The 140,000-nt window shown below is 46.5% G+C and overlaps 2 protein-coding genes across 3 annotated transcripts in view; one reads left to right on the top strand and one right to left on the bottom strand.

Annotated features, from left to right (window-relative positions):
• The window catches only part of IFT56 (intraflagellar transport 56), a gene marked incomplete at both ends in the record, with an annotated part of 41,995 nt that extends 20,359 nt beyond the window's left edge, over positions 1 to 21,636 (bottom strand). The window contains 8 exons of one of the 2 annotated variants that reach the window (XM_080700838.1): positions 2,262 to 2,364; positions 6,120 to 6,194; positions 9,246 to 9,417; positions 11,027 to 11,172; positions 13,906 to 13,955; positions 16,697 to 16,811; positions 19,627 to 19,719; positions 21,499 to 21,636. In XM_080700838.1, the coding sequence (XP_080556964.1) occupies positions 2,262 to 2,364; positions 6,120 to 6,194; positions 9,246 to 9,417; positions 11,027 to 11,172; positions 13,906 to 13,955; positions 16,697 to 16,811; positions 19,627 to 19,719; positions 21,499 to 21,636 (892 nt within the window). The remainder of the gene's footprint in view (positions 1 to 2,261; positions 2,365 to 6,119; positions 6,195 to 9,245; positions 9,418 to 11,026; positions 11,173 to 13,905; positions 13,956 to 16,696; positions 16,812 to 19,626; positions 19,720 to 21,498) is intronic. The other variant, XM_080700839.1, reaches the window with a different exon arrangement.
• A 37,340-nt stretch (positions 21,637 to 58,976) lies between these two features.
• Positions 58,977 to 132,662, top strand: ZC3HAV1 (zinc finger CCCH-type containing, antiviral 1; the record flags this gene model as incomplete). Its single annotated transcript, XM_080701242.1, has 13 exons — positions 58,977 to 59,284; positions 89,274 to 89,409; positions 93,495 to 93,747; positions 94,816 to 95,358; positions 96,734 to 96,835; positions 100,274 to 100,397; positions 103,430 to 103,604; positions 114,351 to 114,471; positions 118,724 to 118,823; positions 125,279 to 125,288; positions 126,089 to 126,219; positions 127,752 to 127,882; positions 132,400 to 132,662. The coding sequence occupies 13 exons, from the start codon at positions 58,977 to 58,979 to the stop codon at positions 132,660 to 132,662; spliced, it is 2,397 nt and encodes a 798-aa protein (XP_080557368.1).
• Between the last annotated feature and the right edge of the window lie 7,338 nt (positions 132,663 to 140,000).

Raw genomic sequence — 140,000 nt, 5'->3', positions numbered from 1 at the left:
ATACATGCTATCTGGTCAGTTGCTACTATGCACCTAAAGGCCTACCCTGTTAGCCTCAGGTCTTGGCAGAGCGCCACTGCCGACGCAGTGGCTACTACCTGCCGGGGTCCATCCCCAGCAGGAGTCGGGGTTTGTGTGGTTGGTGAGAGATAAGTCGCGGTCGCGAGAGAACACGCTGACACACGAGATCCGATGCAAACTTCTCTCACTTTATCCAGGACTTGCTACAGTTTTTATGCTTCCTTTCTTGGCAGGGTATCACAATCATGCAAGCAGAGAACTTCAAGGACAGAAAAAGTCTTTAACAACCTTCAGGGCAGGGCGCCAGACATTTAATCAATCACAGAAAGTACGTTTTGCCTCATATCATCAGGTCAGCTTGAACTTAGTCTTATATGTTGGTCCAGACATTGTCCTTGGGGAAAAAAGGTCCTTTTAGGAAGGTCTGTTTTAGTTATGATGCTTATACATAAAATTCCAATTACACATTTTAATCCAAATAATTTCAAAATAATTCTTTTGAAGGAGAAAAGGCTAGTCATTCTCACGGGAGCGCAAGCCTTTGCGAGTCCCCTGGCCAAGCCTTTGCTCGAGGCTTGCACGACATGCTGTAGCAATTGCCCTTTTCTGGTAACTGTTAGAAAAACTGCTCTAGAGCTGGGTGTGGTGGCGCATGCTTGTCATCGCAGCATCCTGGAGCCTGAGGAGCACAGTTCGTGGACAGCATCTCGTGCAGGCCTTGAGCAAAAGCTCGGCCAGGGGACCCGCAAAGGCTGGAGTCCCCCGCAAGAAAAACTAGCCCTTCCCCCTTCAAATGAATTATTTTAAAATTATTTGAATTAATATGTGTAATTGGAATTTTATGTATAAGCATTATAACTAAAATAGATGGGCGGTGACATGTGCGAGACTGAGTCAGCAAAGATCATTTTTCTCCCAAGGATAAAGTTTGGGCCAAAGATAAAGTTCAAGCTGACCTTAGTTTGGGCCAACATATAAGATTAAGTTCGAGCTGACCTTGTGACATGAGGCAAAGCATACGTTCTATGATTTATTAAATGTCTGGCGCCCTGTCCTGAAGTCTGTTAAAGACTTTTTCTGTCCTTGAAGTTTTCTGCTTGCATGACTGTGTTTTAGTCTATCCTGCCAAGAAAGAAAGTATAAAGATTGTAACAGATCCTGAATAAAGTGGGAGGAGCTTGCATCTGGTCTCCTGTGTCAGTCTCCTCTCACTCTCGACCACCTCAACTCTTCTCTCACCAACACATGACCCCTGATTCCTGCTAGGGCTGGACCGCAGCACTTAGTGAGGCCCTCTGCGACTTATGAGACCCTGTTTCAAAATAAAGACTAAAAAATAGGACAGGGGGTGTAGCTCAGAGGTAGAGTGCCCCTGTGTTCAATCCACACCCAGTACCACACACACACACACACACACGCACGCACACACACAGAGCACAACAAATGAGTGCTGATGATTACCGTGTTCTGTCCCACAAATTTGTTGCAAATACATTTTTGGAAGGATTATGGATTTAAAATGGTAAGCAAGTAGTTCAATCAGAGATTATATATTCTAAAATATCTTGTTATAATTAATTTTTTTGCGGTACTGGAGGTGAAACCCAGGGGCTTTTCTTTTCTTTTTTTTTTTTTTTGGTGGTACTGGGGTTCCTGGAAGCCCTTCTACCTCCGGGCTACACTCCCAGACCTATTTTTACATTTTTATTTGGAAACAGGGTCTCCTAAGCCAGCGCGCACGGCTGGCTTCGAACCTGCGCGATCCTCCTGTCTCTGCCTCCCAAGCGCGGGGATTACAAGCGTGCGCCACCACGCCCGGCATCCCAGGGCCTTTTCTACCTCCGGGCTATATTCCCAGACCTCTTTTTTTTTTAATATTTTATTTGGAAACAGGGTCTCACTAAATTGCTGAGAGCCTCACTAAGTAGCTGAGGTTGGCTTTGAACCTGTGCCAATCCTCCTGTCTCAGTCTCCAAAGCACTGGGATTACAAGCGTGCGCCACCACGCCCGGCATCCCAGGGCCTTTTCTACCTCCGGGCTATATTCCCAGACCTCTTTTTTTTAATATTTTATTTGGAAACAGGGTCTCACTAAATTGCTGAGAGCCTCACTAAGTAGCTGAGGTTGGCTTTGAACCTGTGCCAATCCTCCTGTCTCAGTCTCCAAAGCACTGGGATTACAAGCGTGCGCCACCATGCCTGGCTTCTTATTATAATTAAGAAAAAACAATTTTTCTTACCTTGGCGAAGGTAATATATCACTAGGTTTAACCTCGCTTCAGGAATGACATCAACCAGGGGAGGTAAAACTTGCAGTGCCCCCTCACCTCCTCTGAAAACCACCTAGAGAAAGAGAAACTGTTACCAGTGACCATCAGTATGTATGTATGTATGTATGTATGTATGTATGTATGTATGTATTAGTGGAAATGTTTAAGGAGCTGCCACATGTGACTGGGTTCATGATATCCAACTGAAATTGTTCTAGGGATCAGTTAACATGGTGAGAGCTTTTACTTTGGGTTGAACTTCTTTGTGCCTGAGCAATCCCTGTGCCTCTTACCCTGTCTTCTTTTTCCTCCCCTCTGCTTTGATCTTTCTTAATTGTGCTTTGTATTTAAGTAGTTAATTTTTCGCCCTACTGAAATCCTGACCCACCATCACTCTCTAGACCCATCCTCTTCCTCACTTTTCACTTCATCTTGTTACATACATCTTCATTCATGTGTTTATGTTATAGCCACCAAAATATAACTTCCACGTGACAAGGAATTTTACATTTATTGTGTATTCCCAGGTCATAGAATTATGTCAAATATAGTTATCACTCAGCTATTTTTTTAAAAAATGAATATATTTTGATGTTCTATACACATGATCTTGACCTCGTTGGAAAAAACCATTTTCTTAATTATAATAAATAAAAGAAACAAAATAATGACATAACCCTTTTGTACACATTTCCTTTTCTCTTCATAAGAATTGGAGGAAAAAAGCCAGGTGTGGTGCTAAACGCTTGTTATCCTAGTCCTTGGGAGGCTGAGACAGGAGGATCACGGGTTCATGACCAGCCTCAGCTACTTACTTAGTGACATCTCTGCAACTTAGTGAGATCCTATTTAAAAATAAAGAATAAAAAAAAGGACTGAGTGCATAGTTCAGAGGTAGAGTTCCACAAAAAAAAAAAAAAAACAAAGAATTTCAGGAAAAATATATGCATAAATTTGCTTTGGTCTTGATTCTAAGTGTGTGTGTGTGTGTGTGTGTGTGTGTGTGTGTGCGCGCGCATGCGCGCGCGTGCTGGGGATTGACGCCTCATGCATGCTGGGCAAGTGCTCTATCACTAAGCTACACATCCCATCCTGGAAAAACTCTTAAAATACTCAATAATTAATGCAACTTTTTAATATACAGGCACTCTCTACCAAAAACTCCATGATGATTTGACTCCCAGCACTGTAAAAAAAAAATTATGATAGGATTTACATAACCTTTTTGAGTTTATTTCCTTATTTCTCAATGGCATGAGTAATATATATCTTTCAGGGTTATTATGAGAATTAAATCAGTTAAAGTGGGCTATGTGTGCCACATATTCGGTAATATTTTCTTTAGTTAATTTGGTAAATATTCACTAGCACCTACTACATACCGGTTACTATAGCTAACACTAATATCTATACAAATATCCCAAAATCTGGAATCTGAAACACTCTAGTCCCAAGAATTTTCCATAAAGGATGGTTAATCTATATTTCCTAGATACTATGCAAAGCACCTTACACACGTCTTGATTTAATGTTTATTAAAACAGTAGGGGCTGTAACTTTCCTTATTCTTCACACGAGAACACTGACTCAGCAGTGTGAAGTGATTTACCTGGAGGTGCAAAGCCAGTACATGGCATGGTTTGATTTTGACTTTGATTCTCAGTAAAATTCTGCTGGGCGTGGTGGCGCACACTTAAAATCTCAGTACTTGGGTGGCTGAGACAGTAGGATCAGGGGTTTGTGGCCGGCCTCAGCTACTTAGTGAGGCCCTCTGCAACTTAGTGAGACCTTGCTTCAAAATAAAAAATAAAAAATAGGGCTGGGGGTATAGCTCTAAGATAGAATGCCCCTGGGTTCCATCCCCAGTACCGAAAAGAAATTGATATTCTTAACTATCATTTATATTGCCTCAAATTTTTCAGGCTTCTAAAAATTATAAAAGTAATATATGTTCACTAGAGGAAAACTTAAATATAGAATTTCAAGAGAAAAATGGAAAATTTTACATTCTCACATCTTTCTCTCATCTTACTCTCCAAGGATAATCTCTAGTTATATGTTCCTTCCACCTGCACACACATGTAAAACATACAGTGTTTCTTTACCTTGAGCTGTATGTATGGCCATCTACAAAGCTTTGAAGGGAAATATTGTTAGCTGGGTCACAACTCAACCATTAAATAAGAATCCTTGGAAGGCTGGGTGTGACTGTGTGCACTTATAGTCCCAGCTACTGAGGAGGCTGAGGCAGGAGGATGTTTGAGCCCATAAGTTCAAGGCCAACCTGGCCAACATAGAGAGACCATTCCCCCACTCTCAATATATAATTTATATAAGAACCCCCGGGATAGATCATTAGGGGTAATGATAGATCATCACTAGCTTCAAAAGCCTTCTGGGTATAAATAAAATTACATTATTGAGGTATCCCTTCTTGTCCGCCTTTTATGATCTCATTTGAAAAGTCTTCCTCCTCCATTCCCTTAGATCCAGATGCTCTTTGGGAATCATAATTTTCTGTTTTCTTCCATATTTAACTGTCAGAACTTGAGCAAATGAAAGTTTTCCATATTTAATTACAAAGACTGTTATGATAACTCTCAAACCTACAGTCAAGCCTTGATCTGTCTCCATGCTTAGATTCCAGATTGTCTCTAACAAATCATTCTTTATGGAAAGTAAGTAATTTGGCTTCAAACTAGTTTAGAAATGAAAAGGGGGGTGGGGATGTAGCTCAGTTGTAGAGGGCTTGCCTAGCATCACAAGACCTTAGGTTCCATCTACAGCAACACAAAGAAAGAAAGAAAGAAAGAAAGAAAGAAAGAAAGAAAGAAAGAAAGAAAGAAAGAAAGAAAGAAAGAAAGAAAGAGAAAGGAAGGAAAAGGATTAGTGTTAGGATTCTAAAATAAAGCTATCCAAATAAAACTACACCTGTGATGGAGGCCTGACCCAGAAAAGAAGTGGAGTACAAAAAAGACAACAAGGAAAGAACTATTTGGGTGCGTAGATACTATAGACCGAGGGAAAAGGGAAAGAGTCTATAACAGCTGTGGTTGTCAGCTTGGGTACCGGAAGAATTGGTGCCAAAGAAGCAAAGAGAGAAACTGGAAGGGAAAGCTGTGATTATTATCACCATTTTTAGATGAGAAAGTGGAGATTCAGCAATCGTAGATGATTTGCCCAATGTTCTCAGGCGCCTGAGTTGAAACCAAGTGCTCTGCTCTGCAGCTCATTACCCTGCACGGTCCACAGTGCAATTTAATCTGGGTAGGTATATATATATATATATATATATATATATATATATATATATATATATATATATATATATATATATATATAGCAATGACCACCATAATCTAGCCTTAAAGCCCTAACCTAACCACCCCTATCCAACTTTACTTTCCACTAACCTCCAGTGCAAACTTACTGTTTCAGAAAAATCGACGTGTGTGCAATCATGCACATGTGCTACTCTTGTTCACGTTCCATGTTCTGCACTAGAATGAACCTTTGAAATCTCAGCATTCTTCCAGGACCATAAAATGTTCTCCACTTTTTTTTAACCCATAAGGATCTATGTTTGTCTTGACCAAAACCAAACACTTGATCTACCCTGCCTTGCCCTTCCTTCCAGATGTGACATATCCTCCTGCCCTCCCACTAAGGATTTCCCTAAGGAAGAGGCTGATTTTATAAGCTCATTTTCTCTCCTTTGGAGGGGAGCAATATTTGCAGGGCATCTCCTTTCATTCATCTTTCTAATTGCTGTGATGTACCAAAGTAGAGTAGGACCGAAGTCAGTCAAGACGGGAAACCGTTATTCACCAGATTGTGCTTGATGAGTTCTTTAGCAAATTCAAAGGATGAAGAAGCGTTGTCCATCAAGCTTTTAAGTTCTGCCTGAAATGCAAAAAGGAAAGACTTATGAAATATAAGTGTATAGTTGTTGCCACATATGCATACAAGGATTCCCAGTTTACAAAGAATCTGCCGTGCTCTTCACTGGCCCCTCGTGACTCTGAGTCAGTGTAACTGTGAGTATCCACACTGTGAAGATGAGAACAACTGAGGCTTATAGAAACCGAGTGTCTTGAGCCTTGTACTTTGAAAATGAGTGCATGGAAGTTTGAAGGCTCCTAGAGGCAGTCTTTCCTTTGTGCCAAAGGTGCCAAGCTCCTCAAACCTGCAATGCTCCCGTCTCAGCCTCCCTAGTACTGGGATTACAGTTCTGGACTACCATCCCTAGCTATTTTTTTTTTTTTTTTTTTTTTTTTTTTTTTTTTTTTTGCAGGTCTGGGGATGGAATCTAGAGGCATTCGACCTCCGAGCTACGCCCCCTGCCATATTTTTTATTCTTTATTTTGAAACAGGGTCTCACTGAGTTGCAGAGGGCCTCACTAAGTAGCTGAGGCTGTCTGCGAACCACGATTCCCTGGTCTTAGCCTCCCAAATGCTGGGATTACAAGCGTGTGCCACCATGCCTGGCTCTGGCTAATATTTTTTTAACAAAACTGTATTTACTGACAAAAATTTAATCAGAAGAGTAGCTTTGTTTTCTTTTTTTCCACACATATCTGTAATGTCTGGTTTACCAGATGACAAATAAATTGGCAGGGCCAGCAGGAACTAAGGGTGGGATGCATGAGTGCCTGGGAATAGAACTGAAGGAGGTGCTCACTTTGTGCAAGAGGGGTGAGTGCTGGTGATTAAACTCTATGCCTGGGCAGCTTGCCTGCCTCACCCCAACCCCAGCCCTGCCTCACAGGTCCCTGAGGGCCTCAGAGACCCTAGACCCTCAGCGACCCAGATCACACTTTGATGGCCATTGGACTATTTAAGCCAATATTCCTACTGAAAACAACTAAAAAATTAGAGAAATAGGTAAAACACTTTCTTAAGCAAAGAGACAAGAAAGTAAAAAGGTTTTAGGTTCCAGTACTTTAAAGGAGGATCACAGGTTCTAACAATATCTTAGCAAGACCTTCTGCAACTTAATGAGACCCTATTTCAAATTGAAAAAATAAAATAGAGCTCAGAGTGTAGCTCAAAGGTAGAATATCCCTGGCACTGTTCAACCCCCAGTGCTACACATACATGCACATGCACACATGTACGCACACACATATACAAGTTATTAGGACAAAAAAGTATAAAAATTGAATCTACTGAAATTAGGCAAGAGAAAGAAATAATAAGCATCAGAATTGAAAAGGTAATAATAAAACTATTCCTATTCACGGTCAACATGTTCCTAAATAGAAGAAATCCCAAAGAATCCACAAACAAGCTAATAAGTTATTTCAACAAGATTATAGGATAAAAGATTATATAAAAATCCATGTATTTTTATTCATATGCAATGAACAATTTGAAAATGAAATTTTAAAAATTTATTTACAATAGTATCAAAAATACTTAGTGACAAATGTACCAAAAAGGCGAAATTTGTCTCTTAAAAACTGCAAAATATTGTCAAAAGAAGTTAAAGATCACCAAGCCGAGTGTGGTGGCACACGCTTGTATTCCCAGCATTTGGGAGGCTGAGACAGGATCGTGGTTGGAGGACAGCCTAAGCTACTACTCAGTGAGGCCCTTTGCAACTCAGTGAGACCCTGTTTCAAAATAAAGAATAAGAGAGCCGGGCGTGGTGGCGCACGCTTGTAATCCCCGCGCTTGGGAGGCGGAGACAGGAGGATCGCGCAGGTTCGAAGCCAGCCGTGCTGGCGTAAGAGACCCTGTTTCAAAAATATAAAATAGGTCTGGGAGTGTAGCCCGGAGGAAGAAGGGCTTCCAGGAACCCCGGTACCACCAAAAAAAAAAATAAATAAAAAAAAAATAAAGAATAAGGCCAGGTGTGGTGGCGCACGCTTGTAATCCCCACACTTGGGAGGCGGAAACAGGAGGATCATGCAGGTTCGAAGCCAGCCTTGCTGGTTTAAGAGACCCTGTTTCCAAATAAAAATATAAAAAATAGGTCTGGGAGTGTAGCCTGGAGGTAGAAGGGTTTCCAGGAACTCCAGTACCACCAAAAAAATAAATAAATAAAAATAAAAATAGGGCTGTGGGGGAGCATGGGGGTAAAATGTCCCTGGGATCCATCCCAAGTATCGCAAAAAAAGAAAGAAAGAAGGAAAGAAAGAAAGAAAGAAAGAAAGGAAGAAAGAAAGAAAGAAAGACAGACAGACAAAGAAAGAAAAAGAGAAAGAAAGAAAAAGAGAAAGAAGGAAATTAAAGAACACCAAAATAAACAGGAAAATATCCCATGTTCATAAACTGGAAAATTTACTATCATTAAGATAGCAATAATCTGCAAATTAATCTATAGATTCATTGCAATCCCTATCAGAATCCTAGCACAGTTCTTTGAAAAAATTGATAAGCTGGCTCTAAAATTCATATTGAATCCACAGAAGTAAGAAAGCATAGAAATCGTTTTTGGCCCTGGGAGCTTTGTTGAGTGTATAAAATTAGAACCTTTGGTTGGTAGTCTTTCCTGACAGAGTTGAAGTGTGCCATGCAAAGAAGGAAGGGTGCCATTCTAGCAGAGAGAGTGCTGTACTGAAGGTCTGGCATACGAGAGTGCATGTTCAGCAAATCCCAACGGTGGGGAAACGAGCTGGTCATCCCAGGTTTCTGGTGTGGTTCACTGGCTATTTGCTGGTGACATTCAAGCACAGAGCCACCAACAAATTTTAGAGGAAGAAGCTCAAGCATTTGGTTTTAGACATACTTATGTTAACATAAGGCATCTAGGTCAAATTATCTATCATATATTAGACATAACTCAGATTCAGAAGTCAAATATATATATATTGTTCTTAAAGAATCACACTGACAATGACCAATGGCTAATAAACAAGAGTTACAAATCATAGAGATTAACGAATAACTTGGAAAGCATAAAGCAATTCAAACTAAAGTTGTCACTTAGAAATCTATTTCCATCACTACCTCAGCTGCTTTGCCATTGTAAAGGCGAAAGTGGTTACAGGCCTTAAGATTGAGTGCGATGGTGCTATCCGGAATTTGCTGAAGGTAAACGGCCAGAACCTCTTGAGACACATCGTAGTAGTCCAGTTTGTAGTAGCAGAGGGCCACGTAAACATTGAGGGCGAGGTATTCCCTAGTAGAGGGAAGGATTAAGGGGTGACAGATTAAGTATACATCACAGAATTGTCAAACCACAAAGTTCAAATGTACAGTGAGGCTCAGAGGACAGGTTAAAGATGAAAGAAGGCAAGATACAATCCATGCAAGTGTTCTTCTTTGGCACTGTAATATTTCTGCATCTTGATAGAGAGTAAAAGATGACAACTAGAGAAGCAAGGTAAAAACTCGTGTTCACCTGGGTGTGGTGACACACGCTTGTGATACAGTACTGAGGAGGCTGAGACAGGAGGGCCTTAGTTCGTGGCCAGCCTCAGATACTTAGTGAGGCCCTCTGCAACTTAGTGAGACCCTGTTTCAAAACAAAGAATAAAAAATTTGGCTCGGGGTGTGTAGTTAGAAGGTAGAATGCCCCTGGGCTCAATCCTCAGTACCGAAAAAAAAAAAAAAAGTTCATGCCATTCACACCAAAAATTACAACTGAGCATAAAAGCAAACAAGCACACACCATAGAGGACAGACGAGGCCTGACAACAGGCGGGAGACTACCGACGATGCCTAAGAGGGGAGAGGAGAAGGAGATGGAGAGCACATTTTGGGAATGGGAAGAAGCTAAGTATTGAGTGAGAAAGTTGGAATGTTATTTCTTCAAACTGGTTATTATTATTATTATTATTATTATTATTATTATTAATTATTAAATACAAGGGATGGAACCCAGGGGGATACTATCTCCAAGCTATACTCACAGTCCCAATCTTTCTTTCTTTCTCTCTCTCTCTCTCTCTCTCTCTCTCTCTCTCTCTCTCTCTCTCTTTCTTTCTTTCTTTCTTTCTTTGTGGTACTGGGATTCCTGAACCCCTTCTACCTCCGGGCTACACTCCCAGACCTATTTTTATACTTTTTAATTTAGAAACAGGGTCTCTTAAGCCAGCATGGCTGGCTTCGAACCTGCAGGATCCTCCTGTCTCCGCCTCCCAAGCCCGGGGATTACAAGTTTGCGCTACCACACCCGGCTTTTATTCTTTATTTTGAAATAGGGTCTCACTGAGTTGCCGAGGGCCTCAGTAAGTAGCTGAGGCTGGCTGTTGACCACGATCCTCCTGACTCAGCCTTCCAAATGCTGGGATGACAAGCGTGCGCCATTGCCTGGCTTTCAAAATGGTTTGCTTCTGATTTTTGTCAGCCAGTTAATAACAATGTAACTATATCTCTGAAATTGATATATCTAGGTTATGTATTTTCAACAGGGGTAGTATCACTACAAAAGGGGCAAAAATTGGTTTTTAAGGAGGAATGAAAAAAAATCATACACATTTTATGTGTAAAGCACTGATATACATATGGCGAATATATTGTCACATACATACATATATCAGTATATTAAAATATATGGGAGGGCAACTGGGAGAAATAATGTCAAAAAATGTGCCTTAGAAGGGTGATAATGAAAAAGGTATAGAAAGCCTGATAAAAACAGTTTCTAAGGAGTTGTTTATTTCACGAGATTATCAACTAAACTGATTTAAACACACTACCATATCCAAAGAACATCAGATCCTCACCCAAACCAGTTTAAAAAAAAAAACAAACTGAGATTCTGAGTGGGCCTAAAGGGCACAGACCTGTTGTCTAGCAGTATTCGCTTATATATATCAATAGCTTCTTGGTAATGAGATCGCATATAGTGGATTGAGGCCAAGCTGAGCTGGTCTTCTGTGATATCCTGAAGATTCTGATGAAAGTTCATCAATTTCTTCTCATCATTAAACTAAAATTGCAAGAGAGGAAAAGACATGTAAGGATTCACATTGGTCCACAGTTAGAGAAATCAGCACCTATTCAACAAGTCTGCACTCTGCCTCTGGTCTCTGTGCCTCCAGTCTCTCCCTGCTGTCCTCAGGCTCTGGGCCTTTTCCTGTATCTTTCTGTGTCATTTTAGCCTGTGGAGACAGAGCCTTGGAATGAAAAAAGCCTCCAAGTCACACAGAAAGGGAGAAAGTAAAAGAATAAGAGATACAGCAGGCCGGGCGTGGTGGCGCATTGGGAGGCTGAGACAAGAGGATTATGGTTTGCAAAAGCCTCAGCTACTTAGTGAGGTTCTTTGCAACTCAGTGAGACCCTGTTTCAAAATAAAAAAAATAAATAAAAAATAAGGCTGAGGGTGTAGCTCAGAGGTAGAATGCCCCTGGGTTCCATCCCCAAAAAAAAAAAAAAAAAAAGAAGAAGAGCGAGAGATAGTCAAATGGTAATCAATCTGTGTAGTTATATACATATGACAGAGAATAATTTTTAGAGAAAAAAACATTTCATGATAATGTTTTGATCTATTAGACATAAATTTCTAAATTTATGTGCACCTAGCCGGGCGTGGTGGCGCACACTTGTAATCCCCGTACTTGGGAGGCAGAGACAGGAGGATCACACAGGTTCGAAGCCAGCCTCAGCTACTTAGTGAGGCTCTCAGCAACTCAGTGAGACCCTGTTTCCAAAAATAGGTCTGGGAGTATAGCCCAGAGGTAGAAAGCCTCTGGGTTCCACCCCCAGTACCACAAAAAATAAATAAATAAATAAATTTATGTGCACTTAATGATAGAGTATAAAAACATGTAAAGTAAAAATTGACAATTTTTAAAAAAAATTCTTTTTAGAACTACTAAAAAGAAAAAGAAACAAAAAGATAATTATGGTGCAATGTTTTTAAAGGCATCAAAAATAATTATTTTTGTATACTGCCTGATAGTGATTTGGTAAACTTGGTATCTAACCATTAGCAATATTAATAATAAAAAGAATTAAAACTTATTCATACCCACTAATTCAGTAAGTCCATTTCTAGGATGTTCAGAATAAAATTTTCATAATTAAAAATTATAAGTAAGCAGGGTGTGATAGCACATGCTTGTAATCCCAGCATTTGGGAGGCTGAGACAGGAGGATCATGGTTTGCAGCCAGCCTCAGGTACTACTTAGTGAGGCCTTCTGCAACTCAGTGAGACCTGGTTTCGAAATAAAGAATAAGAAGTAGGGCTGGGGGTGTAGCTCGGAGGTAGAATGCCCCTGGGTTCCATCCCCATTAACACACACACAACACACACACACACACACACACACACACACACACACACACACACACAATTAGAAACATACTAAAAACAAAATAAGTAGGATGTAAATAAATTATGGCACATATGATTCGTGTGATAGAATGCTATAAAGCCATTAAAAAACCGTAAGCCAGGCATGGTGGCACACGCTTGTAATCACAGTACTTGGGAGGCTGAAACAGAAGGATCGCAGGTTCAAAGCCAGGCTCCGCAACTTCACAAGGTTCTCAGCAACATAGTGAGATCCTGTTTCCAAATAAGAAATAAAATCAGGCTACAGTTGTAGCTTGGAGGTAAAATGCCTCAGGGTTCAATCTCGAGTACTGAAGAATGAATAGAGAAAAAATAAATATCTTGATATTTATTCATGAGTTGATGCACCTACTTGTTGAGGCTGTCCTCCCACCTGCGGTCCTCCTGTCCCAGCCTCCTAAGTACTAGGATTACAGGCATGTCCCACCACACCCCACTAAAAGGTAGTTATTTTACAATAGTAGATATTATTTCATTTGCTTTTTCCCTTATTTATATATATATTTTTTTGATACAGCAAATGTTTCTAACTTTGTTTTTTGTTTTTGTTTTTGGTGCTGGAGATTGAACCCAGCAGCATTCTACCTCTAAGCTAAACTCCCAGCCATATTTTGTTTTTTACTGGGAAACAGGGTCTCTCTAAGTTGTTGAGAGCCTCACTAAATTGTGGAGGCTGGCTTCAAACCTGTGATCCTCATATCTCAGTTTTCCAAGTATTGAGAGTACTGATGTGTGCCATCATGCCTGACTAAATGTAACTTTAATAATTTATAAAACTATTATTTAAAATATCATCTTATGATGATCAAAATTATTGCCATAAGGCAATTCTGAAGTTTGTATTTATTTCCAAGAGTCAGAACAACGTGTATTTAAATTTGTTTCCTAAAGATACTTGACTCAAGCTAACCTTCTTAGATGACTACTGTTTAAGGAGAACTAAAATTTAACATCTCTGAATAAATTAGAGTTAGGTAAAGAACACTGACAGGGAAAGAAATCCTATAAAATTCTACTTGTCCTAGAAATACCATTAACAGGAATTTAATTAACTACCTTTCACTATTGTTAACAAGAAGAAAGTAGGAAAACATACTGGGTTTTTGTTTTGCTTTGTTTTGCAGTACTGAAGATGGAACCCAGGGGCATTCTACCTCCAAGCTAAACCCCAGGCCCTATTTTGTATTCTTGATTTTGAAACAGGGTCTCACTAAGTTGCAGAGGGCTTCACTAAGTTGCTGAGGCCGGCCGTGAACCTACAACCCTAGTCTCAGCCTCCCACGTACTGGGATTACAAATGTGCACCATGCCTGGCTAGAAAACACATTGTTAAAACAAAACACTAGAAATGAAAACATACATACCTTGTGAGCCAAATGGAAGAGCAGGCGGTTTTGAAGTCGGCTTTTGGGAGCTGAAAAAAGATCCAAGCTGTTTATTAAAGACTCAACAGTCTATGGCACCTAGTCTCTGGCTTGAATAAAATGATAAGTACGTGACTCCCCCTGAATTCTCATCGATCTCACCCTGACACACTTCTGCTGTAGTAAATATTTTTCATGACTGGTCTTTACCTGTAGTAGGAGCAACATAAGAATCCAGAAGGGAGCCAGTTTCTACTCCAGGACATGGACCATTCCAGATGCTTTCTCTACAATGTAACCCTTTATTACTGCCTTCTTTAAACTATACCCCACTTCCCTAGATAAACCTTATAGTCCCCTAAAAAAAAAAAACCACAGAAGCCGGGCATGGTGGCGCAGTTTGTAATCCCCGGGCTTGGGAGGCTGAGACAGGAGGATCGCACAGGTTCGAAGCCAGCCTCAGCTACTTAGTGAGGCTCTCAGCAACTTAGACCCTGTTTCCAAATAAAATATAAAATAGGTCTAGGAGTATAGCCCAGAGGTAGAAAGCTTCTGGGTTCCACCCCCAGTACCACCAAAAAAATAAAGTAAAATTACATAAGATAAATGTTCTAAGAGCCTGTTCTTCCCCACCACGAGAATCTAGCTGATTCTATTACGGTGTCAAACGGCACCACACCCCATGTGCCATACACCCAGTTAGAGCGCCCTGTGCCGTTCACTGACTGAATCGCACGGGCAGGAGACTGGGCGCTCGGCACACTCTCATGCAGATGTTCCTTACAGTGTTTTTTCTCAGTTCTTTCTGAAATCTCCTTTTCCACAATTAAAATGCCACATATTCCTAGATACTAACCTAGTCTTTATTTCTTAGGTCTTCTAGCATAATAATGCAGCCAAACAAGAAAGTGAATACCTTTCAAGTTCCAAATATCGTTTGTACAAAAAATTCATACTTTAATAGTATCTATCTATTCATCTATCTATCTATCTATCTATCTATCTATCTATCTATCTATCTATCTATCTATATGAAGATAGTTACCTGATCACTTTTAAAGTATCTAACACTCTTCTAGGCTCAGATAAAGTCTATAGACATCAGATAAAGGACCTTAGGACTAAATTAAGAAAAAAGACCCTGGTATATATGAAACAATTTGGATACAAATCAAGAAAGGTTTCAAGTTCCCCATTTTCCATGAAGACATTTATGTATGTATACATGTATATGTTACTATATTTCATATGTACATGTTCACGTTTGTGTGTATGTATTCTATCCTTGGACACATGCTTTCCTAACACACCCCTTCCCCTCATGCCCTCTACGTGTCCTTGCCTTTAACTTGATCTAAACTCTAATCAGCCTTATTCTTCTCTCCCATGTTTCTCTTTTCCCTTATTTTTATTTGTAAATTTGAATGTAATTCTGAGATAACTGTCATGCCAAATAAAAAAACACAGGGAAGGGGTCTGGATTCTTCAAAGTGAAATTACTGAGTTTCTCCTTCTGAGACTGGAAAAGCAACTCTGAAGCCCACAGCACAGGAGCTTGAGCGAGAACGCCTGCAGACCGCGCACCAGCGCGCGCTGTCCTCCGTGATGGCTGCGAGAGCCCTGCCCTTCTCCAGTCCTTGTGCTTTCTAGCTAGAGCTGCTCGGGCGGGGGCGGGAGTACTGCAGGAAGAATGGGGGGAATTAACTCTCTTTAATCTCAGATCAGATGCAGTATTTTTTTCCTCCGTGGTACTGGGGATGGAGCCCAGAACCTCACACATGCTAGGCAAGTGCTCTACCGCCCAGCTACCCCCAGTCCTGTTTCCTTTTTTGTTTGTTTTGTTGTTTCAAAACAGAGTCTTGCTAAATTGCCCAGGCTGGTCTTGAGCTTCAATCTTCCTGTCTCAGTCTCCTGCGTAGCTGCTATTATAGGCATGTACCCCTGCACCCAGTTCAAATCAAATATTTTCCTTTTTTTTTTTTTTTTCAATACTAGAGATGGAACCCAGGGGCATTCTACCTCTGAGCTACACTCCCAGCCCTATTTTTTATTCTTTATTTTGAAACAGGGTCTCACTGAGTTGCAGAAGGCCTCACTAAGTAGTTGAAGCTGTCCTTGAGCTGAGATCCTCTTGTTTCAGCCTCCCAAATCCTGGGATTACAAGCATGCACCACCACACCTGGCTTTAAATCAAATATTCTTTTAAGAGTAACAGCATTTTTTAGCTTTCTAATGTCAGTCAGGTTTTTTTCTTCAATAAAAAAGGAACGAAAGGCTGGGTGTGTTGGTGGATGCTTGAAACCCCAGTACTTGGGAGGCTGAGACAGGAGGATCACAGGCCTCAGCTAAGACTTAGTGAGGCTCTCAGCAACTTGGAGAGACTTCGTCTCCAACTAAAAATATAAAGCAGGTTTAGGGGTGCAGCCCAGAGGCAGAAGGGCCCTGGATTCCATCCTGAGTACCACACACACACAACACTAAAAAGAGGAACAAAAAAATGTTTATAATCTGCAAAACGACTCTTCCTGTGAGTGAAGAGTTTCAGGTATGAACTCAGCCCATCCGGCCTGACGTGGTGACGCACACCTATCATCCTGGCACTGAGGAGACTATGACAGGAGGTGAAGGCCAGCCCAGCAACTTTCCAGGCCCTCTGCAACTTAGTGAGACCATGTTTCAAAATAAAAAATCAAATAAGGCAGGGGGTATAGCTCAGAGGTAGAATGCAAAGGGGTTTAATTCCCAGTACTAGAAATAAACAACATTAACAACAAACCCCAGCCCGTTTTACCTTTAAATCCAGCTGCTTCTGCTTGTTTATACATCCCAAGGAAAAAGTAGGTGCAGGCGAGGTTCACCCAGACTTCAGGATTGCAATTTTCCTCCTTTGTCGCATTTTCATATTCCTGAAATATATATTAAATGGTGATCTGATTTTGGCAATAAACATTGCCAAACGATAGGTCATTCTTCTTAGCAGTGTAGGATTTTACTGAGATAGGTCAACTTCACACTTAGGGAGTCTTATATGGTCCTCAAATATTCTGTATCTGAAAAGGTTAAATGCTAAGGATAAAACTCAATTCTACCCATGCAAGACTATTGCCCACTGAATCTCACCCTTGGTTTTTTCCCTCATTTTAAAAATTGATATGGACTAATAAACTGTAAAAATGAAATATTTTATTTTTGCTACCTTAAAAAGATATACAAAATAAATACACAGGTTCAGTTAACTTATAAAATGATAATTTAATATGTTCTAATTTTATTTCATTCTACTTGTTTCTTGCCTTTGGTAATTTTTGTCGATTTTCCTTTACATTAAAAAAGGTAGTTGTAGCCAGGCGTGGTGGCACACGCTTGTAATCCCCGCGCTTGGGAGGCTGAGACAGGAGGATCGCACAGGTTCGAAGCCAGCCTCAGCTACTTAGTGAGGCTCTCAGCAACTTAGTGAGACCCTGTTTCCAAATAAAATATTAAAAAAAAAGGTCTGGGAGTATAGCCCAGAGGTAGAAAGCCTCTGGGTTCCACCCCCAGTACCACCAAAAAAAAAAAAAAAAAGGTAGTTGTAAGCCAAGCATGGTGGTACATACTTGTAATTCCAGTACTTGGGAGGCTGAGACAAGAGGATTGCAGGTTCACAGCCAGCCTTAGCTACTTGAGGCCCTCCACAACTTGGTTAGACCCTGTTTCAAAAGAAAGAATAAGCCAGGCATGGTGGTGCACGCTTGTAATCCCAGTACCTGGGAGGCTGAGACAGGAGGACCATGCAGGTTCGAAGCCAGCCTCAGCTACTTAGGCTCTCAGCAGCTTAGTGAGACCCTGTTTCCAAATAAAATGTAAAATAGGTCTGAGGGTGTGGCCTGGAGGTAGAAAGCCCCTGATTTCCATTCCCAGTACAAAAAAAAAAAAAAAAAAAGAATAAAAAGTAGGGTGGGGTATAGCTTAGAAGTAAACTGCCCATGGATTCAAGCCCCAGGTCTGCCCCCACAAAAAAGGTAGTTTAGTCAGGTGTGGTGGAACATGCCTATAATCCCAGTACTTGGGAGGCTGAGACAGAAGGATTGCAGGTTCAATGTCAGCCTCAAAAACTCAGTGAGATCCTATTTAAAAAAAAAGGGGGGGGCTAGGGTATAGCTCAGAAGTAGAAAGTACCTGGGTTCAATCTACAGTACCACACACACATACACGAAAAGATAGGTTTTTTAGCTGGGTGTGGTGGCACATGTCTGTAATCCCAGTATTTGGGAGGCTGAAATGGAAGACTACAGGTTTGAGGCCTACCTCAACAAGTTAGTGAAGCCTTCTGCAAGTTAGTGATTCCTTCCTTCCCTCCCTCCCTTCGTCCCTTCCTCATTCATTCATTCATTCATTCATTCATTCATTCTTTCTTTCTTGTGATGCTGGGATTGAACTCAAGGGCATTCTACCTCTGGGCTACACTCCTACTTCTAGTCATATTTTATTTATTTATTTATTTATTTTATTTATTTATTTATTTATTTGTGGTACTGGGTTCCTGGAAGCCTTTCTACCTCCGGGCTACACTCCCAGACCTATTTTTACATTTTTATTTGGAAACAGGGTCTCTTAAGCCAGCGCGCGCGGCTGGCTTCGAACCTGCGCGATCCTCCTGTCTCTGCCTCTCAAGCGTGGGGATTACAAGCGTGTGCCACCACGCCTGGCTTATTTTATTTTATTTTTAAATAGGGCCCTGCTGGGTTAATGAGAGTCTGACTACTTGCTGAGGCTGTCCTCCAACCTGTGATCCTCCTGTATTAGCCTCCCCAGTACTAGGACTACAGGTATGTACTATCACTCCTGATTGAGACCATTTCAAAAAGAAAAAAGAAAAAAGGACTGGGGGACAGCCAGGTGTGGCGATGTACGCCTGTAATCCCAGTACTTGGGAAGCTGAAACAGGTAGATTGCAGGTTCAAAAAAGGAATAAAAAATAGGGCTGGGGTATAGATTGGAGGGAGAATGCTCCTGGGTTCAACCCCCAGTTCAGAAAAAACAAAAAACAACAAAAAAACTCAGTTTAGGCCAGGAGTACAGCTCAGGGGTAGAGTACTGACAGCTCAGGGGTAGAGTCCTGACAGCTCGGGGGTAGAATCCTGACAGCTCAGGGTAGAGTAGAGTCCTGATAGCCCAGGGGTAGAGTCCTGACAGCTCAGGGGTAGAGTAGAGTACTGACAGCTCAGGGGTAGAGTACGGACAGCTCAGGGGTAGAGTACTGACAGCTCAGGGGTAGAGTACGGACAGCTCAGGGGTAGAGTACGGACAGCTCAGGGGTAGAGTACGGACAGCTCAGGGGTAGAGTACGGACAGCTCAGGGGTAGAATCCTGACAGCTCATGGGTAGAGTACTGGCCTAGTACATGTACGGTCCTAGGTTCAATACCACACTAATCCTAATAATATAATGTACAATCACATTACATGTAAAAGTAAAAAGTAAACAAGATACATACTCATATGTTAACATATATATATGTATATCTATATCTATATATATATATATGGAAAATTCCAGAGTTTTACACTTAAGAAACACCAGTGGTTGCTTCAGTTAATAAAGAAGTAGAAAGGGGAAGGTAAATAGAGTGGTTTTTACTTTGTTTCCTTCTCCATTGTATGGATGTAGCCATGAGTATGTTATTATTAATACAAGTTTAATCATGTTTTAAACATATTCCTGTTACATTTTTTTACTAACCTCCAGAGCTCTCTTGTAGTCCCCCAAGTGAAAAGCACAGTATCCAATCCACAAATTAGTATCCTCTTCTTGTTCCCCAACATGACGTTTGAACTTCAGATTTAAAATTCATTGGAAAAAAAAACATGAAAATTTTGAATAGTAAACTCTGTTTAAAAAATGCGATGTTAAGTTACTGACGAATGATAAGAAGTTAAGTAATATAAGCGGGACAATATGCAGTTTATCCTCTACCTACAGAACTCAGCACAATTACCTTCTAACTGGCACAGAATTTTAATTTGGAAATATTTCACATTTTCTATGGTTAGTGACATCTTATTGAAAATATTGGAGTCATCTAACAATTTTGGCTAATATTTAAGGAACAAAAGAATTAATGTGAAGTATTTAAAGCCAAATAACCAAAAGTCTAAATGAATTAAGTAATGAATGTCAGGTCACGTAGCCAGTACACGCATGGACAGAGACTTAAAATACTGTCTGCGTCCAAAACCCATATTCCCACCCTCCATACTCAGGTGCATTCGGGTTCATACTTCCACCCCATCCCATTAGCACATACCTATATTAATAGGTTGCACCCTTCACCGAGGACAGACCGTTAAATCATTGCTACCCTTGAACAAGCTGGCTTCCCAGGAGTATAAGAGTTAAGGATGTACAGAAGACTGGCCTCCTGTATGTCCACTGTGAACAAAGTTTATGAATTCCTCAACCAATAAAAGAAAAGTTCAGCCAGGCGTGGTGGTGCACACTTGGGTTTTTTTTGGGGGGGTGTGGTACTGGGGGTGGAACCCAGAAGCTTTCTACCTCCAGGCTATACTCCCAGACCTTTTTTTTTATATTTTATTTGGAAACAGGGTCTCACTAAGTTGCTGAAAGCCTCACTAAGTAGCTGAGGCTGGCTTCGAACCCGTGCCATCCTCCTGTCTCAGCCTCCCAAGCACCCTTTGCAACTCAGTGAGGCCCTTTGCAACTCAGTGATGCCCTGTTTCAAAATACAGAATAAAAAATAGGGCTGTGGATATTGCCCAGAGGTAGAATGCCCCTACGTTCAATCCCCAGTACTGTAAATATTAAAAAAGCATGATAGTATTATTTCATTTGACTCAAATTTTGTAACAGAATAAAAAATAAAAATCGTAAATTAAGAGTTAAGCAGTGTGTGAAATGACATACGATTAAATGTCACTTAATATCTTTAGGTTGGATTCACCATCTGTGGGACTACACATCATCAAAGTGGTCCTCAAGAAATATGGTTCTGCTAATGAAAAAAACAGTTTGAATTATGCTATGCCATTGTAAGAGAGTATCAGTACCAGTATGAGTGTTATGTACAGGGATGGGTGGGGAGTGAGCTCAAGATCTGTGTGCTGTTTGTTTATATGACTTTGAGCCTCACTATAATATGTAATTACAATACACCAGCCAGGTGTGGTGGCCCACACTTATAATCCCCGTGAGGCTGAGACAGGAGGATCTCAAGTTTGCAGCCAGCCTCAGCAACTTAGTGAGACCTTTTGCAACTTAATGAGACCCTGTTTGAAAAATAAAAAATGAAAGAGGGGTGGGGGTGTAGCCCCTGGGTTCAGTTCCTACCACCAAAAAAATAGTAATAATTACAATATGCCAATAAAAGTATAAAAACAAGAAATACAGGGGCTTTTGTTGTTGTTGTTGTTGTTGTTTCTAGTTCACCTTTAATCAGGAATCTGGAACCTGAGACTGACTAAATTTACTAAGGACTTCCTTGAAGAAGTCCCATACTGCACCCACCTGTTTCAACAGCATAGCAACTAGAATTCACCCGAGCACTATATAATCTGACATTCACCAGACCCAGAAGCAAATTTCTTTGGACATTACCTCCAACAGAGTAATAGCGCCAGTGAAATCTCTTTGTGAAAGTAGCTCCTCTAGTTTTGGAATCTTCCTACCTTTCTTCTTTCTTTTGTCAGTGTGCGGTAGTTCCCCACCTACAGCAGGTTTGGCCCTTGAAAGCATCTGTAAAAGAAACAACAAAGATAACTGAATGGTCCCATGCCACTGAAGATGTTCCGTTTGAAGCAGAGTGCCAGCGCCACAATTTGCAAGTCAAAACCTTAATAACCCCCGACGGTAGCCTATTCAAACTCTTTGTGTAACTTGTATATTGCTAAACGAGCCATCATTCTCTACTTGAGCTGAACCAAACAGCCACTCCCAACTTCTTTATCCATAGAAGATGCTTTCACGCAGCTTCTGGCACCTCAGCCTCCCCTCGCTCCGCTTTCAATCCCCCTGTAGCTCAGGTGTGGGGAAGTGGAGAGGCGCAGGAGGTCACTAACCATCCAGGTGTTTACAATTGCATCCCTCCCCGTCCCCCATGGGAACCAAGGAGGAAAGACGATCTCCCTCTCTCCCTCTGCTGACACACTTAGACTTTGCCCAAAAGTGTGTGGGAACATCTAATCTCCATTCCCAGGACCTACTCGAACTTGTCTTTCCCTGTTCAGAGTCACTAACCATCTTGGCGTCGTCCCGGTGAGCCCGCTCGGTAGACCGTCAGCACAGGCCGCGCCTCCGCAGGTCGCGGCAGCAACATAGCCAGGCCGGTCTCCACGGCAACCCCGCCGGCGGGCGGGTCCGTCCAGGAGAAGAGCCCGCCGGAGCAGCGGCGCCCTCTGCATCTTGGTTCCGTACCACTTCCGCCGCTGGAAGAGTGCAAGTTGCTTTCCAGGGAGGAGTTTGTCGTTCTTTGTGCTGAAAGCAACCGTTTGGTTCTATCTCTGTCTATGAGTTGATTTACAAAAAGGCTGATTATGCTGCCGTTGTTTTTCAAGTGCACATTTCCGGGGAAAGAAATGTCCAAAGACCACTTCCGTGTGGGATTTGCTTGGGCTCCATAACAATCCGGGCTGTGTCTGGCACCTGGTCTGTGTCACCAGCTAGTGAGCGAATCATAATTTTTTTTTTTTTTCCTTTCAGCTTGAACAGAGGGAATTGATGTTTGGAGACGGAAGTGAAACCGGAACAGTTTATCATCTGCTTAGATGCCCGTACACACAATAAAGAACGGCAATAAATATTTGCTGATTGGACGGTTTTATCTTAACCAGTTAACATGTTGCAAGGTCGTCTTTAAAAATCACGGGATCGTGGAATGTTGGAACTGAAAGAGACCTTAAAAGACAGTAAGTCAACTCCTAAGAATGAACCAGAACTAACACCTGCCGGGTGTGGTGGAACATGTCTGTATCCCAGGATTTGGAAGGATGAGACAGGATAGCAGGTTCGAGGACAACCTCAGCAAGTTAGCGAGACTCTCAGCAACCTAACAAGACCTTGTTTTTTTGTTTGTTTGTTTGTTTGTTTTTGTTGTTTTTTTAATCTTATCTGTTAACTCACAGCTTGGGCAAAGTGAAGTAATTGTGGCATAAATTACTTTACATACTACCCTGAATAACAAGTTCTTTGGAAGTTCAGGCATATACCATAAGCTCATGTAAGACAGATAACATTTTATCGATTCCTTTACATACTCCTTGTGTTCCAGCCTCGGTGCTTCCTCTTGCCCCCTCAACCAGTTGGAGAATGAATAACTACTTATCTTAGTTCACTGATATGTATACTTTTGTGTAGAAACAGTGCTATATAGAGATACAGAGAGGCACACACCTAGTTTTCAGAGATGCATTGTTGTACCAGCACTGTACCTTTAATTATTACTATTATTCTTTTGTGGTACTGAAGATGGAACCCAGGAGCATTCTACCTCTGAGTCACACCTCCAATTCTTTTATTTTATGGTACTGAGGCAGGGCAGTGGACTTAGGAACAGGAAAGGTTAAAAGAAACCATCTGTATAAGGAATAAAAACAGGGAAGGTTAATAAGATAGAAAGATAACAATGACCAGGCAAGGACGATGGCAACAAAACAACTCCAGCCCCTCCTGCGGGCTGCACCTGAGCACTGCACTCTGAGCACAGCCAGGGAAAGGGAGTTCCACGTGTGATCAAAGTGGGGAGGGGCGGCGCAGACACGTGGCTCCAGACGATTAGGGCCCACCAGCCCGCAAGTTAATGATTCAAGTTAAGGACTGAAACTGGGAAAAGGACATTGGACCCCCAAGACCCACTTCTTCTTTTTTTTTTCTTCAGTACTGGGGATGGAACCTAGGGACATTCTACCTTCGAGCTACACCCCCAGCCCTATTTTATTTTTTTAAATTCTTTATTTTGAAACAGGGTTTCGCTGAGTTGCAAAGAGCCTAAGTAGCTGAGGCTGGCCGAGAACCGCGATCCTCCTGTTTCGGCCTCCCGAATGCTGAGATTACAAGCGCGTCGCACCACGCCCAGCTTTCCCAAGACCCAATTCTGACCAATTGCAAATGAGCAGATGGAGAGCCAGAGAAAGGATAGAAACTCACCTCCCAAAAACCTCAGTGGGTGCTCCTTTGAGAGATTCCCTTGTGTGGGAGCTAATCTGTTTTCTTTCTTTGGCATACAAATAAACTTTCATATTCCAACACCCTTTATTAGTCCTTAGACTACTTAGTCGAAATCCACTGGATCAAGAGTCCAGTAAGAGCAGGAATCCTGTATCAGAACTGGAGATTAAGCCCAGGGGCATTATTTATCTGAGCTACACCTTCACCCTCCTCCCCATTTTTTATTTATTTTTAAAATGGGTTTTAGTAAGCTGAGGAGGGTCTTAGCGAGTTTCTGAGGCTGGCCTCAAACCTGTGATCTCCCTGTCTCAGCCTCCCAAGTCCTGGGGTCACAGGCATGGGTAATCATGCTCAGCCTGTTTTTTATTTTGAAAAAGGGTCTTGCTAAGTTACCACGTGTCATCCTCAAACCTGTGATCCTCCTGTCTCAGCCTCCCAAGTACAGAGATTATAGGTGTGTGCCACCATGCCTAGCTCCTTTAGTCTATTTACTTCCAATTTTCAGACATATTACTATTTTTGGTTAAATTTAAAACAAGCAGACACCTGGAGAAACCAGACCCAGTAAGACGCTGGGTTCTGGGCGGGGGTCGCGGGCTGGGCACGCCAGATGGGGCCCGGGTCGCGGGACTCTGGGCCCCAGACCGAACTGCGCATAGCACGCCAGACCCCTGGAGAAACCAGGCCAAGTAAGACGCTGGGTTCTGGGCAGGGGTCGCGCGCGGCGCACAAAAGCCGGGGCCTGGGTCGCGGGACCCTGGGCCCCGGGCCGAACTGCGCGTAGCACGCCAGACCCCTGGAGAAACCAGGCCCAGTAAGACGCTGGGTTCTGGGCGGGGGTCGCGGGCGGGGCAGGCCTAATGGGGCCCGGGTCGCAGTACTCTGGGCCCCTGCCGAACTGCGCGTAGCACGCCAGACCCCTGGAGAAACCGGACCCAGTAAGACGCTGGGTTCTGGGCGGGGGTCGCGGGCTGGGCACGCCAGATGGGGCCCGGGTCGCGGGACTCTGGGCCCCAGGCCTAACTGCAAGTAGCACGCCAGACCCCTGGAGAAACAAGGCCCAGTAAGACGCTGGGTTCTGGGCGGGGGTCGAGCACAGGGCACCCCAGCTGGGGCCCAGATCGCGGGACTCTGGGTCCCGGCCGAACTGCGAGTAGCACGCCAGACCCCTGGAGAAACCGGGCCCAGAACAGAAAAAGATAAAGAAAAATATCGGAGAGGTGGTAAGAAAGCCGTTATGGATGCCAGGACACTGGAGATGCAGACAAAACTTATCTAAATGCACTGGAACTTATGGAAAAATTCGCCGTGAAAGAGGACTGCTATTTCTCTATATTGTTTTTTTTTTTTTTTTTTTTTTTTAGATTTTATTTTTTTTTTATTTTATTTTATTTTATTTTATTTTATTTTTTAAATTTATTTTTTATTGGTGCAATGTATTCATACATCATAGTGGTATAAATAAGATACTTTTGTAGACATACATGCACACATCGCCCAGTTAGCCCCTACCCGATCCCCACCCCATTCCCTCCCCATCCCTCCTTCCCACGCTTGGCTTAGTGGTTGACATCTAGTATTATAGCAATTTATACAATATTAACATTGATAATCTCACATAACAGTTTCATTTGTCTGGTACCAAACTTTTGATGACTTAAAGATAACATTTCAATATTTCTTTTTGCTTTCTTTCTTACCAGAGAATATTTTTTTTCTTTTTCTTTTTTTTAGGTGAAACTATCATACATTTATTTATTTATTTTTCAGAAAAAAAATCTATCCTGATATGGAATATGGGCTCTAGATACCCAAAAAAGTCTCAAAGAAGAACAAAGCTAGAAGATGTATATTTTCTGATTTCAAACCATATAAAGCTACAATAATTGAAACAGTGTAGTACTGTTCTAAAGGCAGATATATAAACCATTGGAGCTAAATAAAAGCCTAGAGATAAATTCTTCCATACATTGTCAAGTTATTTTTGACAAGGTTTCCATGAACTTTTGGTGGAGGAAATACTAGTCTTTTAACTAAATATTGTTGAAAAATAATAATAAATGAAAAATAATAAAATTGGACCCTTACCTAACACATATACAAATATTAACTCAAAATAGATAAAGGACCTAAATATAAATCTTAATACTATCAGCTTTTAGAAGAAAATCTGGGTCATAAAACCTCACAACATTGAAATTGGAAGTGATTTCTTGGATATGATTTCAATGGCACAGGCAACAAAAGGGTAAATAAACTCCCTTAAAAAATAAAAAAATATTGTATATCCAAAGACAATGTAAACAGAGTTAAAAGTTACTGATGCTCTTCCAAGAGTTCCTCCTATGACCCATTTCTCCCTAACTCTCACATATTAGGGAAAGCATCTGATTTCTTATTTTTTGTGCCTGACTAATCTCACTTAGCATAATGTCCTCCAGCTCCATCCATTTCCCTGAAAATGATGTAATTGAGTTTTTTTTGATGGCTGAGTAAAATTCCATTGTGTACATATCCCACAGTTTTGTAATCCATTCATCTGTTGATGGACATCTTGGCTGGTTCCATAGTTTGGCTATGGTGAATTGTGCAGCTATGAACATAGATACACATGCATTAGTTTGATAGTTTGGTTTCTTTTCTTTTGGGTAGATACCCAACAGTGGTATTGCTGGATCAAATGGTAGATTTGTTCCCATTCTTCTGAGGATTCTCCATACTGTTTTCCAAAGTGGTTGCACTAATTTGCAATCCCACCAACAATGTCTTAGAGTTCCCACTTCTCCACATCCTCGCCAGCATCTGTTGTTGTTTGTGTTTTGAATGATGGCCATTCTAGTTGGAGTTAGGTGAAATCTCAGGGTAGTTTTGATTTGCATCTCTCTGATTGCCAGTGATGTTGAGCATTTTTTCATGCATTTATTGGCCATCTGAATTTCTTCTTTTGTGAAGTGTCTATTTAGTTCATTTGCCCATTTTGTTATTGGATGTTTTGTTTTCTTAGTGTTGAGTTTCTTGAGTTCTCTGTATATTCTAGATATTAGTCCTCTATCAGTGGTGTAGGTGGCAAAAATCTTCTCCCATTCTGTTGGCTCTCGATTGAGATTCTTGATAGTTTCCTTTGCTGAACAGAAGCTCTTCAGTTTCATGCAATCCCATGTATTGATTCTCCTTTTAATTTGTTGTGCCTTTGGGGTCTTGTTGAGGAAATGTTTGTCTGTGCCTATGTGTTGTAGTGTTGGACCTATGCCCTCTTCAAGGAGCTTCAAAGTCTCTGGTTTAATTTCCAAGTCTTTGATCCATCGTGAGTTGACTTTTGTACAGGGTGAAAAAGTGGGATTAACATCCAATTTTCTGCATATGGTTAACCAGTTTTGCCAACACCATTTGTTAAAGAGGCTATCTTTTTTCCAGTGTATGTTTTTGGCCCCTTTGTCAAAAATCAATTGGCTGAAAGTGTGTGGACTTGTTTCTGGGTCTTCTATTCTGCTCCATTGGTCTATATATCTGTTCTTTTGCCAGTACCATGCTGTTTTTATTACAATGGCTTTGTAGTATAGTTTAAAGTCAGGTATTGTGATTCCTCCTGCGTGGTTTTTGTTGCTGAGAACTACCTTGGCTATTCTGGGCTTTTTGTTATTCCAGATAAATTTAAGGACTGATTTTTCTATGTCTGTGAGGAATGATCTTGGTAGTTTAATGGGCATTGCATTAAATCTGTAGATCAGTTTTGGGAGTATGGCCATTTTAATAATATTTATTCTGCCAATCCATGAACATGGAAGGTCTTTCCATCTTCTAAGATCTTCTTCGATTTCTTTTTTCAGTGTTTTATAATTTTCTTTGTAGAGATCTTTTACCTCCTTGGTCAAGTTTATTCCTAGGTATTTTATTTTTTTGTGGGAGATCCTGAGTGGAAGTGTTTTCTGAATTTCTTTTTCAGTGGATTTATGGTTGGTGTACAGGAAAGCTTCTGATTTTTTAAGATTGATTTTGTATCCAGATACCTTGCTGAATTTGTTGATCAGTTCTATAAGCCTTTTGGTTGAGTTTGTTGGGTTTTCTAAGTATAGTATCATGTCATCTGCAAATAGTGAAAGCTTGAGTTCTTCTTTTCCTATTTGTACTCCTTTGATTTCCTTTTCTTGCCTTATTGCTCTGGCTAGAGTCTCTAGTACTATATTGAAGAGAAGTGGTGATAGTGGACATCCTTGTCTCGTTCCAGTTTTTAGGGGGAATTCTTGAAGTTTTTCCCCATTTAATATGATGTTGGCAGTGGGCTTATTGTAGATTGCCTTAATAATGTTGAGATATGTTCCTTCTATTCCAATTCTCTGCAGTGTTTTTATCATAAATGGATGTTGAATTTTATCAAATGCTTTTTCAGCATCTATTGAGATGATCATGTGGTTTTTGTCTTTGATTCTGTTTATATGATGAATTACATGGATTGATTTTCGTATATTGAACCAGCCTTGCATCCCTGGGATGAACCCTACCTGGTCATGGTGAATGATTTTCTTGATGTGGTTTTGAATGCGTGTTGCTAGTATTTTGTTTAATAGTTTTGCATCCAAGTTCATCAGAGATATAGGCCTGTAGTTTTCCTTCCTTGAACTGTCTTTATTCGGTTTGGGTATTAGTGTGATGTTGGCTTCATAGAATGTATTTGGGAGAGTCCCGGTTTTTTCTATTTCCCGAAATAGTTTGAGTAGTATTGGGATTAGTTCTCCTATAAAGGTTTTATAGAATTCACTTGGGAAACCATCTGGTCCTGGGCTTTTCTTTGATGGTAAGCTCTTTATTGCTGTTTCAATCTCTTTAATTGTTATTGGTTGGTTTAAGTGTTCTATATCTTCTTGACTCAGTTTAGGAAGGTTGTATTTATCTAGGAAGTTGTCGATTTCCTCCAGGTTTTCCATTTTGTTGGAGTATAGTTTTTCAAAGTAGTTTCTGATAATCCTCTGGATTTCTACGCTGTCAGTAGTAATGTCTCCTTTTTCATCCCTTATCTTCATAATTTGGGTTGATTCTCTCTTTTTTTTAGTTAGGTTGGCTAATGGTTTATCAATCTTGTTAATTTTTTCAAGAAACCAGCTTTTAGTTTTGTTGATTTTCTGTATTGTTTTTTTATTCTCTATTTCGTTAATTTCTGCTCTAATTTTAATAATTTCCCGTCTTCTGCTGGCTTTGGGGTTCAATTGTTCCTGCTTTTCAAGGGCTTTGAGGTGTGTCATAAGGCTATTTATTTGAAGATTTTCTGTTTTTCTTATGTGAGCACTCAGTGCTATAAATTTTCCTCTTAATACTGCCTTCAAAGTGTCCCAGAGGTTTTGATATGTTGTTTCTTTATTTTCATTTGTTTCTAGAAATTTCTTGATTTCACCTCTTACATCTTCTATGACCCATTCTTCATTCAGAAGTGTGGTGTTCAGTCTCCACATGTTTATGTTGTTTCTCTGAGTCTTCTTATAGTTGATTTCTAGTTTCATTCCATTATGGTCTGAAATGACACAGGGAAGTATGTAACATTTTTTAAATTTGCTAGTGCTCATTTTGTGTCCCAGGATGTGATCTATTTTGGAGAAGGTTCCATGAGCAGCTGAGAAAAATGTAAACTCTGCTGTAGTTGGGTGAAATATTCTATATGAGTCCAACAGGTCCATTTGGTTAATGGTGTTCTTTAGTTCTGAGACATCTTTACTGACCCTTTGTCTGGAAGATCGGTCTAGTATTGTGAGAGGTGTGTTGAAGTCTCCCAGTATTATTGTGTTGGGATTTATGTGTGACTTCATATCACAAAGAGTTTGATTTATGAAAGTAGCTGCCCCTATGTTTGGGGCATAGATGTTGATTATTGTTATTTCCTCTTGCTGGACTATTCCTTTTACCAGTAAGATGTGACCTTCTTTGTCTCTTCTAATAAGTTTGGGTTTGAAGTCTAACTTGTCTGATATCATAGTTGCTACTCCTGCTTGTCTTCGAGTACCATTAGCATGGATTACCTTGCTCCAGCCCTTTACCTTGAGTTTGTTCCTATCTTTACTTGTAAGGTGTGTTTCTTGTAAGCAGCAGATGGATGGATTCTGGCTTTTAATCCATTTTGCCACTTTATGTCTTTTTATTGGGGAGTTGAGGCCGTTTACATTAAGTGTGATTATAGAGAGATAATTTTTAATTCCCAACATGTTAAGATCTTATTTCTGTTTAAGATACTGTTTATTCTTCTTTGCTTAGTTGTCTGCTGGATGGGAATTCTTGTTTCTTTGGTTCTGGCGTGTATTACCCATTTCCTCTTTGCAGTTAATCTCCTTGAGTATTTTCTCTAGCGCTGGTTTTGAAGACATAAATTCCTTCAGTTGCTGTTTGTCATGGAAGCTTCTTATTTCCCCATCTAATTTGATGGATAGTTTTGCTGGGTAGGAAATTTTTGACTGGAAGTTGTTTTCTTTCAGAGTTTGGAATATGTTACTCCAAGCCCTTCTGGCTTTCATAACTTGGTTTGGGAAGTCTGGAGTGATTCTAATTGGTTTGCCTCTGTATGTCACGTGGCCTTTTGTTTTTGTTGCCTTTAAGATTCTCTCCTTGGCTTCCACATTAGTCATTTTGACAATTATGTGGCGTGGGGATCCTCTTCTCTGATCCTGTCTAAAGGGAGTTCTATAAGTTTCCTGGATCTGTGTATCGACCTCTTGCTCTATGTTTGGAAAATTTTCTGCTATTACTTCCTTGAAGAGATTGTTGATCCCTTTGGTTTCACCTTCTTTTCCCTCCTCTATTCCAATTATTCTTAGGTTAGCTCTCTTGAAATGGGCCCATATTTCTTCAATGTCAGATTCCTGCTGTCGGGTTTTTTTTTCTAAATTAGAAACTATGCGTTCATTTTTAGAATGATCATCTTCAAGGAGCGAGATTCTATTCTCCATGTGGTCTAATCTGTTGTTTATACTTTGGATTGAGGCCTTTACTTCATTAATTGCATCCTTTATCTCTTTTTGACTCTCTCTAAATTCTTTTCGAAAGTCCTCTATTATTTCTAAAGTTATTTTCCTAATTTGATCTTCTAGAGATCTTTGGATTTCTGTGTTATCAGATTCTGATGTTGTGGGGTTGTTGGCATTCACTGCTCCATTGTTATTTCTCTTTCCCATGATTTTGGAAGTTTGTGCCTTCTCTGGGTTCTTCCCCGAGTCACTACGAGTTCACTTAAGATGCTCTGGATCTCGTGTCTGTGGTATCTCAGTCACCACTACTCCTTAACTGGTTTGTATCACAAAGTCTCAGACCCAGGGAGTCAATCAAGGCTGCTTAGACCGTGGGGAGTGCCAAGTTGGGCGTTCTCCAGTGGGGAGTTGTGACTATGGTATGATATCTCTGCCACTGCCACTCCCCCCCTGGGCTGCACTGCTAAAATCTCCGACCCAGGGAGACTATCTGCGCAAGTCCCTGGGAGCGCAGTACTGGGATTTCTTCCCTAGGGGTCACAATTTGACTCACGGTTATTGAGTGCGCTGATGGAGCTGTAGTGAACTTGGTGGATTCGCTGCTGCCGCCACTGGCAATATGGCACCACTGCCACGCCCTTGGCCGTGATGCGGCGTATTTCTTCTCTGGTTTTGAACTCCGCTCTGAGTCCCTGCCAGTTGTGCTGTGCTCGGCCCTTGGGAGCTTTAGATGTTCCCTGCACCAACAAAACTGCTGACTGCCGCCGGCTGTTCAGCACCTGCTCACCTCAGCTCGCTGTCAACCGCTCCTCTCAGGCTCCTGGTGGCTGGTTGAATGGATTGGTCTAGGGCCGTCCGGTGAACTCACCACTGCCGCCAGCAGTAAGACGCTGCTTCTGCGTCCTAGGCCGCGAGGCCAAAGTACCTCCTCTCTGGATTTGAGCTCTGTTTTGAGTCTCCCTCCTCTCTGGAGCCTGGTGCTGCTAGGGGAGATGTAGGCCGCTCCGCTCCGGCCGCTCTGCGCCCGGCTCTGGCTGCTCTGCACCGCGGGTCTGGCCACTCCGGCCGCTCCGGCCGTTCCGCAACGCGGCTCTGGCTGCTCCGACTGTTCTGGCCGCTCCGCTCCGGCTGTTCTGGCCGCTCTGCTCGGCTGCTCTGGCCGCTCCGCTCAGCTGTTCTGGCCGCTCCGCTCCGGCTGCTCCAGCCGCTCCACTCCGCGGCTCTGGCCACTCCGCGCGGCCGCTCCAGGCAATCCGCGCTGCGGCTCTGGCTGCTCCGGCTGTTCTGGCCACTCCGCTTGGCTGTTCTGGCCGCTCTACTCGGCTGCTCTGAACCGCGGCTTCGGCTGCTCTGCACCGCGGGTCTGGCCACTCCAGCCGCTCTGGCGGTTCCGCGACGCGGCAGGCCGCTCCACTCTGCGGCTCCCCCCAATCCGCGCTGCGGCTCTGGCCGCTCAGCGCCGCGCGGGCGCGGCACTTCGGGCTGGTTTTTTTCTGGTGTCTTGTTTTTCCAGCCCTTTTTCTCTGTCCCTTGTAGTTACCGTTTTTATTTCTTTGCTGGTGGTGTTTTCTGGCTCTGAAAGGCGCTGGTTTTGTGGTAGTAGAGTTGGATTGTTAGCGGGACTTGTAAGTGCCGCTTTCCTCCGTCGCCATCTTCCCGGAAGAGCTCTCTATATTGTTAAGAATCTCAGACATCACATATAAGGAGAGAGTTTAGCGGAGACCAAGGAGAAATGCGGTGTTGAAAGAGTTCTTCGAGATGGTGGTAGAGACTTGTATTCAGGAGAAGCAGAAACCGGATCTTACCAACTTTATTTTTTTGGAGAAATTACACCAAATGTCGAATGCTACCATCATGCATGCTTAGGAACACTGGACAACATTCAGAGTGGAAAAAGAGCCTGGGAAGGATTTGAAACGGTGGAGGCAGTGGCAATGCCAGTGGCCAATATTCGGGGGAGGCAGAGATCTGATACATTACAACTGGAACCTTTGAAATACTAACCACAGAGACAGTGATCGGAACCTGCTGAGGGGTTAGGCGGGCGCCGGGGCCAGTGGCCGACATCGGAGCTTGCTGTGAGGCAGGGCCACTACTGAGGCCTCCGTGGCCGGGATTGGAACCTGCAGAGGGGTTAGACCGATGCTGGGGCCAGCGAGGCCGGCATTGGAGCCTGCCATGATGCAAGGCTTGTGCTAGGGCCTCCGAGGTCGGGTCCGGAACTTGCTGAGGGGTTAGGCCGGTGCTGGGGTCAGCGAGGCCGGCATCGGAGCCTGCCGTGAGGCAAGGCCAGTGTTGGGGCCCCCGAGGATGGGTCCGGAGCCTGCTGAGGGGTTAGGCCGGTGCTGGGGCCAGCGAGGCCGGCATCGGAGCCTGCCTTGAGGCAAGGCCGGTACTGGGGCCTCCGAGGCCAGGACAAGAGCCTGCCGAGGGGTTAGGCCGGTGCTGGGGCCAGCGAGGCCGGCATCGGAGCCTGCCTTGAGGCATGACCAGTGCTGGGGCCTCCGAGGCCGGGATTGGAGCCTGCCGAGGGGTTAGGCCGCTGCTGGGGCCAGCGAGGCCGGCATCGGAGCCTGCCTTGAGGCAAGGCCGGTACTGGGGCCTCTGAGGCCGGGATCGGAGCCTGCCGAGGGGTTAGGCCGCTGCTGGGGCCAGTGAGGCTGGCATCGGAGCCTGCCGTGAGGCAAGGCCGGTACTGGGGCCTCCGAGGCCAGGATAAGAGCCTGCTGAGGGGTTAGGCCGGTGCTGGGGCCAGCGAGGCCGGCATCGGAGCCTGCCTTGAGGCAAGGCCGGTACTGGGGCCTCGAGGCCAGGATAAGAGCCTGCCGAGGGGTTAGGCCACTGCTGGGGCCAGCGAGGCCGGCATCGGAGCCTGCCGTGAGGCAAGGCCGGTACTGGGGCCTCCGAGGCCAGGATAAGAGCTTGCCGAGGGGTTAGGCCGGTGCTGGGGCCAACGAGGCCGGCAGCGGAGCCTGCCGTGAGGCATGACCAGTGCTGGGGCCTCCGAGGCCGGGATCGGAGCATGCCGAGGGGTTAGGCCGGTGCTGGGGCCAGCGAGGCCGGCATCGGAGCCTGCCGTGAGGCAAGGCCGGTACTGGGGCCTCCGAGGCCAGGATAAGAGCTTGCCGAGGGGTTAGGCCGGTGCTGGGGCCAACGAGGCCGGCAGCGGAGCCTGCCGTGAGGCATGACCAGTGCTGGGGCCTCCGAGGCCGGGATCGGAGCATGCCGAGGGGTTAGGCCGGTGCTGGGGCCAGCGAGGCCGGCATCGGAGCCTGCCGTGAGGCAAGGCTGGTACTGGGGCCTCCGAGGCCAGGATAAGAGCCTGCCAAGGGGCTAGGACGGTGCTGGGGCCAGCGAGGCCGGCATCGGAGCCTGCCTTGAGGCATGACCAGTGCTGGGGCCTCCGAGGCTGGGATCGGATCCTGCCGAGGGGTTAGGCCGCTGCTGGGGCCAGCGAGGCCGGCATCGGAGCCTGCCGTGAGGCAAGGCCGGTACTGGGGCCCCCGAGGCCAGGATAAGAGCCTGCCGAGGGGTTAGGCCAGTGCTGGGGCCAGTGAGGCCGGCATCGGAGCCTGCCGTGAGGCAAGGCCGGTACTGGGGCCCCCGAGGCCAGGATAAGAGCCTGCCGAGGGGTTAGGCCGGTGCTGGGGCCAGCGAGGCCGGCATCGGAGCCTGCCGTGAGGCAAGGCCGGTACTGGGGCCTCCGAGGCCAGGATAAGAGCTTGCCGAGGGGTTAGGCCGGTGCTGGGGCCAACGAGGCCGGCAGCGGAGCCTGCCGTGAGGCATGACCAGTGCTGGGGCCTCCGAGGCCGGGATCGGAGCATGCCGAGGGGTTAGGCCGGTGCTGGGGCCAGCGAGGCCGGCATCGGAGCCTGCCATGAGGCAAGGCCAGTACTGGGGCCTCCGAGGCCAGGATAAGAGCCTGCCAAGGGGTTAGGCCGGTGCTGGGGCCAGCGAGGCCGGCATCGGAGCCTGCCTTGAGGCATGACCAGTGCTGGGGCCTCCGAGGCCGGGATCGGATCCTGCCGAGGGGTTAGGCCGGTGCTGGGGCCAGCGAGGCCGGCATCGGAGCCTGCCGTGAGGCAAGGCCGGTACTGGGGCCTCCGAGGCCAGGACAAGAGCCTGCCGAGGGGTTAGGCCGGTGCTGGGGCCAGAGAGGCCGGCATCGGAGCCTGCCGTGAGGCATGACCAGTGCTGGGGCCTCCGAGGCCGGGATCGGAGCCTGCCGAGGGGTTAGGCCGCTGCTGGGGCCAGCGAGGCCGGCATCGGAGCCTGCCGTGAGGCAAGGCCGGTACTGGGGCCTCCGAGGCCAGGATAAGAGCCTGCTGAGGGGTTAGGCCGGTGCTGGGGCCAGCGAGGCCGGCATCGGAGCCTGCCTTGAGGCAAGGCCGGTACTGGGGCCTCTAGGCCAGGATAAGAGCCTGCCGAGGGGTTAGGCCGGTGCTGGGGCCAGCGAGGCCGGCATCGGAGCCTGCCGTGAGGCAAGGCCGGTACTGGGGCCTCCGAGGCCAGGATAAGAGCTTGCCGAGGGGTTAGGCCGGTGCTGGGGCCAACGAGGCCGGCAGCGGAGCCTGCCGTGAGGCAAGGCCGGTACTGGGGCCTCCGAGGCCAGGATAAGAGCCTGCTGAGGGGTTAGGCCGGTGCTGGGGCCAGCGAGGCCGGCATCGGAGCCTGCCTTGAGGCAAGGCCGCTACTGGGGCCTCTAGGCCAGGATAAGAGCCTGCCGAGGGGTTAGGCCACTGCTGGGGCCAGCGAGGCCGGCATCGGAGCCTGCCGTGAGGCAAGGCCGGTACTGGGGCCTCCGAGGCCAGGATAAGAGCTTGCCGAGGGGTTAGGCCGGTGCTGGGGCCAACGAGGCCGGCAGCGGAGCCTGCCGTGAGGCATGACCAGTGCTGGGGCCTCCGAGGCCGGGATCGGAGCATGCCGAGGGGTTAGGCCGGTGCTGGGGCCAGCGAGGCCGGCATCGGAGCCTGCCGTGAGGCAAGGCCGGTACTGGGGCCTCCGAGGCCAGGATAAGAGCCTGCCAAGGGGCTAGGACGGTGCTGGGGCCAGCGAGTCCGGCATCGGAGCCTGCCTTGAGGCAAGGCCGGTACTGGGGCCTCTAGGCCAGGATAAGAGCCTGCCGAGGGGTTAGGCCGGTGCTGGGGCCAGCGAGGCCGGCATCGGAGCCTGCCTTGAGGCAAGGCCGGTACTGGGGCCTCGAGGCCAGGATAAGATCCTGCCGAGGGGTTAGGCCGGTGCTGGGGCCAGTGAGGCCGGCATCGGAGCCTGCCGTGAGGCAAGGCCGGTACTGGGGCCTCCGAGGCCAGGATAAGAGCTTGCCGAGAGGTTAGGCCGGTGCTGGGGCCAACGAGGCCGGCAGCGGAGCCTGCCGTGAGGCATGACCAGTGCTGGGGCCTCCGAGGCCGGGATCGGAGCATGCCGAGGGGTTAGGCCGGTGCTGGGGCCAGCGAGGCCGGCATCGGAGGCTGCCTTGAGGCATGACCGGTGCTGGGGCCTCCGAGGCCGGGATCGGAGCCTGCCGAGGGGTTGGGCCGCTGCTGGGGCCAGCGAGGCCGGCATCGGAGCCTGCCGTGAGGCAAGGCCGGTACTGGGGCCCCCGAGGCCAGGATAAGAGCCTGCCGAGGGGTTAGGCCGGTGCTGGGGCCAGCGAGGCCGGCATCGGAGCCTGCCGTGAGGCAAGGCCGGTACTGGGGCCTCCGAGGCCAGGATAAGAGCTTGCCGAGGGGTTAGGCCGGTGCTGGGGCCAACGAGGCCGGCAGCGGAGCCTGCCGTGAGGCATGACCAGTGCTGGGGCCTCCGAGACTGGGATCGGAGCATGCCGAGGGGTTAGGCTGGTGCTGGGGCCAGCGAGGCCGGCATCCGAGCCTGCCATGAGGCAAGGCCAGTACTGGGGCCTCCGAGGCCAGGATAAGAGCCTGCCAAGGGGTTAGGCCGGTGCTGGGGCCAGCGAGGCCGGCATAGGATCCTGCCTTGAGGCATGACCAGTGCTGGGGCCTCCGAGGCCGGGATCGGATCCTGCCGAGGGGTTAGGCCGGTGCTGGGGCCAGCGAGGCCGGCATCGGAGCCTGCCGTGAGGCAAGGCCGGTACTGGGGCCTCCGAGGCCAGGACAAGAGCCTGCCGAGGGGTTAGGCCGGTGCTGGGGCCAGCGAGGCCGGCATCGGAGCCTGCCGTGAGGCAAGGCCGGTACTGGGGCCTCCGAGGCCAGGATAAGAGCTTGCCGAGGGGTTAGGCTGGTGCTGGGGCCAACGAGGCCGGCAGCGGAGCCTGCCGTGAGGCATGACCAGTGCTGGGGCCTCCGAGGCCGGGATCGGAGCATGCCGAGGGGTTAGGCCGGTGCTGGGGCCAGCGAGGCCGGCATCGGAGCCTGCCGTGAGGCAAGGCCAGTACTGGGGCCTCCGAGGCCAGGATAAGAGCCTGCCAAGGGGTTAGGCCGGTGCTGGGGCCAGCGAGGCCGGCATAGGATCCTGCCTTGAGGCATGACCAGTGCTGGGGCCTCCGAGGCCGGGATCGGAGCCTGCCGAGGGGTTAGGCCGCTGCTGGGGCCAGCGAGGCCGGCATCGGAGCCTGCCGTGAGGCAAGGCCGGTACTGGGGCCTCCGAGGCCAGGATAAGATGCTGCCGAGGGGTTAGGCCGGTGCTGGTGCCAGCGAGGCCGGCATCGGAGCCTGCCGTGAGGCAAGACCGGTACTGGGGCCTCTGAGGCCAGGATAAGAGCCTGTCAAGGGGTTAGGCCGGTGCTGGGGCCAGTGAGGCCGGCATCGGAGCCTGCCGTGAGGCATTACCAGTGTTGGGGCCTCCGAGGCCGGGATTGGAATCCTGCCAAGGGGTTAGACCGGTGCAGGGGCCAATGGCCAGCATCGGAGCCTGGCGTGAGGCAAGTTCACTCCTGCGGCCTCCAAGGTCGGGACCAAAGCCAGCTTAGGGGTTTGACCGGTTCAGGGGCCAGCGAGACCAGAACTGGGTCCTCCCATGAGGCAAGGCCGCTGCGTGAGCCAGCGAGGTCTGGATCAGTCCACTGAGTAGCCAGGCCACTACTGGGACCATCAAGAGTGGGATTGGTACTTGCAACGCAGCATGCACAGAGAAATATCGCAGAAAATATAAATCAGACGCTTCTCTTAATCAGCAATAACTAGGAGGAAAAGGGCAACAGGAAGAGGTTGAGCTATAGAAAGGGCCCTATAGTGAAGCAACTAATGTGATCAATCAGAGGGTATGTAATACTGGAGGACGGAGCCTCTTTAAAATGCAGGAGGTACATAAACAAATGTATCAAAGTAAATCACCAAAGAAGTGTGGGATGGAGGGAGGGGGAGGGAATGGGACGGGGGCTGGAGGAGGGCTAATTGGATGATGTGTGCTTGTATATCCTCTCAAGTCTTGTACTCCAATGTGATTGATATATGACTACAATGCACCAATTTAAAAAATAAATTAATTAAAAAAAAAAAATTTAAAACAAAACAATTTTAGTTCCTCGTCACAAAAGAATGTTTTATATATTTTTGTGGAAGCTTGAGATATAATTCAACCTATCATAAAACTTACCCTATTAAAGCCTACCATCCCCTGGCTTTTATTATATTTACGATGTTGCGCACCATCACCACTATTGGACTCTAGAAAATTTTCATCACCCCCCAAACGAAGCTCCCCTCAAAGGACCTCTCTTCGCCTCTGGCAGCCACTCCTCTAGTTCCGTCTCTGTGGATTTTCCTATTCTGAATATTTCATATAAATGAAATCATACCAGGAAGAACCCCATACCATATGTGAATATTGAAATTATGAAAGCCGGGCATGGCGGCGCATGCTTGTAATCCCAGTTCTTGGGAAGCTGAGACAGGAGGATCACAGGTTCGTGGCCAGCCTCAGCTACTTAGTGAAGCCCTCTGCAACTTACTAAGACCCTGTTTTATTTATTTACTTATTTATTTTGGTGGTACTGGGGTTCCTGGAAGCCCTTCTACCTCCGGGCTACACTCCCAGACCTATTTTATTTTTTGGAAACAGGGTCTCCTAAGCCAGCGCACGCGGCTGGCTTCGAACCTGCGCGATCCTCCTGTCTCTGCCTCCCAAGCGCGGAGTTTACAAGCGTGCGCCACCACGCCCGGCAAAGCCTCTGTTTTAATAAAGAATAAAAAATAGGGCTGGGGTGAGGTTCAAAGGTGGAATTTCCCTGGGTTCCATCCCCAGTTCACCTACACACATACAAAAAAATGTTTAAATCAGCTTAGCAAATATTAAATAAAATGTTTCATCCCTTCTACCTTGAAGAAGCCCAGACTCCAACATAGAATCCTCAGACTTCTCAAAATTCTGTACTGGATGTGGCGGTGCAGAGAAATGGAGGCCCAGTCCTCAGCCCACAATGCTTTTCTTCTCACCCCAGGCCCCGCCCACACCAGGAGGGCTTTGTGCACGTGAATGGACACCTGCCACACATCCGAGGTTTGTTCACCCTACTCTCTCAGTGGTCTCACACTCTGATAGACTAAAGGAAGGACAGACCCAAGGAAAAGCCCTGCTCAGGTGTAGAAGCAGCCTTGAAGATGCATGGGCGTGGAATTCGGAGTCCTGAGCCTGACAGCATGGTGGACCAGGTGCAAGAATCCCTCAGCCCCCTGCGCTTCACACCTGGCTGATGGTGGAGCCCAGAGAAGGGGCTTCTTCCGCCCTGGTCTGAGGCCATATTGCTCATAATGATGTAAACCATCCTGTTGAATTTGCTAAGTCAATTGAAATGGTCACTGACATTCAGCAGCTTAGGGCATTGCTTTAAATCCATGAATCCCGATAGAGGGAGTCGGAACTGTGGTTGTAGTTATGGAGGGCAGAACATGCACGGAAAGCCCGGCCTGGAGGCGCACACTTGGAATCCCAGTACTTGGGAGGGTGAGACAGGAGGATCAAAGGTGTGTGGCCAGCCTCAGGTACTAGTGAGGCTCTCTGCAATTTAGTGAGAACTTGTTTCAAAATATAAGAATAAAAAATAGGGCTGCGGGTGTAGCTTGGAGGTAGAATGGCTTTATGTTCAATCCCCAGTACTGAAAGAAAAAAAAAAAAGTTTTGACATTTCTTAGTAAGGTTCATTTTTCTTTTGTCTTTCTTTTTTTCCTTAAAGAAAAAAAAAGCCTGAAAATAGCTCCCTAGTTTCCTATTACAGACTTAATGACTCTATTCATTGACTCTGAGTGCTGTCAAAGTCTTTTCACTAGGTTTACAAATGTTCTGTGTTATCATCAAAGTCAGCTGGGCGTGGTGGCTCACGCTTGTAATCCCCGTGCTTGGGAGGCTGAGACAGGAGGATCACACAGTTCGAATCCAGCCTCAGCTACTTAGTGAGGCTCCCAGCAATTTAGTGAGACCCTGTTTCCAAACAGAAAAATATAAAATAGGTCTGGGAGTACAGCTCGGAGGTAGAAAGCCTCTGGGTTCCACCCCCAGTACCACCAAAAAAAAAAAAAAAAAAAAGTTTTAAAGCCAGGCATGGTGGCGCATACTTATAATTCCAGCATTCTGGAGGCTGAGACAGGAGGGAGTGCGATTCCAGGACAGCCTCAGCTACTGAGGCCCTTTGCAACTCAGTGAGACCCTGTTTCAAAATAAAGAATAAGCCGGGTGTGGTGGTGCACACTTGTAATCCCAGCATTCAGGAGGCTGAGACAGGAGGATCATGGTTAGTAACCAGCTTCAGCTACTCAGTGAGGCCCTTTGCAACTCAGTGAGACCCTTTATTTGGAAACAGGGTCTCACTAAGTTGCTGAGAGCCTCACTAAGTAGCTGAGGCTGGCTTCGAACCTGTGTGATCCTCCTGTCTCAGCCTCCCAAGCGCGGGGATTACAAGCATGCGCCACCACGCCCGGCTGTAACCTACAATTTATATGAGTTAAAACTAAGTGAGTAGCCAGGTGTGGTGGCGCACGCTTGAAATCCCAGCATTCGGGAGGTTGAGACCAGAGGATTGCGGTTCGTGGACAGCCTCAGCTACTTAGTGAGGCCCACTGCAACTCAGCGAGACCAGGTTTCAAAATAAAGAATAAAAAATAGGGCAGGGGTGTAGCTCGGAGGTCGAATACCCGTGGGTTCCATCCCCAGTACCACAAAAACAAAACAAAACAACTGAGTGTTTGGTCTGGCAGCACATATACTAAAATTGGAAAGACACAAAAAGATTGGCATGGTCCCTGTGTGAGGATGACACGGAAATTCACCAAGAATTCCATATTTCCCTATTTTTTGAATTCCAACACTTTTTTATATTAAAAGGGCCTATTATATCTGTTAAAAAAAAAAAACGAAGTGACTTTTCAATGTGAGGATGCCGTGAGAAATGATTTTCAACTTCTGATGGCTGATGTAATTGTTTATCTGGTGGACAGATTACTGAGAAATCAGAAAGCAACATAAACATGAGATGTAAACAGGAAAAGAAAAGAACCAGGCATTGCAGCCCTCCAGCCTGGGTCAGGCAGCTGCTCAAGCCCGGGGTCCGGGGCTGGCCCGATTCACGTCACTCCAAGCTGAAGGCAGCTCTTAACAAGATCGGAGGCCAGCCATGGAGGCCAGCGCAGCCTGGTGGGCCCTGGAGTTTGAATATTGCCTCTGCGATGTCCAGCGGGTGTTAGTCTGAGTTTTAGCTCTCTGTAAACAGAAATAATACAACTCCCCTGGCTGGTTTGTTGTTGTTGGTTTTTTTTTTTTTTTTTTTTTTTTTTGGTGGTACTAGGGTGGAACCCAGAGGCTTTCTACCTCCGGGCTATACTCCCAGACCTTTTTTATATTTTATTTGGAAACAGGGTCTCACTAAGTTGCTGAGAGCCTCACTAAGTAGCTGAGGCTGGCTTCGAACCTGCGCGATCCTCCTGTCTCAGCCTCCCAAGCGCGGGGATTACAAGTGTGCGCCACCACGCCTGGCTCCCATGACTGATTTGATTAAGATGTGCCTCAGGTGACTCTTAAGTGAGAAGCCAGGTCACGGAGGATGTCAGCCCACAGCCCTGGAGAGCCATCCCGGCTCAAGCTTGCCCTCCCACTTGCTTTAGCTGTCTGACCTCAGCAAGTCACTGAACTCACTGGGCCTCTGAGTTTGCATCTGTGAAAAGAACGTTATTTTAAAAGTGCCTACTTAGCCGGGCGTGGTGGCACACGCTTGTAATCCCAGCATTTGGGAGGCTGAGACCTGAGGATCGCGGTTCGCGGATAGCCTCTGCTACTTAGTGAGGCCCTCTGCAACTCAGTGAGACCCTGTTTCAAAATAAAGAATTAAAAATTGGGCAGGGTGTGTAGCTCGGAGGTCAAATGCCTCTGGGTTCCATCCCCCAGACCCATAATAATAATAATAATAATAATAATAATAATAATAATAAATAAAAGTGCCTACTTCTAGGTACACTGGTTGTACAAGTTGGGATAATTAGATACAGAAAGCTTTTAGAGGAAGTGCTCATTGTGGGTGTTATTGTATGTGATTCAGTCCTCATATTATTGTTGTTAATTGAGATATAATTTGCATATCATAAAGGTCAGCTTTATTTTGCGGTGCTGGGGATTGAATCCAGGGGCATTCTACCTTGCGCTATACCCCAGCCCTATTTTTTTTTTGTGTGTGTGTGGGGGGGGTCTGGGGATGGAACCCAGGGGCAATCGACCTCTGAGCTACACCCTCTGCCCAATTTTTTTTTTTTTAATTTTGAAACTGGGTCTGAGTTGCAGAGGGCCTCACTAAGTAGCTGAGGCTGTCCGTGAACCATGATCCTCTGGTCTCAGCCTCCTGACCCAGCCTTATTTTTATTCTTTATTTTGAAAAAGGGTCTCACTAAGTTGTGGATGGCCTCACTAAGTAACTGAGGCTGGCTATGAACCTGCAATCCTCCTGTCTCAGCCTCCTAAGTACTGGAATTACAAGTATGTACCTTCATGCCTGGAGAAAAATCAGCATTTTTTTTTTTGTGTGTGTGTGTGGGTCTGGGGATGGAACCCAGGGACATTTGACCTCTGACCTACACCCCCTGCCCTGTTTTTTATTCTTTATTTTGAAACAGGGTCTCACTAAGTTGCAGAGGGCCTAAGTAGCTGAGGCTGTCCGCAAACCGCAATCCCCTGGTCTCAGCCTCCCAAAAGCTGGGATTACAAGCGTGCACCACCACATCTGGCTAAAATCAACATTTTAAAGTATAGAGTTAGCCAGGCGTGATGACACATGCCTGTAATCTCAATATTTGGGAGGCTCAGAAAGGAAGATCAGAAGTTTGAGGCCAGCCTCAACAACTTAGTGAAATCTGTATCAACATAAAAATCAGGGCCGGGTAATGTATGTAGCTCGGAGAAGAATGTCCCTGTGTTCAGTCCCCAGTAAAATATTAATACACACACACACACACACACACACACACACACACACAGTTCAGTAGGATTTACTATATTACTATATTCACAAATTGAGCAGCTATTTACAGTATTGGAGGTTGAACCTAGGGGCTTTCTACAACTGAGCTTTACCCCCAGCCCTATTTATTTATTTATTGGATTGAATCCAGGGGTCTTCTACAACTAAGCTATATCATATAGACAGATAGATAGAGAGTGAGTGTGTGTGTGTGTGTGTGTGTGTGTGTGTGTGTGTGTGTGTGTCTGGTGCTGAGGTATACCCCCAGCTTTCTTGCTTTCTTGCTTTTTACCACAGAAAGCAAGCAGGCAGGCAGGCAGGCAGGCAAGCAAGCAAGCTGGGGGTATAGCTCAGCGGTAGAATGCCCCTGGGTTCAGTTCCCAGCACAATTACAAAAAAAAGCCCAGCCAGGCTCAGTCCTGTCCTCACTTTCCATTACCAGTCTCAGAGATCTCTGGTTCCCTGTGAGCTCTCTCCAGCCCCACACAACCTGGTCCTCTCTCTCTCTCTCTCTCTCTCTCTCTCTCTCTCTCTCTCTCTCTCTCTCTCTCTTTCTCATTTGCTCTCTGTACTCAGTCCACCTCTGGGCCTGAAAACCTGCCAGGCGTTCTCAAACAGTCCACAGGCTGACTGGCTTAAAGGATCAACATTCTTATCTCTCGCAGTTTCTGCAGAGCGGCTTCCTGGTGGTTCTAGCTCTGTGAGGACTGAGGTCATGTGATATCTTCACCAGAGTGGAAAGGTTCCCTTCTGAGTGTCCCACCCACATGCTGGGCAAGTTAGTGCTGGCTGGTGGGAGGGCTTAGTTACTTGCCACATGGACCTCTCCCTACGGCAGCTTGAGGGTCCACCGGACCTAGCAGTTGGCTCCCCCAGAGCAAAGGATGCAAGAGAGAGCAAAGACCTAGCCGTTGGAAGCCATGCTGTCCTTTCTGTAACATCCTACTGATGACACAGCTCTGTCCTATGCAACTTGGAAGGGGGTTACACACGGGAGCAGTATCTGGAGGTAAACTCAGTGGGGGCCTGCTGGCATCCCACATCAGGCCCTGGTCACCAAGTTAATCCCACCCTGGACACTTCCACTTCTCTTCTCTTCTCTCTCTCTCTCTCTCTCTCTCTCTCTCTCTCTCTCTCTCTGTCTCGTTACTGGGAAAAGATTTTGCAGCCTCAGGTTCCCCATTTCAAAACCTCCCAAGCAAAGTCTAACTTTATTCTCAGGGTGGGCCGTGCCCTTCTCCACATACAGTCAACCTCTCTGCTTGCAACCCCACCCCTTCCCAGCCCAGTTCCTCCCGGGAAAACCTGCTGTTAGGCCCAACTAGGGAGAATCCATATGCTTGTCCCATGTCTCTGGGAGAATCCCTGTGCCTGCCCCATGTCTCTGGGAGAACCCCTGTGCTTGCCCCATGTCTCTGGGAGAATCCCTGTGCCTGCCCCATGTCTCTGGGAGAATCCCTGTGCCTGCCCCATGTCTCTGGGAGAATCCCTGTGCCTGCCCCATGTCTCTGGGAGAATCCCTGTGCCTGCCCCACTCTCTGGGAGAACCCCTGTGCCTGCCCCGCTCTCTGGGAGAGCCCCTGTGCCTGCCCCGCTCTCTGGGAGAGCCCCTGTGCCTGCCCCGCTCTCTGGCCTCCCCGTTTGTCTAATCACTAGACGATGGCCTCCCTCCACTGCCATCGCTCCATGAACACCTGTTTGGCATGGACTCTGGGCGTCCCGGCTGACTCAACCCTCTGATGTTCATGTGCTTTTCAATTCTATGACGTAGCAGAGCTGACTCACCACAGTGCGCGTGTGTTTTCTTCCCTGATTGCTGGCTCCACTGATTCATCTTGCTTGAGATCATACTAACCTGCGCTGGCAACGCCAGCCTTGCACTCTCCTCTGGGTTCTTTGACACTCTTACATACGCCCATACTAAACAATAACAATATAGCCGGGCGTGGTGGTGCACGCTTGTAATTCCTGCGCTTGGGAGGCAGAGGCAGGAGGATCGAGGCCAGCTGCGCTGGTTTAAGAGACCCTGTTTCAAAAATACAGAAAATAGGTCTGGGAGTGTAGCCCAGAGGTAGAAGGGCTTCCAGGAACCCCAGTACCACCAAAAAAAAAAAAATAAATAAAAAAATAACAATATAAACCTGAGACCAATCAACGACAAAAAAACAGGAATACTTAGTAATCAAACAACAATTCTCCCTTGAACAATTCCTTCCTTTTTCTATCCTCTAAAATGTGTGATCTATATTTACTGGTTCCATTCTGTGTGTGTGTGTGTGTGCGCGCGCGCACGTGTGTGTGTGTGTGTGTGTGTGTGTGTGTGTGTGTGTGGTTAGGAATGGAACCTGGGACCTTCTACCCTTGAGCTATCTACCCTCAGCCCTACTTTACTATTGTTGCTGTCGTCCTAGGGATTGAACCCAGGAACATTCTCTCCCTGAGCTATTTAAGTTTTTGTTTGGAAACAGGTTCTCCCTGGATTGCTGAGTCTCACTATGCTGCGGAGGCTGACTTCAAACCTGCAATGCTCCTGTCTCAGCCTCCCAGGTACTGAGGTTACAGGAGTGCACCCTTATGCCCGGCTTATTTATTCTATTTCTTTACTATACATGTTTTAATTTCCCAATTTACCATTCTGAGAAAAGTGCTCTATTATGTAAGTTGGAACATAAGACCGTATATGGAAGGATTCATTAAGGGCTCATGATCAGGATACAAGGTCTCGGCTCCCCGAAGCCTGGGGAAATGATGGCGTCTACTGATATATGTCATGTTAGGCCAGAACGCCCACCAGGACACGAGGCTCACAGGATGGCTTAGAGCAACCACATTCACCGAGGCCACCCCGTGAACGCCATCAGTGCCACCAAGGAGAGCCACGGTACTTTTTCCAGAGGGAGGGACTTAGCAGATGGAAGGGGTCACCGTCCTGGAACTTGGCTCTGAGAGCAATGGGCATTCCAGAACCCTGGAGCAGCACCAGGCGACAGCACTTAACCGCAGCCGCTGGAGGTTTGTAATGACAAAGTCGGGCCGCCAAGGGGAGTCTCTAAAGGCTGGTGGAGACTGAACAGAGTGGAGTTTCCCTTGAAGGAACGTAGGTGGGTAGACGATAAAGTATTGTTTGATACGTACCACCTGAGAAGAACGGGAACTAATAAGCAGGTCCATGTGGAGAAGTCCCCGACAAAAGGTGGAACCCAGGAGCTATTTCTACCTCCAGGCTATACTCCCAGACCTATTTTATATTTTATTTGAAAACAGGGTCTCACTAAGTTGCTGAGAGCCTCACTAAGTAGCTGAGGCTGGCTTCAAACCTGTGCGATCCTCCTGTCTCAGCCTCCCAAGTGCGGGGATTACAAGCGTGCGCCATCACGCCTGGCTAAAGTTGCCATTCTTTACCCAGTTTCTATACCTGACCCTGTGAAGACTCAGAACCCACCGAGTTGTGTGCGTGGCCATGTCTCCATGGAGAAGGTCCGAGAACGCTACAACAGCCATGCGCTGTGATAGTTCTTTCAGTCCCTTGATTGAAAGACCCGTAGCACTAACTGGAATGATGAACGCTGGGGAAAAGGGAACATCTGGACATTTTGGTGACAGTGGGCCTGACAGGGTCAGGGGTCCACTTGATGCCCAGAGAACTGAAGCGTTCTCATGGCCCCCATGTTAGGTGGAGGAAATGGAGTCTTGACTAAGGTGCAGCTTCTACTGGGCTCCTTGTCACCAGCTGTCATGTTCCCAATGCTCAAATATACAGCTGAGGTTGACAGATGTTATGGTCAGATACGGAACGGCCCTGCAGAGCTCGGGTTGATGTACTTGCGTCATGAGGAGTAGAATCTCATCAGTAGGTGAATCCATAATGGATGTATCTGGGTGGTGGCCGGGCCAGCAGGGTAAGGTGGAGAAGGTGGATTCCTTGGGGTGTGGCCTTGGGGATTATAAATGGTCCCTAATCCCCTTGCTGGCTCGCTCTTGCTACTGGCCTCTGAGATGTGAAGTGTGGAGTTTCTTTCTCTCTCCCCCTCACCGCCATGCCCTGAGCTTCAGACCCTCGCCTCACATGGGCTGAACCCACAATCTCCAAGAAACCGTGAGCAAATAAATCTTCCTGCCTCTAAGTGACGTGGCGAGGCTTTTGGGGTTCCGGCAGTGAGAGGGTGACTGAGACATCATCTTTGGAAGTGGGCAAACCCCGGCGTTCACTGTGTTCCCACAGGTGAGAGCTATTGAAGAGGAGGCTAAGTGAAAGCAGCTGAGATTCCCTGGTGCTCTGGGCCAGCGTGGGGCCATGGCAGAGATTAGGGCCGCTGCTCAGCATCTGAAAGACGAGGCAGCATAGACACCGACTTCCGTTCGGCTTGCCAGTGTGCACCAGGCAGCAAATGGGTGGATCCTAAAGGATGATCACAGATGACTGCAAGCAAGTGGTGCCCTGGTCACACCTGCTGGGCTGGACGTAGCATCTTTCCCGCAGAAAAGCACCCTGAAGCCTGTGGTTTATGGCCATGGATTTGGTGAAGGCATTCCTTTCTACCCCAAATCAGGAAATAGTTCATATTCATATGGGATGAATAACAAGTATTTATGGTTTTGCCACAAAGATATATCCACTCGTCAGTCTGCTGTCAGGACACAACGCAAGGAGAACCGGTGACACACGCCTGGGATCTCAGTACTTGGGAGGCTGAGACAGGAGAATGGCAGGTTTGAGGACAGCTTCAGCAACTTAGTGAAGTTCTCATCAACTTAGCAAGACTCTGTTTCCAAATAAAACATTAAAAAAAAAAAAAAGCCGGGCGTGGTGGCGCACGCTTGTAATTCCTGCGCTTGGGAGGCAGAGACAGGAGGATCCTGCAGGTTCAAAGTCATCTGTGCTGGCTTAAGAGACCCTGTTTCATATATATATATATATATATATATATATATATATATATATATATATATATATATATATATATATGTCTGGGAGTGTAGCCCGGAGGCAGAAGGGCTTCCAGGAACCCCAGTACCACCAAAAACAAAAACAAAAAAACAGGGCGGGTGGTATAGCCTGGAAGTAGAATGCCCCTGGGTTCAATTCTCGGTACCACAAAAATAAATAAATACATAAAATAAAAAAAGAAAAAGAAAAGAAAGGCCCAATCCAATGACAAAAGTCCCACATAACATAGCCTCTGACTAGGCACCTCTACTGGCACAGAAAGTGGGGGAGTGTGCCGATGGGCATGGGCTCCACTGGTCACACCCACCTCACCACACAGAAGCTACTGGAAGGGTAAAGCCCTGGACTTGGCAGTTAAAGCCTCAGCTGGAGTGCCAGCGTAGAGGCGATGAGCTACAATGTCGACATCCTCCACACCACGACGGTATGGAATCAGAGAGTATTCTAGTATGTCTCCAGCAGGTGAGCCCGACGGAATGCCTGGGAGGACCAGTAGCTCCACTTTGCATCGCTCCAACCACCCCCTGGTGTTACCGACGGGCTCAGTCCTGTGGGGGCAAGTCCACTCGCGACCGGGAGCCTCAGAAAGATGGGGCAAAAGGCAGGTGGAGTTCTGCAGAAACTTATCTGCAGCAATTCTTTCCCCTCTATGAATTCCCTAAGTTTTTAGGTACGGCGCTTGGGAAAGAATTTGAGGTGGACAAAGGCTTCTTGAGCCAATGACACTTTATTACAAAAACTCCAAGAAATTTATACCTTTCACCAGTAAAGTTAATAGTAAGAGGAGAGGGAGGTGGGTGTAATCATTGTGAAATAATAATGAATGACATGTAAACAAAGGTAATAAAACTAGTCCTTCAGCTGGCTGTTGATCTTCGAGAGATTGACTCCTGACTCCTGATTCTTTTCCAAGGTCTTTGCAGATAAGCAGTCCCAGGGGGCCACTTCCCAAAATAAACAAGCATGGCCAAGGCTTGGGGGTTTCTCGGGGAATCTTCTTTGACTCTCTTGGAACTTTCCATCTTTTGGGCTCAGTTCATATAGCAAGTGTGGGGAGATGTGGTGATTCAGGTGGATGTGATAAAGTTTCTCCAGGTGTTGGCATTTTACCTTCTAAATCTGAAAGCTTAAGCAAACTCACAACACAGTTTTGCAGACAAAATACCACAAACAACACCACAAAGTTCTTGGTTTTAATTGTCAGATGTATTTCCTTAACTGCTGAACACTCTTCTTTAGACAATAAGCCTATTAAAAGTCTAACCATCTTTGATAATCCATTTCTCTGTCACAAACCCTCTGCAACCTGCTTCTAACTTTCTAATTCCTTTCTTTCCCAGTTGGGACTTTCTTATGATAAGCTCTTCTTCATGCAAAAATGCTTTTCTTACTCTTACACGGTATTTCCTTTCCTTCATACATATATATTTAGAACGTCTGTCCTTTATTTTGTCATATTCATTAACCATGCGGTCAGCCTCTCTGTCTTCAGGAATATTTACACTGGGCGTAAAAGTCACCAATCTTTTTCCTTGAGTCTATTGTATTTGGGCAACTAAGTTGTTTATCAACTAAATTGCTTTAAGGTCACACACAAGGTTTTTATCTTCTCTGTCTCTAGGCAGGATCTCAAGGGTAAACAAAGTTTCCTTAAACTGAACTACCTTACCTGAGTTAATAGCTTAACCTAAGTTAGTGATAGTGAGGGTCAGAGACCCTTTGTAATTGCTGCAGCTGGAATGCTTATCACAGCATCTGAATTCTGGCCAGTTTTTATTGTTTTTGAGCAGAGCCAAGGACGTTTAGGCAAATTATTAGAGAGTTTATTTCCACGGACTCAGTTTCTATTTGTAGTCCTAATTTCACATCACTGGAGCAATTCGTGTAGAAAGTTAAAGGGAATAATAGTGAAGGGTATCTAAAAGTGGGGGGTACTTTGGCCAGAGACGACCCTCTTTCTCGGGGCTTTTTGCCGATTAACTATGTGGAGTGGGGGGTCTCAACACATAGATGCCGAGGCAGCAGGATGTCTTGGCACCCTGGGCTTTCCACAATTCTGGGCTCTGCAGAGTGAGAGGTCCTGCTTCCCCAAAGACATGCACTTGCTCAGAGACACAGCAAAGGTCCTGCTGGACAAGTGAAGGCTGAGACCAGGGACTGGGACCTCCTAATGGGCTTGAAGGAGGACCCAGACCCTCACCTCTCCAACTCCATTTTGTACCCCTCTCGCTCTTTCTGCCTCTTTAACTTTTTTTTTTTTTCCCTCTTCTGGGCTATTTTCTTCCTCAGTTACCTTGATTTCCAGGAATAACAGGTCTCATTGATAAGTATCTTCATGACAAGGGGCTGAAACTACGCCAAGCAAGAGCAGCTTTGGCAGCCTGGCAGTGCAGACTGCCCTGTGATGAGGCTGCCCTCCTACGCAGGAGTGCCAGGCGCCCCTCCCCCGCCAAGGGGTGGCATCTTTCCCGCAGCTTCACAGAACAAGACCTGAGAGACTGATCAGCCAGACCACCGCCTCACCAAGAGTATCTGCGCTGCTTACCTAGCACCCCTACCTCGCCGTGTGAGTCCCCCACCCGCTGCTTACCTAGCACCCCTACCTCGCTGTGTGAGTACCCCACCCGTGCTCTGCCCAACCTTTTCTAGAAATGCCAAAAATGCCGGGCGTGGTGGCGCACGCTTGTAATCCCCGTGCTTGGGAGGCTGAGACAGGAGGATCACACAGGTTCAAAGCCAGCCTCAGCTACTTAGTGAGACCCTGTTTCCAAATAAAATATAAAAAAGGTCTGGGAGTGTAGCCCGGAGGTAGGAAGCCCCTGGGTTCCACCCCCAGTACAAAAAAAAAAAGCCAAAGATGCTATCAGTCTCTTGAGGACAGATCTTACTGCTGTTTTAGTTTTTTATTTTTGGGTACTGAGGTTGAACTCAGGTGTTCTACCTCTGAGCTACACCCTCAGCCCTTTAGTGTTTATTTTTATTTTGAACCAGGGTCTCCCTAGGTTGATGAGGGTCTCATTACTTTCAGATGCCTGCTTCTTTCTTCTTCCCAGCATGGCCGCTCTGATTAGACGTCCTTCCTGCCCTTCCCATTCCCTGTCTCTTTGATTGCCATATTAGCATGGGCACCTGAGCCCGGTCTGTTGAGATTGCCAGATCAAAAGCCTTCACCCTAAAACTCTGGCGACAGAGTCTAACAGCCTGTGAAGGAGGCAGAGCTGCCGTCACGCGATGTGTGGAGCGGTGTGGCGCTCCCGTGACCTCTTTGGGTGCCTCCGGTCCTTCACTCAACTCTAACCCTGAGACAAGAGCAGCAACCCCGGCTGGAGAAGGTGCCCACGGTCCCTAGGAATGAGGATTGGGCACGCAATCGCGGAAGTTACTGAGATCCGCGGAGGCAGTCAGTGGCAAGGGCGAGGGGTTAGAGAAGACGGTGGTGGAGGGACGCGAGGAGGACCACGTGGCCCTGAACCCACTGCGGTGCAGGGGCCACAGCCCCTTCCATTAACTGCCTCTAGGTTTGCTTGCAGGAAGAGCTGTCCCGAAATACAGAAGGAGGAGAGCCACAGGGCGCAGGCCCCTCCAGCCAGGGATTACCGCCCAGCTTCTCTTTTATTTATTTTGAAACAGGGTCTTGCCAGGCTGCCGAGCCAGGCCTCCAACCTGCAATCCTCCTGTCTCAGCATCCCGAGCTTTATTTATTTATTTATTTATTTATTTATTTGGCAGTACTGGGGATGGAACCCAGGGGCATTCTACCTCCCAGTAACACCCCAGCCCTATTTTTAATTCTTTATTTTGAAATAGGGTCTCACTGAGTTGCAGAGGGCCTCACTAAGTAGCTGAGGCTGTCCACCAACCACGATCCTCCTGTCTCAGCCTCCCAAATGCTGGGATTACAGCCTGGGCCCACATGCCCGGCCCTTTTTAAATGTTTATTTTGGAGCCAGGTGTGGTGGCGCACGCTTCTAATCCCAGCATTTGGGAGGCTGAGACTGGAGGATAGCGGTTCGCGGCCAGCACTCAGCTACATAGTGAGGCCCCCTGTAACTCAGTGAGACCCTGTTTCAAAATAAAGAATAAAAAATTGGGCAGGGTGTGTAGCTCGGAGGTTGAATGCCTCTGGGTTCCATCCCCAGACCCGCAAAAAAAAAAAAAAAAAAAAAAAAAAAAAAAAAAAAGTTTATTTTGAGACAGAGTCTTGCTAAATTGCCCAAGCTGTCTTCAAACTTGCCATCCTCCTGTCTCAGCCTCTTCAGCAGCTGGGGTTACATCTCCCCGAACACATGCCCCTTCAAGGCCCAGGACTGTTTCTTAGACTTTTGCACCTTACAAATGACTAACTCATGTAAGGGTCATAAAGAAGACAGTCAAAAAACACATTTAATTGATTGGAAACAAAAGGCTTCTGGGAACCTGTCAGACCACATCCAAGCCCAAGTGGATTAAAAGACAGTTAGGGAAGCAGCACCCAGAGGCAACAAGAAGTCAGATGATCTCTTGTGGGCCCAGGTTTGGCTGGTTTCCATACCCACGTCCTTTATTCCTGAGAATATTGTTCCTCTACCATGAATTACATACTGAGAACTCCCAATAATCTTTTTGAAGAATCTCTCTCTCTCTTTCTCTTTCTCTCTCTCTTTGTACTGGGGATGGAACCTAGGGGCATTCTACATCCGAGCTACACTCCCAGACCTATTTTTTATTCTTTATTTTGAAACAGGGTCTTACTAAGTTGCAAGAGGGCCTCACTAAGCAGCTGAGGCTGGCCGCAAACCTGTGATCCTCTTGTCTGCCTCCCAAGTACTGGGATTACAAGCCTGCGCCACTATGCCTGGCTAGGCGTTATCATTTTATTATTTATTTATTTATTTATTTATTTATTTATTTATTTATTTATTTTTGGTGGTACTTGGGTTCCTGGAAACCCTTCTACTTCCAGGCTGCACTCCCAGACTATTTTAAAATATTTTTTATTTGGAAACAGGGTCTCTTAAACCAGCAAGGCTGGCTTCGAGCCAGCGCGATCCTCCCGTCTCTGCCTCCCAAGCGCGGGGATTACAAGCGTGCGCCACCATGCCCGGCTAGGCGTTATCATTTTAAAGAAAGATTGTTTTTTTTCCCCCTGGTGTGTAATTGTTAGGAATAATATGCATTGGCACAAGTATGATGATGCCTTTTCTCTGCGTGATACCTTTCCGCTCTGAGGGTACAGGCTGATGCCTGCTTAGATAGATGTGACTGCCTCAGCTGGGGAAACTCCACCAGAAGACTATTTGTGTCTCTGCAGAACACACCATATCAGATAGACATGCTCTGCTATCCGACTAAGCCACACAAGGACAAGCTGTTTGCTGAATGATACTCTCTGCCGTCTGTGAGGCTGAATGCTGGCTCGGCCAGGGGACTCCCTGGTAGCCACCGGGCTGTTTCTCAAGATGAAGGTCAGATGCTCATAGAATTCTCCCATCCGTGAGCGACAGAAGCCTGTGCCACTGTGATTTAAGATCCTCCTGCTGTAATTGGTGAACGGCCTCCGGACCCTGACCTGTTCTCCAGAGATTGGTGAGAGCGCCCTATCTGAGGCCCTGATAGTTAGGATTAGGATTCGTACTTCCCAGTAAATTAAACAGCGTATATACCTTGACTGAGTTTGTCTGAGTTTCTGTTGCGAATCCATCACAACAGCAATCCCTGTATTTGGAAGACTGAGACAGGAGGATCAAATGTTTGAGGCCAGCCTCAGTAACATAGTGACACCCTCAGCAAGTTAGAGAACCTGTTTCAAAAAAAATAAAATAAAATAAAATAGGGCTGACAGTATTGCTTCCGGTCCAGACAGTGTCAGGAGGAAGCCTCTAGGAGAGGTTAACGGGGAAGGTGACAGCTCCTGGGGCTGCCAGAGAGTGAGTGTCAACCTCCAGGGGCTGAGCCAGGCCCCTGGGTTGAGGAGGCTGAGGTTTTAGTCTTGGGGTGCCAATGGTTAAAGCCCTCAGGTTGTTAGCTGGTTGTCAGGGTGTATCCTGGTTATATCCTGCGTTATTGTGCATCGAGCCTGGGTGTGACCTGAGTTCACGCTTTGGGAGCCTAGAATCTCTTCAGCATCAGTGGAGCCATTTTCTACGTGCTGCACACGAGGGGACTGAGCCCAGGAATGTTCTGCCCCTGAACAATACCCCTGGCCCTTTTTATTTTTATTTGGAAACAGGGTCTCCCTAGGTTTGATGTAGGATAGAAGAAATAGGTAGGTAGAAAGGAGGCAGACAGGAAGGGAAAGTAAAATATAACTTTAAGAACCTGGAGCTGAAGTGCTTCTGCTTCTAGTCCACAAACCAGTTCTCTTTCCCAGGCCTGACACTCCCGTAAATTCTTGGGAAACCCGTAGATCCTAGAGTTAACAATATTTCCGAGAAAAACTATAATTTAGGATATCCCAGCGTATCCGTCCGTCAGCTAATGAGGACCCCAATTGTTCTGTCTTGAATGTGTATTTCCTCCCCTCTCCTAAATAAACCTCTGTCCATGTCTCTGACTGGCGTGTGCTGAAATTCTTCTCGTCACGTTAGCCAAGGACCCTGCAGATCCTGGGTTCCTGAGCTGAGGACTCACCAAGGTTGATGAAAAGTCTCACTCCTTGCTGAGGTTGTCCTCGAACCTGTGATCCTCCTTTTTCAACCTCCCAAGTACTGGGATTACAAGTGCGCCACCGTGCCCACCTTTATTAATTAGTTAATCAATATAAACTAAGCTGCTGAGGCTGGCCTTGAATTGACAATCTTTCTGTGTCAGCCTCCCAAGTACTGGGATTATAGGCCTTCTTCACTGAGCCTCTTTAACCCACCCTTAGTACTAGGGATTAAATCCTGGGGCATTCTACTTCTGAGCTATATACCCTTTTTTTTTTTTTTTTTTTGGTACTGGGGTTCCTGGAAGCCCTTCTACCTCCGGGCTACACTCCCAGACCTATTTTTATTTTTGGAAACAGGGTCTTTTAAACCAGGGCGGCTGGCTTCGAACCTATGAACCTGCGATCCTCCTGTCTCCACCTCCCAAGCTCGGGGATTACAGGCATGTGTGCCACCACGCCTGGCAATACCCCTTTTGTTTTGAAATTGGGTCTTGTGGGGACTGGCCTTAGACCTTCTTTGATCCCTCCAGGGGGTTAATGGCGCTCTATTGTCTGGAGGGCTTGGCTTTTGTCAGATACATTTAGATAAGAATTATCTCTGCATATCCTGCATTCCTTAAAAATAATGTGTGACAAGTACGGTTTTTCAATCTTGGGATATGTATAGGCTTGCCCACCTGTGACCTCTTGATATCAGGGTTTAAGCAGCGGTTTGAGGACACAGATGTGTTGGTGAATCTCAATTTTTATAATTATAACGCATATCACTTGACATTTTGCATTAGTGATGTATTAACTACGAAACATACTAATAGTGTTGGGTCTACGTAGTTTCTTGGATTTTTTTTTTTTTTTTTTGGTGGTACTGGGTACTGGGGGGACTGGGGGACTCAGAGTCTTTCTACCTCCGGGTTATACTCCCAGACCTATTCTTATTTTTTATATTTTATTTGGAAACAGGGTCTCACTAGGTTGCTGAGAGCCTCACTAAGTAGCTCAGGCTGCCTTCGAACCGGTGATCCTCCTGTCTCAGCCTCCCAAGCGCGGGGATTACAAGCGTGCGCCACCACGCCTGGCATCTTGGATCTTTGAATATTTAGAAAGTTTTTCTAAAAGACCGATATGAACTTCTTTTGCCTTAAGATATTTCTACACACTTTATATACCTTTCACTTAGGTTTGCCCTTGAGCTATTCTGGATTGTGTTTAAAAGTATAAAATTTCTTGGTCATTGTTAGGAGGTAGCGTACCCAGGTAATCCCAGTACTTGGGAGCCTGAGACAGTATGCTCACAGGTTGGTGACCAGCCTCCACAATTTAGTGAGACCCTGTTTCAAAATAAAGAATAAAAAATAGGGCTGGAGGTATAGATCAGAGGTTGAATGTCCTGGCTTCAATCTCACAGTGCTGAAAAAAAAAAAAAAAAAAAAAAGGAAATTTTGCCTCAGCCTCTTGAGGTCTTGCTTGAGTAAACAGCCCTTGAACTATTCTGAATTGTGATTAAAAAGGACAAGATTTCTTAGTCATATATGGCACTACAAATATGAACTTATTAAAGGATTTTCTTGCCACCTGGTAAAGGAACAATAATCAAGGATGCATTTTATGTAAATTTGGTATCATGGGCTGTGTTCACAAATTGATCTTTTGGGGGCTATTGCATTTTCCCCTCTCCCCTTTTTTTGGTAGCCTGTAGAATGAAGCACAGTATTTATTTATTTATTTATTTATTTATTTATTTATTTACTTATTTATTTGTGGTACTAGGGGTGGAACCCAGGGGCTTTCTACTTCCGGGCTGTACTCCCAGATCTATTTTATATTTTTTTTATTTGGAAACAGGGTCTCACTAAATTGCCGAGAGCCTCACTAAGTATCTGAGGCTGGCTTCGAGCCTGTGTGATCCTCCTGTCTCAGCCTCCCAAGCGCAGGATTACAAGCGCGCGCCACCACGCCCGGCTGAAGTACAGTTTTTATTGCATTTTCTACAAGTTAAAAAAAAAAAGTGTTAGAGACAGGCGTGGTGGCGCATGCTCGAAATGCCAGCATTCAGGAGGCTGAGACAGAAGGATCACAGGTTTGCAGCCAGCCTCAGCTATTAATGAGTCCTTTCGCAACTCAGTGAGACCCTGTTTTTAAGTAAAGAATTAAAAAATAGGGCTGGTGTTGCGGTGTACCCGCGCGAGACAAATCGTCCGATGCCAGTTAAGTTCGTAATGGTCACACTTTATTACAGGTTCGAACCTGCACCCAAGCGCATCTGTCTCAACAGAGTCGGCAAGGGCCCGATTCCAGCAAAAGGGTGCCTTATATACTCTTTTACAACTATTTTGCCAGTCATTCTTATTACATCTGCCTTAACATTCTTAACATTTATAACTTCCATATTTTATTTTAATTAATTTATTTTTTGCGGGTTTGGGGATGGAACCCAGAGGCATTCGACTTCCAAGCTACAGCCCCTGCCCTATTTTTTATTCTTTATTTTGAAACCGGGTCTCACTGAGTTCCAGAGGGCCTCACTAAGTAGCTGAGGCTGTCCTCGAACCGCGATCCTCCGGTCTCAGCCTCCCAAATGCTGAGATTACAAGCATGCGCCACCACGCCTGGCTCTTTACAACTTCCATATTTTAAAGCAGCTATGCAAAGCACACAGATGTTCCGGAAGACAGCAGGGGCACATGAGAGTGGGTCTCTTATCTAGGGTATGTTTCACCGGATACAAGTGTGGAGCTGGGTTAGGGCTGCTGCTTCCTTTATATCTCAGGTACCTTCTAGCAAAACTACTCCCACCTGGTGCCTGACTTTTTAAAAAACTTTATTTAAGATGGAGACAGGCTTTAAAATGGAGTCAATATTATTTAAGGCTGGGCTAAAACTCTCTAAAAACACTCTCTAAAAACACTCTCTAAAAACACTCTCTAAAAACACTCCAAATTATTAGTCACCCCATATTAATTCAAAACATCTGAACACATCTATACTATTAATTTAAACGAAAACCTAAGTATTTAATTAAAAAATGTAAATCACAACAGGGGGTGTAGCTCGGAGATACAATGCCCCTGGGTTCCATCGCCAGTACCCAGTACTGGAAAAAAAAAAAAGATAATTATGACAAACCAAAAATGGGTCAAAAGTGGCTCTTCATGAGAAGACAAAAAACAAAACATAAAAACCAAAACCAAAACCAAAAGGAGAGTTAATAATCACTTTTTTTTTTTTTTTGCAGTACTGGGGGATAGAACCCCGGAGCATTCTACTTCCAAGTTACACCTCCAGCCCTATTTTTTATTCTTTATTTAAAAAAAGGGTCTCACTGAGTTGCGAGGGCTGGGTGGCGTGGGAGAAAGCGCGCTCAGGTCCTAGCCTGGCACTTCGCGCTCGGGGTGGCCCGGGGCCGGGTTTTGGAAGCGCGCGGGCCCCCGATGGCACTGCGTGTTTGCCCAAGCAACTTCGCGGGACCGAGCGAGGCTGACATTATCTAAGCCAGGGCGCCTGGGTGAGGACTCGCTGACCGGGAGGGAGGCTGAGCTGGAGGAGGCGCCCCGAGGGTCATCTTTTTCCGGGGATGGGTGGGGCGCACGACTAGAGAGCCGCCAGGAGCGCCCCTCGCCCTTGGGGCTGGCTCCAACAGCCCTACCTGAGCCCCACGCGCCCCTCGCCCTTGGGGCTGGCTCCTAACAGCCCTACCTGAGCCCCACGACCACTCTTCCTTCCTCTTCTTTCGGAGGAAGCCTCGCGGGCCAGCGTGGAGAAGCCCCATCCTCGCGGGGCCGGGACAAGCCCGGGCGGGGCGGCGCCCTGCGCATCTGCCTCTGCGCTCGCTCCCTCCGCCCGCCGTCGGCGATTGCCGTCCTCGCCCCCAGCGAGCACTGCAGAGTTGGAAACCGAAACCGCCGGGCTCTGCGGACGGACGGCAGCGCCCGGGTCCGCCCCCGGAACACTCGTGAGTTTCGATTTTCCCGGAGCGCAGCCCAGTCCCGCGCCGCGGCCAGCGCCATGGCGGACCCCGAGGTCTGCTGCTTCATCACCAAGATCCTGTGCGCCCACGGGGGCCGCCTGCCGCTGGAGGAGCTGCTCGGCCAGATCGCGCTGTCCGAGGCGCAGCTGCTTCAGGTGCTGGAGGCGGCCGGGCCCGACCGCTTCGTGGTGCTGGAGACGGGCAGCAAGGCCGGGGTCACCCGCTCCGTGGTGGCCGCCACCCGAGCCCGGGTCTGCCGTCGCCAGTTCTGCACGGGGTCCTGCGAAAACCTGCACCTTTGCAAGCTCAACCTCGTGGGCCGGTGCCACTATTCGCAAACCGATAGGTGAGTGCGCCCCGAGGGAGGGGAGGCTTCCCAAGACCTGGGTAGTGCGCCACCGCACCTCCGAAGCCCACTCCTCCACCTGGGGGCTCCAGCTGCCTAACCGCCATCAGGGCCATCAGGACCGCACCTCCGAAGCCCACTCCTCCACCCGGGGGGCTCCAGCCGCCTAGCCTCCCGGCCCCTTCCTTCCAGCGCCCTCAGGTCTTACCTGGGATTTAGCCCAAGGCTATCGCCTGCTGAGAAGAGGCTCCACCGCTACCCTTTCCCTCTTTCCGCTGTCTCCTAAGAATCAAAGTGCTCCAGCCAGGGCCCAGGGAAGTTGGGGCTAGCTTTGGGGACGGAGGGAACCGCTTCTGCGCCCCTGGACCTCGAGTCTTTTCTTCTCTGCGCTTCTTGTCTCCGGGCCTGCTGCGGGCTTTCAGCACCCGGGCGATGCGCAGACCCCGAAGGCTCTCCACCGCGCGAGCTGCGGGGCCCCGCTCTGCCTCCAAGCCAAGCCGCCTGGGTCGAGGCCCTCATCTCCGCTTTTGTCCATCCGGCGCCAGGCCGCACTACCTGGCCAGAATGGTCTCGTCCACTACCCCTTCTTGGGACACTCTCCCAAGTCGGTTTGAAATAATATGGCTTACTTCTCAGGCGGCAGAATCTGTCTCCACTTGCCCTCTGCTTATTTTTATTTATTTAACAACTATATGTAGGTGTGCCTCAAGGTTTGGGTTAAGTCTTTAGATTTAGTTCTCTTCCAGTTCTTTCCCCAAGAGAGCTCTCTCCCTTGGGCCACATCTACCAAGATGGCTACCAGATATACTCAGAGCCAGGCCAGCTCCACAAAGCCAGGTTCCCTACCTGTCCCTGTTGGAGGAACAGCCGGGCCGAGTATCCTGCCCCCAAGGCCCGGTCTCCCGCCAGGCAGGCGCTGGCAACTTCCCCTCCATTTCATTTCCCTTAGTTCTGGGGATTGAGCCCAGAGGCGCTCTGCCCAGCCCCTTTTATTTTGAGTCAGGGTCTCACTGAGTTCCCCAGGCTGACCTGGAACTTGCTCTGCTCCGGCCTCCGCCTCCTCAGGAGCTGGGATTCCAGGCACCAGCAGCGCCCAGCTTCCCCAAGCCCTCTGACTGACCCTCGGTGTCAGGACCCCTTCCCCTCTCCTTTCTGAATGGACGCCTTGTTGAATTGTGGAAGGGTCGCTCTCTGGCCAGATCTTTCCCCTTGTCTTTTCTCTCCTTAACCCACTTCTGCTCAATTAGTTTTTCTTGATAGAGGACTGTTCATACTCTGCTGTCCCTAAAAACTACATGGTGCTCAGTGTCCCAACCAGTGGTCGTTAAAGCTTTGGTCATAGTAGCAAAGCAAACACAAAAACAAAACAAAACTTCTTTCACTCACCCTCGGGTAGATGGTAAAAAAAAAAAAAACATACAAAGGAGGAATATTTGAAATGGACAGAATAGATCAGACCCCCCCCCCCCAAATTATATGGGTTTAGAGCAAAACGGCCCTCTAAATTTTCAAAAAAAGTGGTCAAATATGTGCCTCCCCTATCTAAATATTTACTTAATGTGTTGTGAGGCAACACTTTGAAAGTCTGTTTCTGAGTTTCGGGGTAATTGTCTAGAGGGAGTCAGCTAAGTCACCAGCAAATGAAAACAATCTCACGGGGAGAGGAGGGAAGTGGGCAGCGGGCAGAAGAGGAAGGAACATTGTAGCGCTGTACTGAATAACAAGGCTGGAAGGCTTTGTGATCTTTTGTGATTTTTTTTTCCCTGTTCTTATCTGTTCTGTTATAAAAAGAAAGTATTTACCAGTTAGTGTCTTCTTTTAGTTTAAAAAATTTTTGTCTTTTCTATGGAGTTTTTCAACATATACTTGAAAATAGAGAGAATGATTAGCCTCACGAGGGTACCTATTAGGGTTTTTGTTTTTTTCTTTTGGGGCTCTGGGGATGAAATTCAGGGCATTCTACCTCCGAATTACACCCCCAGCCCTATTTTTTATTCTTTTTTATTTTATTTTATTTTATTTTTGCGACACTGGGGTTGGAACCCAGGGGCATTCTACCTCTGAGTTACACCTCCAGCCCTATTTTTTATTCTTTGTTTTGGAACAGGGTCTCACTAAGTTGCAGAGGGCCTCACTAAGTAGCTGAGGCTGGCCACGAACCCGTGATCCTCCTGTCTCAGCCTCCCAAGTACTGGGTTTGCAAGTGTGCACAACCATGCTTGGTTAGGTACCTATTACTTTGATTCAACTGTTTTCAAAATATGGCCAGTCTTGTTTCATTTATTGCCCTTTCTATCCCTGTCTGCAATTTCAATGTGTTCTATTATTGTGGTACTGGGTATTGAACCAGGGGCATTCAACCCCTGAGCTAAATCTCCAGCTCCCCCTTTTTTGAGGTACCTGGAATGAAACCCGGGACTTTGTACCTCCAGGCTACACTCCCAGCCCTATTTTTAAGTCTTTTTATTTGTTGATTGATTGATTTTTTTTTTTTTTTTGCGGTATTGAAGATGGAAATTGTGAAGGGCTTCGCTAAGTAGCTGAGGCCCTCTGCAAGCTGCGCTCCTCCTGGGATTACAAGCTTGTGCCACCTTGCCTGCTTTGTTGTGTTGCCTTTTGTTATTTTTGTTTTGTTTTGTTTTGTTTTGTTTTGGTGGTACTGGGGTTCCTGGAAGCCCTTCTACCTCCGGGCTACACTCCCAGACCTATTTTTACATTTTATTTGGAAACAGGGTCTCTTAAGCCAGCGCGGCTGGCTTCGAACCTGCGCGATCCTCCTGTCTCTGCCTCCCAAGTGCGGAGATTACAAGCGTGCGCCACCATCCCCAGCCCAGCCTTGTGTTGTGTTTTGAAATCGAGGCTCACTAAATTATTGAGCCTAGTCTGGAACATGCTGTCTTTGGTCTCAGCCTCCTACATACTGGGATTATAGGCCTCCCCTACTGTGCCCAGCCAAATGTGTTATTTTAAGTCAAATTGCAACATTTGCTTCATAATTACTTAAGTATCTCTAAGGGATAAGGATTATCTCATTAATATAATCACAGTAAAAATAGCTTTTATAAAAAGTTAATTTTATCATCTAATATCAGTTTGTATTCAAATTTCCTTGATCATATTATAAATCCCACTTTTATTTCCAGGAAAAAAGAAATTTATACAGGCATAATCCCTAATTCTTTTGAGATTGTTTTGATATGTTTGGAAGCTTTGTTTTAATTTATTGTACACATGGTTTGTTTGTTTGTTTGCCTTACTAGAGATTGAACCCAGAGGCATTCTACCTGTAAGTTACATCTCCAGGCTATTTTTCTTTTTTCTTTTTTTTTTTTTTTAGTGGTACTGTCTTTTTTTATTTTATATTTTTATTTGGAAACGTCTCCTAAACCAGCAAGGCTGGCTTTGAAACTTCACGATCCTTCTGTCTCCACCTCCCAAGCGCAGGGATTACAAGCGTGCGCCACCACGCCCGGCTATCCAGCCCTATTTTTTATTCTTTATTTTGAAATAGGGTCTCACTGAATTACAGAGGGACTAAGTAGCTAAGACTGGCAGCTCCTGCGATCCTCCTATCTCAGCCTCCCAAGTATTGCGATTACAAGCATGTGCCACCACACTACATCACAATCTTTCGGCCACATCAAAATCTTTCTAAACTCACAAAGTAGGTATGTAATCTGCATTAGCTGTGTTTTAAAAGACTGTAAGCTGGGCATGGTGTCACAGGCCTGTGAGCCCAGTATTTGGGAGGCTGAGACAGGAGGATTGCAGCCTCCTTGGCAATTAGTGAGACTCTCAGCAACCTAGTGAGACTCTGAAAACAAAAAATAAAAAGGACTAGAAGTGTAGCTCGGAGGTAGAATACCCCTAGGTTCAATCCCCCCCAAAAACCCCAACTTTTATATTGGGCTTAGTCTGTGCAAGTTTGTTCGTCCTGCCAAAAGAATTCATTAATATTTTAGTGTACTGATAAAATCTTTTTTTTTACATTTATTGAATTAACTATATTTGTTTGTTTATTTATTCTGTGGTACTGGGCATTATTTTATATATATATATATATATATATATATATATATATATATATATATATTTTTTTTTTTTTTTTTTTTTTTTTTTTTTTTGGTGGTACTGGGGTTCCTGGAAGCCCTTCTTCCTCCGGGCTACACTCCCAGACCTATTTTATATTTTTGAAACAGGGTCTCTTACACCAGCACGGCTGGCTTCGAACCTGCGCGATCCTCCTGTCTCCGCCTCCCAAGCGCAGGGATTACAAGCGTGCGCCACCACGCCCGGCTTATTTTTTATATTTTGAAACAGGTTCTTGCTAGGTTGATGAGAGTTTCATTACTTGCTGAAGCTATCCTTGAACCTGCAATCTTCCTGTCTCAGCCTCCCAAGTACTCGGATTGCAGGCATGCACCACCATGCCTGGCTGGATTATCTATATATTTTTTCTTTTTTGCTGTACTGAGGATAGAACCCTTGGGCATTCTACCTGTGAGCCATACCCCCAGCCTTATTTTTTATTTTTTATTTTGAAACAGAGTCTCACTGAGTTGCAAAGGGCCTCACTAAGTAGCTGAGGCTGTCTGCGAACCGCCATTCTCCTGTCTCAGCCTCCCGAATGCGGGGATTACATGCTCACTTGGGTTATCTATATTTTAAATTTCTTCTACATCATTACACATTTTTAATTCATTAATGTATGGAGTGTCCTAAAAGGGCCTCTGGGAGAATTTTTTTTTTCCCTTCAGAGCTTAGAAAACATGTTTGTTACTCAAGCATGTTTATTTTATTTTATTATTATTTTTGTTTGTGTGTATGTGAGGGGGGTACTCAGATGGAACCCAGATGCTTTCTATCTCCAGGCTACACTCCCAGACCTATTTTATACTTTATTTATTTATTTTTATTTATTTATTTTGGTGGTACTGGGGGTGAAACCCAGAGGCTTTCTACTTCTGGGCTATACTCCCAGACCTTTTTTATATTTATATTTTATTTGGAAACAGGGTCTCACTAAGTTGCTGAAAGCCTCCCTAAGTAGCTGAGGCTGGCTTCGAACCTGTGCAATCCTCCTGTCTCAGCCTCCCAAGCACGGGATTACAAGCGTGCGCCACCACGCCCGGCTTTATACTTTATTTTGAAACAGGGTCTCACTAAGTTGCTGAGAGCCTCACTAAGTAGCTGAGGCTGGCTTCGAACCTGTACGATCCTCCTGTCTCAGCCTCCCAAGCGCTGGGATTACAAGCGTGCGCCACCACACCCAGCTTATTTTTTTTTTAGATATATTTTCTCTTTAATAACATTTATAAAACTAAGACTTGACACTTGTCAGTGTATGGACTTTCTTTGTGGGTCGCCTAGTAACGAGGTCCGTTAACCTGTGAACATGTGTTGAGGTTAGCATTGGGTTCAGTGAACCGCGGTATCTGACAATTAGCATTCGCTTGATTTAGAACGTTTATAACATTTCCTTCGCAGCACTAAAGTGTGTAAGTAGGATTTCTCCGGTGGTCTAGTATGTCTTGTCTTTGGCAGTACATTGCACTATCCATTTTAGTTGACCACAGGGCATGTTTAAGTGCTGTATAATGACCTCTTTCAGCACAATCAGTGTGGATATGTCTGTTTGTTTTGCTGACATATAGCCCCACACACGAAGTTCAAATCCAGTTTCAAATCCAGTTTCGACACAAACAATAACTAGCGTTTACCAAACAAGTCATTAGGTTCCAGGCTCCATGATAAGCACGTTGGCGATGATGTCCAAGTCAGCCTTTACCATAACTCCTGAGGGTAGGTCTTAAAAGTCCCATCCAATGAAAGTTGGACATAGAGCTCTTAATAATTTATTGACGGCCACATGGCTTATATTTGGCAGAGTTGATACTAACTTATTTTTTTTTCAAGCGTGACTTGTGTCTAGCTGTTTATAGTGGCTGCCTAAGAGTGGTCGACTTGCTCTGTGGTTTCTGCCCATCTGTTTCCTGGGGCCTTTGCTGTTTCTATACCTTTGCCTTTCCCTTTGATCGATTGAACTTGGAGTGGGGTGCATAGATGGGAGGAAGAAGAGTTGACAGCTTCGTAAACTCAAAGAGAAAATACTGAAAAGACTGTAATGTGCAAGGAATAACCTAACAAGTTGGCGTGGTGGCGCACGCTTGTAATCTCAGCATTTGGGAGGCTGAGACAGGAGTGAGGCCCTCTGCAGCTCAGTGAGACCCCGTTTAAAAATAAAAAATAAAACCCGGCATGGTGGCGCACGCTTGTAATGCCGGCATTCAGGAGGCTGAGACCAGAGGGTCACGGTTCGCCGACAGCCTCCTACTTAGTGAGGCCCTCTGCAACTTAGTGAGACCCTGTTTCAAAATAAAGAATAAGAGACTTCCGGGAAGATGGCGACCGAGAAAAGCGGGGCTTAAGAGCCCCGCTAACAACCAATCTCCATTACCACAAAATCAGCGCCTTTCATAGCCAGAAAACACCATCACCAGAAAAACAAAAAAAATCACCAGGCTCCAGAGAGAAAGTGGACTGAGAACAGAGCTCAGAGCCACAGAGGAGATACACCGGCCTCACGCCCGAGGACGCGGCAGCAGCGCCATACTTCCGGCGGCAGCGGCGAGTTCACCGGACGGCTACAGCAAACCGAGGTGAGCCGCTGCGGAACAGCCAGGCGGGATCTTTCGGCGCAGGGAGCATCTAAAGCTCCCAGTGGCTGAGCTCAGCACATGCTGCAGGGACTCAGAGTGGAACTCAAAACCAGAGAAGAAAAAATACGTCAGCCTCACGGCCGAGGGCGTGGCAGTGGCGCCATATTGCCACCGGCGGCAGCAGCAGTGAATTCACCGAGTCCAGTACAGCTACATCTGCGTACTCAAGAACAGTGAGTCAAATTGCGGGCCACAAAGGAGAAATCCCAGTACTGTACTCCCTGGGACTTGACCCAGTGGGGGAGTGGCGGTGGCAGAGATATCACACCATAGGAGAACGCCAAACCTGGCACCCCCTATAGTCTAAAGCAGCCTCTGTCGACTCCCTGGGTCGGAGACTCTGTGATACAACCCAGTAAAGGAGTAGTGGGGTCAGAGATACTACAGACTCGAGATCCAGAGCACCTTAAGCGAAGTCATAGTGACCCAAGGGAAGAACCCAGAGAAGGCACAAACTTCTGAAATCATGGGAAAGAGGAATAACACTGGAGCAATGAATGCCCACAACCCCACAACATCAGAACCCGATAAAACAGAAAATCAGAGATTTCTAGAAGATCAAATCAGGAAAATAACTGTAGAAATAATAGAGGTGCTTCGAAAAGAATTCAGAGAGAGCCAAAAAGAGATAAAGGATGCAATTAATGAAGTAAAGGCCTCAATTCAAAGCATGAACAACCGATTAGACCACATGGAGAACAGAATCTCACTCTTAGAAGATGATCATTCCAAAAATGAACGCATAGTTTCTAATCTAGAAAAAAATATCCGACAGCAGGAATCTGACATTGAAGAAATATGGGCCCATCTTAAGAGAGCTAACCTAAGAATAATTGGAATAGAGGAGGGAAAAGAAAGTGAAACCAAAGGGATCAACAATCTCTTCAAGGAAGTAATAGCAGAAAATTTTCCAAACATAGAGCAAGAGGTTGATACACAGGTCCAGGAAACTTATAGAACTCCCTTTAGACAGGATCGGAGAAGAGGATCCCCACGCCACATAATTGTCAAAATGACCAATGTGGAAGCCAAGCAGAGAATCTTAAAGGCAACAAAAACAAAGGGCCAAGTGACATTCAGAGGCAAACCAATTAGAATCACTCCAGACTTCCCAAACCAAGTCATGAGAGCCAGAAGGGCTTGGAGTAACATATTCCAAACTCTGAAAGAAAACAACTTCCAGCCAAAAATTTCCTTGAGTGTCCATGGTAGGGAGGTTGGGTAACAGAACCCCAGTGGACCCTGAAGGACAGAGTACCTGTTCTGTATGCTTTTCTTTGCCAGCATGATGGTTCTGAGACTTGCCCCTAATCTATAGTGCGATATTTCTTTGTTACCTTCTGTCCTGGGTCCTAGACTGCACAGGTTTCAGTTCTGGTCTTTGTCTGGTTGTATCACTACCTACTTTTTGAGGACTGTGCTAAGATACTGTGTTCAGGCGGGCGTGGTGGCGCACGCTTGTAATCCCTGCGCTTGGGAGGCAGAGACAAGAGGATCGCGCATGCTGCCAGCTGCGCTGGCTTAAGAGACCCTGTTTCCAAATAAAAAAGTATAAAAATAGGTCTGGGAGTGTAGCCCGGAGGTAGAAGGGCTTCCAGGAACCCCAGTACCACCAAAAAAATAAAATAAAAAGTGTGTTCATCTCACACCTGGGGCCTCCACTCTGAGTCTACACCATGCTCTGCCTTCCTGGGTCTCTGGAGTTCTCAAGTCTGTGTCCAGGGCCCACGTGTAATTCTTCCCCTGACTCTTTCTATGGTGGGAGGAATTTGCTGTAACAGGCTGATCTGCCCATTGCCTCTGGGTGACGGCACTCACGGGAAGAGAAAGAGGTGGGCTGGAGCTGGGGGCACGGGCTGGCTTCTTCCACATGCTCTATTGTACCCCAAGACTGAGCAGCCCAAGAATTCTAAATTCAAACTTGGCCATCTGGTCATTATGGAAGTATGCTTGTTCTGGTAGGAAGCATGGATATGTTTTGTTTGACAGTTTCTTAGCTTGTTTTATGATTATTAAATATTTAGACATCTGTACAAAGGCTTCCAGGCCCCACAAATTTTAGAAAGGGACTTCTCTGATTCCTTGAAATGTTTAGATATTTTTATATGAATGTATACTATTCATTTATTTTTATTTTTGGTACTGGGGACAGAAGTCAGGGGCATTCTACCTCTGAGTATACTCCCGGCCCTATTTTTATTTTTTATTTGGAAATAGGTTCTCGCTAAGTTGCCAAGGCTGGCCAGGAACCTGTGATCCTACAGTCTCAGCTTCCCAAGTAGTGGGATTAGGGATGACAAGTGTGTGTCATCATGCTTGGCTTCAAAATTTATTTATCCATTTTCTTATTATTATAATTGAGATTGTTTTTTTTTGGGGGGGGTACTAGAGGTTGAACCCAGAGACATTGTACCTCTGAGCTATAAATAACCCCAGCCCTTTTTTTTTTTTTTAGTTTGAAACGGGGTCTTGCTAAGTTGCTAAGGCTGGGCCTGTGATCCTCCTATCTCCGTCTCCTAAGCATTGGACTTAGACTTAGGGGTGCAGGCCACCATGCCCGGCTTGGTGTACCTGTACAAGAGTTTCTCTGTGTATATAGTAGTGAAATTCCTATACTTAAGTTTTATGAGACAATAAATTACTTTGCATAGTGTGTTTTCCAGGTTGTTTCTCCACAGGATATGAATATTCCTTTGCTTCATAGTTTTGCCCAGTGGTATCATGAATTCGTGCCAGTACAAAGAATATGAATTATTTCTCAGTGCGGTTTTAATTCATCATATATTATGGGTATCTAGGCCTTTTAAGTCTTCTTGTGTTTTATTTATTTTTATTTTTGGTGGTACTGGGGTTCCTGGAAGCCCTTCTACCTCCGGGCTACACTCCCAGACCTATTTTTACATTTTTTTATATTTGGAAACAGGGTCTCCTAAGCCAGCGCGCGCGCCTGGCTTCGAACCTGCGCGATCCTCCTGTCTCTGCCTCCCAAGCGCGGGGATTACAAGCGTTCGCCACCACGCCCGGCTTCTTGTGTTTTAAATTTGTCTTACTTGATGTTTCTTATTTACATTTTATTTTATATTGTTTATCATCTTAGTGCCCGATTAATTTTTGTTGATAGTAGCTTATATTTTATTTGCTTATTACTGTTTTTAAAAATAGCAAAAACCATCTAAAAGGGAGTAATTCAGTGCCCATAAGCACATTTATGATGTTGTGTAATGATCACTGCTATCGAATTCCAGAACATTTTTATCACCCCCAAAAGAATCCCCACACCCACCAGGACTCAATCCTCAGCCTCCCTTTCTCCAGCTCCTGGCAACCTCTAGTCTACTCTGTCTCTATGGATTCCCTTATTCTGGACATTTCCTGTAAATACCATCATACGACATACGACCTCTTGGGCCTGCTTCTGCCACTAGGTATACCATATTCAGGGATCGCATTAGACTTATGCATGTGACATGTTACTTGTGTGGGAGTGTTTACCCCCGAGGAGTCTTCCTGGAAATTCTTTCCAGTACTAATTAGTGCTTTGGCCATGGAATCCTTTTGCCAGGCTGGTGGTGTAGATACAGGCTATCTTCTGCAAGAGCATGACACAGTGGGTGCACCCTGTAAAAATCATTTGGGGGGGTCTCTGTTTTCAGATTTGCTTCATTTCTTCATTTTAATGTGATTACATTTGACTGTCAATGTCCACTCCGTTCTGCAGAATTCCAGCTAAGCTAAGCAGCTCCGTATTAGAAGGGACACTGGGAACCATGATAGAATCTTAAGTTGTGACGAATCAGCCTCTGATAGCAAAATACTTTCTACTTTTTACTTAGTACAGAGATGGCAAAAATAGCATTTAAAACAACTATAAATTTGTTTTTCTTGTAGAAAATAGGTCTTACTTACTGTTCCTGGCCCAATTTACTTCTAAACTGTAATCTTTTTTATTTTTTTGGTGTGGTCCTAGGGATGGAACCTAGGGGAACTCTATCACTGAGCTATATCTGATTAATAAAGATGCGTCGGGTCCCATTGGCACACAGATACATGCAGGAGTCCATTATAGGTGGTATGGATACCTTTATTCATGGGGAGTCGGTCGCCAACTCCCGCGGGCCGGCAGGGGCTAGTGGGGGAGAGCTAGTGGGGGAGAGCGCACCTCTCTGTCTCTATCGGGCTTCTCTCAAATCGAGGGCGTGGCCTCCTCTGGGAATCACAGGGCCCCGCCCCCTGCGGGGCAGCGGCTCAACCTTTCAATATCCCCAACCCTTTTTTTTTTTTTTTTTTGAGACACTGTCTTATAAAGTTGCTCAGGCTGGCCTCTTTAATTTTCGCTCCTCCTGCCTTAGCTTCTTGAGTCCTGGACTGCCAGGCTGGAATCTGTGCTTTTTATCTACAAGCTATTTTGGAATAGCTGAGGCCCCAAGATAAGTGTGGGAAAGGAGTAAAAGATTCTAGAAAGACCTGTATTTCAGGCCCAATAAGAAATCAGAAATTAGCTTAACCAAGTCGAAGCAGGGTTGCTGAATTCAGGTGGGAGAAGAGAAGTTGAGACCCATTTTATGACCTTTTAGCTGTTTTCTACACAGATTATTTATTTATATTTTTAATGCTGGAAATTGGACCAAGGGCATTCTATCTCCGAGCTACATCCCCAGCCCTCTTTTATTTTTTTAGGTTGAAACTGGTCTCATTAAATTGCTGAAGCTGGCTTCAAACCTGTGATTCTCCTGTCTCAGCCTCCTAAGTATTGGGATTACAGACATGTGCCACCATATCCTGCTGGAAAAGAGAATTTAGTATGTATCAGACCAGCTCCTGGCATGAGGTTAGGAGAGCTCATCTAGGGAAGTCATTTCCAAACATCTTGACTCCTTGCTCTTGTCAGGAGGAAACATTTTGAGCGTGTTCGATCTCTTGCTATCCTTGGGGAAACTGGTTCCAGAACCTGCTCAGATGCTCAGTTTTCTTACACAGAATGGCATAGTATTTGCATATGACTTGCATACATTTTCCTGTATACTTTAAGTCATCTGTAGATTACATGTCACCTAGCACAATGTGTTGTTTAAGAAGTTATAACAGCAGTATTTTTCAGAAAATAATGACGAGCCAGGTATGGTAGCTCATGCCTGTAATCCCAGGATTTGAGAGGCTGAGACTGGAGGATCACAGGTTTAAGTCCACTCTTAGCCACCTAGAGACCCTCGGCAGCTCAAAGTAAAAAAATAAAGTAAGGCTGGGGGAGTAGCTCAGAGGAGAACGCCTCTGGATTCAGTCCTCAGCACCACAAGAAAGAAAGAAAGAAAGAAAGAGAGAAAGAAAGGAAGAAAGAAGGGAGGGAGGGAGGGAATAATGATGAAAGTAAGAGTATGTACTTATTCAGTAGAGAGTTGTTTTTTGTTTTGTTTTGTTTCGTTTTTTTTTGGTGGTACTGGGGTTCCTGGAAGCCCTTCTACCTCCGGGCTACACTCCTAGACCTATTTTATATATTTTTTATTTGGAAACAGGGTCTCTTACGCCAGCGAGGTTGGCTCTGAAGCCTCCCAAGTATGGGGATTATAAGCGTGCGCCACCATGCCCGGCTCAGTAGAGAGTTTTAAAAAATTATTGCCCATATACTTTCGGTTGAGTTCACAGTTGTGAAACCTGTGTAAACAGAGCTGACTACCCCTAATATGTGAACATTTATTTAAAATTATATGATATATAACTCTTAACTATGATATACAACTCTTAACTTACATGTTAAATGACTACTAATTTTTTCCTTAAATTTTTTTTTTTTTTTTTTTTTTTTTGTGGTACTGGGGGTGGAACCCAGAGGCTTTCTACCTCCGGGCTATCCTCCCAGACCTATTTTATATTTTATTTGGAAACAGGGTCTCACTAAGTTGCTGAGAGCCTCACTAAGTAGCTGAGGCTGGCTTCCAACCTGTGCAATCCTCCTGTCTCAGCCTCCCAAGAGCGGGGATTACAAGCGTGCGCCACCACGCCCGGCTTCCTTAAAATGTCTAAAAATCAGCTTTACCAAGGTATGATTTACATAAACCAAATATACTTAATTAACATACAGTGTAGTCTGACAAATGGATATACCCATATAACCAAAACCAGAATGAAGACTCGGAATGTTTTTTGTTTTGTTTTGATTTTTGTTTGTTTGCTTTTTTGGTGGTACTGGGATTGGAACCCAGGGGCTTTCTATCTCCGGGCTATACTCCCAGACCTATTTTATACTTTATTTGGAAACAGGGTCTCACTAGGTGAGGCTGGCTTGGAACTCTTGTGATGCTCCTGTCTCATCTTCCCAAGCGCGGGGATTATAAGTGTGGCCAACCACACCCGGCTGCAATACAGAATGTTTTTTGTTAGCGCTAAAATTTTGTTTTGTTGTGCCCCTCCTCAGTTATTGTGTTAATCCCACAGTCTTTCAGTCCAGGCAGCAATTTTCTGCTTTCTTAGATGGAAAAACAATCAAACCAACATAAAGAGTTCTAGCATTTTCTCCCACATCCCAGTGGATTGTTTTGGGTGGTCTCTGCAGTATAATTACTCAGTTTTAGATCTGTTGTAGTATGTTGTAAAGATTTAAAAAAAAAACAGGCATGGTAGCACACAGCCTATAATTGTACGGGAGGCTGAGACAGGCAGGTCATAGGTTCAAAGCTAGCCCCGGCAATTTAGTAAAATGCTGTTTCAAAATAAAAAATAAAAAGGGATGATGATGTAGCCCAGAGGCAGAATGCTTCTGGGTTCCAGCCCTAGTACCAAAAATATGTAGATTGAATAAAATACATGATTGAAGTAAAACTGTATTTCTCAAACTCGCCTGTGGCTGTGGGTCCTGTGGGAGCTTACTGAAATGCTGGCTCCCAGCACAGAGTGGAGAAGGGCTAGGGGCCAGCACAGGAACCTGACATATGACTATTGCCCCAAAAGATGCTTTTGCAGCGGTCCAAACCATACTTTTTCAGAAACAAATGGGACCACAAGGTGTGCTTCCTGGCAGATTGCAAGTGCAGTGTTTAATGTGGCTTCCCAGCTTGAGAAGTAAAGAGAAACTAATTCTTTAGTACGATGTGAACAAAAGATTAAAAAGTACTGCTCTCTCAAACCGTTAAGGTGGCCTAGCTCTGTGTGTGTGTGTGTGTGTGTGTGTGTGTGTGTGTGTGTGTGTGTGTGTTCGTTCTAGGGATTGAACCCGGGCATTCTACCTTCAATCTGCACTCCCAGCCCTATTTTATTTTATTATTTTTTTTTAAATTTTGAAACAGTCTCGCTAGGTTGATGAGAGCCTCACTACTTGCTGAGGCTATCCTCAAACCTGCGATCCTCTTGTACTGGGATTGCAGGTGTGTGCTACCACAACCGTTGATCTGGTACTTTATTTTGCAGAAGTAGGAATTAAACCCAGGGACATTTTACCCCCAAACCACACCCCAGCCCTAATTTTTTTTTTTTTTTTTTGTCCTTTATTTTGAAACAGGGTCTCACTAAGTTGCAAGGGCTTTACTAAGTAGCTAAGGCTAGACACAAATCTGTGATCCTCCTGTCTCAGCCTCTCAAGTACTGGGATTACAAGCATATACCGCCATGCTCAGTTTATCTATTATTTTTATATGAGATAACTAAGATATGAAACCGTTGACATTCTAGACACCTGTCAACAAATATTTATTGAGCACATTTTTTTTTTTTTTGGTACTGGGAGTTAAACCCAGGGCATTCTACTTCCAAGCTACATGCCCAACCTTTTTTATATTTTGTTTTTTTGAAACAGGATCTCACTAGGTTCCTGAGGGGCTTGCTAAGTTGCTGAGGCTGGCTTTGAACCTGCGATCTCCCTGCGAGATAGGAGAATCCCAGATTCATAGCTAGCCTCAGCTACTCAGTGAGGCCCTCTGCAACTCAGTGAGACCCTGTTTCAAAGTAAAGAATAAAAAAAATACGGCTGGGGGTGTAGTTTGGAGGTAGAATGCCCCTGGGTTCAATCCCCAGTACTGCAAAAAAGAAAAAAAAAAAAGGCTATGTCAATTTATATAGATAATCAGAAGTCTTACTTTGTTATTACACAAAGAAGTCTCATGTGTAAATAAAAAGTAACTTCATGGGAAAAAGTTTAGGGAAAGAAAACGGAGTAAGCTTCACCTACAGAGTGTCTGCTGAGCCGGTCACTGGGCAAGGCTCCAGTGTGTCTGGGTTTGGTCTTGAGGGTTTCTGAGCTATGCTCCAGGCCAGCCCACTCACTGTTGAGCAGTTAGCCTGTCAGAACCCACATTATGGGTCAGGGTCCCTTCATTTTCTCCTGTTATATTAAATGCAGAAACAGGGAACATATTCAACTGTGCATTTTCCTACAGACCCATTATAATTAGAGTTTGATGTTGTTCATTAACTTGTAGGCATAACTGTCTAATAGCACAGATAATGCCAGTACATATCAGAAATAATAGCTAGCCTATTCCAGCAATAATCAAAATCCAAATATTAAGACCAGAGAACCAATGAGCAGGGTTTAACCAATGAAACCCTTGTTCAGTACATCGGAAGGTAGATTGAGAGAATTGTGTATGAATGTTTTGCAATTGATTGTCTAATAGATTTTGTAAATACCCAATATTGTCATTGAGGGATGCATTGAAAACTCCACATAAATGTCCCTTTACTGATTGCCAGTTATCATGGGAATCATTCAGTTAGATAGCAGTAACACGGTGTTTGGTAAATTGCCGATCATATTTCCAGTGTCATCTCGTAGCCATGGCAGCCTCTTGTTCTCTTGGCCTTATTACAACCGCTTCTGGAGCTTGTAGCCTACCCACAATTCCTGTCAACTTCCTCTTCCATTTCTAATTCGTTAGTGACAATTGTGAGGATACTTTTACCTGCTTCAGCTGTGTGGATATTATTTATTAAAGAAACACTTGAGTTTCAATAATAACTATTGAGACAAAGAATATAAGAATAGCAAGAAAACTTTTAGCTCTAATTTGTTTTAAAGATTGTGTGTGTGTGTGTGTGTGTGTGTGTGTGTGTGTGTGTGTGTGTGTTGGTACTGGGGTTCCTGGAAGCCCTTCTACCTCCGAGCTACACTCCCAGACCTATTTTATACTTTTTATTTGGAAACAGGATCTCTTAAGCCAGCGTGGCTGGCTTCGAACCTGTCTCTGCCTCCCAAGCTCGGGGATTACAAGCGTGCGCCACCACACCCGGCTGTTTTAAAGATTTTAAACTATAATGTGTAAACTATATTCTTTAGTCCAAGTGGGATTAAGCTGCACAGGTAAACTGGGCATGGTGGCGCACGCTTGCAATCCCAGCATTTGGGAGGCTGAAACCTGGAGGATCGTGGTTCACGGACAGCTCAGCTACTTAGTGAGGTCCTCTGCAACTCAGTGAGACCCTGTTTCAAAATAAAGAATAAAAAATAGGGCAGGGGGTGTAGTCGGAGGTCGAATGCCCCTGGGTTCCATCCCCAGACTCGCAAAAAAAAAAAAAAAAACATTTTTGGGCTATATAAGAATTATTACTCAAAAAACACACCCCTGCCGGGCATGTTGGCACAGGCTTGTAATCCCCGTGCTTGGGAGGTGGAGACAGGAGGATCGCTCAGGTTCGAAGCCAGCTATGCTGGCTTAAGAGACCCTGTTTCCAAATAAAAAAGTATAAAATAGGTCTGGGAGCATAGCCTGTATGTAGAATGGCTTCCAAAAACCCCAGTACCACCACCAAAAAAAAAAAAATCCCTTATTTATCATTCATATTTTATCTCATTTAATATTATTTGTTTTCAGCAGGGCATGGTGGCCACACTTGTAATCCCTGCGCTTGGGAGGCTGAGGCAGGAGCATTGCTCAGGTTCAAAGCCAGCCTCAGCTACTTAGTGAGGCTCTCAGCAACTTAGTGAGACCCTGTTTCCAAATAAAATATAAAATAGGGATGGGGGAGCCGGACATGGTGGTTCACGCTTGTAATCCCAGCATTCGGGAGGCTGAGACCAGAGTATCGCAGCCTCAGCTAAAATGAGACCCTCTGCAACTCAGTAAGACCCGGTTTCAAAATAAAAATTAAAAAATAGGACAGGGTGTGTAGCTCGGAGGTTGAATGCCCCTGGGTTCCATCCCCAGACCCGCAAAAATAAAATAAAATAAAATAAAATAGGGATGGGAGGATATCCCGGAGGTAGACAGCCTCTGGGTTCCACCCCCACTACCACCAAAATAATTAATTAAAATTACTTGTTTTCTTATCTCAAGGAAATGATATTGCAGACAAAGAGGCTGGAACTTTTGCTCCATATATGTGATGACTTTTCAATAGCTATTCCATTTCATAAAATTCATCATTGAAATGCCAAAGCACTTAGAATAAAATGTGGCATTAATTTAAAAAAAAAAAACCAGCCTCAGCCAGGCATGGTGGCACAGGCTTGTAATCTCAGTACTTGGGAGGCTGAGATAAGAGAATTGCAGGTTCATGGATAGCACCAGCTACTTCGTAAAACCCTCTGCAACTTAGTGAAACCTTGCTTCAAAATAAAGAATAAAAAAATCTGGCTGGGGTGTAGCTTGGAGGTAGAACCCCCAGTACTGAAGAAAAAAATAGTCTTGTCTGTTTTACAGGGATGCTCGAATCGTGCTCCGCACTCATTGTCTCTCTGCTTTTGCTCAGAGAATTCATCCTCACGGTATTTTTGCTAATCATATTTGGCAAACTGATGTTACTAATTTTTCTCATGTTAGGATATTGCGATATATTTTTGTTTCAGTAGAAGCTTATTCAGGATTTGTTTATGCTACTCTTATGCTAAGGTAAATAAAAAAATATTCTACTCAGCATTGGCTTTCTGCTGGTGAGTTTGCCTTTACATGATAAAACTAACAGTGGACCAGAGTTCACCGGTATATTGGCACAACACTTTTTCAATGATTGGAGTATAACACATTCCACTGGGATATCTTATAACAACACTGGTCAAGCTAGGGTAAAAAGACATTGTAAAACCCTCTGAATGTATCTTTTTAAAATAAAAAAGGATTATGTTGAATAAGGAGAAGTTTAATGCTTTAAACAATATGATATATTAATGTATATGAAAATAACATTTTTATTTTTTATTTTTATTTTAAATGTTAATTAACCTGATTTGATTATTAAAAAAATAAAATAAAAAAGGAGGAAAGCCAGGCATGGTGGCACACCATTGTAATTTACACTGGAATAGCTGCCTGTTTTAGGCAGAAATCAAGTCCTTTCTTTACCCATGTCTGCCGCCATTTTGACACAACTATTTTGAAATATACCAATTATTCTCTTTTGAAATATATTAATAATCAGAGCTTTCCCAAATCTTCCTAGGCCATTCCCAATACTGGTACAAAAATAACTTTGGTATTAGAAAGTCAGAGCTTGGAGACAGGGCAGGCATCCAGATAGGAAAAGGACCCTGCAGAGTTCTAGGCACCAAGGGTGATTAGCAGGAGAAGAGAGGAAGCCCAGGGGCTTTTACATTTCTAAGATAAGCTAAGATTTCCCAAGGTTGTGGGGGGATGCCATAAGCTTTCAAGAGATCCCAGATGTGGATAATCAATTAATACATTTTGGGGTGTAGCAAAAGCTTGGGGTCTGTACTGGAGACAGGGCAGGCCTATAGGAAGGAGTGACCACATCAAAAGACCTGCCCCCCCCCCCAAAGGGGCAGATCAAGTTGGGTCAGAAGACTTGGTATAAAAATGATCGGTATCCAAAAGGCTTCAGTGACTTACTTTCAAGTCACTTATCTAACCCCCTTTGGGGTATAGGGCTTTACTAGTTTCTGTCTTTCCATCTTAGTAATAATACAATTGCTTAAGTTTACAGCAAAACAGTTCAGGTTATTGTTTTCTACACATAGCTCAGAACAAGATCCCGCGGCTGCATCTCATTGTAACAGTTTTGGAGCCCACTATGGTAACCTACCCACCCTTCCTTCCTTCCTTCCTTCCTTCCTTCCTTCCTTCCTTCCTTCCTTCCTTCCTTCCTTCCTTCATGGTGTTGCAAATTGAACCCAGGAACATTCTGCCTCTGAACTACATCCCAACCCTATTTTATTTTTTATTTTTATATTTTTGTGGCACTGAGGATTGAACCCAGGGGCATTCTACCTCTGAGCTCCACCCCCAGCCTGATTTTTTATTCTTTATTTTGAAACAAGGTCTCACTAAGTTGCTAAGGAGCAGAGGCTGGTGTGAACCTGTGATCCTCCTGTCTCAGCCTCCCAAGTACTGGGATTACAAGTATTTGCCACCACGCCTGGCTATTTTTAAAACAGGGTCATAACTTGGCGACATGACATCAAGAAGTACAAGCCTAACGAGGATCGGAGCTTGGCCTGGTGGCACACACTGTGATCCCAGTACTTAGAAGGTTGATCGCAGGTTCCGGGCCAGCACGGTAACTTAGTGAGACCCTGTTTCAAAAATAAATAAATACTAAAAGAAAGATAATAGCCTGAGAGAATCTTGCTTTTGAACAGGAATTTGTATTTAAATACCCCTTCCCTTCTCCCTGCTCAACCTTCTCTGCTCCCCGCCCCCACCTCATGGGGTTGTGAAAACAGGAAGTAGCTCACCAAAATATACGTCAGGTAGACAAGGGACCAGGAAGTGTGAAAGATAAAATATAGAGAACACTGGAGTAAAATGTCAGCCATCAAAACAACCCCAAATACTTTAAAGCACAAAAGCTCCTATTCATTCTCTCTCTCTCTCTCTCTCTCTCTCTCTCTCTCTCTCCCCCCCCCCTCCCTCCCTCCCTCTCCCTCCTCCTCCTCCTCTTCTTCTTTTCTCTCTCTCTCTCTCTCTCTCTCTCTCTCTCTCTCTCTCTCTTGTTGAACCCGAGGGGCATTCTATCTCTGACACCCCTAGCCCTTTTTATTTTGAAACAGGGTTTTGCTAAGTTGCAGAGGGTCTCACTGCGTTGCTAAGACTGGCCCCAAAGCTGTGATCCTCCTGTCTCCGCCTCTCGGGTACTGGGATAATAGGTGTACCTTTCCTTTTTGGTCTCTTATTGAGCTGCTTCTGTGTTTACTGACTTGTGAAGTGCAAGACTTCAGGAACCTGGCCCAGAATTGACTGTGACAAGCCCAGCCCCGACTACACGTTAAAATCACCTGAGGTCCCTCTCCACTCAAATTAAGCCAGTCTCTGAGGGTGCGGCCCATGGTAGAAAGGGATTTTAGGGAAGCCACAAATAAAAACTCCTGCAACCCAAAGTAACTGGGCAGTCAATTTACTTCTCCACAGAAGGAGGCAAACAGAGCAGTGGGCAGTGCGCTCAGCCTTCTATTCCCCAACACAGAGGCCGCTGCGCAGTCCCCCACTGGCTGGAGCAAGACCGCACAGTCTCATCTGGTTGGCTGGTTTTCCCTGTGCAGATTTTTTTTTTTTTTTTTTTTTTTTGGTGGTACTGGGGTTCCTGGAAGCCCTCCTTCCTCCGGGCTACACTCCCAGACCTATTTTATATTTTTGAAACAGGGTCTCTTACGCCAGCACGGCTGGCTTCGAACCTGCGCGATCCTCCTGTCTCCGCCTCCCAAGCGCGGGGATTACAAGCGTGCGCCACCACGCCCGGCGTTCCCTGTGCAGATTTTATAAAGGGAGACACTTAACACCAGTACCTCCAGGAGTGGGACACAGGCCCTCGAACAAAAGTTACAAAAGGGAAGCGTGCCATTTCCGTGTGGTCTTGCAACTTCTATAGAAAAGATGTTTTCCTTTTACACCAAATCCAGGTATTTTTAAACACTCCCCAGCTGATTATTATGTGTCACAGGGATAAGAACTGAGGTGCAGGCTGAGGACCCCGCTCCTGGCAGGGAGGGCATGTACTGCTTGGGTGAAAACCTTTTTTTTTTTTTTGGTGTGTGTGTGTGTGCCTGAGTTTTGGCTTGAAATTCCTGTTTTTAGGTTTTTGACCTAAAATTCCTGCAAGAGAGGGAGGGATTTCTGCCTCTTTTCAAGGCCATCCTAGGTCCTGTTTGTATTTATTTATTTATTTATTTAATTTATTTTTGGTGCTAGGAATTGAACCTAGGGGCATTCTACCTCTAGGCTCTACTCCCACAGCTATTTATTTTTTATTTGGAAACTAGATTTTGCTAAGTTATTGAGGCTGGCTTGGAACTCACGATCCTCCTGTCTCAGCCTCCCAAGTACAGGGATTACAGGCATGTGCCACCACACCCGGCCATAGCTCCTGTTTATAAGTTACCAGTCTCTCTCCTAACTCATGCAGTTTACTTACAGTTTATCTGCTCTAAGTGCAGACTGCACTGTGCAAATATTTGCTCTGTCCTGGGCGGTTCATGATGGTTTGTAGGCGAGCTCTGTTCTGTCCGGGGAGGTGGGGTGTTCCCGAAGCTCTAACCAACCTTCTGCAGAACCCATTGTCTCATGAAGCCCAGGATGCTTCTAGTGTCCTATGCTTCTAGTGTCTCGATGACCCCCAGTGTCATCCAGAAGCTGGTTAGAAATGCTCCTTCTTAGCCCCCCACCCCATCTGGCCCAGCCTCCTGATTCTGAACGCTGGGGCCTGGGCTCAGCCATCTGTGTTCTAAACCTGCAGGTGATTTTTTTTTTTTTTTTGGTCTTTTTATGTTTTGAAACAAGGTCTAACTGAGTTGAGAAGGGCTTTGCTAAGTAGCTGAGGCTGTCCGAGAACTGTGATCCTCCAGTCTTTGCCTCCCGAATGCTGGGATTATAAACCAGCAACCCCCCCCTGGGGTGCTCTGCCCAGGTGATTCTGCTGAAAGCAAAGTGGTAGAATCCTGGTAGGTCTGGGAGGGGACCCAAGAACTTGAATTTGTTGATGATAGGGACACTCCTTCACATTTTAAGTAGTATCTGGGCAGAGCACCCCAGGAGGCTTTCAGAGCTAGAGGAGAAGAAAGCGGGGAAGGATCTTTGGCCACTTTCACTCCAAACATGTTCTAATCAGACTCTTGTGCCTGAGATATTATCGTCCACATCGTTCAGGACAAGCAGTTTCTATCAGTGTATCTATTATACGTTTTTTTTGTTTTTTGGTCCTGCAGATTGAAGCCAGGGATGTTCTTCCTCTGAGCTACACTCCCACCTCTATTTTATTTTTATTTTGAAATACAATCTTGCTAAGTTACCAGGCACTGGCCTTGATTTTGCGGTCCTCCAGTCTCAGCCTCCCAAGTACTGGGATGACAGGCTCATGCCACCACGCTGGCTCCTGTTACACTATACGACCTGTGCCCCTTTTCTCTGCGCTCAAATGTCCATATAGTCACCGGAATAGTGACTTCAATAATCCAGAATGATTTTTTTTTTTTTTTCCTTTTAGGCTTGGAAAAAGTCGCAGATCTGTTTGGGTTATTTTTCCAAATTAGGTTTTTGCTTTTTTGATATTTTTTTTTTTTTTTTTTTTTTTTTAGATCTGGATTCAATTATCAGCTCTCCCTCTTATCTGAGCCCCCTTGACTCCTCTTCTCCGGGCTACACTCCCAGACCTATTTTATATTTTTATTTGGAAACAGGGTCTCCTAAGCCAGCACGCGTGGCTGGCTTCAAACCTGCGCGATCTTCCTGTCTCCACCTCCCAAGCGCAGGGATTACAAGCGTGCGCCGCCACGCCCGGCAAAGCCTCTGTTTTCTATGGTGGGATTATTGTGACTACCAAATTAAGCCACAGACACAAAGTCCTGTAAGTATGTGATAAGTGTTGGTGTCCGTGCTTGCCTCCAAAGAGAAGGTGAGCACGAATTGTCCTGCCTTTGTGACTCCACCAAAATGCTGACTTTAGAGCAAAGATAAAACATTTAAGAATAACTGGGAGAGGAGTCCAGAAATGTGGGAAACAGAACAGGGCCTGCTGGGCTGGGGCCAGTCTGAGGCTAAATGTCGCAAAATGAAGCTGTGGTCAAGGGGAAGACTGTAGCATGTGAAAGAATAGCCGGGCAAGGTGGCACACGCCTGTAATTCCAGCACTTGGGAGGAGGATCACAGGTGCATGCCAGCCTCAGCAACTTGGTGAAGCCCTCCGCAACTTAGACCCTGTTTCAAAACGAAAAATGAAATAGGGCTGTGAGTGTAGCTCAGAGGTAGAATGCCCTGGGGGTGGGGGTTTCAATCCCTGGTACCACAATAAGGAATAACGAATAAATCAAAATTAAGGAATAAGTAGCCAGGCGTGGTGGTGCACACTTGTAATCCCCATGCTTGGGAGGCTGAGACAGGAGGATTGTACAGGTTTGACGCCTACTCAGTAGTCTCAGCTACTTAGTGAGACTCTTAGCAACTTAGTGAGACCCTATTTCCAAACAAAATATAAAATAGGTCTGGGAGGATAGCCCGGAGGTAGAAAGCCTCTGGGTTCCACCCCCAGTAGCACACACCAAAAAAAAAAAAAAAAAGAGAGAGAGAGAGAGAGAGAGAGAGAGAGAGAGAGAGAGAGAGAGAGAAGAAAAAAGGAATAAGTAATTTGCCCCCAGATTTCAAGAAGCAAGAAGTAAAACGGGGTCATCAGATGGGCAGCACCAAGGACCGCGGCCAGGACAGCATGTGCCAGATGTGACTCTTCCTCCACATACCGACGTCTCGGGTGGGCTTGTAAAAGCCTGGATGGTCGGGTGTGGTGGTGCACACTTGTAATGCCAGCATTTGGGAGGCTGGGACAGGGGGATCGTGGTTCTCAGACAGTCTCAGCTACTTAGTGAGGCCCTTTGCAACTCAGTGAGACCCTGTTTTAAAATAAAAAATAAAAAAATAGGGCTGGGGGTGTAGCTCGGAGGTAGAATTTCCCTGGGTTTCATCTCCAATACCGCAAAAAAATAAAAAAAAACCTGGACACTTGGGGTTCCAGCAGAGGATCCCCTTTACCCACCTGGCTGCCTTTAGCTCTCTGGAGGGAGCGCTGACCTCAGGGACCTTGGAAGCAACATTCCTCTTAGTGAGGACAGGCATGGCTAAAACTGCATCTCCCTATGATCTGTGGGGGATGCTCCATAGCCCGGCCATATGGTCAGGATGCCCTGGCTGTAACCAAAGGACAAGCTAAGAGTCCTAATTCCTTCTTTTTTTTTTTTTTTTTTGGTGGTACTGGGAGTGGAACTCAGAGGTTTTCTACCTTTGGGCTGTACTCCCAGACCTATTTTATATTTTATTTGGAAACAGGGTCTCGCTAAGTTGCTGAGAGCCTCACTAAGTAGCGGAGGCTGGCTTTGAACCCGTGCGATCCTTCTGTCTCAGCCTCCCAAGCCCGAGGATTCCTAATTCCTTCTGTTGACCAGTTGTCAGCCATCCCTCAGCCAGAGGGCAGAGTCCGAGTCTCCCTCCCTGGGGTATTTCAGTGAGATCATTTTCCATGTGTTGATAAGGAAGGACATTAAGGGCCATGGCCTGGGAGCAATGGCGTGAGGTGTCTCCTGACATCCTGAGACACGCAGCTGGTCAAGCTAGAATGGCGGGTGTTGTGCTCTGAGCTGGGGCTGCAGATACCTTCAGAGGCCTTTTTCCCTTCAGGAGTTTCTCCCCATCCTCCTTCCTGTGGGCGGGGGCAGTGAGTGATAAGACTGTCCAGCTGCCCAGGGCTCCAGGGTGGGGAGCAGTTAGCTGAAACCACAGAGCAGAACCCCAAATCAGCAGAAAGCCAAGGTCACCTTATCTGAGATGTGCTCAAAGCCAAGGTCGCCAGGGGGGAAAGCAAGAGGGCCTGGCGGGGAGCTGGCCAGGACAAAGGCTGCCCTTGACCTCTCCTGAAGCAAAGTGTGTGGCAGGGCTGCAGCGCCCAGGAGCTCAGCCGGTGGCCCACAGGGTTGTTGATTCTGTGTGTTTGTTCTTAGGAAATTCTACTGCTAGGTCTGAAGGCAATTCCAGAGGGCTTCAGAAATGTTTCCCACACAGGCATAAGTGGCAAAAAAGTTAAAACACAAAAAGTTTTTTGATACCAACGATTAGACTTAAAGCTGGGAGTAGTGGCACACGCTTGTAATCGCAGTGCTTGGGGGGCTGAGACAGGAGGATCTCAGATTGGAGGCCAGCCTCAGGAACTTAGTGAGGCCTTGTTTCAAAATAAAAAATAAAAAATGCTGGTCTATAGCACAAAGGTAGAATGTCCCTGGAGTAGTTAATGCCCAGTACCCAAAACAAAACACACACACACACACACACACACACACACACACACACACCAATTTCTTTTTGTTGTTGTTGTTGTTGAAGATTTAAAGAAGTTTATAGAAAAATAGAAATACAGAAAATAGAAATACAGCCCCATGCCAAAATGGCATGGAGGGGTGATTTGAAATGAGTACACCAAAGGGATTACATGTGGACTTGGCCTTTTATACCCATGACCTCCATCTTGTTTACATAATTCTGATGTAGTGAACATCCCTGTAAGGTACCTCCCCCAACAGGGTGTGGCAGGGTGTCTCCTTTCATGAAGGTCGACCCCTCCTACCATCTTAGCTAGCTTATCCAATCATGTAGATCTGTCTTTAGATAAAGGCCTAGTTCTCCTCAACTAAGATCTGTCTTTAGGTAGAGACAGCCCTAGTTCTTTCCTATTGACTGGTTAATTGCTTTTAGCTAGGTTAATTTACATTGGAATAGTTGCCTGCTTTTAGGCAGAAACCAAGCCCTTGCACAGATTTGCCCTTCACCCAATTTTTGAAATATATTAATAATCATAGCTTTCTCAAATCTTCCTAGGCCATTCCCAATACTGGTACATTCCCCCCTTTGTCTAGTAACTTCCTGACACCTGTCAGGATACAGAAAATACATTTTGACATTTATAATTGTACAAACATTTAACATGAGCTCAATTCCCATTAATTTTCCCCTATTTCTATTGCATGAATGTACCCCTCAGCAAAGGAATAAGGACGTCGAGTCAGTCATGAGCAGGGGGTCCCAGCCTTAGGGTAACATTCATGCATGTAGTTGGCATGGGGGAATCAGATGGGTCCGTGCCGTGTGCGTCTATGATGATCCAAAGGGCCTCGATAGATGTCTGTCAGGTTCTGTCTGTCAGGAAGCTTTAACTCTTTTGGGGTTTCTTTTCTTTTTTTTTTTTTTTAATAAGAGAAGACAGTATGTGTGGTTTGAGGGGGTAGAGGGATCAGGCACTCAGTAGCACTGTGACCCGGCCCAGTTTCTTCATGGGTCCAGCGTGCTCCGCACTACTCCGCCTGGGGCCCAGAGTCCTGCCACCTGGGCCCCGGCTCTTCCAGGGGTCCAGCGTGCCCCGCCTCACCCCCACCCGGGGCCCAGGGCCTTTCAACTGGGCCCCGGTTTCTCCAGGGGTCTGGCGTGCTCTGCGCGATCCCGCCCAGGGCTCAGAGTCCTGCGACCCGGGCCCCAGCTCTTCCAGGGTCCGGCGTGCCCCGCCTGTCCCCTGCCTGGGACCCAGGGTCTTACGACTGGGCCCAGTTTCTCCAGGGGTCTGGCATGCTCCGCGCGGTCCGGCCCGGGGCCCAGAGTCCTGTGACCCGGGCCCCGGCTGTTCCGGGGTCCGGCGTGCCCCGCCCGACCCCAGCCCGGGACCCAGGGTCTTACGACCAGGCCTGGTTTCTCCAGAGGTCTGGCATGCTCTGCGCTGTCCGGCCTGGGGCCCAGAGTCCTACGACCCGGGCCCCGACTCTTCCGGGATCCGGCGTGCCCCGCCTGACCCCCCCCTCCCGGGACCCAGGGTCTTACGACCAGGCCCGGTTTCTCCAGGGGTCTGGCGTGCTCCGCGCAGTCCGGCCCGGGGCCCAGAGTCCAGCGTCCCGGGCCCTGGCTGTTCCGGGGTCCGGCGTGCCCCGTCTGACCCCTGCCCGGGACCCAGGGTCTTACGACCGGGCCCGGTTTCTCCAGGGGTCTGGTGTGCTCTGCGCGGTCCCGCCTGGGGCCCAGCAGATGAATACTTTTAAAAATAAAGAACAATTGCAAGTCTATAGGTCAGTACCTTTCCTCCACTAGATAAGCAAAGGATATGAACAAATAGTAATGAAAGAAAATACAAGCGTCAAGCCAACATTTGGGGCTATTTCAGTCTTGCTAATAATAAAAGTGCCTTGAACTGGTGCCGGGGCCAGTGGCCGGCATCGGAGCCTGCCGGTGCCAGGGTCAGTGAGGCTGGGATGGAGCCTGCCTTGAGGCAAGGCCAGTGCTGGGGCCTCTGAGGCCTGAATTGGAGCCTGCCAAGGGGTAAGGCCGGTGCCGGGACCAGTGAGGCCGGGATCAGAGCCTGCCGTGAGGCACGGCTGCTACTAAGGCCTCTGAGGCTGGGATTGGAGTCTGCTGAGGGGTTAGGCCAGTGCCGTGGCCAGCGAGGCTGGGATCAGAGCCTGCCATGAGGCAAGGCCAGTGCTGGGGCCTCCAAGGCCAGGATAGGAGACTGCCAAGGGGTTAAGCCGGTGCCAGGGTCAGCGAGGCTGGGATAGAGCCTGCCTTGAGGCAAGGCCGGTGCTGGGGCCTCTGAGGCCTTGGAGCCGAGAGGTTAGGCCGGTGTGGGGGCCAGCGTGGCCAGAATCGGGGCCTCCCATGAGGCAAGGCCATTGCTGGAGCCAGCGAAGTCTGGATCAGTCCTCCGGGTAGCCAGGCCACTACTGGGGCTGTCAAGAGTGGGATCGGAACTTGCAATGCGGCATGCACAGAGAAATATCACAGACAATAAAAACCAGATGCTTCCCCTAATTAGCAATAACTAGAAGCAAAGGGGTAACAGGAGGAGGTCGAGTTATAGAAGGGGCTCTATAGTGAAGCAATTAAGGTGACCAATCAGAGGGTATGGGATGGGGGAGGATGGAACCTCTTTAAAACTCAGGAGGTATGTAAACAAATGTATCAAAGTTAATCACCAATCAAGCATGGGATCGATGGAGGGGGAGGGAATGGGATGGGGATTGGATGAGGGCTGATTGAATGATGTGTGCTTGTATATTTTCTCAAATCTTGTATTCCAATGTGATGTATGATTACAATGCATCAATAAAAATAAGAAAAAAATAAAAGTTCCTTGAAGTCGCAAAAGTGATAAAAACTCTAAGTGAATGTGCTTGTGGGGAAAGACACACTCCCAGACTATTGGTGTGTTTTCTGGAAAGCCAGGGATCCCAGTGAAGCACTAGCCATGAAACACTGTCTAGTCCTTCGAGGTACTATTCCTAGCGGAGTAGATCTCAAGAAAATAGTAAGAAAGATGCAAGGTAGCCAGCCGGGCATGGTGGTGCATGCTTGCAATCCCAGCCTCTGGGAGGCGGAGACAAGAGGATGGTGGTTTGTGGTGTTGGGCCGGGATGAAGCAGCGATGAAGAGAGCCATGCACCAACAGGATATTAAAAGTTTATTAAAAGAATTTAAAAGAAAAGAAAAGAAAAATTACCAGCTAGCTGGGGCTGCAGACTCTCGAGCCAATTGTTAGAGCTGCGCTCCCTTCCACTCAGCCAGGCCCTTTTTAAGAAGGAAAAACCATAAAACCCTTAACTATATGTGACCTTTTTCTTATTGGCTGAGCCCCCTTAACTGAGACGGGTATCAGTTTTGGGTTGGAAGCCCCCTCTTAGGTCCATATCTAGAAACCAGTCTGTCTCCCATAGGTTTCCCCAAGGGAGGGGTTGAACTTGGTACTGAGCAGGTTTTTTTACCTTCTGTTTATCCCAGAGGAAGAAGAGCGTTGATTACATTCAAGGGGTGGTTACCTTTACTTTCTAGTAGAGGGAGGCATAGGTTCCGTGGTTACAATTTTGGGAAGACAGTGCAGAGGTTAAACAGGGTTCAGCAAGTACAGACATTCCCGAGTAACAGCCCTGAGTTGTAACAAAATGGAGTCTATGCAAGACGCAGAACTGGCGGCCCTCCAGTGGCCAGACTCAGCCACTACTTAGTGGGGCCCCTTGCAACTCAGTGAGACCCTGTTTCAAAATAAAGAATGAAAAATAGGGCTGGGGGTGTAGCTCGGAGGTAGAATGCCTCTGGGTTCCATCCCCAGTACCAAAGGGTGGGGGGGTTACGCTTGTCTGATGAGAACATCAGTGCCCTTAGGGGTTCTCAAAGATTTGTTAGCGCACCTCTACGGTTAAAGCGACCACAGCGACCACGTCCAGCGCTCGACCTTGTGTGGGTCACATGTCCTAAAGCTGCTCAGATTATAGAACAATCCCATCAGCACAGAAAGGCGCATTTGTTGGCTTTGACTTAAGTCCATTAGCGTTGCCTGGCATGGTGGTACACACCTGTAATTTCAGGACTGGGGAGGCTGAGACAGGAGGGTCAAAGCTAGTCGCAGCAATTTAGCAAGGCCCTCAGCAACTTAGTGAGACGCTGTTTCAAAATAAAAATAATTAGATAAATAAAATGGGTATGGTGGTGATCGTTCAGAGGTAGACTGTCCCTGGGTTCAATTGTCAGTACCATCACCAAAATTCTGTCTTACAGATTTTATTGTCATCTCTTGTTTCTCAGTGGGTTTCTGTAAATTGGCGTTTGTATCTTTGCCAACTTTTTCCTCTTCTCACCTGAAATGTACACAAATGATAACATAAGCTGGGTGTGGTGGTGCACACTTGTAATCCCAGTATTTAGGAGGCTGAGACAGGAGGATTGCAGGTTCACAGCCAGTGTGGTCCCCGCAACTTAGTGAGGCCCTGTTTCAAAATAAAGAAGATAAAATAGGGCTGGGGTTGTAGCTCGGAGGTAGAATGCCCCAGTACCTCAAAAAAAAAAAAAAAAAAAAAGAAAGAAAGAAAGAAAGAAAGAAAAGATAACAATATATATTAGGGGAGATACTGTCCAAAGAAGTATTGTGATAATTCAAGTCAGATATATGTGTATATGTATATAATTTGAAAAGAAAACATCCATTCCCCTGCCTGACTTAGCTGGTTCATAAATTTATCTTTTTAAATTTGATTTTTTTTTGGGGGGGGTCTGTGTGGTGCTAGGGATTGAACCCAGGGGCCTACTTCTGAGCTATATCCCCACCCCTATTTTATTTTTTACTTGGAAACAGAGTCTCACTAAATCACCAAAGGCCTCATTAAGTTACTGAGGCAGGACTTGAAACTATGATCCTCCCGTCTCAGCCTCCCAGGCACTGGGATTCCAGGCGTACACCACGCCCGGCTTAAATTGGATTCTTTAAAGCAGGACCCACCTGTGTTAGTTCCCAAAGGATGTAGCACTGATCTTCACTGAGCAGAAGCTTCATGGCTGGTTTCTTTTCCTTTGCTTCTGGGAAGCGGAAACGCTGACGAGAGTCCTATTTTCTTCTAGGCATCTCTGCAAATATTCTCACGAGGTTCTCTCAGAAAAGAATTTCCAAATCCTGAAAGCTCACGAGCTCTCTGGGCTTAACAAAGAGGAATTGGCCGTGCTTCTCCTCCAGAGCGACCCTTTCTTTATGCCAGAGGTAAGTTTGGATTCCCCAGGTTCGACGGCAGGGAGAGCGTTAATCAGCGGTGTTTAGTGGACACGGTCCGAGAGGAGTGGAGGACATTTGAAGTTGGCACCAGGGCTCTGCTGGTGGCAGGCAGGGCCACCTCACGGATTCCAGCAGGTTCCCTCCATCCTGGAGGTTTTTATTTGGATGGAGTCTGGAATTCTTCCACTCCCAGGCTGCTAGGGCCCATGTGTGGGTGGGCATACCTGAAGACAGGACGGCGGTAGGTAGGGACCGACTGATGCTCTATGTTAGGACGGCGCCCTGGATGAGGCGGCCTTTGAATTGAGGTTGGGGAGGTTATTGGGAAGGTGGTGAGTAAGCTCTTATAACAGAGAGCCCTCCCCAGTGCGGTGACTCAAATCGAATGCACTTTTATTTCTCCATCTCTCATAGTCTAGATCAGAGGTCGGCCTCTGATCTGCCACGTCTGGCCTGCCATCTATTTTCATCTGTCAGGGCTTATCAGAACACAGTCAAACCTATTTGTTTGCATATTGTCATGGCCATCTAAGCTTAAAATTTTTACTCTCTCATCTGAGAAGTTTGCCAACGCTCGGTCCTGCCTGGAGACGGCCAGGCAGCTGGAGTTCACAGTGTCACCGACTCTGTCAGCTCTGTGGCTGACATATCGGACTTGGTCGCGTGTGCCTGTAATTCCGGTACTTTGGAGGCTGAGCCTGGAGGGCTACAGGTTCAAGGCCAACATCAGAAACTTAATGAGACCCTTAGCAATTAAATGAGACCCTGTTACTTTTTTTTTTTTTTTGGTACTGGGGATGGAACCTAGGGTTATTCTACCTCCAAGATATATCCCAGCCTTATATATATTGTTTTTATTCTTTATTTTTTGAAACAGGGTCTTACTGAGTTGCAAGGGGCCTCGCTAAGTAGTAGCTGAGGCTGTCCGTGAACTGCGATTCTCCTGTTTCAGCCTCCCAAATGCTGGGATTACAAGCGTGTACCACCATATCCAACAAGACCCTGTTTCTTGTTTCTGTTCTTTTTTTTTTTTTTTTTTTTTTTTTGGTGGGTCTGGGGATGGAACCCAGAGGCCTTCTACCTCCGAGTACACCTGCGGCCATATTTTTTATTATTTATTTTGAAACAGGTTCTCACTAAGTTGCAGAGGGCCTCACTAAGTAGCTGAGGTTGTCTGTGAATCAGGATCCTCGGGTCTCAGCCTCCCAAATGCTAGGATTACAAGCATGCACTCCCACACCTAGCTAAGACCTGTTTCTAAAAAAAAAAAAAGCCAGGTGTGGTGGCGCACGTTTGTAATCCCAGTACTTGGGGGGCTGAAACAGGAGGATCATGCAGGTTTGAAGCCAGCCTCAGCTACTTGAGGTAGAAAGCCCCTGGGTTCTATCCCCAGTACCACAATAAATAAATGAATGAATGAATGAATAAATAAATAAATATAGGACTAAGGGCATAGTTCATCTTCTGGGTTCAATCTCCAACAACGCAATAAAAGAAAAAGAAAATTAAAACAATTTGTGTTGAGGGGAATGTATTCCTCCCAGCTCTGTGCATTCTCCTGTGTAGGTTCTTGGGTCCTCTCTCCAGAAGTTCTGATGTCTTGTCTTGGGGTGTCTGTGGTCTCTTTGGCCCCTGTGCCAGCCTGGTCCCCTGAAGCTACATGCCCAAGGACCAGCCTCATTACAGGTCTCATTGACAAACCGCAGGATGTTGTCCTGACTTTTCCTTCCGTGTGAGAGAGCGTCGAGATAGCGGCTGGCTTTGCTACTCGAGGAGGGCGGGCTTGCGGTCCACCCTTCCTGTGGAATTTCCTAGAGGTTCCTGGCAGCACGGGTCTGTAATCGCGGTGCTTGGGATGCTGAGAAACAAGGAGTGCAGGTTTGAGGGGCCAGCCGCAGCAACTGAGCTAGGCTGTGTTTAAGATAAAAGGCCCCCAGGGTGGGGCTCAGAGGTAGAGTGCTCGCGGGATCACTTCTGGGATGGGACAGGGCTGGGAGCACGGTGAGGGCCCCTCAGGAAAAGGCTCTGCTCCTCCTTTTATCAGAGAGTACAAAAAAGGGGTCCGCCAGGCTGGGTGGCACATACCCGACGTCCCAGTTCTTGGGAGGCTGAGACAGAAGGATGGCAGGTTGGAGGCCAGCCTTAGCAAGTGAGGGAAACCCTCTTTCAAAATAAAAAAGAGCAGGGCGTGGTGGCGCACTCTTGTAATACCAGCATTTGGGAGGCTGAGACAGGAAGGATCGCGGTTTGAGGACAGCCTCAGCTACTACTTAGCCAGGTGCTTTGCAACTCAGTGAGACCCTGTTTCAAAATAAAGAATTAAAAAAATAGGCTGGGGGTATAGCTCGGAGGTAGAAGGCCCCTGGGTTCCATCCCCAGTACTGCAAAATAAATAAAAAGGGCTGAGGGTATATCTTGGAGGTAGCATGCCCCTGGGTTTAGTCTTCAGTACCAAAAACCAAACCAAAATAAAAGCCAAAAACCCAGAAAAACAAAACAGGACAAAAACAAAGACAGGGCAGAATCACCCAAGGCTCCACTGGCCCCCGAGATTCGGCGGCCATGTTTAACGGGTGAGTAGGAAGGTTGTGGCCTGGTCAGCGTTAGTTAGCATCTTACTCTTCAGTTTCCATTCAAAAATGCTGGCAGGAAGTCTTCTAAAACAGTGAGCTAAGCTGGGGGAGTCGGCAGCAGGCCTTCCTGGTGCTGTGGCAGGAGGAGTCAGCCAGAGTTCAGCCTGTTTTAAGGGGAGTTGCTCCGGGATGGTTCTCCAAGGAGGAAGGAATTCTCTTTGCAGATTAGCAGAATTGTTTGGGCAGTTGGAGTTTTATGAGCAGGGGTGATGGGTGAGAGAGAGGCCAAGTTAAGTGCTCGAGGGAGTGTAGTGGGGGCCAGGAGGACACAAACACGGGAGTCCTGCCTGACCCTTACCACCCGAAAACCGTGCACGAGGCATCGGCCCCTCCTGGGCACCGCTGCATTTGGTAACAGTTTGGCGTTTGCTCAGTTCTGAATTCCCAAACAGATGATCGTAAGACATTTATGCCCTTTTAATGCAAAGTAAGTTGCTCCAGAACTAGACCTTCCCCTTCGGGTTTTATTTTGTTGTTTTTCTTCTGTGGTGTTGGGGATTAAACCCAGTGGCATTCTACCTCCAAGCTATACCCTGAGCACTATTTATTTGTTTATTTATTTACTTACTTTAATTAATTAATTAATTTATTTATTTATTTTTGGTGTGGTGCTAAGGATTGAACCCAGAGACATTCTACCTCCGAGCTATACCCCCAGCCTTATTTTATTTTATTTTATTTTATGTTTTTTTTGTGTGTGTGTAGTACTGGGGTTCCTGGAAGCCCTTCTACCTCCGGGCTACACTCTCAAACCTATTTTTTTTTTTTGGAAACAGGGTCTCTTAAGCCAGCGCGGCTGGCTTTGAACCTGCGCGATCCTCCTGTCTCCGCCTCCCAAGCGCGGGGATGACAAGCGTGCGCCACCACGCCCGGCACCAGCCCTATTTTATTTTTTACGTGGAAACGGTGTCACCAAGTTGTTGGCAGCCTTACTAAGTTGCTGAGGCTAGCTCTGAACCTGCGATCCTCCTATCTCAGACTCCCAAGAACTGGGATTGCAGGTGTGTGTGAGCACACCCAGCTTATTTATTTATTTATTCATTAGACAGGTTCTCACTAGAGGGCCTTACTAAATTGCTGAGAATGGCTTTGAACCTGCGATCCTCCTGTCTCAGCCTCCCAAGAGGCTGTGATTGCAGGCGCGCACCCCCACGCCCGGCTCTGAGCTCTTCTATAAGGTAGCAATCAGCTTCTGTAACGGAGCTGGCCATCTGACTCGGGTTCTCCTGAGGACCCTGAAGTTCATCATTTATGATTCACCTGCGGACCTCTTTAGTCATCAGGTGCATGCATCTCATTGGAGACTGTAGGATGTGCATCTGTCCCTCCCCCTCCCCTGGCACATCTCTCTTTACTTCCGAAGTTTTTGTGCACTTGAGCTTTCCTTGATGAACTCATGACGGATACAAGAAGGTGCTTTATCGCTCCTCCCTCCCGTAGATATGCAAGAGTTATAAAGGAGAAGGCCGCAAAATGATCTGTGGCCAGCAGCCGCTGTGTGAGAGACTCCACATCTGCGAGCACTTTACCCGAGGGAACTGTAGTTACCCCAACTGCCTGCGGTCCCACAACCTGATGGACAGGAAGGTGCTGGCCATCATGAAGGAGCATGGGCTGAGCCCAGAGGTGGTTCAGAACATCCAGGACATCTGTAACAACAAGCATGCCCGCAAGAACCCTCCTGGGTCGAGAGGTCAGTACCTTTTCCTTTTCAACTGTATGAACTTTCAAGTCAACAGAAACAAAAAAATCTTGACCTGTAAGCGCTCTACCTTACCACGAATCACTCCTCACTTTCCCTTCCCGAACATTGCCCATACGTGCATGTCATTTTAACATGATACTCACACTGTGCACATGATTCTGCAGTCTGATATTCATGCTTAACACTATTTTCTCAGACTTAAAAAAAAAAAGTTGGTCGGGCATGGTGGTTCATGCTTGTAATCCCAATACTTGGGAGGCTGAGGTAGGAGGATTGCAGGTTAGCTGCCAACCTCAGCTACTTAGTGAGGCCCTTTGCAACTCAGTGAGACCCTGTTCCAAAATAAAGCATAAAAACCAGGGCTGGGAGCCTGGCGTGGTGGTGCACATTTGTAATCCCTGCGTTTGGGAGGCTGAGACAGGAGGATCTCACAAGTTTGCATCCAGCCTCAGCTACTTAGTGAGGCTCTCAACAAGTTAGTGAGACCCTGTTTCCAAATAAAGTATAAAATAGGTCTGGGGGTAGAGCCCGGAGGTAGCTTCTGGGTTTCACCCCCAGTACCATACAAACACACAAAATAAACTAAGGCTGGGGGTGTAGCTCAGAGGTAGAAAGCCCCTGGGTTCCATCCCCAGTACCACACAGAAAGAAGGAAGGAAGGAAGGAAGGAAGGAAGGAAGGAAGGAAGGAAGGAAAACAAAATCTAGATGACTTTGAAAACACCTCCCTAATCTGCCCTCACCGTCAGGGTGAGCAGGGATTGCGGGCAGCTTCTCCAGGGTGCGGGGTCTACCTGAGTCCCTGGAGAGGAGCAGGGGACCCGGGGCCTGCCTCTGACCAGGCCCTGGACCACTGTCCTGGCCGCACTCACGGGAGGCCAGGGTGGCCTCTTCAGCATGACAGCCCTTTCTCGAGGTTTTTACGCACCAGGTCAGCACAGGGCATTCTATAGATCTCTGGTAGCAAGGCCAGAAAAGCAAAGAGGAGGAATGAAATAGCAGTAGGAATTCAGCCGTGTGGATTCTGATTTTCCTGATTCTGTTTTTCTCTCTCCAGCTTCGGCTTCGCGCCGCAGAGCTGCGGCCAACAGAGGTCGAAGCAAGAGCAGAAACCGCTTTTTTCAGGATGGCCAGAGGAGCAGCACATCCAGCCCCGACATGGTCATCCATGAGCTTCTCCTGGAGGACAAGTCCGTGGAGTTCCTGTCTCCGAAGAGCCAGAATCTCACGTGGCTATCTTCAGTCTCATCTAAGGCTGCCGGTCTTGGAGGACTGGGTCAAGCTGGAGCAAGCCAGAAGGGTCCAGAGAACGGCTGTGCAGATGTCCCCTTCCCAAGGAGTCTTTCCGATTCCACACCAACCTCCAGCTACAAGGGCTCAATACTCTGGCTGAACGACCGAAACGTCGGAGGAGAGAGTGCGTCTTCTGTGAGTCAGTCCAGCCTGGGCTCTCCCCCTCGCTCTGCCGAAACACCTGAGGCCAGGAGTAACAGAAAGAACATCGTCACGCTGTCCACAGACCCTGCAAAGATCCCGGACAAGAGTGGGATGCCAGACAACCAGCATGTCCCTCTGTTTAATCATAATGCTGGTGGAGTGGGTACGGATGGAACAGGTACACCATCTCCAACTTACAGACCCTCGACCCACAGTCAGAGAGAGATCGAGTTGCCTCAGGACAAGGGAACTGCTCCCCAGAACCTCCAGAGCACCCACAGAGCTACAGACCCCGGAGTGGCATTTCTGAACAGTAAATACAGAGGGGACACGTTTGAGTCTAGTCAGTCTGTCCACAACACACCAGATGACCCCAAGCCAGTCACATACAAAGTTACTGCTTCTGATCCAATAAGAGCCTTTGATTTGGGCTTCCAAACAGCCATCGGGAGAGAAGATGTGTTAAATTCTAGAATTCAGAGTTTGAGAAGCCAAGTCCTGGCCCTTATGGAAACCACTGCGTCGGCGCACGTGAGCACCATGTCTCCGCCACCTCTGCCTTCCACAAGCAAAAGAGCTGCAGTGTCTGGATGCCAGGGTCACAAGTCCACCCCAGCCTCTGCCAGCCCCACCAGTGCGCTCTGGAAGAGCCCAGGCTCGGCTCAGAGTAAGTCACTTCACAGAGAGACTCCCATGCCTTGAATCAGCTGCTACAGCATAGACATTGCTGGCAGTTTCTCTAAGGCCAGAGTTAGAGGGTCGGTGGGGAGGGGCTGGTGCTGGTGAGGAGACCAACCTCTGAAGACAGGGCAGGTCCAAAAGCTAGAAGAACCACCTGGAATAAGTTGCAATACTTATGGAGAATTGGAATAGTCACACTATCAATCAAAAAATAATCATGCAACCAGGCATGGTGGCGCACGCTTGGAATCCCAACATTTAAAAGGCTGAGACAGGAGGATCGCGGTTCGCGGACGGCCTCAGCTACTTAGTGAGGCCCTTTGCAACTCAGTGAGACCCTGTTTCAAAAAAATAGAGAGACAAAAAAAATAGGGATAGGGATGTAGCTCAGAGGTACAGTGCCTCTGGGTTCCATCCCCAGTACTGCAAAAAAAAAAAAAAAAAAATCATGCCTCTCATCTGACCCTCTGGTTTGTGTCATTTTATGGAGTGTCTGTCTGCTGGGGTCTCAGGAGCCAACACATAGGTCCCAGGTATTTTTTTTTTAATGTGTCCCTCATTTCAGATATTTCCTTTTCTTTCCTTTTTTTTTAAATTTTTTTGAGGGGGTACTAAGCTACACCCCCAGCCATTTTTATTTTGAAAAAACTTACTTCAGGCTGAGGCTGAAGTAAGGCTGAGGCTTACTGAGGCTGGCCTCGAATCTGCAATCCTCCTGCCTCTTGCCTTCTAAGTACTGGGGTTACAGGCATGTGCTACCATGCCCGGCTTCAGATATCCTTTGCTATTGTGAGACCAGGCGTCTTCATTCTGGGTTTCAGTGTGAAAAGCAGCCCACATTCTCTTTTCTTTTACAGATCCCAGGTCTGATATCACAAATACCACATCTTCTAGGCCGGATGATCATGACTCAGAGGAAATTTGTCTAGACCATCTGAATAACTGTTGTCTGCTTAAAAGTGAGTAACCCAGGGCCTCTGTAAACCCCTACCTGTGGTCATCAGGACAGTGTTGCTCTGAACATAGGTACACTGGTATGTGCTCACGTCCCTGTGTGGCTTCTTTGGGGGTAAATACCCAGACGTGGAGTTGCTGGATCATCTGGCAATTCCGTATTTAGTTTGCAGAGAAGCCATTTTCCATAGTGGCTGGACCGTTTTTATTCCCACCAGCAGTATGCAAGGCTTTGAATTTCTTCACTTCTCCCCTCTTTCCTTTCTTCTCTCTTTCCTCTCTTTCTCCATCCTCACACTGTAAGGTGTGGGTCACAAGAGCGTTGATGCACTTCTGGGTCTGCGACGTCCCGAGCTGGGCCACTCTGCGGGTTTTCCGTTCTGTTAGCCTTTTGTTGCCGTGATAGATATCTGAGGACGTCGTCTTGGAGGAGGACACATCTATTTAGGCTCCTAATTTCCATCCACGGTTGTCTGGCTGAATGTTTTGGGGTCTGTGCTGAGACTCTACATCATGGCTGAAGGGCGGGTCAGAGCAAAGCCCCTCACCTGGTGCACAAGAGGAGCAGGGGACAAGACACACCCTTCCAGGGCACATCCCCAGAGCCCCTCCCCACTAGGACCTGCCTCCTATAGTTTCTTTCTTTCTGTGTGTATGTGTGTGTGTGCGGGCACGCACAAGTGTGCTCTGAGCTACACTCCCATTCTTTATTTTGAAACAGGGTCTCTCTCACTAGGTTAGTGAGAGTCACACTACTTTCTGAGACTGTCCTCGAACCTGTGATCCTCCTGTCTCAGCCTCTCGGGCACTGAGATTACAGGTACTGGTCCACAAGCCAGGCGTGGTGGCGCACACTTGTAATCCCAGCATTCGGGAGGCTGAGACCAGAGGATCGCGGTTCGCGGACAGCCTCAGCTACTTAGTGAGGCCCTCTGCAACTCAGTGAGACCCGGTTTCAAAATAAGAAATAAAAAATAGGGCCGGGGCTGTAGCAACTTAGAGGAACAAAGACGTATTTGTCCACAGTTCTTGGTTCAGTCCATGTGAGGCTGGGTCTGCGGAGCTCAGGGCCTGGGGAGGGCAAGGCTCTGCTCTCAGGTTCTGGAGTCCTGAAGCAAGGAGTGAGGGAGTGAGCGGGGTCAGGAGAGGCCTTACCCACACCCAGGCCACACCCGGAACGCCTCCTTAGCAGCCAAATCCCACTTCCAACATTGCTACCTTCCCTGAGGGGAAGGGGGACATTCTAAATCCTAACCATTACAACCTTCCAATAATTCCATCCAATTAGGAATCCCCAGAGGGACTGACCCGCTGGTTAAGTCAGAGCCCACGTGATCTAATCACTCCCCCAAATGTCCACCTCTGAACATGCTACACTGGGGACCAGGGCTTCGACATGGGAGCCTCTGGGGACACGCCAGATCCAGGCCATCATGCCTTCGAGGATCTTAGTCATGCAGCCTGGCATGGCGGCCCACACCTAGAATCCCAGGACCTGGGAGGCTGAGACAGGGATCTCAGGTTTGAGACCAGCCTCAGCAGTTTAGTGAGACTGTCAGCAACTTACCAAGACTCTGTTTTAAGACAAAAAAATTAAAAGAGGGCTGTGGGGTAGCCTGGAGATAAATTGCCTCTGGGTTCAATTCCTAGTACCACTAAATAAATAAATAAAGTTCAAATACATCATTTGAACCCTAAATAAATGATGTAAGCTGGGGATGGTGATACAAGCCCATGATCCCAGTATGTAGGAGGCTGAGAAAGGAGGATGAGAGGTTCAAGGCTAGCCTCAGCAACTTAAAAAAAAATTAGGCTGGGGTGAGGTTTGGAGGTAGAATGCCCCAGGGTTCAGTCGTTAATAACACACACACACACACACACACACACACACACACACACACACACAGATGTTAACACACAATGAATTTTTTTTTTTTTTTTTTTGCCTTGCTGGGGATAGAACCCAAGGCCTTGTGTAAATACTGTCCCACTGAGCTGCAGCCCCCGCCCTTTTGATTCTTTTATTTGAAGACAGGATCTCACTGCTCAGGCTGGCCCTGGATTTGTGATTTTCCTGCCTCCACTTCCTGAGTAGTTGGGATGATAGGGGTACCCACCAAATCCAGCACGTAAAATACAGAAAGACAGAACGATTTTCTGCATTTCTGTAGAATGGCTTCCACCCTTGACTCTTAGCCGGCAAGCGTTCCTTTAAAGGTCTTCTCTTTCATCCCCCGTCCTGTGCCAGTAGAGAAAGAGGTATGAGCTACGACAGTGCAGTTTTCTCTTTAATATTTGTAATTGGCCGGGCGTGGTGGCGCACGCTTGTCATCGCCGTGCTTGGGAGGCGGAGACAGGAGGATCGCGCTGGTTCGGAGCCAGCCGCGCTGGTTTAAGAGACCCTGTTTCCACATAAAGTTAAAAACTAGGTCTGGGAGTGTAGCCCGTGGGAGTGTAGCCCGGAGGTAGAAGGGCTTCCGGGAACCCCAGTACCACCAAAAAAAAAAAAAAATTGTAATTGAGATGGAACAGTACCAACCCACAAATGAGAAAATGGCACAAAATAAGTAAATATATAATACCAGCCCAAACTGGGTTTCAGGTACCTTTCAGGGGATTACAAAATAGAGAACACAAGCAGTTGCCTATACTGGGGAGGATTGTGTGTGTGTGTGTGTGTGTGTGTGTGTCTGTGTTTATTGGGAATTGAATCCAGAGGCATTCGACCTCTGTGTCACACTCCAGTCCTATTTAATTTTTAAAATTTTGAAACAAGGTCTCACTAAGTTGCTGAGGCTGGCCTCGAACTTGTGATCTTACTCTATTAGCCTCCCAAGGGCTGGGATTACAGGCCTGCAACAGGATACCTGGCTTATTTTGTCTTAATATATATACGTGGGAAGAAGAACAGTTTAGGAAGGGTAATTATAAACGTTTAAGTACCTCAGATTTCCACGTGGGTAAAGTGACTCTGTGGGATATGGGGAATTTGTGTTTTTTGCTAAGTTTATTTCTTCTTCTTCTTCTTCTTCTTCTTCTTCTTCTTCTTCTTCTTCTTCTTCTTCTTCTTCTTCTTTTTTGGTGGTACTGGGGTTCCTGGAAACCCTTCTACCTCCGGGCTATACTCCGAGACCTATTTTTTTTTACATTTTTATTTGGAAACAGGGTCTCCTAAGCCAGCGCGCGCGGCTGGCTTCGAACCAGCGCGATCCACCTATCTCTGCCTCCCGAGCCCGGGGATGACAAGCGTGCGCCACCACGCCCAGCTTTTTCTAAGTTTAATACAGGAACCTGAATGGTGGGCCTGGGCACTGGAGCAGGGGCCGGCATGGGCCAGGGCGGGTGGGATGCAAAGACAGGCCCTGATGGGAAAGTCGGCCGTGGGCCCGGTTGAACTTGGAATCCTCCCACGTGGACCCACAGACCTCTCTCTGTCTTTGTAGGCAGATGTAACAAACTCCATTTCCACCTGCCGTATCGGTGGCAGATATTTATGGCAGACACCTGGATGGACTTGCCGGCCATGGAGAAGATTGAAGAGTTTTATTGTAACCCCCAAATGCACGTGTAAGTTGATGACTCTTCTCTGGGTCAGGAGAGCCCCAGCGGCATGGAAGGACAGCGTGGGGCTGGGTCTATGGTGCCGAGCCTGGCAGGTGTGAGGGGCTCTGGAAATAGCTGCCAACTCAAGTGAAATAAACAGTGACATGATTCTCTGCCGAGTTGATACCTGTCATGTGTCCCGCAGAAAAGTGCGGGGCAGAGGCCAGTTCTTAGCCCTCCCCTTAGCATCATCGGATGAGCCCTCGGCTTAATTTCATAATTTAAATATATAACTAGCCATCTCACATAGTTCTAGTGCAGAAACTTGTATGTATCAGCATTTTCTTTCTTTCTTTCTTTCTTTCTTTCTTTCTTTCTTTCCTTTCTTTTCTTTTCTTTTCTTTTCTTTTCTTTTCTTTTTGGTGGTACTGGGGGTGGAACGCAGAGGCTTTCTACCTCCGGGCTATACTCCCAGACCTATTTTATATTTTATTTGGAAACAGGGTCTCACTAAGTTGCTGAGAGCCTCACTAAGTAGCTGAGGCTGGCTTTGAACCCGCGCGATCCTCCTTTCTCAGCCTCCCAAGCGCGGGGATTACAGGCGTGCGCCACCACGCCTGGCTTGCTTCAGCATTTTCTATCCCTCCTTTTTTTGCTGTCGTTGTACTGGGGATGGAACCCAGGGGCTACACTCCAGCCCTTTTTATTTTTAATTTTGAAACAGGATCTCCCAAGTTGCTGAGGGGATCACTAAGCGGCTTAGGCTAGTTGGGAACTTGCCATCCTCTGGTCTCAGCCTCCCAAATATTGAGATTACAGGCGTGTGCCACCAAGCCCAGCTCCTTTTTTTTTTTTTTTTTTCAATGCTGAGAATCAAGCCCCGGCCTTGTGTGTATGCTAGACAAGCATTCTACCTCTGAGCTACAGCCCTAGCTCTCCTTCCTTCCTTGTTTATTTCTCTATCGTGGAGGTATCTAAGAGGATACATCATATTTCTGCTTCTTTTGGGGCTGAAATAGGTGATACCCACATGACCGTACTTACCTGTAATGCACAGGGATATAAGATGCATCCCAATTGTATAAGGATTCTTTTTGGAGGGGAAGGAGGGATTTGCATAATTTTTATCCTGTGCCCAATAAACTTTTGATGGAGAGTGTGTTGCTGCATTTCGCCACTAGAGGGCGGCACCAGCTACTCGTTTCTAGGGACTATGTATTTCCTGCCCTAGGTTAATCTAGAAGTTTCTCAACCTTGAACCTGTTGACATTTTGGGCTAGGTAATTATTTGTTGTGAGGGACTGTTTCGTATTATTCTTGGCCTCTATTCATGATTCCAGTAAGCACAGCCCTCCCCTAGTTGTGATAACCAAACTTATCCTTGGATATTGTCAAATGTCCCCTGTGGGCAAAATTGATCCTGATTGAGGTGCACTAGGAGGTGTTTCTTTTTTTTTTTTCTTTTTTGTGGTTCTGGGGATTGAACCCAGGGGCATTCTACCTCTGGCTTTTTATTCTTTATTTTGAAACACGGTTTCGCTGAGTTGCGTGGACCTCACTAAGTAGCTGAGGCTGTCTGCGAACCCGGATCCTCCTGTCTCAGCCTCCCAAGTACTGGGATTACAAGCGTGCGCCACCACGCCAGCTTAAGAGATTTTTCTTATAGCAGTAATTCTCACACTTTTTCATCCAGGACCCTCCATACTCTTAAAATATTTTAAGGAACGAATACAAATTTCTGTGTATGTGATTATAGCTATCAATATTTGTCATACTAAAAATTAGAACTGAGACTAATCCTTTATCAGTCCATTCACTGATCCAGGAAACTCGTGTTAAGTATCAATATCATCTCATTTATGTATAACATTTATGTAACTATGAATAGTTATATTTGTTACATATAGATAGCTAGAACCATGACTATTTCCCAAAAAAACAAAAAGTTTATTGAGAAGAGTAACATTGTTTTGCAGTTTTGCAAATTTAGCATCTGGCTTTAGAGAAGATGCCTAGATTCTCATACCTGCTTCTTTTATTTTTTTTATTTTATTTGGTGGTACTGGGGTTCCTGGAAGCCCTTCTACCTCCGGGCTCCACTCCCAGACCTATTTTTACATTTTTTAAATTTGGAAACAGGGTCTCCTAAGCCAGAGCGCGCGGCTGGCTTCGAACCTGCGCGATCCTCCTGTCTCCGCCTCCCGAGCGCGGGGATGACAAGCGTGCCCATCACGCCCGGCTGTACCTGCTTCTTTATTCAACCTATTTTGACATTAGACATTATACAGCCTTCAGAAAAATATACCGTGTATTGTACTCAGGAGAGCGTGAAAACAAGAAAAAGACAAATAATGTCTTGCTATTACTATAAAATAACTCGACCTCGCCACCTCTCCATGGATTAAAGACTTTATGTCTATGCTTTGGTAACTAAGTAATAATCAACTTTTTTTTTTTTTTTTTTGGGGGGGTGGTACTGGGGTTTCTGGAAACCCTTCTACCTCTGGGCTATACTCCCAGACTCATTTTTTTTTTTTTTTTGGAAAAATGGTCTCTTAAGCCAGCGAGGCCAGCTTCAAACCTGCGCAATCCTCCTGAGCCTCCCAAGCGCGGGGATTACAAGTGTGCGCCACCACGCCTGGCTTATTCTTTATTTTGAAACTGGGTCTCACTGAGTTGCAAAGGGCCTCACTAAGTAGCTGAAGCTGTCCGTGAACTGTGATCCTCCGGTCTCAGCCTCCCAAATGCTGGGATTACAAGCGTGCGCCACTATGCCCGGCTTATTTGGGGATATTTTTTGAAGGAAAAATGCACTCTGTGTCCCCACTGTATATGTGACATGGGCAAGTTATTTTACTTCTCTGTAATTCATTTTTTCTTTTATGTGTAAGACCTGGAGCTATAGAAAGAAAATTTAGGTTTGATCCCTGCACAGAGAAACAGAGAAGAAAATGTAAAGATTCTCTTTGGTTTGTAAGCTTTCGTTAGGGAAGACTAGAATGTAGAAAATGGCGATCAGTGAAGACTTTTGTTACATTTATACTCTTCTCTCTCAGCATTTCTGTAGGAAATCGGAAAATAAATTTCCAAACCATGTCTTGCGATTTGAATCCCATCCGACGCCTCTCCACTCCTTCATCCGTCACGAAGCTGCCCAGCTCACTCTTCACCACCACGTGGATTTGGTATTGGAGGAGCGAGTCTGGCAAGTGGATTCAGTATGGGGCAGAGGTGAGTACTCCTCCTCCTTGTGGGTGGCCCTTATAAATTTTATTTTAGTTTTTGTTGAACCCAGGGGTGTTCTACCTTTCAACCATACCCCAGCCCGCTTTATTTCTTATTCTGAAACAGAGTCTTGCTAAGTTGCCCAGGCTAGCCTCAACCCTGCAATCCTCCTGCCTCAGCCTCCCAAGTACTGGGGTTACGGGTATGTACCACTATACCGGGTATGGAGGCCTTTATTTAAACTTACCACCTTAAAAAAATACATATATATGTGTGTGCATATTATATTAGTTATATTATATTAGTAAAATATTTGAAATTGGCATGCTTACCCATGGAAAGTGAACATGGTAGAGAAAAGTGAATACACAGTAAAAAAAAAAGCCATATTCAAGTCTTTACAGAGAGCATATGGCTCAATTGCAATCAGAAACAAAAATATAGTGCTGTTTTTGTAGGGACTGAACTCAGAGGTCTCACCTGCAGAAGCACTACCACTGAGCTACATCCCCAGTTCTTTTCATTATTATTAATTTTTTTTTGCCAGTACTGGGGATGGAACCCAGGGGCATCCCTCTAAGCCCCACCCCCAGCCCGATTTTTTATTCTTTATTTTGAAACAGAGTCTCACTGAGTTGCAAAGGGCCTCACTAAGTAGTAGCTGAGGCTGTCCACAAACCATGATCCTCCTATCTGAGCCTCCCAAATGCTCAGATTACAAGTGTGTGCCACCGTGCCTGGCTCCCTTTTTTTTTTTTTTTGGTGGTACTAAGGGTGTAACCCAGAGGCTTTCTACGTCCAGGCTATACTCCCAGACCTATTTTATATTTTTATTTGGAAACAGGGTCTCACTAAGTCGCTGAGAGCCTCACTCTAAGTAGCTGAGGCTGGCTTCAAACCTGTGCGACCCTCCTGTCTCAGCCTCCTAAGTGCGGGGTTTACAAGCGTGTGCCACCATGCCCGGCATGGCTCCCTTTTTTAATTATTGATTAATTGATTAATTGGTTGATTGATTCATTCATTCATTGTAGGTGTGTGCAGTACTAAGGATTAAGGGCATTCAACCTCCGAGCTCTACCTCCACCCGTATTTTATTTTTTATTTTGAGACAGATTCTCACTAAATTGTGGAGGGCCTCTTAAGTTGCTGAGGCTGGCCGCAAACCTGCAAACTTCCTGTCTCAGCCTCCTAAGAACTGGGATTACAAGTGTCCCCCACCACAACTGGCTATTTTTATTTTATTTCAAGACAGGGTCCCGATAAGTTGGCCTCAAACTTGTAATCTTCCTGCTTCAGCCTTCTGAGTAGGTAGGATTACAGGTGTGTCACCATGCCTGTCTTTTTTTGGTATGTGTGAGGGGGTGTACTGGGATGAAACCCAGGGACATTCTACTGCTGAGATACACCCTCATCCCTGTTGTATTTTTTATTTTGGAACAATGTCTTTTCGAGTTGCTAAGAGTAGCCTCAAATCTGTGGTGATCTTCCTGTCTCAGCCTCCTAAGTTCTAGGATTACAGGTGTGTACCACCACGGCCAGCAGGGCTTAATTCTTTTTTTTCTTTTGGTGGCACTGGGGTTCCTGGAAACCCTTCTACCTCCGGGCTACACTCCCAGACCTATTTTATATATTTTTTTGGAAACAGGGCCTCTTAAGCCAGCACGGCTGGTTTCGAACCAGCACGATCCTCCTGTCTCTGCCTCCAAGCGCAGGGATTACAAGTGTGCGCCACCACGCCCAGCCTGGTTTAATTCTTTTTAAGGAACCCTTTGAGAAATGACTCAACCATCTATCCCTCTTTCCTTACTCTTAGGGATAAAGGTGGGATCTGAGCTAGCTTTCTCTGTACTAACACTAAATGTACAGACTTATGCTCAGAGCCTGCAAACAGGCCCAGAGTGAGGAGTTAGAAGACCAGCAGAGATGCTGCAGTGGTTGATGGTACCTGGTGATGTGCTGATTAGCCCAGGCGATGAAGCCACATCTGCCATAGATGATTGCTAGCATTCAGTCAGAGTTTGGATTCAGATGGACTTCAAGGGCTGGAAAGCTGGGAGGATCAAAGGTTCAAGGCCAGCCTCAGCAACTTACAGAGACCCTCAGCAACTTAGTGAGACCTTGTTTGTTTCAAAACAAAAACCAAGAAGGCTGGAGGTGTATCTATGAGGTAGAATCCTCCTGCATTCAATCCCCAGCACCCCACACAAACACATTAAAAAATAAAAAAGGGCTGGAACCACAGAGTAAACTTAGTAGCCGGGTCTACAAGTTTAGATAACGTCTGTCCTTCTGTGGACTGTTCTTTGGTTCAAAGTATAATAAAACAGGGAGTGAAGGGGGCAGAGGTACTAAAGTCAGAGTGGTGAGAGAGACAAAATAAAAGCTAGAGATTAAAATGAAGCCAGAAATAAAGTAGGAACAAGGACACGTCCACGTAGGGTGCCCCATAGTTACAGGTCAGTGTGGCTCTGAGCCGCCAAAGCAAATAAAAACACGATCTGTTACAAAGTCCCCTGCACTTCCTTGGGAAGAAAAAAAAGCTCTGTTTTCTTTTGGGTTGGAGGTACCTCTGCCTGCGGGGCCTCACTCCGGGGCCTCACTGCGGGGGCCTCACTGCGGGGCCAGCGCAGGGGACCGCACATGCCGTGCCCTTGGAGGGCAGGGCGCGCATCAGCACACAATTCCACCACCCAGTGCTTCCCACGTCCAAGACTATTTTTTCCAAAATGTATCCAGCGGATACAGTTTATCAGATCAGCAGTTTATCAAATCATCTTTCAAAGGACCTAATCCAGCCCACCGGAGGAGTAAAACAGAGGACCCTGCTGAAATAGGGTCGGGGCCCCGTGCTTAGCTCCCTCGGCAGGCTCTGGTGCAGCGTCTCTGTGGAACAGAGGTCAGCTGGATGGGGCTCAAAACTCCTGTGCCAGCCGGGCCTGGTGGCGCACGCCTGTCATCCCAGCATTCGGGAGGCTGACACAGGAGGATCACAGGTTCAAGGCCAGCCTCAGTTACTTAGTGAGGCCCTCTGCAACTCAGTGAGACCCTGTTTCAAAATAAAGAATAAAAAATAGGGCTGGGGGTGTAGCTCAGATGGAACTCGGTTCCATCCACAGTGTGCAAATAAATAAATAAACAACAAAACGTAACAAAAACCCTCCTGTGCTGTTGAGCTCTGCACGGATTCTTGACACAAGCGAGCCAAGGAGGATGTCAGAGAGCCCTCTGTACAGGTGAGTTTGTCTGGTGCCCGTGGAGATGGAAATTATAAACCCAAGCCTTGCGTGCTGGCGCATATCTGTAATCCCCGCGCTTGGGAGGCTGAGACAGGAGGATCGCGGATTTGAAGACAGCCTTGGCAACTTTGCAAAACCCTCAGTAGTTTAACGAGACCCTATTTCTAAATGAAAAAATAGTTTTAGTAACTTGGCAGTAGAATGCCCCTGGGTTCAATTCGTAGTACCAAAACAAATAAATAAACAAATACACCTAAGTTGGGAGTAATAGTGCATGCCTGTAATGCTAGTAATTGTGAGGCTGAAACAGGAGGACTTCAGATTTGAGGCTGATGTGCAGTAACTTAGAAAGAACCTGATTCAAGCCGGGCGTGGTGGCGCGCGCTTGTAATCCCCGCGCTTGGGAGGCTGAGACAGGAGGATCGCACGGGTTCGAAGCCAGCCTCGGCTACTTAGTGAGGCTCTCAGCAACTTAGTGCGACCCTGTTTCTAAATAAAATGTAAAATGGGTCTGGGAGTATAGTCCGGAGGTAGAGCGCCTCTGGGTTCCACCCCCAGTACCACCAAAAAATAAAAAAATTTTAAAAATTAAAAAAAAGAAAGAGCCGGATTCAAATAAAAATAAAAGGGCCGGGGAAAGGGGGGTGGTAGTTTAGAGGTTAAATTCCCCTAGGTTCAGTGCTTAGTACCACAAAAAAAGAAAAAGAGAGAAAGGAAATTATAAACCCAAATTAATTACCGTTGGTTAAGATAAAAATAAAGTAGAGCAGGTGTGGGCACGCTTGTAATCCCAGCACTTGAGGCGCTGAGACAGGAGGATCGCATAGGTTCGAAGCCAGCCTCAGCTACTTAGTGAGACTCTGTTTCCAAATAAATTATAAAAATAGGGCCTGGAGTATAGCCCAGAGGTAGAAAGCCCCTGGGTTCTATCCCCCAGTACCACCAAAGATAAAAAATAAAAATAAATAAATATATAAAAATAAACTATAGGTTTCAATAGTTTTTGTGCCAAGTTCTTGCGAATTTTAGTAAGATAAGGGAGAAAAGTTGGAAAACATTTTCCAACTATGGTTATAGTTCTAGTAACATCCGGGTCCCAGGGACTGAACAGTACTGTCAATGGGGAACAGATGGCATTTAAATTTAAATTTAAATGTATACCATTCCTGTAGATCATGTTCCCTAAAATCAAGAAACTTCCTGAGCTCTTTAATACAAAGTTCTCTCTGGGGAGTTCACTCAGCTTTAGTTTTTAGATTATAACTTTCTATCTGCGTCTATGTACAATGTTGAATTTATTTCATCTGCAACAAGTTTGTTCTCTGTTCATTGAAATGTGAATAAATTATTGTCTCATATTCAGTAGACATTTCTTACATAAATAGAGTTGACTCTCTGTTATTACAAAAAGGGAAGAAGAAATTAAAATCAGGTCCTTGGTTGAGTGTTTTTCTTGCTGATTGTCCAAGCGAAACAAAAGAAGTGGTTCTAGGAGATTTGAGCCGGGTTTCTCTCCTGGTTCAATGTGCCACGATCCACCTTTTGATCCAGTGTACAGACTGGAATATTTAGAGATGAGAGTGTTCTGTGTACCCTTTAGACGGTGCCCTGCTGTTTTTATTTCTTGTAGTTGAATTGTTTTTGTTTTTAGTACTGGAGATTGAACCCAGGGCCTCTTGCATGCTAGGCAAGCACACTCTCTTTTTTTTTTTATTATTATTTTTTGAAGCCGGGCGTGGTGGCGCACGCTTGTAATCCCCACGCTTGGGAGGTGGAGACAGGAGGATCGCACAGGTTCAAAGCCAGACTCGCTGGCTTAAGAGACCCTGTTTCCAAATAAAAATATAAAAAATATGTCTGGGAGTATAGCCCAGAAGGTAGAAAGGTTTCCAGGAACCCCAGTACACCAAAAAAAAAAAAAAAATATATATATATATATATATATATATATATATATACACACACACACACACACACACACACACACACACACACATAATTTTTGTTTTGTTTTATGTTATTGGTATTGGGGCATTCTGCTTCTGAGCTATACCTCCAGCCCATTTTATTTTTTATTCTGAAACCGAGTCTCACTACATTGCGAGGTTGGCCTTAAGCCCCATATCCTCTTGTTTTAGCCTCCCGAGTTCTGGGGCCACAGATGAGTGTCATCACTCCTGGCTTTTACTTTTTACTTTAAGACTATGTCTCGCTCTGTTGCGGAGGCTGTCTAGAACTTATCCTTCTGCCAAAGCCTCCTGAGTAGCTGGGATCACACACGTGTGCCACCAAGCCCAACTGGTACTGAATTTTACCAAGAGCCGGGCAGCCTCTCTAGTAGAAACTTGGGGTATGGACACTTTCACTAACAACGAGCAGGTGCACTTGTTAGACATGAGCTTTCTGGAAGGTAGGATCGCTATCCTCTTTAGAGAATTGAAGTGGTAAAGCAGGCTTCTACCTACATAAATGGTGGACCGAGAGATGCTGGGGTCTTAGAAGTGATGATTATGGGGCCGGATGTGGTAGCATAATCCTATAATCCCAGTACTTGGGAGGCTGAGACAGGAGGGTGGCAGGTTTGAAGCTAGCCTCAGCAATTTAGTGAGATTCTCAACAACTTAGCAAGACCCTGATTCCAAATAAAAAATAAAATAGGGCTGGATGTATAGCTTGGAGGTAGAATGCACATGAGTTGAATCCCCAGCACAAGAAAGAAAGAAAGAAAGAAAGAAGAGAAGGAGGGAGGGAAGGAAGGACAGACAGACAGTTGACTGTGTAGCCGAGCAGTGGGGCAGCAACAGTATGGGCCGGGGTTCTTCCGGGGGACAGGAGGTTGAACCTGGAGTTCTTGGGTCTGGTCAGGTAGGATGTGCAGACTCTGCTCCCTACCGATGTCCACTAACACGCAGCTAAGCTTAGTCACTGTGAACACCGGCAGGTGAGACTGGCAGGAGCCCCTGGCCTGAGAGGACACTCCCAGCCAGCGCAGCCACAGCTCTAGAAAACCAAGACACAGGACAAAAGCCAAGACTGGTTACTGCAACTGACACATAAAGTCGAATGTTCTAGAAGAATAAAGCCTGGAAGGCTCAGTCATCTCTTCGCTCCTGCAGATCCAGGGGCCCGTCGTACACTCTAGGATGTGTTACGGCTATAGACTCAATGTCGGCTGGACAGACTACGGAAGCATCACATAAGGTCGCCATCGCCTGTCACTTAGGATCGTGAGACAGCAGTGATGGGGGTTTCCAGAGAGCCAGGCAAGAGTAACTCAAGGTACCATGCCTGAGCTGGGCATGGTGGTGCACGCTTGCAATTCCAGTACTTGGGAGGCCGAGATAGCAAAGTCACAGGTGCGAGACCAGCCTCAGCAGTTTAGCAAAATGCTCAGCTTACTAGCAAGATCCTGTTTCTAAAACAAAAAGTAAAAAGAGCTGGGGGTGTAGCTCAAAGTTAGAATGCTCTTGGGTTCAATCTCCAATACCACAATAAAAGAAAAAACAAAAGCTTCCTTTAGGAAAGAAACAACTGGAAATTGATCTGTGCTCACAGGTACGAGAGGAGAAAGCCCTCCCTAACCTTTGAGGACTGCCTCTGGGTGGAGGCCCTCCAGGTCACTTGCAAACGACCTCCTGACGAACGCAGGCATGGCACTGGCATGCTCCCAATGTCCTGCTGGTCTTGTAAGAGCGCCCGTCTAAGGCCCGCTCCAGCTGCTCCTTGGGCCCAAAGAAGGCCTGAGGTTTGCCGGGCTTAACCCATCATGGCTGCGGTCTCTTCCCCCATCATTACTATCCCGGCAGCGATTGCAGCAGTCATGGCATGACTATTGGGCACTGTGGGAGACAGTGCGGCGAGGGTCGCCCACCCTGTGCCCCGGCGCCACTGACGCGCATTAGCATTCAGTCCCACTTTGCGCCGTGTGAACTATTTTGTTTTGTGGTACTGGGGATGGAACCCAGGGTCCTTCTACCTCCAGGCTACACTCCCAGACCTATTTTATACTTTTTTATTTGGAAACAGGGTCTCACTGAGTTGCTGAGAACCTCACTCTGTAGCTTCCTACAGGACATCCCATAGGCGTGCTCGGTCCTCCTGTCTCAGCGTGCGCAACCACGCCTGATGTGTGTGAAACATTTGAACACAGCTTTTCTGCTCAGCCCTGCCCCTCTGCAGGCTGGAGAGACGCGCAGGGGGGCTTCTCCATGCCGGACATTCTCCTTTGGTGCTTTTCCTCAGCTCGGGCAGAGGGAGTCTGCAGAGTCACTCAAGGGGCTGTGACCTCTCCGCCGTGAGATTGTGTTGTCATGGGCTCCTTTTTTTTTAGTTCAGGAGAAACAAATGTTCCGCCACCGTTAAATATTGGGAACCCCTAGCCGGATATGATAGTGCATGTCTGTAATTCCAGTATTGGGGAGGCTGAGACAGGAGGATCACAAGTTTGATGCCTGCTTCAGCTATTTGGCGAGGCCCTTGGCAACTTAACAAGACCCCATTTCAAAATAAAAATTAAAAAATCAGGGCTGGAGGTGCAGATAGACTGCCCCTGGGTTCAACCTCTAGTACCATGCTTCATATACTGGGAAGCCCTCCTGTTGGTGGTTACAGCCAGTCTTCCTGGTCTGCTGCTTTTGCCATAGGGCAGGGGCAGGGCACTGGCAGGGCACTGGCGGCCTAGCCTGCTCTCTTGTTAGATCAACACATCTCCCTTCAACACACTGATAATCAGATCCTTCACATGTGCCTTGAAACTGGAGATGAGATCTTTATGTTTTCCGAATACTCCACCCTTTCTATTATTTATTTATTTATTTATTTATTTATTTATTTATTTATATATCTGTGTGTGGTAGTGGGGATTGAACCCAGGATGCTCTACTTCAGAGCTTACATCCTTAGCCCCTTTTTATTTTGAAACAAGGTCTCACTAAGTTAACAAGACCCTATTTCAAACTGAAAGTTAACAAAAAGGGGGGCTATAGGTGCAGCTCTATCGTCCCCTAAGACTCCGACCCTCAGGGGCTTAGAGAACGACAGACACCTCTTCAGCTGAAATATGAATTCTTCTTTAATGGATCCTTAATATGTTTCAATATATCTCTCTAATATGTCTCTCAATATGTCTGACAATGTGTGCAGCAAGCACAATATATATCAGCATCATAATCCCTCCCTCTATTCCCTACCAACCCCAAGCTTCCCACGGCTAGGGCGTGCACACTTCTGACTCTCTCATAGGCAGGCTGGTGGTAGCATGAGGCTTTGCGTCACTGATCATTCTGCAGGCACGTAGCATGGCACACTGCGCATGCTCAAGGAGACGTCCATCTTGTGAGTCTCATGACTTGGCTGCAAGCCTAGGCGCCATCTTGAGTCCACGCTGGCAACAAGCCTGGGTGCCATCTCTGTCCAGCTGAGTGGGCCCCGACACAGCTCCAAGATAGAATGCCCTCAAAGTTTCATTCCTCTTGTCCCTGCCTCCCGAGTACCTGGGATTACAGGAGTGCGCCACCACTCCTGGCCCTCGCCCCTTTATCAACACCCTAGGCCTTGGCAACAGAGTTTTAGAGTTTTTCTTCTTTCTTTCTTTCTTTTCTTTTCTTTTCTTTTTTTTTTTTTGTGGTACTGGAGTTCCTGGAAGCCCTTCTACCTCCGGGCTACACTCCCAGACCTATTTTATATTTTTTTTATTTGGAAACAGGGTCTCTTAAGCCAGCGAGGCTGGCTCCGAACCAGCGCGATCCTCCTGTCTCCGCCTCCCAAGCGTGGGGATTACAAGCATGCGCCGCCACGCCTGGCGGAAACAGAGTTTTTCAACAGAGCTGCCAGGTGTGGTGCTACAGGTCTGTAATCCCAGTACTTGGGAGGCTGAGGCAGGAGGGGGCGCAGGTTTGAAAACAGGCTTAGTAATGTGTCAATACTTTCAGCAACCTAGTAAGACTGTTTATAAACAAACTAAAAGGCTAGGCGTGGTGGTGCACGCTTGTAATCCCAGCATTAGGGAGGCTGAGACAGGAGGATTGTGGTTCCCGGCTAGCCTCAGCTACTTACTGAGGCCCTTTGCAACCCGGTGAGACCCTGTTTCAAAATAAAGAATAAAAAATAGGGCTGGGGTGTTTCTTGGAGGTCGAGTGCCCTGGCTCCACCCCCAGTGCTGTTCCGGTGAGAGAGCTGCTCCGGGGACCCTGATGGGCTCTCAAAACTGTTCCAGTGAGAGATGGGACCGCGGGTCCTTGTTCTGAACTAGGTATAGAAAACACTCGCCCGAACTCTCGCTGGAAGCTTAAATGTGTTTATTATTACAAAGACGGAAAGATAGAGTTTAATAAAGCCTTACACCCAAGATAGTGTAGGGGGGTGACTTGAAGTAACCGAAGTCTTCCTGATACTGAGCAGCTTTATAACCACTCTTTTGACCCAACTAGACCCTCCCTGTCTCCAGAGCAGGCCTTTTGATGTGAGGATTCCTCCCTGTAGACCCGCCCTGTCTCCAGCACGGACCCCAAGCCTTTTGTTACACTTATCTCGGGAGTCTGGGGTCTCTTGGAGGCTCAGGGCATTCCCCCACATCCTTGAGAAAGTTCTCTTAGGAGTGTGAAAGACCCTGGACTTTGGGGCTTCCTCTCTTCTCTTGCTAATCACCCTGGGCGCCTGGGTCCTCTGCAGCCCTTTCCCTGAGTTTCTAGCTTTCTAATACCAACGTTTTTTTTTTTTTTTTTTTTTTTTAACATACATTTTGAAAATATTTCCCAATATTACCACATTCATACATTTTAAAGCCCCTTCCCAATACTGGTACAAGTACCACAATAAATAAATACATACATACTAAAAAAGGGCTGGGGGTGTAGCTTGGAGATAGAATGCCCCTGGGATCAAGACCCGCTACCAAAAAAACGAGACAAGCAAGCAGTGGAGGGGACTGGTGGTCATTCTGTTACTTGCTCTAGTGGAGGGCAGAGGAGAGTCGGCCATTAATCTGCAGCAGGCGGGCGGGCGGGAGCAGGAGGCCTCCCCTCCTCTTCCCCTCCCCCTTCCTCTCCCCCTTCCTCTCCCCCTTTCCCTCCCCTCCCTTTCCCTCCCCTCCCTTTCCCTCCCCTCCCTTTCCCCTCCCCCACCCAGCCCGCCTCCCCGGCAGTTCTCAGCCCTGCGGGGCTCCAAGGGGCTGTGATGGCGGTGTTCTGTGTCCTGTGTCAGGGCGCCCCCGCAGAGGTGGCCCAAGGTGCTCCGCACACTTGCCTCATTCTGTGGAAGGTTTAAAAAGAAGATTGCAAAGCGCGGCGCCGTGCAGGCGCCCACCCGGCACGCGGGGGTTTCTGCGGGATAGCGGCTCTGTCTCGGGCACTGATGGAGAGGGCAGACAGCTCAAGGCTGGTCCCACCTGGAAGTCCTTACGACCTGGCTGGGGAAGCGGGCTGCCCCTGCTCAAACCCGGTGGCTTCTAGGACACAGCAGGAGACTTTCTCAAAGCCTGCTCTCAAGTCTTTACTTTTTCTCTTTTTTTTCCAATCAGATCCACAAGCAGCCCGGTGCGAACGTGGACTCAGCGTACCTGGAGTCTCTGTTTCAGTGCTGTCCCAGGGGAGTCATCCCGTTTGAGGCGGGCTCCCGCAGATACGAGCTGAGCTTCCCCGGTGAGTTTTTGTTGGGGTGTCGCTAGAACCCAGTGAAACAGGGACAACAATGTGTGTGCCACACGCCCAGGCTCAGGACCCTTTTCAGCGAGGTGAGCAGTCCAGTGTGGTGGCCGCCAGTGGCCTGGGCCCTGTCCTAGAGCTCTGGCTCTGACCAACACCTGCTGCGCGGTGTGGCCCTGGAATGGGCGCCTGGCCCTGCAGGCTCAGCTCCCTTGCCTAGAAAACCAGAGGTTGGAGGAAGCAGCCAAGGGGACCTCACTCTGCTGGCCACGTTCGGATTCCAGTGGGTTGCTGAGTTTTCAGGTGTAGTGACTACCTGGGGAGGGACAAGGGGTTCTGGGCCCTTTGGGGCGCCTTCAGAGTTTTAAGAATTGCGGTTCTTTTAAGTTTCATTGTCTAGGTCAGTGATTTTATCCATCACGTTGACTAAAGCACTCTGATTTCTGCCGTGTGTATTTGAAGCACTGTAGGACAGTCTTCCGGTTAGCTTCTACCGATCTACATAATTCTGTTTACTAAGAAATCAGGGAGCCGGGCGTGGTGGTGCACGCTTGTAATCCCGTCATTCAGGAGGCAGAGACCAGAGGATCGCAGTTCGAGGACAGCCTCAGCTACTTAACGAGGCCTTCGCCACTCATTGAGACCCTGTTTCAAAATATAAAAATATAAAAAGACTGAAAATAGGACTGGGAGTGTAGCTCAGAGGTACAATGCCCCTCGGTTCCATCCTCAGTACTGCAAAAAAAAAAAAAGAAAAGAAAAGAAAAAAGAAACCAGGGCGGGAGTGGTGCTCCCTCTTGAAGGTCCGGTCTTACTGGCACACCCAGGGGCATCGCTTGCACGAACTCAGAAATCCCTCTTCAGGACCAGGCCTGCAGGTGTTTGGGGAGAAGTGAGACTTTCCCAGGTGATGCCTGTACCACTTAGTGTGCTTTAAGTATTGTGACTCTTTTTTTAATTTTTTGGCTGGCACTGAGGAGTGAACTCAGGGCTGTGCTACCAAGCTATACCTTCAGACCTTTTTATTTGAAAACAAGGCTCTCGGTAGGTTGCTGAGGGTCTTGATGAGTTTCTGAGGCTTCAAACCTACAATCCTCCTGTCTTAGCCTCCCCAAAACTGATTATAGGCATGCACCACCATGTCTGACAGCAGCTAGCTCTTAAGGATCTTTATATTAGCTCTTTTATTTTTTTTTTGTAGATGGAACCCAGGGCATTCTACCTCCAAGCTACACCCCCAGCCCTATTTTTTATTCTTTATTTTGAAACAGGGTCTCACTGGGTTGCAAAGAGCCTCACTATGTAGCTGAGGCTGTCTGTGAACCACAATCCTCCTGTCTCAGCCTCCCAAATGCTGGGATTACAAAGTGTGTGCCGCCACGCCCGGCTATACTAGCTAGCTTTTTCTTTTTTTTTTTTTTGGTGGTACTGGGGTTCCTGGAAGCCCTTCTATCTCAGGGCTACACTCCCAGACCTATTTTTACATTTTTATTTGGAAACAGGGTCTCCTAAGCCAGCGCGGGCGGCTGGCTTCGAACCTGCGCGATCCTCCTGTCTCTGCCTCCCAAGCGCGGGGATTACAAGCGTGCGCCACCACACCTGGCTAGCTAGCTATTTTTCATTCCCCTAAAAAATATTTCTTAAGAAATAATTTTTCAGAAAAGAGGAAAAACAAGATACAGCCAATGAAGATCTTTACTGATTATGCCAAGTGTGGTAGTGCACACCTGTAATCCCAGTACTTGAGAGACTGAGTCGGGAGGATCACAGGTTTGAGGTCAAGGCTCAGCAATTTAGTAAGACCCGCAGCAACTTCACCTGGAGGTGTAGCTCTAGCTCAGAGGTAGAATGTCCTTCAGTTCAATCTCCAGTGCCACGCACACACACACACACAAATTACAGTCAATCAGTCAGTCAGTAAAGGGCTAGGGGTGTCGTTTGGAGGTAGAATGTCTCTGGGTTCAGTCCCCAGTACCCTAAAAACCAAAATAAACCAAAACTATGAAAGCTATACAGTAAAAGCAAAATTGAGTATTATTAAATGCAAAAGGCAGTATCCAACAACGCTTAGGTACTTTTCTGTTTACATGCTTCATTTAAAATAAAAAAGGGCAGTCCAGAAGAGGGGAGAGCCCAAGCTGACGCCCAGGTGCAGGCAAGCGCGGCGTCTCAAAGAAGGAACGTGGTCTGCAGATGAGGGCACAGACAGAAACTTGGTGTTCGTTTTTTTTTTTTTTTTGCGGGTCTGGGGGTGGAACCCAGGGGCATTTGACCTCCGAGCTACACCCCCTGCCCTATTTTTTATTCTTTATTTTGAAACCGGGTCTCACTGAGTTGCAGAGGGCCTCACTAAGTACCTGAGGCTGTCCGCGAACCGCGATCCTCCAGGTCTCAGCCTCCTGAACGATGGGATTACAAGCGTGCGCCACCACGCCCGGCTTGGTGTTCGTTTTTTAAACACGGATGTCATGGCAAGATTTTAAGCAGCATTGGCACACAGTAAGATTTGTTCCTGTTACTGTTTATTGTGCTATTTTACATAGCCTTTATTGAGGCTTGTTGCAATAAAACTCATCCATTTCAAGTGTGTAGTCGGTTCAATATCAACACATGCAAAGTAACCACCATCCTAATCAAGACACAGAACATTTCCATCAACCCCAAAAGCTTGCTCTTGACTTTTTATTTTTTTGCGGTACTGGGGTTCAAACCCAGGGGCATTCTACCTCTGAGCTACATCCCTATCCCCGTGGTGGCGCACGCTTGTAATCCTAGCATTTGGGAAGCTGAGACAGGAGGATCACGGTTCAAAGACAGCCGCAGCTACTCAGTGAGACCTTTGCAATTTCAGTGAGACTCTATTTTAAAACTAAAGAATAAGAGACGGGCGTGGTGACGCACGCTTGTAATCCCAGCATTTGGGAGGCTGAGACCCGAGGATCGCGGTTTGCGGACAGCCTCAGGTACTTAGTGAGGCCCTTTGCAATTCAGTGAGACCCGGTTTCAAAATAAAGAAGAAAAAATAGGGCAGGGTTGTAGCTTAGAGGTCAAATGCCCCTGGGTTCCACCCCCAGACCCGCAAAAAAAAAAAAAAAAAAAAAAAAAAGAATAAATAAGGTTGGGGGTGTAGCTTGAAGGTAGAATGTCCCTAGGTTCTATCCCCAGCACCACCCCCCCAAAAAAAGAAAAGAAAATGACATTTCACATTTTTATGTTAAAAGAACCCTATATTCTAACCTATAATCATTGACGTCCTGTTCAGATTGACTTAAATTGATGATGTCTTTTTTTTTTTTTGGTGGTACTGGGGGTGGAACCCAGGGGCTTTCTACCTCCAGGCTATACTCCCAGACCTTTTTTATACTTTATTTGGAAACAGGGTCTCACAAAGTTGCTGAGAGCCTCACTAAATAGCTGAGGCTGGCTTCGAACCTGCGCGATCCTCCTGTCTTATCCTCCCAAGCGCGGGCATTACAAGCGTGTGCCACTACGCCCAGCTCAATGGATGATGTCTTGTTATCTGGCTACCTTACCTCTTCTCCTTTATCATCTAACATGAATTAATTAATTAATTAATTTAGGGGTACTGGAGATAGAACCCAGAGGCCTTCTAACTCTGGGCTGTACCCCAGACTTATTTTATATGCAAGTAGAGCCTCACCAAGTTGCTGAGAGCCTCAGTGAACGGCTGAGGCTGGTTTTGAACCTGTGATCCTCCCGTCATCTCGGCCTCCCAAGTACAAATGTACACCATCACGCCCAGCTCCAACTTGGATCTAAACATTAGGTTAATTCCTGAATGTTCATTCACTACTTTACATTCTGAATCTTTGAATAAGGGCAGCAAAATACACAAGTTTTTATCATTATTATTATTATTATTATTTTTTTTTTTTTTTTTTGGTGGTACTGGGGTTCCTGGAAGCCCTTCTACCTCTGGGCTACACTCCCAGACCTATTTTTACATTTTTTTATTTGGAAACAGGGTCTCCTAAGCCAGCGCGCGTGGCTGGCTTCGAACCTGCGCGATCCTGTCTCTGCCTCCCAAGCGCGGGGATTACAAGCGTGCGCCACCACGCCCGGCTATCATTATTATTTTTTATCAGAAACAATTTCCATCCAAATTCATACGTGGGTTTTTGCTGTGTGAATGTCATAGATACTTGCTGTGTGAATGATCTCTGAAGAGTGAGTCGTTTTCTGCTGCTGATTCTTATCTGTTTTATTTATTTATTTTTCCTGTCTAAAGGAATGATTCAGACCAACATAGCTTCCAAGACACAAAAGGATGTCATCAGAAGGCCAGCATTTGTTTCTTCCCGGGATGTGGAGCAGATAAGAGGGCCAGAGTAAGTGTTCTGACGCAGCGGTAGCTGACAGATGTGGGAGAGGCCCACGGCCTGGTCTCATCGGGTCGCTCGGCTTCGGGATCCCTTGTTCTTGGGAAGTTCCTGCATTGTCTATGAATAAGGCATCGTTAACAGCATGGAGCTAGGCCACGGGTGGGGTGTGCAGCTCCGTGACGGAGTGCTTGCGTAGCATTTGTGAAGCCCTGCCTATCCATCCCCAGCACTGAAAAAATATAATATTAGTTGAGCGTGGTGGCACAGGCCTGTAATCCCAGTACTTGGGAGGCTGAGACAGGAGGATCTCAGGTTTGAGGGCGGTACACTTAAGAAACCCTTTTGCAAAATAAGAATAAAAAGGGCTGGGGATGTAGCTCAGGGCAGAACACCCCTGGGGTCAGTCCCCAGTACTCCCCCACATACGTACACACACAAAACCCCACTAATAACAGTACTAGTACTACTACTAATAGTGATAAACCAGGAATGCCCTGGGCCTCAACTTCAACGGCTATGGATAGCTGTCGGACTTATGGGGTATGTCTAAAAAATAATCCGTTCGAGTGTCTGTGGTTTGAGTTTCTCGGGTTCTTTGTGTGTCTTTGGTTGTGCCGTGTGGTTTATAGAGGACACAAGGCTGAGGAAGATGGAGAGATAAAAGCGCTGAGGAACAGGGGCTTTGGAGAAAGATGAACTTGATTAAAGGGTTTTTTTGTTTTATTTTTAATTGGCATAAAAGTTGTACCCATTTTCATTAAACGGGATTTTTTTTTTTTTTTTTTTTTGGTGGTACTGGGGGTGGAACCCAGAGGCTTTCTACCTCCGGGCTACACTCCCACACCTATTTTTATATTTTATTTGAAAACAGGGTCTCATTAAGTTGCTGAGCGCCTCACTAAGTAGCTGAGGCCGGCTTCCGACCTGTGCGATCCTCCTGTCTCAGCCTCCCAAGCGCGGGGATTATAAACGTGCGCCACCACGCCCGGCTTAAAGGGGATTTTTAAAGGAAATTCTGCCATGGGGGAATTCATTGTAAACTACTCATGAAACACACAGTAAAATCTACATTGTTCATAAATACTTTCGGTTTTGGAACACCCCCTCGCCCCCGGGTGATGTGTGATTACGTAAAGCAGGTTTCAAGGTGTCTTAACCAGGTTCTTTTGGTTGTAAAGCATTCTAAGTTTGGGTGCCGTGGCGCATGCCTGTAATCCCAGCACTTGGGAGGCTGAAACAGTAAGATCAGAAGTTCAAGACCAGCCATAGCAATCTAGGGAGACCCTGTTTGAAAACAAAGAATAAAATAGGGCTGGGCTGTAGCTTAAAGGCAGAACGCCCCCGGGGTCAATCCCACTACCATAAAATTCTTTTTTAGAATAAAAAGAATTCTCCCAGTACTTGGGAGGCTGAGACAGCCTCAGCAATTTAGTGAAACTCAGCAAACTAACAATACTATGTTTCAAAATAACAAAAAAAAAGAAAGCCCAGTGTGGTGGCGCACACTTGTAACCCCAGCATTCGGGAGACTGAGACAGGAGGATCACGGTTTGAGGACAGCCTCAGCTACTTGGTGAGGCTCTTTGCGGCTCAGTGAGACCCTGTTTCAAAATAAAGATAAAAAATAGGGCTGGAGATGTAGCTCAGAGGTGGAATGCCCCTGGCTCCATCCCTAGTACCACAAAAGTGGGAGTGGGGGGCTAGGAGTATATCCCAGAATATACTGGAATGCCCTTGGGTTCAATCCCCAGTACCCAAACAAACACCAAAAAAACAAAAGTAACCCCTCCAGGCTGAGCGTGGTGGTAAGTGCCTGTGACCCTAGTATTTGAGAAGTTGAGACGGGATCACAGGTTCTGAGTCAGTCTCAGCAACTTGGTGAGGCCCTCAGCAACTTACTGAGAGCTTATTTCAAAATATAATAGGGCTAGAAGTATAACTCAGAGGTAGTCTGCCCCTGGGTTCAATCGTCAGTACCAAAATAAACCAAACCAAACAAAAATGTACCCTTCCATTGACTATATAATTTGATGTGAACAATTCTCAGTAGCCTTGTCTTAAAAAAAAAAAAAGAATAAAAAGAATTCTAAACATTTCATACAAAAAGAAGTTACTGGCAGAATAAACCCCGCACCTTCTCTTTTATACCAGGGGTCTAATAACAGTGCTTCCCTCAAGGTTGCTTGACGTTGCTCAGGCTCTCAGGACAGCGGCCAGGACGTCACGGACGGACGTCATGGCAGCAAATGCTCCGATTGGTCTGTTTATTCCTTTAGTGTTAACAAACTCACTGACTTTGTGTGTGTGTGTGTGTGTGTGTGTGTGTGTGCACGCGTGCATGCGTGCACAAGTATGCACGCGCACACACAGCTGAACAATAGTCCTCTGACCCAAGTTTCACTTCCTGCAGCTTGAGTTACCACTTGTCAACCACAGCTGAAAAATAGAGTATGATGCAGTAAGATATTGACTTATTGGCTTACTGATTTGGAGAGAGAGAGAGAACCATATTTACGTAACTTTTTCTGTGGTCCTGGAGATTGAACCCAGGGGCATTCTACCTCCGAGCTCCACTCCCAGCCCTATTATATTTTGAAACAGGATCTCCCTACGTTGTGAAGGGCCTCACTAAGTAGCTGAGACTGGCCATGAACCTGCGATCTTTCTATCCCAGCCTAACAAGAACTGGGATTACAAGTGTGTGCCACCGTGGCTCAATTTTTATTTTATTTATTTTAAATATTTATTTAAATATTTATTTTAAAACAATGTCTTGCCGGGCGTGGTGGCGCACGCTTGTAACCCCCGTGCTTGGGAGGCGGAGACAGGAGGATTGCGCAGGTTCGAAGCCAGCCGCGCTGGCTTAAGAGACCCTGTTTTCAAATTTAAAAAAAATATAAAAATGGGTCTGGGAGTGTAGCCTAGAGGTTAGAAGGGTTTCTAGGAACCCCAGTACCACCAAACAACAAACAAACAAACACAGAGTCTTGCTTTAAGAGACTTGCTCCTGCCAAGGCTGTCCTCAGACCTGTGATCCTCCTGTCTTAGCCTCTCATGTACTGGGAGTAGAGGCCTGGGCTCCCACACCTGGCTTCACATAACCACAATATATTGTTATAATTGTGTTGTTCTGTTATTGTCCAGCGCTGTGTCTAATTTACAAATTAAACCTCATCATATGTATGTATAGGAAGAAATCTAGTTTATGTGCGGTCTAGTGCTGCCTACTGTTTGAGGCATCCATTGAGGGTCTTGGTGCGCGCTCCACCCAGAGTTAAGAGGGGTACTGCAAACACAATTCAGATGACTGAATTTTGGCCTCAGAACGTCAGTCTGCCTACCCCTCGCTTTCTGCTGATCATTGCCTCGTTTCCCAGGAACTTCTTAATTCTCTTTCCCAAATTAGAATCCGATTGCTCATGCCATCTCAGATCATTTTTAGTACTCTTAATGTTCATATTAATAAAGCAAAAGCCATTGCAGGCTTAGAGAGGGAGGATTCTGGTTTACGTCCTCTTGGGGCTGACCTTCTGGCACACAGGGTGGCATATAAGTAACTATAGTCATGCGCCACACAACATGGACGTTTTGGTCGACAACAGGCCACACCTATGAGGTGGGCCAGAGGTGTGTAGTAGACTGTACCACTGAGGATTGCGTGAGTCCATCCCTGATGTCACCAAGCATTGCATTTCTCAGGATGGATCTTAGAGTTAAGCGATGCAGGACTGTGATAGTTATTTGTGTAAATGTCATTCCCAGTAAATCCCTTCCTCCCTTTTCTCCACACCCATAAAGCTGCTATCCCCAGTGCAGAGGAGAGACAGCTGCTGTGGGGACAGAACCAGGGCTTCGAGCACTGCCTGAGAGTCCCAGGGGAGGCGAGCTCCCCGCCGGCCAGGGGAGGCTTAACGCGCGCCCTCCCCTCAACGGGTCCTGCGCTACAGATAAAGAGACAGAACGGTAATCTGAGTTAAACTCTAGATAAATTGGAGCAAGTCTTTCTTACTCTGAAAGAATCTGTATTTTATACAGGGGAAGTTTTTAAAAGTTATTTCCTCAAAGCACTTATTTAACTAAAATGTCACTGCTTTGGTCATAGTAAATTCCAAGCATCAGCCAAAGTAGAGAGTGTTGTACCAAAATCTGCCGTGTACCCAAACCCTGACGTCACAGCCGGTCAGGGTTTTACATCTTGTTTCATCTCTCTATCCTTGACATCACTTTAAATTTTTTTTCTTTTGCTGGAATATTATAGTGTAAATCCTGCACGTGTCATTTCCCTGTAAACATTTCAGGTATGTCTAACAGATGGGGAGTTTTATTTATTTATTTATTTATTTATTTATTTTGGTGGTACTGGGGGTGGAACCCAGAGGCCTTCTACCTCTGGGCTGTTCTCCCAGACCTATTTTCTATTTTATTTGGAAACAGGGTCTCACTTAGTCGCTGAGAGCCTCGCTCAGTAGCTGAGGCTGGCTTTGAACCTGTGCGATCCTCCTGTCTCAGCCTCCCAAGCGCGGGGATCACAAGCGTGTGCCACCACGCCCGGCTAGATGGGGAGTTTTAAAACTACTGAACAAGCTGGGCGTGGTGGCGCAGGCTTGTAATCCAAGCATTTGGGAGGCAGAAACCGGAGGATCCCGGATCATGGACAGCCTCAGCTACTTAGGCCCTCCGCAACTCAGTGAGACCCCATTTCGAAATAATTAAAGACTAAAAAATAGGACCGGGGGTGTAGCTCAGAGGTAGAATGCTCCTGGGTTCCATCCTAGTACTGAAAACAAAACAAAAACCCCACCTAGCAACGCTGGCAGGGCCCCTTAATATCACCTAACACCCAGTTTGTGTTCCATGCTTTCCCGCCGTCTCCTAAATGACATTTTATAGTTGATTGACTCCGGGCCTGTGGGCTGCATCTAGTTGATCTGTCTCTTAAGCTTCTCTTAATCTGTTACAGTTTTTCCTTCTCCACTTTTTATCATGCAATTTATTATTTTTTAAAGAAACTGGGTGAGTCCACCTATAGACTTGCCAAAATTCAAAATGTAGCAGCTCATATCTTCATGGGCCCACTTGATGTGGTGATTTTTGTAAACTGATGATTAGATTTGAAAAGTGATTAGATTTGGGTTTGGGTTTTGGTCAAGAATATAAGCCGGGCGTGGTGGCGCACGCTTGTATTCCCAGCACTTGGGAGGCTGAGACGGGAGGATCGCAGGTTCGCGGCCAGCCTCAGCTACTTAGTGAGGCCCTCCGCAACTTAGTGAGAACCTGTTTCAAAATAAAAAATAAAAAATCGGGCTGAGGCTGTAGCTCAGGGGTAGAATGGCCCTGAGTTCAATCTCCAGTACCGCACACACACAAAAGCGTGGTTTGAGTCTTTCTAGTATGATCCTTTGATTTTCTCTCAATCCGCCGCTGAATGGTCTTAGCTATTGACAAGTACTTTGGAGGCCCAATATATTACTGGGTATTGCAAAGTGGTGGGGTTCTCAACCTGTTGATCTTGCGGTTATTAGCTGTGATTCATCTAAAAGGAAGAATTTTTTCCTCATTCATGGTTACCCCAGTATACAGTTCATACAGGAAAGGCTGGGCTCTTCCCCACCCCCCAAATCCCTGCTGTACTTAAACATCTATCACCTGACTAAAAATCAATGACACGTCATTTTAACACATGAGAACCTTCGTGGGGTGAACCGAAATACCTACAAGAATCTGTGGGAATTTCCATTTAACTTACTAATTTACTAATGTTTATTGCTTTTTTAGGGTGGTACTAGGGCTTGAGCCCAGGGGCATTCCACCTCTGAGCTAGATCCCCATCCCTTTTTATTATTTTATTTTGAAACAAGATCTTGCTGAGTTGCTGAGGCTGGCTTCGATCCTCCTGTCTCAGCCTCTCAAATACTAGTATTACAGGAGCGTGTCGGCATGTCCAGCTTGGTTACTTTTTTTTTAAAGCATGATTATTGGTATGTCTTTATCAGGGATGTGCAAGGATGTCGGCAAAAGAAAAATAACAAACATCAAAATAAGTGCCGCATTACTCCAGGAAACTGTGGCTTAGTGGCTAGAAGTTAAGGATAGAAAGTCCCTCAGGCAGCCGGGCATGGTGGCACATGCCTGTAATCTCCGCATTTGAGAGACCGAGACAGAAGCGGGGCAGGCTTGAGGCCAGCCTCAGCAAAATAGTGAGATTCTCTGCAACCTAGCAAGACCCTGCTTCAAAATATAAATAAATAAATAAATAAGTAAATAAATAAATAAATAAATAAATAAAGGCCCGGGAGTCCAGCTCAGAGGTAGAATGCCTCTGATTTTAATCTCAGTACTGGAAAAGAAGAAAAGAAAAGGAGGACAGACAGGAGGGGGGTGTCACGGTGTCGGTGTCATTCAGGGGCAGGAAGCACGGGCGTGGAACAGGAGCCAAGTGAATTCTCATTTTCTCTTTGTAGCCGGCAGCCGGTGAGGATCCCGCTGGAGCCTTTAACCTCGAAAGCTGTTTCTCAGCCAGACCTTAGCTCTCTCTCTTTGAATAGATACGAGGTACTTCCTGGTTCCCTGATTGGTGGGTGAGTCCTTTGAAGGTGGGGAAAGTATGTTGTTGCCGGCATCTGTGTTTGTTTGTTTATTTGGATGGGTGAATGGTTTCTGCAAAACTCTGGGGTCAAGACGCAAAGGCAGGCAGGCAGGCAGGCAGGCAGGCATCTCGGAGTGATTTTGTTACTTTCCCAGAGGACAGCTGACCCTGTCAGGGCGCATTATCGTTTCTGGGGTTGCGCCCCACATGATCTCATCTGGGGGGGATCTTCACACACAAGCCCTGGTGTCGATAGGTGCACCTCTAATACGAGAACCCTGCGATTGGGACGGTAAAAGCGACTTGGCCGAGCGAACCTTACTTTGTCACCCAGCCTGGTGGGGGCAAGACGTCCTGGTCCAGTGAGCCGCCACCTGTGCTCCGGCCTTTGTGCGGGATGATGTGTGGGGCTCCACGGGCACCTCCGGTTCCTTGGCACTGTCCTGGTTTGGGAACTTTAGGCAGGAAAGTCGCCAGGTCACTGAACTAAGTCAGACACTGCCCATCTGGTTCATCACTGCAAAGAAGAGCCAGCGTGCGCCCCGGGCTCGGCTCGGGGCTCGCCTCTCCCACCTGCTCTCTGGATCTGGCAGCGACCCTCCTGGCCTAGCGGACCAGCGCTCGTAGAAGTAGCATGCTTCCGGCGCTTTCTGCCGCACGTTTATATCTATTTTAAATTCCTTAGTTGTTGGAGCTCAGTAACCACTGTGCAGAATACGCCAAGATAAGTGCTCATTTCAAAGAGTCCATGCGGAATTTCAAGATCGAGAAGATAAAGAAGATCCTTAACCCAGCGCTCCTGGATGCTTTTCACAGGTCGGTGGCCACTTTATGGGGTTTCCTTACACACAAATTTAGAAGGGGTTTAGTTTAATTTAGTTCAGATCTGACTTTAAGATTTGTTTGTTTGTTTGTGGTATTGGAATTTGAGCCTAGGGGCATTCTACCTCTGAGCTACACCCCAGCCCTGTTTTTATTTGTTTTGAAACAAAGTCTTACTAAGTTGTGGAGGGCCTCACTGAGTAACTGAGGTTGGCTGCCAACCTGCAATCCTTCTGTCTCAGCCTCCCAGGTACTGGGATTACAACTATGTGCCACCACACCCAGCTTGACTTTAAGATTTATAGTCGGTATGATGGTGCTTGCGCTTGTAATCCCAGCATTCGGGAGGCTGAAACAAGAGGATCTGGGTTTGTAGACAGCCTCAGCTACTTAGTAAGGCCCTCTGCAACTCAGTGAGACCCTGTTTCAAAATAAAGAAGAAAAAACAGGGCTGGGGGTGTAGCTCAGAGGTAGTATGCCCCTGGGTTCCATCCCCAGTACTGCAAAAAAAAAAAAAAAAAAATCTCCATTGGCTCATTTTAGTAGTCAACAGATTCTTGGGTCTTTAATATTCTTTTTTTTTTTTTTTCATTGTATAGACCTGACATTGCCTCTGTCACTTTTATAGTTTTAGAATTCAGCTGGGTGTGATGACGCACGCTTGTAATCCCAGAGCTTGGGAGGCTGAGACAGGAGGATCGCATAGGCTCGAAGCCAGCCTCAGCTACTCGGTGAGGCTCTCAGCAACTTAGTGAGATCCTGTTTCCAAATAAAGTATAAATTAGGTCTGAGAGTATAACTCAGGGGTAGAAAAGCCCCTGGGTTCACCCCCAGTACCACACACACAAAAAAGAATTCAATAATATTATGCATTTATCATTTATTTTTTATTTTTATTTATTTATTTTTTGGTGGTACTGGGGTTCCTGGAAACCCTTCTACTTCCGGGCTTTACTCCCAGACCTATTTTATATTTTTTATTTGGAAACAGGGTCTCTTAAGTCAGCACGGCTGGGTTTGAACCTGCACGATCCTCCTGTCTCCGCCTCCCAAGTGCGGGGATTACAAGCGTACACCACCACGCCCGGCCCTGCATTTATCATTTAAATGTTTTCATAAATTTATTATTTAACAGTCGCTGCCTTGAGTTTTCCACTTTGAAAGAAAATGGACTAGCCAGGTGTGGAGGCACAGGCCTGTAATCCTAGTACTTGGGTGGCTGAGACAGTAGGATCCCAGGTTCGAGGACAGCCTCAGCAAATAGTGAGACACTCATCAATCTAGTGAGACCCTATTTCAGAGTAGAAATAAAATAGAGCTGGGTTGTAGCTTGGAAGTAGAATGCCCTAGGGCTCAATCCTCAGTACCATAAGAAAGGAAGAAGGAAGGAAGAAGGAAGGAAGGAAGGAAAAGTAATGTAAAGTAGGCTAAAATTTCACAGTGTTTTGTTGACCGGGATTCATGTTGTGATGAAGTGGGACGGAGAGGTACGTTCTCAGTGCTGAGTCTCACATTTCCTCCATTAGGAAGAAATCGATGATGCAGAGAGACGAAAGGCTCCTATTTCATGCCACAGGCCGCGCCCACGTTGACTATATCTGTGCGAATAATTTCAACTGGATTCTACACGGAACTCGTGAAACCAAATACGGCAAAGGTGTGTGCGGGCAGAGGGAACGCTGAGGGTCGCTTAGCGGTGTACACGATTCTATCAACAAGACCTCAGCCCGCAGTAGCTGTGGGGGGTGAGCTCGCGGTAACCAACGGGCGGGACGAGAAGGGTTCCGCTGGCCCGAGCCCTGTTCCCTCCTCGTGTCTTATTCCGACCCAGGCTTCGCACAACTGCTGCGCGCTGTCCCGTCTGGTGGCTCCGTGGTCTAGCATCACGACCCACTGACGTGCTCCTTCTCACCTACGTCTGGGGCTGCGAAGTCACGAAGTAGCTTTCTGTTGTCATCGGCGGGTTCTGATTAAGCCCGAGGGGAGGAGGCCGCTCCCCTCCCCAGCTCAGGACACACCGGCCTGCCGGGACCCAGAGTCTCACCAGTCTGTTCTCACGCAAATGTTTACACTTCCTCCCTCCTTTCTTCCTTTTTTCCTATCTTCCTTTCTTTTTTTCTTTCTTTCTTCCTTTTCTTTCTTTTTTTTTGTGGTATTGGGGATGAGGATGGAACCCTTCTACCTCTGGGCTACACTCCCAGACCAATTTTATATTTTATTTGGAACCAGGGTCTCTTAAGCCAGCGCGGCTGGCTTCGAACCTCCGCGATCCTCCTGTCTCTGCCTCCCAAGCGCAGGGATTACAAGCGTGCCCACAACGCCCCGGCTTTCTATTCTTTTCTTTCCTTCTTTTTTTCTTTTTTTTTTTTTTTTTTTTTTTTTTTGGCACTAAGGATTGAACCCAGGAGCATTCTACCTCTGAGCTGCACTCCCAGCCCTATTTTATTTTATTTTATTATTTGAAAACAGGGTCCTACTAAGTTGAGGAGACTCTCACTACTTGCTGAGACTGTCCTCAAATCTGCAATTACTAGAATTACAATTGTGCGCTTACCACACCTGGCAACAGCTTCCTCCTCCTTCTCTTCCTCCTCCTCCTCTTCCTCTTCCTCCTCCTCCTCCCTCCTCTTCTTCCTCCTCCTCCTCCTCCTTTTTCTTCTGCTGGGAATCGAACCCAGAGATAGTCTACCTTTAAGCTACACCCCCAGCCCTATTGTATTTTTATATTTTCATACAAGGTCTCGTTTAGTTGCTAAGGGCCTCCCTAAATTGTTGAGACTGGCCTTGAACCTGTGATCCTCCTGTCTCAGCCCTCCAAGTACCGGGATTACAGTTCACCTTTTTTTTTTCTCTCCCAAATTCTTGTGTGCAACTCATAAAAACAAAAACTGAACCCAAAGAACAAAGAGACCCAAAGCAAAAGATCACTCATCACACGATCCTCCCTGGGGGATACGCTCGGACCGCTCACCCCATAGCACGTGGTTTAAGGGAAGGACACCTTGTTCTGCACCAAGTCAAGAGGCCGCAGGTGCCCCTGCTCCCATGGGATGGATGAGGTGTCTCCCAGACCGCCCTCCCCGGGGAAGGTCAGCGAGGGATTGGCCTCCCCAGCCTGCCTGCCGCACGTGAGAGGCAGGTTCTCTGCCACTGAGCTGTGTCCGCATCCCCCACCCCTTTTATTTTGAGGTACTGGGGATGGAGCCCAGGGGCATTCTGCCTCTGAACTATACCCTCAGCCTGACTTTATTTATTTATTTTGTTTAGAAGAGGAGGAGGAATGAGGAGGGATATACTGGCATAGCAAGATTTCTAGGGATAAAGTGAAAAGAAAAGTTGTAGAACTGTTCATATAGTTTGGTCCTTTTTTCTTTTTTTTTTTTTGCGGGTCTAGGAATGGAACCCAGAGGCATTCGACCTCTGAGCTACGCCCCCTGCCCTGCGATCCTCCGGTCTCGGCCTCCCAAATACTAGGATTACAAGCATGCGCCACCACCCCCGGCTTTGATCCTATTATTTATGAACAAGTAAACTAACAAAACTATCCCTGATGTATATCAGATATATGTATATCACATATATGTATGTGACTGGAGAGAAACAGGTATGAAGGAAGGGATCCCCGCCAAGTTGTTAACTGGGGAAGGACGGTGGGACTGGACAGGGCAAGGCAGCGTGGATAGTGGATTAGTCAGTGCTTCATTACCACAATGAAGCACTCAAGGCAACTAATTTATAAAGAGAAGGTGTAGCTGGATGTGGGTTCACACCTGCAATCCCAGTCAGTACTTGGGAGGCCGAGATGGGAGGATTGCAGGTTAGCTGCCAGCCTCAGCTGTTTAGTGAGGCTCTCCACAAGTTAGACCCTGTTTCAAAATAAAGAATAAAAAAAAAAAAAAATAGGGCTGAGGGTGTATCTTGGAGGTAGAACATTCCTGAGTTCAGTTTCTTGTTCCGTAAGAGAGAGAAGGTATAGCTGGGCGTGGTGTGCACACCTGTAATCCCAATGCTTAAGAGGCTGAGACGAGCTGGGCGTGGTGGTGCACGCTTGTAATCCCAGCACTTGGGAGGCTGAGACAGGAGGATGGTGCAGGTTCGAAGCCAGCCTCAGCTACTTAGTGAGGCCCTCTGCAACTCATTGAGATCCTGTCTCAAAATAAAGAATAAAAATCGAGCTGGGGGTGTCTCTCAGAGGTAGAATGCTCCTGGGTTCCATCCCCAGTACCACCCCCCCCAAAAAAAAAAAGAGAAAGAGGCTGAGACAAAGGATTGCAGGTTCAAGACCAGCCTCAGCAAAGAAGCGTTGACTCTCAGCAACCTAGTGAGACCCTGTTTCAAAAAACAAAAGGGGCTGGGGCTGTAGCTTAGACATAGAATGGCCCTGGGTTTAATCCCCAGTAACACACACACACACACACACACACACACACACACACACACACCCCAGAGAGAGAAGGTTTATTTAGCTCACCATTCTGGGGTTCAGAGGCATGGTACCTCATCAGCTCATTTCTGGTAAGGACAGTGGGTGGTGCATCGTATCAGGAGCATGTTTAGGAGCAAAGCACACCTTGCCAACTAACGTGGAGGGAGCTGAGATTTTAGAATACCCTTAATAAGGCCCTGCCAATGACCTAAGAACCTCTCACAAGGCTCCGCCTCCTCTCCCAATAACACCCAAGCTTTTTAACGCATAAGGACACTCAGCACCCAAACCATAGCAGGCGGACTTTCGTATTTTATTGTAAATATGGTCGAACATCATTCAGGAAGTGTAGCCAGCAACTGATTCATTTAGGATGAGCAATTCCTCCCCAGAGTTCAAATATCTAAGTATTAAAAAGATGATAACAAAGGTAATACATGGAAAATTGATCAAATATTTGCTACCATAAATCAAACAAAATCATTTTATGTATTACATGGAAATCAGAATTTGCAATTATGTATACATTTCCTTTAAAATGGCAGAAAAGCGCTTAGTCATGATAAAAATAAATATAGGAAATTTTTATTTCCTATTTGGAAAATTTGGAAAATGTTGAGCTGCTGGGTATGGAAATCTCTATGGTCATCTGGTTTTGGTTTGTTTCTTTGTATTTTGTTTGTTTGTTTGTTTGTTTGTTTGTTTTTTGTACTGAGGATTGAACCCAGGTGTTTTCTACCTCTAAGTTGCAACCCCAGCCGTATTTATTTACTTATTTTAAATTAAGGATGATGAATTAGCTCTTTGGAAATCTTCATGGGGTAAATTCCTTGCCTATCTTTCCCTTGGCCATTTTCCAAGACCCTCCCATTAGTAGTAAATGACTTTGTTCTTTAAAATGTAAATAGTAGCTAGCCAGGTGTGATGGCGCACGCTTGTAATCCCGGCACTTAGGAGGCTGAGACAGGAGGATTGCACTGCTTCGAAGCCAGCCTGAGCTACTTAGTGAGGGTCTCAGCAACTTAGTGATACCCTGTTTCCAAATAAAAATATAAAATAGATCTGGGAGTATAGCCCAGAGGTAGAAAGCCCCTGGGTTTCATTCCCAATACCCCCCCACACACACACACACACAATATGTAAATAGTATAAAATGCCTCTAGCTGGGTGTGGCGTCCCATGCATGTAACCCCAGAGACTTGGAAGGCTGAGACAGGAGGATGAGAATTTCAAGGGTAGCCTTGGCAATTTAGTGAATATCTGACTCCCAATAATAAATAAAAAGGGCTGTGGGTGTAGTTCAGTGGTAGAGTGCTCCTGGGTTTAATCCCTAGTACTTCTGGGAGTGGGGGTAGGGGATCTGCTCTGGAGAATCTCTGCCTTGTGGGTGCCAACTCAACTCATCCACCTCTCCCTGCATGAGCTCCATGCAGGGGCCCTGTGATGTCACCACGCAGCCATTGCACCCAGTGGCTCCCACCATCACGGAGAGCCTCACATTGTAGCAGACGTTTTCCCGCTCATTTCCATGGTGTTATGGACTGTAAGTGTCCTGTGTTGTAAACATTTTTTGATGCCAAGAAGGCTTATCGGTGCTAGTAAGCTACGGTTGACACCTGTTCTCCAGCCCCATCATCTGATTTTGTATAAGCAATCTTTTTCTAACCTGTCCCAATACCACACACACAATTATTATACCTTCTTGTATAATAATTCCCAACCATTTTCTTTTTCCTGATTATTTCCAGGAAATTACTTCACAAAAGACGCCATCATTTCCCACAAAACTTGCCGAATTGATGCCAAAAACATCGTGATGTTTGTCGCCCGAGTTTTGGTTGGCAACGTTACCGAAGGAAATAAGACGTACACCAGCCCCCCTCCACCCAGCGACAGCTGCGTGGACGTGAGGTCGAATCCATCCGTTTTTGTCATCTTTCAGAAAGATCAGATGTACCCGGCGTATGTGATTGAATATACCGAAACAGACAAAACCTGCGTGATAAGTTAGAAATGACCAAAACAGGATCACAGAGGATATTGTGATCATAAGACCAAATTACCCCAGATAAGAGACATTTACATCTTCTTACCAAGTTACGTAATGTCTTAAGTCAGCAGTTCCCCAACTTTGCGGTACAGACCCCGATGCCTGGGCTCTGTCCCATTAAATCCGCGGCTGAGAGCCAGCCAGTGGTGTTTTTATAGCTCCCTCCAGGATCCCAAGGTGTGGGAAAGTTTGCATTGTCTTAGCTGAACCTGGTCAAGGCTGATTTCTAAATTCTCTACAGTTATATCAGCCTTTCATCTATTCTTTGAGGTTTGTTTTGGTTAAATTGAAAGAAAATTAATTGGAGAAATTTGAAAGAAACCTACTAATAACTTTTTGAAAGAAGAATGTAAGACATTACAGCCTTGGGTGGAAGATTGTAAAAGCCGGGGAAAAGCACTTAGGGCCATGCTGAGAAAAAAGTAAAAAGTTAAATATAAATGCTTTTATAGCCGGGCACAGTGGACCGTGCTGTCATCTCAGTACTTAGGTGGCTGAGATGGGATTGCAGATTCGCAGCTAGCCGCAGCAATTTAGCAAGACCCCTCATCAGCTTAATGAAAGCTTGTTTCAAGATAAAAATAAATAAATAAATAAATAGGGCAGGGGGTGTAGCTCACAGGGAGAAAGACCCTGGGTTTAATCCCCAGTACCACCACCCAAAAAAAAGAAAATATGCTATGACAGTCATTATTATGATCTATGATCTTTCTCCTATGATGAAAGTACATGTTTTTCTGTGTAGCCTCCGTAGGGCTGACTCCTGGAATGCACTTTCATGAGCTTCCACACGTGGCTCTGAGAGAAGCAACCAACTAGAGTTAATTGCCCATTTGCGCTCTATAGACGGTGATGGCAAGGTAAACCTTTATGTTCTAAAGCTTATCCCGGCAGGTCAGGCTTTCGTGAAAACGTCCCTATTTTAGGAGTCTTGAGTTGCAGTAACCAGATTGACACAAATAGGATTGATAGGCCGAGTGTTATTGTCGTCTCTGCTGTGATACCTGAGACTTACCAAGAGATTAGGAGCAAAGCCGTCCCCATCGGAGGATGGGTCTCCTGAAGAGGCGAGGTTTGTTTTTTGGTGAGCACGCAATTAGAACAACAAGACTCATGACCCAGACAGACCTTGTGCCCGCGAGGGGCTTCTTTTTGTAAGGAAAGTCGACTGTCTGGAATCGTAGTGCCGTTTGCTTTTAGAACACTCGGGGGGCCTGGACTACTGTTTCCTTTCTTACCACGAATCAGGGATTTCCTTCGATTTTCCTGCCTCCGCGTTCCACGCCAGTTGTCAAGATCTCCTTTTCTAGTTCCTTCCAGGAGAAAAGTCACAAATAATTAACTAGCATTAGAGTTGATTTTGTAGCAGTCAGACTTCAGCTCAGGATAGTAAGCGTCACGGTTCTTTGGCAACACATTCCAGTGACACGGTATGGAGACAGTGTACAGGAGGGCTGTTTTCTGGGTGGCCCGCCACAGTGGTTATTCTTGTTCACATCTTTCTTTTCCCGGTGGCTTCCGTTCTGGAATTGTCATCCCCTGACCTTGACCCTAATGTTAAAGACGTACAATTCGTCCAATTCTTCCCAAATGCCCAGAGGACTCCTCTGGTTGAATATTTCATAGGGATCTCTGGTTGAATGTGTCCAAAACTGAACCCTCTGTCTACCTTCCACAAAAAAATCCATTCCTAGTCAGATGTGGTGGTGCACACCATAATCCCAGTACTTGGGAGGCTGAGACAGGAGGATCGCAGTTCAAGGCCAGCCTCTACAGTGTAGTGAGACATTCGGCAACCTAGCGAGACCCTGTTTCTAAATGAAAAATAAAAATGGCTGGGGGTGTAGCTCAGAGGTAGGATGCCCCTGGGTTCAGTTCTCAGTACCACAAAAAGAAAAAAAAATCCATTTTCCCCTGAAGCAAAGAGTATCGCTATTCCTGATCCCATCTACTCAAACAGAATTCCAGAAGCCGTTCTCGACTCCTCGCTCTCTCCCAGTGCGCATCGTGTTTTGCCTCTTAAATATCCCCGTCCCTTTTCCAGTTGTTGTTTGCTTTGCAGCAAGATTGCTCATGCCGTTAAAATTTTACTTAAGGCCGCTCTCTCAACATGCTCACCTTCAGGGTAGAAGTGGGGACCATCATCGTGGCTCACGTGATGCCCCCGCTCTCCCCTCTGCCACCCACTGGCTCCCCTGCAGCTCCTGGGGTTCCCTTTCTCTTCGTTCGGTGGTTCTCAGCGAGCACTTCTGCCTTCTTTGTACTGACAAATACGTCACGATACCGGCCTTGTGGTCCTGAAAACGTAATTCAGAGGTAACATGCTCTACGTACACATAACTCTACAAACGTACTTAAAAACCAAATAAAACTGCACACGCAAAGGTCAAATTAAAGGTGTGTGACCTGGGCACGACGTCACAGTCCTCGAAGACATAGCGAAGTATGATGATGTCGGACGCGGCCACCCACTCAGAATGAATAAATCTGAACCTGCAAGTAGGAGATGAGAGGCTATTGCGGACAAAAAAGCGGAGGACAATAAAAATGTCGGGTTGTGAGTGGACGTCAGAGTAAGGACTGGTAATACTGAAACTCACTTGCATATGATCCTACTTATGTGTACACGATCAGAGAAAGCACGAAATAACCTTCATTGAAAGAAAGATGTAGATTGTCGAAGTGGAAGAAAAGAACAAATAATATATTCCTGCAGACGAGCTGTAGATCATACATGAATGTCGAGGGAGACATTCAGAATCCGAATGGGGTGCTGAATAACTTCTCTTGTTGGAACCATCCAGTGTGTTGCAAGCATTCGCTCTCGGCAGATGAGAGAGACGTCGGCTGCCTCTCTGCCTGATGAGCCGCGCCTCGCTCCATCCGTAGCAACCACAAAGTCTAGCGAACCTGTTCACCTTTTACAGGGCAGATGTTTCGTAACATCCCCTTTGCCTCCTGAGAAAATTCACAGATGATGCCATCTACTTACACACGTTAATTTTGTTCAGAGTTAACTTGACACCCTGGCTCCGTCGTGATGGAGTCAGAATTTCAATACGTAAATGCTCAGGCAGGCTGCCCCCCCCCCCCGCTTTAAGTCATGAAACAGACAGATGTTACTCTTCAAACGAATAGGAAAGAGTCCATCAGAGACTGGACTTTCTGTAAGGAGGTACGGGAAAATGAAAGATGGGACGTATGGTGAGAACCAGTACGAGGGTAAGTCACAGCAGAGCGTGTGCCTTACCCGTCTATGGTAAAGAAAGGGCGAAATAATCTTCATTGAGAAATAAGGCTAATAGGACAGGACACATGGCAGGCTGTCTCAGAGGTTACAAATGAATGCTATTCCTCAGACAAGCTGTAGGTCCTGCGTAAATGTCCGGCAGGACATTAGACAGTCGTACAGGGTGCAGGATAGTTCTCTGTGGTGCGGGACCGGCCCAGACACTGCAGGACACCTGTTATCCCTGAGTGCATCTACCCGGTGCCGATGATAGTTCCGAAACCAGTCACAAGCCATCGCTTGCAGGGTCCTCCGGTGAGAACCACTGACCTGGCTCATCAGCAGCCTTCCCAACACCCCAGTTATTACCACACTGTGTGCCTTGATTTGCTTAGCGAGCCACTGTCCGATTTGGAATTGCTTTCTGCGTTAGGATGTAACCTCCCCCCGGGCTGCGTCGATCTGTCTTCCTCATTTTGCTATACCCGCTGGCTGGCTGCTTGATATCCAGATATATTCTAGTAGTTGAATTTGGCTGTTTCCTGTTCTTTTTTAATTTGAAACAAATAAAAGGAAAATAATAACTTTGTGGTTGCCTTTGTTTTATTTGTAGGTACGTTGAAAGAGGTAATGAAGTCTAGACACCGTTTATTTAGAGATGGGAAGAGGTGATGTGTTTTGCCCTTTCCAGCTTTGTCCCAGGGTCGAGGACCCTGGAGCAGCACACTGCAGGCAAGGTGGAGGGTGGTAATGGCGCAGTCATGATGGAGGGAGAAGTCCCCCATCGGCACGTCTTTGGTCTGCAGACGTAGGGAAGGAAGAGCTAAGGCTGATATCGTATCTCTCTTCTGGCCTCAGGGATCAAGGCAGGGCCAGAGGAGGCACAAGAATGAAAGAGCACATGGTCGTCAGCAGAGCGGCCCTGTCATTCATCCTCCTTCAAAAGCCCTGTTCCACTCATCCTTTTTTATCACAAAGCTTTGACTGGAGAGAGAAGGTGATGGAGAGTATTAACTTTCACAGTCCTGGGACCAAAATACCTGACAACAACAGCTTAGAGAAGGAAATTATTCGGCTCATGGTTTCAGGGGTTCAGTGCATGGTTGGCCAGCTCCAAGGCAGAAACATCATGGTGGCAGGAAGCCTCTCAGCAGCTGGGAAGCAGGGAGAGAAGGAGGGAGGGAGGGAGGGAAAGGCAGGCTAAGAGTGGAGTGTGCATTCTTGCACACAGGCAGGAGCTCTGGACCAGGGGCATGGATAGTCCCCAAGGCCACACCCCAGTGACCTACTTCCTCCAGTCATGTCCTGCCTGCCTACAGAACCACCCAGTAAATCCATTCAAATTATTAATCCATCAATGGATTAATTCACTAATAAGACTGGCATCCTATGTTTCAATGATTGCACCTTTGAACAGTTTGGCATTGCCAATACGTGAGCCTTTATGGGAGACATTATCCAAACGATAAGAGTGGTATGTATAGTTGTTTAGATTTGATAAGGGGAAGAGAAGTTGACATTTGTTCGGGACCTCAATATAAACAAAACAAGCTGTAGCAAACCCATCGCTGTTAAATCCAGGCACATTCAAATACACAAAAATGCAATGCCAGGCATGGTGGTGCACACTTCTAATCCCAGCATTTGGGAGGCTGAGACAGGAGGATGGAGGTTCATGGACAGCCTTAGCTACTACTTAGTGAGGCCCTTTGAAATTCAGTGAAACCCTGTTTCAAAATAAAGAATAAAAAATAGAAGCCGGGCGTGGTGGCGCACGCTTGTAATCCCAGCATTCGGGAGGCTGAGACCTGGAGGATCGCGGTTCGCGGACAGCCTCAGCTACTCAGTGAGGCCCTCTGCAACTCAGTGAGACCCAGTTTCAAAATAAAGAATAAAAACTAGGGTAGGGGGTGTAGCTTGGAGGTCAAATGCCCCTGGGTTCCATCCCCAGACCCGCAAAAAAAAAAAAAAAAAAAAAAAAGAATAAAAAATAGGACTGGGGCTGTAGCTTGGAGGTAGAATGCCTCTGGGCTCCATCTCCAGTACCCTGCCCCCCAAAAAACGCTATCAAAATAAGCATGAGCAGATATTTGAGGGTTTCGACTTATCACTTTTTTCTTTTGTGTTTAATTACTTTGTCACAGCAGACTCCCAGTAGACGCTGCCATTATCTGGTTTCTAGGGTAGGCCCCTCAACCCAGCATTTTGGTGAAAGCAAAGCTAAATAGCAACCAACCCCCACTCCTGTGCCGGCCACTGTCATGCAGTGCACGCCGAGCCGGAAGTGTATTGGAGACCACCAGGGCTGTGTTCCAGGACAGGAGCGAAGGGGGAGCAGGAGGTTCCTTTCCAACATTAAAGACAGAGGGTGAGCTGGGCGTGGTGGCGCACGCTTGTAATCCCCGCACTTGGGAGGCTGAGACAGGAGGATCACACAGGTTCGAAGCCAGCCTCAGCTACTTAGTGAGGCTCTCGGTAACCTAGTGAGACCCTGTTTCCAAAAATAGGTCTGGGAGTATAGCCCAGAGGTAGAAAGCCTCTGGGTTCCATCCCCAGTACACCCCCCCCCCCCACACACACACACAAAAGACAGAGAGGGTGAATTTGTGCCTGACAGTCTAGGTCCCTGGACTGAGTGTTTGAAGCCTGAGGGACTGTCAGCTAGAGCATGAGTTTCAGAATCAGAGGTGGAGAACACAGGAGACCTTCCAAAGAACTGACGAAATCCTAAAACTCCGACCCTAAAATGCCATCACCCTTTCAACCTCCTCTTTTTCTTTTCCGTCCTCCAGGGTCTTCTTTGGGATCTTTTCTTTGTTCTCTACGCACTTCCCCATGAACGAATGTGTTTATTCCTAGGTTTCAGGCACACATGCTGTGGTGTGGATCCAGAATGTCCCTCAAAGGCCCCTGTGGTGAAGGCTTGGGGGGTGGTTGAAACCTTTAAGAGCTGGGCCTAGTGGGAGGTCTGTATGTACTTAAGGGTGTACCTAAAGGGACTGTGAGACGCCAGTCCTGTATCTCAGCTACTGTGAGGTGAGTAGCTTCCTCCACCACCTGCTCCCCCCTGGGTGTACCACCTGGGCTGCCACAAGCCCAGTCCAATTGGTCAAAATAAACCTTTCCTCTTCTTAAGCCTATTTATCTCAGGTATTTGTTACAGTAATAGAAAGCTGACTAATGCCACATATTTCTGACTCCAGGATCTGTTTCTCTGCTGAGACTCAAAGGACTTGTGCAGGCATTGTGGCTAATATGTAACAGAACAAGGATTAAGAGCCCAGTTCCACAGTCCACGGTTAAGTGCACTAGTACACTGCCTCTGCAAGATGGTATCTACCCCCTCCCCTCGCCTCCCCATGTTTGGCCATTAACTCCTGCCCTCTCCATCTACCTTCAGCATTCACTGTGCACAGCCCACCAACAGCCTTAGCCCAGAGGCTTCTACTAAGCTCTGTCTTCCTCCTCTCCGCTCTATCTGGGTGTCCACATCCATGTTCCTTCTGAGTTTTCTCTTCTATCCTTTTTTTTCGTGTGTGTGTGTGTGTGTGTGTGTGTGTGTGTGTGTGAGAGAGAGAGAGAGAGAGAGAGAGAGAGAGAGAGAGAGAGAGAGAGAGAGAGAGAGAGAGATACATACATACATACTACTGGGGATGGAACCCAGGGGCATTCTACTTTCAAGTTACACCCCCTGCCCTATTTTTCATTCTTTATTTTAAAACAGGGTTTCAGTGAGTTGCAGAGGGCCTCGCTAAGTAGCTGAGGCTGGCCATGAACCATGATCCTCTGGTCTCAGCCTCCCAAATGCTGGGGTTATGAGTGTGCACCACCATGCCCGGCTTACTTCTATCTATTCTATTTTCTTCCTCTTCTTCTCCTTCCTCCTCCTCCTCCTCCTCTTCCTCCTCCTCTTCTTCCTCCTCCTCCTCCTTCTCTTCCTTCTTTTCTTCTATTTGCAGTACTAAGGATTGAAACTAGCGGTGTTCTACCTCCCAGCTACACCCCCAGCCCTGCTTTTTTAATTCTTTATTTGGAAATAGGGTCTCACTAAGTTGCACAGGCCTCACTAA

This window comes from Muscardinus avellanarius (assembly GCF_963383645.1).
Source record: "Muscardinus avellanarius genome assembly, chromosome: 9".
NCBI classification, from domain to species: Eukaryota; Metazoa; Chordata; class Mammalia; order Rodentia; family Gliridae; genus Muscardinus; species Muscardinus avellanarius.
Note: the sequence above shows the minus strand (reverse complement) of the source record. Positions and strands in the feature narration are given on the sequence as shown.